Source organism: Plutella xylostella, chromosome 17 (genome assembly GCF_932276165.1).
Source record: "Plutella xylostella chromosome 17, ilPluXylo3.1, whole genome shotgun sequence".
In the NCBI taxonomy this organism is placed as follows: Eukaryota; Metazoa; Arthropoda; class Insecta; order Lepidoptera; family Plutellidae; genus Plutella; species Plutella xylostella.
Window position 1 is genome coordinate 1,158,586 of NC_063997.1, and position 144,179 is coordinate 1,302,764.

At 37.3% G+C, this 144,179-nt stretch overlaps 4 protein-coding genes across 5 annotated transcripts; all 4 read right to left on the reverse strand.

Annotated features, from left to right (window-relative positions):
- Positions 1-16,065: 16,065 nt before the first annotated feature.
- Positions 16,066-90,317, reverse strand: LOC105389662. Its single transcript, XM_048626800.1, has 10 exons — positions 90,061-90,317; positions 41,669-41,886; positions 39,502-39,668; positions 38,366-38,449; positions 33,147-33,364; positions 26,609-26,764; positions 22,182-22,416; positions 21,486-21,698; positions 19,028-19,280; positions 16,066-18,928 (listed from the first exon to the last, which is right to left on the reverse strand). Exons 1-10 carry the CDS (start codon positions 90,134-90,136, stop codon positions 17,705-17,707), a joined length of 2,844 nt encoding a protein of 947 aa, XP_048482757.1. The 5' UTR covers positions 90,137-90,317; the 3' UTR covers positions 16,066-17,704.
- Positions 90,318-97,327: 7,010 nt separating this feature from the next.
- LOC105389652 lies at positions 97,328-100,975 on the reverse strand. The gene is made up of 3 exons (XM_011560804.3): positions 100,796-100,975; positions 100,062-100,197; positions 97,328-98,231 (listed from the first exon to the last, which is right to left on the reverse strand). Exons 1-3 carry the CDS (start codon positions 100,898-100,900, stop codon positions 98,122-98,124), a joined length of 351 nt encoding a protein of 116 aa, XP_011559106.3. The 5' UTR covers positions 100,901-100,975; the 3' UTR covers positions 97,328-98,121.
- Positions 100,976-102,753: 1,778 nt separating this feature from the next.
- LOC105389653 lies at positions 102,754-105,869 on the reverse strand. Of its 2 annotated transcripts, XM_038109170.2 has the most exons (9): positions 105,665-105,869; positions 105,448-105,583; positions 104,986-105,358; positions 104,721-104,804; positions 104,552-104,641; positions 104,336-104,422; positions 103,605-104,168; positions 103,336-103,398; positions 102,754-103,179 (listed from the first exon to the last, which is right to left on the reverse strand). In XM_038109170.2, the coding sequence occupies exons 2-9, from the start codon at positions 105,529-105,531 to the stop codon at positions 102,818-102,820; spliced, it is 1,707 nt and encodes a 568-aa protein (XP_037965098.2). In that variant the 5' UTR covers positions 105,532-105,583; positions 105,665-105,869; the 3' UTR covers positions 102,754-102,817. The 2 variants fall into 2 exon arrangements, with proteins under 2 accessions (XP_037965098.2, XP_011559108.3); XM_011560806.3 differs by having other exon boundaries at positions 105,448-105,699.
- Positions 105,870-106,359: 490 nt separating this feature from the next.
- LOC119691558 lies at positions 106,360-108,671 on the reverse strand. The gene is made up of 3 exons (XM_038109294.2): positions 108,410-108,671; positions 107,737-107,812; positions 106,360-107,243 (listed from the first exon to the last, which is right to left on the reverse strand). The coding sequence occupies exons 1-3, from the start codon at positions 108,518-108,520 to the stop codon at positions 106,600-106,602; spliced, it is 831 nt and encodes a 276-aa protein (XP_037965222.2). The 5' UTR covers positions 108,521-108,671; the 3' UTR covers positions 106,360-106,599.
- Between the last annotated feature and the right edge of the window lie 35,508 nt (positions 108,672-144,179).

The following is a 144,179-nucleotide window of genomic DNA, read 5'->3' on the forward strand; positions in this document are numbered from 1 at the left end:
GGGTTTGTCGGTCATCTGGATCCGAAACCAAATTGAGGGCGGGTTTTTTCGTTTGTTTTAAAAAATATACCTACTGGTGAGCAATGAAAAAGTTCCAGTGATAAAAAAAAAAAAAAAAAAAAAAACACGCACTCACGCCTTGTACTAATGTACTCCCTTGCGGGGTAGGCAGAGGTGCATTGCTGCACCCACTTTTCGCCAGAGTGTTATGTTAGTCCCAATGTAATAGGGGGCGGGCCTATTGCCATTTTACGGGCACATCCAAGACCCGAGAACAAATATCTGTGTTTAAACAAATATCTGCCCCAGCCGGGAATCGAACCCGGGACCATCGGCTCAGTAGTCAGGGTCACTAACCACTACGCCATTCGGTAGTTCCAGTGATATTAGCACCAAATTACTCTTTAACGAAAAATACTATTATTATAGCTTAATGAACGCTGCAATATTGAAGTACATTTAACAGCGCATCCGAATATTACGAAGTAAAAACGTAAATATTCTATTCAACTTCTAAATTAAATGTTTAAAAATATTGGGTCTATTGGTGTCGACATGTTGTAAATTGAGCTTTTATATTGCTCGTGAGTGTATAAGCTCAATGAGTAAGAGCTATGAATTGGATAAAAAAACCTACATCGTCAATGCTTACTGCATTAGCGCAGCTGTGTGGACGGAATTCAAACAGTAACTAATTTATTTAAATTATACAGGATGTTGCAAAAAGGGTATACTAAGTATCGGCTAGGTATACCCTTTGTGCAACACCCTGTATTTAAATTCAAAGTCCACACCATTTTGTGAGTAAGCATTAAACTTTGAATAGAAGCCTTGAATTCACTCAGTCTCGGCTTAGTAGGCCTCCAACGTCCTTTATTAAATTTATAATAAGCGAGGTTCATTCTTTACTGCTTCATAATGCCCAGAGGGATATCGGCGGTGGTATTCTACTGTTTTAGTGTAAACCCAGTTTCCAGTATACAGGGTTATTGGTAAGTAGACCAGATCCTTTCAGGAGGTCATAGAAGAAGGCATTTCCAGTCGATTGAACCCAATAATGCATTATCCTAAACTTAACCATTTCTAAGATATTAAATATTTAATGTTTTTTTAATTTTTTGCCAAAATTTTATGCTTAAAACCGAAAATAAAAAAAACTAAGCACATTTGAAAATTTTTTTTGGTTGTTTTGCATAAGTAACACTTTAATAAACTAATTAAAATAATCAAATGTGCATTAATCGACTTAAATTAGACGTAATATCTCAAAATAGTTAAACATTTTGAAAAAATATTCAAAACGCAAAAACAAATAAATTAAATTGAAAAAGATTTTCATACGACATTTTTTGTGCACTTCAGCTTAAAAACATGGGCAACTAATAAGCTTTCAAACAAGATAATTCAATATCAAATCGATTAAGGTATCACCAAGATATGGCCAAAACAACCAGAGAAAGCGCAGAAAACTCAACAGGGGGTTCCATACTAAAGTCAACAGGACTGAAAACAATCACACTTGTTACCTTTAAATTTGGCTAATTTTGTTAGTTTTTCTGTTAAATTTTGTCCGCCTGTGCTGGTTGTTTTGGCCATATCTTGGTGATACCTAAATCGATTTGATATTGAAATATCTTATTTGAAAGCTTATTAGTTGACCATGTTTTTAAACTGGAGTGCACAAAAAAATGTCATATGAAATTCTTTTTTAATTTAATTTATTTGTTTTTGCGTTTTGAATACTTTTTCAAAATGTTTAACTAATTTGAGTAATTATGTCTAATTTAAGGCGAATAATGCACATTTTATTATTTTAATTAGTTTATTAAGGTGTTACTTATGCAAAACTACCAAAAAAAATCTCTCTCAGTCTCAGAAAAGTTTTTCTTAAACACGATGCTCACGCCATTTAATGGAAAGTAAATTCATTCAACAAAAATTTACAAAAAGGCGTATTGCTATGGGTTTAAATAAGTATTATTATATTATCCTAACTAACATTATAAATGCGAAAGTAACTGTGTCTGTCTGTCTGTCTGTCTGTCTGTTACTCTTTCACGCCAAAACTACTGAACGGATTTGAATGAAATTTGGTATACATAATTACCTATGGTCTAGACCTTGAGAAAGAACATAGGCTACTTTTTATCCCGGAATTCCCACGGGAAAACTTTTTAAGGCGAAGTGAAGCCCGCGGGAACAGCAAGTGTTACATAAATTCGCGAAAAATGCGTCATAGTAATATCACTAGAATTCCGTAGCGCTGTTTAGCATTCATTACTGACTGTGGGCTTATAGCGCGTTATAATAAGGCTGTAAACAGGGATAACTTTGAATTAGTTTTGTTACCAAAGATTATTACTTACTTTCCATCAAAGGTCCAAGTTTTTTCAATTAAAACTACCTTTTTCTCAGGATTTTTATAGTTCCTCAACATTATTATAATAAAAGAAAAAAAAGACCTAAAGAATAATAATATATTTTTTCTGTTCTGGTTTTACAAGACATTTTTTTCTAATACACTCAAAGAGCCCAGTTAGGTGACAATGACTTCGTCATAAAACCTAGGTGTTTACAACCAACCCTTTCGGCGCCCACAAACAAATGATCAGGCAATGTACTTAAAAAAACTGCTATAAAACTTAGGCCGATACTCGGAGCTATATAACTTACAATATCAGTGTTGAGTAATACCGTTGCTCGTAAAAATGCGATGAAGGCGCTACTTGGTCGTAAACGAAGATATAAAACAGGCAGTTCTAAAATTGTACCCTTTAAATAGTTAAGGTTAACCCGTAAGCGACGATGATATCGGGGGCGTAGAAGTATACAGGTTGTTGCAAAAAGGGTAAGTATACTAAGTCGGAAGGGAGCGACTCAGGGGTAGAACAAAAGTTGTTCAGAATGACCCTCTGAGTCACCCCCTTTCGGCTTAGTATACCCTTTTGCAACAGCCTGTATAGCAGGAGGTGCGAGCGATAACTCAATTGGATTGTTTTATGGCATTATTTTATTTACTTAGTTTCCTTGCCATTACCTTTATGGAAATAGGCAGTATCCTACAGCATTGTTTTAAGTCAGTAATAAAATCTTGTAATATAAATTAGACCTGACTCCCGAATATGAATAGAACACAATTTTTTTCACATAAGTCGGACAGAAAATACTAATATTATGACATGGATCTGAAAATAAAAATAAAAGAGAAATAAAAAAAGAAATAAACAAGCTTTTAAAGAAAGCCCAAGTTTTAAATCATTTTAATCTGATAAGAAAAATTACATTATATCGCAACTTAATCCCATTATTAAAAGCGTACCTACATATATATCCAAGTACTAAATAAGAAATCACCAGAAGGCCTACATAAATTGTAACTTAAAACATTTACTGTACGAAGTCCAATGGACCACCGCGATGCAGTCTCGTGTTAACGGCGTTAGTTACAGGCGCTATGTCTCGCTAAACGGCACCACGATTCGATCCACCTCCTTTATAGTTACTATGTACTAAACTAAGGTACTAAACAACACATTTACACAAACAGAAGGCTACACAATACAAAATAGAAAAATCATTAATTCAACGTAAACTTTTACAATTATTTCACAAAAGCTCAGTCACTGAATAGAAGAAATGGCGAAAGAAACATTTGGAAAAATTAAATTGTTTGCAGTAGAGCAAATGATGTTGAGAATGACCCCTTAAAGCCCGTCACAGACTTAGCTATAGTAAATATATTAATATTTTTATAGCTAGGCATATTAATATATATATATTCTATACATTTTCGCAGTGACCGCACACTCAGCTATAATATATATTTCTGTGAAGTCACCAATTGTACGGTATATTAATATATATTATAGCTAGGTCTGTGACGGGCTTAAGTATTTTGCGACACCCTGTATGGTAAGTTACTCGGATGTAACACTTGTAATATTAACGACACAATTGAATGCACCCCACTTTATATTCAAAGCATTCGATCGCCATTTCGCGAATCAGCTTGAATGTGCAATCATCTACAGCATGATTCAAAATTCTACGCCCGTACACGCTATACAGGGTGCTGAATCTCCGCTCGCCCAATTACTGAGGCTTAGTGCTAATCCCCGCGGAGCAAGAATGAAAATAGCTACATACGTTAGCGCAGCGGTTCCCGAACAGTTTTCGCTACGGAACCCTTTTTTGTGCACCGATTTTTTGGCATAATCCTAGGATATAGGCCTTAAAGCTATAACGATACACCTATTGGAGTTACAAGTGCGTAGTTTGATAATGATTTTTTTTATGGAACCCCTGCGGGTCTCTCACGGAACCCCTAACTAACACTAATGGGGACCCGTAGCATTAGCGAATGCTCGCTATGTTTTCAGATGGGCGTTTTAAAAGAATGTCAAGTCTTTCCGTGGAGTTTGTCGCTGCAGAATGAGCTGTTATATTTTGTGTGATGAATTTTGTCTTGTAATTTAAAATTAAATTAAATTGAAAAGTTTTCATGGACACCATAACAGCAAATTAAAATAACCATATTATTTAACTTAAATGAACATTAAATTATTCATGTACCTACTCGTAAAGACAATTTTTCTATTTACTATTAACAACTACCTACGTACTGTTTATTTCGGTTTCCGAAAAGACGTAAAATAACGTTAACTTGTGAGTAACCAACAAAAGTTCACGTACTTACGCCTGTTTGCACCCCCCTACATCCCCGCCTCGCTAATCCTTTGCAAAACTCGCTCGAAAATAACACCCTGTGTATAGCCAAACACATTGTTAGAGGGATTATGTCAGTTCCTACGTGAATTCGTTTTAATTAACGAACAACGCACAATCGCGCTCTACAGGGTGCAATTTTACAAGTGATTCAAGGAAAGGCGATTAAATCGGAAATTAAAAAAAGGAAAATAAATGTTTTCTTTTTCACCTTTAAAAAATACAAGTTCGTCAACATCTTATAAATTTCAGTTTTACTTGTAAATTAACATTTAAGTACTGAGTAGGTACCTATATTATCAAAGTAATATTCAGTATGTCAGCGTCCGTAGTCGAGCGGGCCTCAGTGATCGTAACTGATCGCTGAGGTTAAGCAACAACTGACACGGTCAGCCATTGGATGGGTGACCAATTTCAAGTGGTGCTTTTCTGGACGCTTCCGTGCTTCGGACGGCACGTTAAGCCGTGCGTCCCGGTTGCTGCTTCGGCAGCAGTCGTTAAGCCTAGTCAGAGGCCTTCGGGCGGCTTGAAAACATCTGACAGTCGGGTTGCCCACTTACCCGACAACTCTCTCAGCACAAGCTTGCTTGTGTTGGGGTCCACCAACCCGCACTTGGCCAGCGTGGTGGCCTAAACCCTTCCTTCATTGGAAGGAGACCCGAGCCCCAGCAGTGGGGGACGTAATGGGTCGTGATGATGATGATGATTCAGTATGTTAGCTACATTCTCATGCCATGGGCTCGAGCACTGATAAAGCTCCACCCTGTATAGTGTGAAGCACAAACATTTGCCGCAAATATTCGGGCACATTCGGATTATAAAGCTTATTTGTGTAAACAAATGTACCCTTATCGTGTTTGTGGGTTTCCATATGATTTATTTGGGGATAGGATTCGTTCTGACAATTACTTACTTTGTTAAATACAATAATCCATACATAAATAAGCCTAACAGTGCATATAAACTTACATAAAAAGGGTAGGTATATTCGTTTCACGAATTTCCACTAGTTGAAGTATAAAAGTGGTTAAGAATGAAGAGGTGAGTCACCAGTTGTAAGCTTAATGTAAACCCTTTGCAACATCCTAACTAATCCTAACTATATGACTGTGTATGTGAATGTATAATAATATTATAAATGCTAAAGTAACTGTGTCTGTCTGTCTGGCTGTTAATCTTTCACGCCCAAATTACTGGACGGATTTGCATGAAATTAAATTTGGTATACATATTATGGTCTAGACCCTGACAAAGAAGTAAGGTAGTTTTTTTATCTCGGAATTCCCACAGGAAAACTTTTTAAGGCGAAGCGAAGCTCGCTGGAACAGCTAGTTCTGTATAAAATGGGTTTTGTAAATCCCCCAGAGTACCGTACTCACAATTGCACCAGCTATAGAATCTTGAATGTAATGTCTACAATTATATAGTAATAAGACCAATTTGTATACATATAATTATCTTGTACATAAGTCAAAATGGATATGGATAATAATTATATATGTATATAATGTTCTTACCACCGCATTATATTACGGACCTAATGAGGATATCAATTTGTCATTTTAGTCGAATAACAAGATGACAGTTCATTAGCAATAATTAGTATTGCGTCTTTTGTTTCTTGGCTTTCTTTATGAAGAAAATTTAGGCTTTTGTTAGCAGATCTTTAGGTATTATAATGGCTGGAATCACGTTACATTAGTACGTGGTTAGTGACTTTGACTGCTATGCCGAAGCTCCCAGGTTCGATTCCCGGCTGGGGCATATATTTGTTTAAAGACAGATATTGATTGTACTCGAGTCTTGGGTGTTGATATTTATATTTGATATGTACTTATCTATGTATTTGTGTAGATATTATATCAGCTGTCCGATACCCATGTTACAGGCTCTGCCTAGTTTGGGATCGGATGGCCGTGTTGGAGATGTCCCCACATATTGTTATTCATCATCATCATCATCATCATTAGTTAACGTAAAAAATAATATTCACTCTATTCTCTGTATAGTTTATAGTCCAGTCTCTTTTAATCCCTTAAGTGACCATATCAAAGTTAAAGAGCTGTACGTGTGAATTCAATAATACATACACAACGAAGAAAGATGCCATATAAACACACGACACGTTAAGTCAAGTCTTATGAAGTTGTAAGCACTTGGGGAGGCTAGAGGCTGACCACGCTAAGTTTGAAACGGGTAAAAGATGGGAGGTTATTTTTTATTTAATTTGTAGCCGTAATTGAATGAATAAGAGTAATGGCCTACGCACACCGGGATGGCATGGCAAGGGATTTTTTTTTACTAATGGACAAATGGACATTTAACCGTAATGTTACAGAAATACGCCATAAATTGCTATTGCTTCAAAATGATGCTGTTGCATTGAAAAATCCCTGTCAATGCCACAGGCTCACATTACGGTTAAATATCCATTAATTAGTAAAAATTAAAACCCCTTGGTATAAATAGTACCACGTCAGTGACAGTCAGTGTCAGAAATTAGGGTGCTTACATAGAGAATCGGGTTCCCTGTATCTACCTGTACCGCTGATTATGCGAAAGCGCTCACTCACGGAGCATTTACCGGATTTTTAAATTATTCCCGGATTCTCTATGTAAGCACCCTTACAAAGAATAGCGGTTGCCCTAGCAAACGTTTTTTGGTGTCGGCACTTGTTTCTGTTGCATAGTTAGCGGTGTCGTGCTCTAGGCTAGCTCGCGTGACGTCACGTGTGAGTTCGCAAGTACTAAGCCGCTCACGTCGCCATCTTTTAATTAAAATCCCCGTAAGAACGGCTCGGACTTGGGGGTGACCCGTAGTTTTAGAATTATTGTTTTATTTATTCACTAGTGAATTCTGGGAATTCCGGGATAAAAAGTAGCCTATGTTCTTTTTCAGGGTCTAGTCTAGACCATAATATGTTTACCAAATTTCATTCAAATCCGTTCAGTAGTTTTGGCGTGAAACAGTAACAGACACAGTTACTTTCGCATTTATAATATTATAAAGTAGGATTAGGATTAGTTTTTTTTTTTTAATCTTTATTAATTTAAAAGGGTTTGGTACACAAGTAACCATGTCACCCTCATTATTACACACACTTAATTAAGCTTATCTATTTGAATGAAATCTAGCACTTAAACCAAAGTTGACAATTAGGATTAGGATTTTAAACTTCGTATAAAAAGTTACAGGTGTGAGGTTGTTGTTTGTCCGTGTATTAGGAAATATATAATGTATGGACAGCGGTATTCGTAGCTCTGAAAAGTAAAAATACATAGTAAACTGTAGGTACCGAAAATTACTAGGGATAGTGTAACGCTTGTAACATAAATTAATTAAAAAAACTCTTATAAATCTTACTAATTATAATACCTAATTCACAGCATAAATTACAAAATATGAAAGGTGTTCGGTTACCTGTAGAACCCTGAAAACCGTCAATTAATTACTCCGAAACCCTTTTTCATTTAACGCTCTGTAAATTTTCTCATGAACTGCAGTTTAACTACTTATACCATGTTGCGGTACCTACGAATGTACTGAAATTTGTGAAAAATATGTCCGCGATATAGATACACATCTATTTATGTGTAACGTGTTTATCGATGATCGCGATAAAGTGACGATTATGTGCGTCGATAACGATGCAGTGTAGCCGGAGGTGTCATAGGTTTATGTTATGGTTGTATTGGAGTGTTGGGTTGTTGTTACGTAGTGTTTATTGTATCTATATAGAATTCCGTTCATATTATTTAGTAGATGTATTGATTGGCATCTTTGAAGCTATCATAGGTAGATACTCAATGACAGGGTTCATAATATATATTTAAAAAAACATTAGGTGCTTCATTTAATTTTCAGACTTACCCATATTGATCTCTTAAAGAAGGCCTAGCCTCCAACCAGGTCTATATTATTTATTATGAAACAAAACAAAGATTAAAGACTAGAATCTGAAATTTCTCACAATTTTCCAGATGCATTTCCATCTACTTCTTTATGCATCCTCGTTGCAAACTGACTAGTTAAAATGCAATCCGTTATCCAACAACACCAGCGTCTCGCCTTCTCGACCACGTAGCGGGGGGGCACTCCGGATTCACGTTGTAAGGCAAGAATCACGTCGTGTTGGGGTCACCAATAAAATTATGGCTAGAAGATCTAAGTATGGTGAGTACTTTGATGTATTAATGTAGATGACTTATTTGTTAGATGTAGGTGACTTATTAGTTCTAATGAAAGTAGATGCATTTGCATCGTATCTGTTTTTTTTAACGTCGGTACGGCTAACAAATCACTTCGATAAAGTCCACTATCTAATACTATATCTCTCTCTCTCTACTATCTAAAAAAAACGGGTTTAATAAAACGGTCTATAAGATTCGTAACTACCTAGCTAGAGACGTACAGACTGTCACAAAACTAATCAAAAATATCTCTATATTATTAATAATACTATCATGCAAATGATAAATTATCATAAAATTTATTATAAACTAAATATCTACTATGACATCTTTAAATAGTATTTTTTTGTCAATAAACTAAGTAGGTACTCTGGGCTACACTTATGCCGAGTCATAAGGTTACAGCCACCACAGCGAATTCGTAAATCCGTAGTATGCCCCTCCCCGTCTCAAGGGGGCGATGCAGGGGGTGCGACAGACGCGGGGGGGCACGGCACCTTCCGATACTGATTTATGGGCTCGTAAATAATAAGTATCCAATAACTGTCGACTTCCCGCACACTTTAATGTAAGAAAACTGTTCCGTGCATATCTTGTGAGCCGCCTCGAGGCATCACAAGCTTGTTTGTGTAAGCCCCGTAAAACGCTATTGGGTCTAAAGTTTAACAGAAATGATGTAGGTAGTACTTACGCTATCAATATGTTGTCTAAAGAAGTCATTATTGTTCATTATTGCTGCACTTGATAATTGATAAAATGATACACTCACGGGCAATGAAATAGTTCCACTGAGAAAATCACCAAATTACTCCTAAACGGAAAAGGCTAGCGAGGCTAGCTTAATGACGCCTTCTGCAACATTATAGTACATTTAACACAGCATCAGGATATAACCAACAAAACGGTAACATTTTGTTAAAACCTTTAGTTAAATGTTTTAAAAAATTGGGGTTGTTTGACGTCGGCATTTTGTGAGTGGAAACTTTTCATTGCCCGTGAGTGTAATTTCAGTTACTATTATCAAATCAATGAATTAACATAGCCGAGCCCTTTAATTTGGTATCCACACTTCACATTAAGACTATCTTATGTTTAAAAATCTTATAAGTATTTAGTTCAGTTTTTACACTACGTAATAATTATTTTCTAGCCTGTAGGTGTAGAAAGGGTGTTAGTGCCTACTTCCGTTGTTACCCCGAGTCAATACTTCAAACAATAGTTAGGAATTAATTGTTTGTTCTCACGCTGAGCTCGACAGCATTCACCATAATTAGTTCCATCTTGATGGATTAGTAATTGCTTAGTCAACAGATATTGTTGCGAATTAATTGTGTGTTTGCGTGTGTGTGTGTGTGTGTGTGTGTGCTAGGGAAATTTGCATAATTAATTATCAATAATACCTAGTTACCGGCGGTAAGTTACGAAACTTATGAATTAAGGTTGACGAGTAATGTTTGTAGTCTGTCGTGGGATACCATTTTTTGCGTGATAAGTCTTCTTCTTATAATGTCTAACTAGACTAGTATTTGTCACCGTGGTGTAAGAATTGGCCAGTAAGATTATCGTCAATCAGTGACTGCTAAGGATGCGCGACTCTATCTCGTTGAATTAAACGTACCAATTGCACGATAGCTTTCGATCGTCGTTTTTCGTAAGTATAGAGTAACCCTCCAGATGATACACTAGAAGGGCTAGCACGGGGCGCCATGAAGACGTGACAAAAGTTTTTCATCGCGCTCACTCACATCGCGCAACCTCAAGAGCGAGCGTGAGGGAGAACTTTTGTCACGTCTTAATTGTGCCCCGTGCTAGCCCTTCTAGAAGACATATTTTATACAATATAATAACACATTTAATTATTTGGTTTTCACTGAGAATAAATTTCAGAGCCAACTTCATAGCAGATCTAGCACTAAGACATCTCAAGAACTAAATACCACAGTCGTTGCAAATTTATAGTCCCTAGGTTCCTCTCAGCAGGAACTTTGATTATAACTTTGGCACATAAGCATTTAGCCAACTTAGCACCTAAGAAGTTTCTTCAAGCTGAAACAATACTTAGAATACTAGGTAGTTACTTGTCTCGTATTCAAATATAAATTATATTACATACAAAAACTGTTTTTATTTATTTAATTATTGTTTCTCAAACATTTTAACCACATTTTTTGGAGCAGTTATTTACACACTTCAATAATAATTACCAATGCACCAACTTAAGTCCTATAAATACTCAGCCAACTATCGGTGCATTCAACACTTAAGTTTAACTTGACACTGATCACTAATTAAATTGCCTCCTTGTAGGTTAAATAATGTCACTCATTACCATGAATTTAAAATGCAAATTAATATCTAAGCAAGTCGATGCAAAACAAAATGATTAAACAAACATTATGAGAAAATTCCGACAGCGGGGCGGAGTTTTACAAATTTCGTGCTCAGTTTCTAATTTAAAATTTTCTTACAGTTTTAATCCGGTCTGATTGAGTTTGGCCCGGTCAGAGATCAGCGGGTAATTAGTCATTAAAGTTGTGGAAACTTCCAGAAAATTCCCAAGTTTGAGCTGAGTGGAAGGTGCAGATTTGGAAGTGAGTTATGAAGGGGGAATAAAATTATTATGTTGGTTAGCGTTTGTCGAGAGAGCGTAAATTCGTCATGGAAATAGACACTCGCGAGCGCGAGCAATGAAAAAATTCCAGCGACATAGCACAAAACTTCTGATAAACTTAAAAGGATATCTCAATGGCACCGTCTGCAATATTGAAGTTTGCATTTAGCATATTCATTGTAGGTACTCATTCAAAAAAAAAACGACGATACGGCTCGCGACCTATCAAGTGAGTACAAATGTACAGCGAAAAGCGGGTGAGTCACTTCTGACTACCCCTTCGAGGATTACAGTCGTGAGCATAGTATGTATGTATTTAGCAGTGCATCAGAGTATTATACCAACTAAAACATATATTATTATATTAAGGTCTTCAATGAAACGTTGTACAAAATGGGGCCTTTGGCATCCGCATTTTGTGCGTGAACCTTTTTCATTGCACACCAGTGTAGTTTTATATTCGTCATGGGAGACAAACTTCAAAAAACAATACCCTATAACATCAATCTGTGCGTCTAGAACAAAACATATTTTCAGCTGGACTTTTAAATGTATGTAAATTGCACAAATACAACATGATATACAACTTTAGCTAAAAGCTTTCGTCGAAATGATCCTTCCGTCGGTGCAGCAAGGGATATTTTACTTCGAAAAGAACATAGAAGTGAGTTGCTATAAACTTGAAAACTACTTTTCGCTCAGCAGATCTTGGGTTTCAGTAGAAAATTGTAAAGTATCAAAACTTTCAGAGTGCTAGAAATATTTGCCACCGCTGGGACTATAAGTCTTTGAGTGCCTTTTATAGAGCCAGGAGCCAGTAAATATTAGGCTGCGAAAGGACACTAATAAACTTGATGGATTTATCGGTGTTTATCCACTGTTGTCCACTTAGCAAGTAAAGTTGCGTTATTAATCGTTATTGCTATATTTATCAGTGTTTTGCAAATATTATTATAGGTTGAGGTAATATTCCTAGATAGGAGATAAATATAAATAAATAATTTGGTTACTTTGAATATGTAGGTATAATAATAATAATGTCCTCCTAGCCGAATTTCGACTACGGCGGTCAATCTCATTTGAGATCAGCCATCTACGCAGGAGTAGATTATAGTGCCCAAGTGTGTGCGCAGTACACAGGAGCACTCTCTGTTCCATCACTCTCATAGCCCAATGGGACGGATTGACCGACACGACTGGAGAGAGCTAGGCGCAGGACCGACTGCTTTACATGCCCATCCGACAGCATGGATCGTTTCACTGTTTCGGACATCAGGTGATCAGCCTTCTATGTCCTAACCAAACTTAGAACCACAATTTAGAAACACAAATTGATGGTCCCACCCGGGAATCGAACCCGAGACCTCTGGGTCATGAAGCGAAGCTTCTACCACTAGACCACAGAGGCAGTTGTAGGTATAATGCGTCGACTGAAGGTAAGCGTCCACCGTTCGGCATCGTAAGCAAAGGACTCATCGCATTCAGTATTACCATAGACTAAAACACTAATAAGAATGTCAATCGCTATACAAATGTGCGTATGCGCGAATTTAATTCTTAGAAAGTCCTATAGATGTAGCTGTGTGTATTTTCAAGACACAAAAAGGATTATCATAGACTTATACACTAATGTACACTCACGGGCAATGAAAAGGTTCCACTGAGAAAAACACCAAATTACTATTTAAAGGAAAAGGCTAGCTTAATGATGCCTTCTGCAACGTTGAAGTACACTTAACAAAGCATCAGGATATTACCAACAAAAAACTGTAATATTTTGTACACATTTAAAATTATTTTTTTTTAAATTTTGGTTCGTTCGTTGTCGGCATTTTGTGAGTGGAACTATTTCATTGCCCGTGAGTGTATTACCTATTTGTATAGAAATTCACAAAAGTGCGTGCACTTCATCGGCATTGCCGACGACATTCAAAGAAGGTTTGAGAAAACGAGAAGAAAAATGATAATATCTAATATGATAATGCGGTATCATAATAACTTAAATTTACTCTGCACGTTAAATGGCTCGTAACCTGTTTATGTAAAGAGACTTTCCGTAACTAAGTAAGAATGTAGGTACGAGTTGTCTCGTTTTATGAAGAAACTTTAATGAAACTAGAGATATTTAAATTTTACACAAGAGATGGCCTTTTCTTTGTTGCTTCTCTTTAAATGCAAAAATATTCCTTTATGAAATATTTTTCAACAAAATACCTACTTAATTAAAAGAGCTACTTACTTTTTTAGGTATTGCCATGTAACATAAACTCAGCGGTCACCGCAGGGTGATGGGTGCACTAAAACAGCCGCCCCGAACGACGTATCAAATCGTACCTGATTTACATTAGCAGTATGTAAAAAGGCGTTTCCTAAGAATCGGTACAATAATCTCACCTCTCTACTGATGTCATCGGACCAACGGGTCAGCGGTCTACAGAGATACAATTAGTCTTATTACAAGCTTACCTCTCAGAGCATCCCAAACTAAAACAAGACATTATTTCCCGATGAAGTCCTTTCAGATTCGCCCCCTAGGACTGCGCCATTGGACCCAATTTCCGACACGATCTCATAATACAAGGTAATAAAGCTATTCACGCTGGACCTAACTACGCTTTGTTTCATTCGTAAAGGAGAGAACCCGCCCGGACGTCTACGTTGGACCCATTTTAATACCACTTCTTATATACTAAATTAAACAGGCTGTAAGTGCCCTGTGAAATCAAATGTTACTTTTTTAAATCCCGCAAAAAGTGGTGTTATAAGTTTAAAGTGTGTGTGTGTATGTGTGCGTGTATCTGTCTGTGGTAGCCTAGCTCAAAAACGGCTAGGCTGATTTTCGTTTTGTTTATTTAGGATCTTAGGTAGGTAATTTGTCTATTCATTTTATACTTTTGGCGTTGAATGTTGGTTGTCGGTGGTTTTTTAAGTTGGTTAGGTTATTTAGCAAGTTGGTGACATACAGAAGAGCTGGAATACCTAGGTTTTATCACCGTAGTGAAAGGATTAGCCGGTTAAGTTAGTTGTCATTTGCTGACTTTTCATAGGATGTCCACAGCTGAACATAGGTCTCCCCTAACGTTTTCCACCTTGTCCGATCGGAGGCCGCCCGCATCCAGCGCCCATTCCTTGATTCTTCATGTCTCAGAGGAATTCTGTATCATTTGTCAATAAAGTGTCGTTTCATTCATCCCAATTCAATTATTATTATCAACGCAATGTATGAAATGGGATAAACTATATCTAACACTTACACACGGGGACTTGTCCGGGGAACAACCGTCCAACACAAAGTGGTCCACTGATTCGTGAATAATGAAATCTTTTACGTTTCGCTAACCATTGACGTTCCGTCAAGTGGCTGTTATTAAGTGGTTCGTGAACAAATTTTCAATGGACCCCAATCACATCAAAAGAGTCGTTTGGATTCTCTTCTTTGTTTTCGCAGCTTCGAGTTTATTTTGAAGTACACTCGGGAGCAATGAAAAAGTTCCAGTAACAATAGTATAAAATATTCCTGAACAGAAAAGGCTATCAACATTGAAGTATATTTAACAGCGCATCAGGATATTACCAACTAAAAACTTTATCTTATCGCTATTCTCGTCATCATTGATTATGTTGTGATTATGATGATGATGACCCATCACGTCCCCACTTGTGGGGTACGGGTCTCGTTTCAATGTAGGAAGGGTTTAGGCCTAGTCCACCACGCAGGCCTTAGTGCGGGTTAGTGGACCCCAACACAAGCAAGCTTGTGCTGAGAGAGTTGTCGTTAACACTTTGTACCAATTCTTAAATAAATGTTTAAACAAATATTATTTTTCTTTTTCATTGCTTGTGAGTGCAGTTAGGCATAGGTTTTATTAACTCTGAAAAATTCAAGCACCGACGGAAATAAAACTTTAAAAACCTTTTCCGTAAATTCTCCTCGCACATAAAACAATTCTGAAAATTCCTTTTAATCTCTTACCCATAGGTACAACAATATTTCGTGCCTCGCGAATCGCTGTCGATACAAGATTGAGTTTAAGCTCTGTGTGTGTAAGGGTAGAGTTGAAATTTGTGTGTTTTGCGATCGTGAGCGGACACGGAACATATTTTGCAATATTCGTGCGATGTTTGTTTGTGGAGGTATTGTAAATATTGGTCCACCTGGCTATAGACAAGGATTTATTCCCGGCGTGGTACAGGAGCACGGAGGTTTTACAGTTGAATTGAGCACGTTGCTTGAATGTTATCTGTTTTAAAATAGGTAAATCTTGTGAGGTGTAAAAGCGCGCTCCAGACTCTCGACAAAACTATGTACACGAGACGCAGCGAATACGAGAGTGTAAAGGCCTTATTCGGCAGGTCTTGCCACTAGCTTTAATAGTTTGGTCGAGATCCCGGACAAAACCTCAAGTAACTAATCAATCAGGTTTAAATGTGTAAATGTTCTCTATATTATAGATTCAAATCAAATCTTTAAGAAATCATAAATGTGTAAGAAATTAATCAAATAATCTATTTCATAACATCAAACTCAACCATTTTGTTACAAAATATATTTATTTTCAACATTTCCGGTCAATTTATTGGCTAATACATTAGTTTGTTATTGCAACAAATCAAATCAACAATGGGTCCTATATTACTGAAACAAAATTTCTGTGCAGATGTATAATTATGAGAGTATGACATTAACGTAGTTACAGTAGTTTGAGCTATTTACGACGAGACCTAAATAAGTCAATAATAAAAAGGTTACTCAGTAATAACATAAAATATCTATGTATTAGGTATATCTTACAAACAAAAATGGTATAATATAGGTACTTACTATTTTTGAAAAATACGTGCAGTTTTGAATTCTGGCGTAAACCAACATGACACACTCATGTAATAAGAATATTTTGTTTTGAGTGAATCCATTGATGTTGCACAAATCACACTTTTTTATTTTCTATCATAGAATTGAAACCTGATAAACATTATCTTGAACTAATTTCAAAGTTTTATTTGTTTAGTTAATGAGATAAATCTGGTACCTGTAAATCAAATATAAATCATCAACGTCCTAATCTCGTCGCAAATTCGAATCTAAACTAAGATTAAGAATAAGCACTTAGATATAGGTTCTTTATAAATTATCCAGTTTACAGTAAAATGATTGCAAGAGCTAATGTTAGCTAAAATATCGTGCCACCTATGACTAAGTTAATATTATGAAACTCTACATAAAATTCATTGAGACAAAAAGTATGAATTTTAGGTATAGTCGTAATGTTCATACAATGCTTAACAATTTAACGATCTTACACTAAACATATTTACATGCACTGTGAGAACAAATAGTCGTGATATTTTTTGGGGACTGATGAACCATAAAAGGTATTTGGAATGTGAATAAAGTATTGTTGAATAAGAATATGAAAATTATAATAGCTTGGTAGTTAGTGCACTGCTAAGTATCACCTGTCAGAATTTAGGTTTAATAAGCATCTAGGGCCACTTGCACCAACATATTAAATCTAGATTTAGTGCTTAATCTCGATTTAGTGTCAAATTTTATATCGACTGACGTTTCTTAAATCGACATTTGACACTAAATCTAGATTTAATTTTTTGGTGCAAGGGGCCCTTAGTCATTAATCTGTTTCAATTAGTTATTCAATTTAGGAAATATATAGCTTTGAATTTATTATTACTTATTAACAAAACACCTGTTTATCGTACTATAAAAGTACGAGTATTCTGTAATTTGTCTCAATATTCCATTTGAACCTCACCAAAGTGTTATACTTACTATCAGTGCAATTATCTTTGGCTGCTATCACTTCTTACTATTAACTATGATCGTAGTTTGCTTTAAAGCATTACACTTTTAGGGAATATGTACACTTATTACAAATCAACATTAAAATTGAGCGCCATACAGTCCGCAACCCTCCGCAACATTCGGGAAAGACCTGCTAAATCCAACGAGACATAACGCGTACTAACTGTAGGTATAATCATTTTCCAAAAGCATTCCATTATAGAGAGCATTCAGCCGATCGCTTAGTATTTAAGATAGGAGGGCTCGCGAGGCGCTCAGTACAGTGGCTGTCAATGTAGACTCCAGTCCAGGGACAGGTCCCGCGAGGACCGGGAGTGGAGGGAGGGCGGCGCGGGGGGGGCGCCGCGGGCCGCGTGTCAGTAGTCCAGCGACTCCTCGTCCGGGGAGCGCTTGCGGCAGCACGCGCGCCACGCCGCGCCCACCGCGCACGCCGCCAGCGCCACCGCCAGCGCCGCCCCCAGCGCCGGCGCCATCCACTCCGACCCACCCACGTTGATCACCCCAGCGCACAACTCCGCTGCCTCATCATGCAGCGAACCCAGCGGTATGCCTCCCAAAGCATCCAGGTAACCCAAACGCCGCAAACTATCTTCCGAGTAAGCCTCGCGAGCTCGCTTCTCTTCTGCTGTCCAAAACTTTCTTTCACTCTTCACAGTCACGTTTGGACAGTTGACCACCCCGTTGCAGATCAGTCTCGCTGGAATGCATAACCCTTCTTCCCCTGGACAAATAAAGTCACAACCTTCTCTTGAGTCCGGGTTTCTAATGCTCCCACCGTCCGTTAGTCGTGACGTCATTAGGGTCCCATCGGAATTCTTCGGCAGATGGTAGAGGCCGGTCCACGCTATCTTGAATGTGGCTCGTGCCGGGGAAGCACTGCCGATGAATACAATTCTGATGGATCTTGTCTTTTCTTTATCCATTACCAGAGGGTCATCTAAAGACTCAAATCCTAACTCCCCAGCAGATAAAATAGGTAATTCCCTTGCAAGCGATACGTTTTCACCACAAACTGATAAGTATGGTTCTACTCGCCCAGGTAAATAAATCTGGATGTTGCCGTCTTCACAGTGCCTTGAAGCAAACTTTATTCTATCGAAATGTAGCCAAATGTCGCGCTTCTCTTCAATTTCCAAGTCCCAAATGCACTGAATCCTCTTTGGCGGTTCAGTGTACCCTAGAGCCTCAAGATGTGGGTAAACGATTTCACCATCAGATGCTGCGGCTAAGACTGCTGGGCCGCAGAGAGGGCCGTGAACGAATTCATACCTGGCTTCGAAAAGTGGCGACGGGTTCTTAAAGTAGGAGGCAGCTGCATGAGCGCTGTCCACTATGAGTTGAAGATTTAGGGACTCTCCGGAGGATACTACCCTATACGGTCTGGTTCTGGACACTGTATTGGCGTGTTTGGCACAAAGGCAGGATCCAAGTGATCGCTGAACAGCCAGGTGGAGCGGCAGCGGGGTGGTGCTGACGGTGCTGTTGGCATACTTGGAACCCTCTGATGGCTCCCAAATGATGAGTTTGTCTGCTCGGTCCTCGTAGCAGTTTTGGCAGGACACTGGTGTGTATGGATGTTCCTACGAGAAAAAAAATATTTTCAGTAAAGTTTTATTCAAAGGCGTGCGGACTAATCATTGAGGTAGCTCATCAGAATCATTGAAAACCAAAACACTAACCTTGAAATTGACGCTTAAAATCGTCAATATAACTCGCGCATAGATCCTCTTGTCGGTGACGAATCTGTACAGGCAGTGGACATCCTCCCCGGGCGGGGCCTGCTTGTAGACCAGGGTGTTGAGCGGAGACCGGAGCCGCCCGGCCCTCTGCTTCCAGGAGGCAATGACCTCGTCACAGGCGGTGCCCGGGACTGGCTCTCCGAAGCGCGTGTTGTTGAAGAAGTCGTAGTGTGCCCAGTAGTATAGGGATGATCTGGGTAGAAGAAAGACTGGTGTGAAAACTTACATAGCTTATTGGTTTCTGCGGCAGGACGTTTGGGTGGCTTAGAGGTCCAGCGATCAGTGCTTAAAGGTCAGACTAATTATCACTAAGACTAATAATAACTTTTTTATGAATAACAGGGTAGGTTGTAACCTTGTACGATCAATGTAACTATTTTAAAATAGTTACGTACTTATTCGAAATAATTAAGCTTTGTTGAACGAACAATGCGGGAGCCGATAATTAAAAGCCCACCTCGCAATATTGCCGGACATAATATTTCTGTAATAACCTTCTATGTTATTGCCAATAGCCTTTGTTGACCGGCCAAATGGTTTCCGCTAAGCGTGTGTTGTCAATTACGCTGGCCTACAGGAAGCTTAGTGCAATAATTTCCCTCTATACCTCGCTTAATTGAAACGTGATGGCCACTGTGAATGGCTAATCTAATTTGTGCTTGTATAGGTATTTTGTACGTGATTTCACGGGAAGAGCTTACTCGTGGGATACCTGTAGAGAGGCACGGTGTGCACGTATTTTTTTATTAAGAGCTACTTGTGTGGAGGAAAAAAGAGGCTTAAAGCAGCCGGAATTTTGGAGTACTTAATAGGAAGCCAATATCAAACAGTGGAGTATAAAGATCATGTAACAACGTAAATGATTTTTCTGAAAGCTTCACAATGATTTTTAACAATACTCATCGCTACGAAGTTTTTTTTCCCAACCAAATAGACCATGACTATTAGAATTATTAGCGTTTTTTTGGTGACTGGGTAATCTAGGTATCGTATGGCATTTGTATTGCGTATTTTATGAAACTCTTTTAAAATATGCAAGTCCCGGAAAAGATTCAAGAAAATTAAATCCATGATATGATAACGAGAAAGAGTCTTGAAGTACGGAATTTCCACAACCGGGCCTGCCGTCGCTACGAAATACAATCACTTAACTTGAAAGATGACTTTGCGGAACCCTCAGTTCCCGTACTCCATTTTAATATTTGAAAACTTTTTGGAATTTCATATTGTAAATGCTATGTAGGTATATAGGTTATTAAAATTTGTATTATTTAGTTATCGTAGGATTTATTTATGTATTTATTTATTATTGAAAAAATACCTAGCTAATCATAAAAGCCCTGGAAATTTAATTGAAAAGTGGTAGAGCAATTAATGCACTGTTAGCAGACTAAAACGCTCTAAAACTAGAACTAAAATGATCTTTTATGTATTATTATTATCTTTACGTACAAACGAATGGAAATATAAATCTAAGTAAGTAGGCATAACATTCTCGTAAATACGGAACCAAATGTGCAATACTTTCATGTAAATATCCTTCAACTTTCCACCGAGGAGTAATACCTACTTTGGAATACTTACATTGGAATTTTTTAATATCATCTCATCACATTTAAGCTTTGTACGTAAATATTCTTAAACAACTTTTCGTTGTACGTTCCCTTTGAAAGCAACTTTTGTTTTCAATTTACTTTGGTAACACTTGTGTTTAATTTTCAGAGATATAAATTGAAATGTTAAATGTACATTAACATGTTGTGAGTGTGTGTTTATATTATGATTATACCGAGTGCGAGGGGAAACAGTTTAATTTTAATTAAAATACATTTAGGAACATATTCTGTATTAAAACATTTTGCCATCATAACTTTATGTAAGGACTGTGTTTCCAGTGAGCTGAGTGATTGTGTAAATTTTCATCTTCCACATTTTGTACCCATTCATTTTATCTTGTTGTGAAATATCAACTGTTTGTCCGGCGCACCCTGGGTAGTCAGCGACTGACGCTTATCTGACTAGCCAATCTTTTCACCACGATGACAAACCCAAGTGTTGCATCAAATGAAATGAAATGAATTTAGTGTTTGTCAGGGACCCGGCAAGAAAAATATAATTGTTCCTAACTTGAGCCCCTGTTCTTTACTGTGCAAACTTAATACATTAGATAGGTCAAGAATAGTCAAGACTTCGTATCTTGGACCAAGAAAAATTATCTGAGACTTTCTCATTTGGATTACTGAAATCTTTCTAACAAAACACACAATGCTAAACGTTGTGAAAAGGCTGACAAAAGTCGTATGGGTAAATTGTTTATACTGTTATATTATTGTTATACATTTGTTTTTATGGCAATACCGATAGTCTTCATAATCTACCAAAACAACACACGCCTTACCCGCTATAACTGCCAGTCTTGCTCTCAAACCGCACGAACATGGCGTTGCCGGTGGACACGAAGTCATGCTTCTCCATGGGTCGGCTAAACGTGTCGCAGAACGTCTTGATGATCCTCGCGTCGTCAGGGCGAGGAGCGTCGTAGAGGGTCAGGGACTCCCCGCAGTCACCCGTCCACGGGACGATGGGGGACTCGATGCGGTTGATTCGGAAACTGGTGGAGAGGGGAGGGGTTTTAGATTGTATTTCGTACTTCAATAGTCTGCTTACTAGAATTGCCAAATATTCTAGCTGACGTGGCAAATGACAATAGATAGGCCGGTCATATATGCTAAACAATAATCATTACCGTTGGATTTAGCAGTAGATTAGTTCTCGAGTAAAACCCATAAACAAGATAAAATAGCCCATCCAGTCCGATGGGCCATAGTACCAGCTGTGGTTACATGAGGAAAACTAAAGATGCAGTATTGTAGCTCTCATTAGGAAGACCCTGAGAAACCTTCTCTTCATTGTTGCCTAATAATGATGAGCCACAAAACACAATCCAATAAAGGGTTATTGCGTTTAAATTCGTTTTGCATATAAATTGAGACAAAGTATTTTTCGTGCCATAGCTACGTAGGTATGTTTCCTTATGTTCTAGGTTGCCGGAGCGTCCTTGGGAAATGGCTGACAAAAAAATTAACCAACTCACCTGGGAAAGTAAAGCCTCACGACCTGCCCCGGGAACCCCTGCATCAGATAAGTGCACGACGTATGCGGCGGATACCAGTGGGCAACGGACAGGAAGATGCCCTCGGTGTCTCCGGACTTCTTGAGGCTCTCCGCGGTGAGCTGCCAGTCGCAGGTGCCGACGCGCGAGCCCGGCGCCTCCACGTGGCCCGGCCAGTTGCCCACGTTGAAGTGGAAGCCGGTGTTGAGGAGAGGACCTGGTGGAGTGGAGATGAGACTGAATTAAAATATCACTGGTGGAGAGGAAATAACACTGAGTCCTGGTATACCAGCGGCCAGGTTCGTTATCGACGGAGGTAAACGTGACTATATTGCAATTCGCCAAATTGCAAAATTTGCTGTATAGAAAATTTGTTGGTCACGTGACTATTTACTACAGGGAACAGAATTTTTATAGGTTAAAGTTATTAATAGTCATCCTGAGTCATCGTTGGGATTCACATAGGTGCAACAATTTTGGTAAGTAGGTAATTATAAAGAAGTGTTGTTACAAACAAAATAGACTCGTAAAATTATAATATTTAACTTTTAACTCTCTAATATTGTAGAATGGAAGGATATTGTACACTGTCTGTTGCTAAACAGGGAGTTATAATTAGCTGACTATTTAGCTTTTGTAACAAAGTTTTGTACCGGCTCTGAGGCCCCACTGTTATATGAAATTGTCGCACACTAACAGTACTAACACCAACTTTTGCTTAATTTCTAAACGTGTCCATTTCCAGCTGCAAACCTGTTTAAAACTTTTACATTTATTTGTATTTAAGTGGCAATATAACGGAAATACTTTACAGTATGTTAATTTGATTGACATTCATGTTTTTTTTGAGCATGCTATTTTTTGCTCTATATTTTTTGTCTACAAATAAAACCTGAAATAGTAATCGTTATTTCATTACACATTAGCCCAAATAAAACCCCAGATTATGTAAAATTATTGGCAAACAATGTCAGTTACACTTTTGCGCTAAACCATTACTAACGCGAAATCTGTTTGTAATTACTTCGATGCGGCTTATATTCACATTTAGGGGCAATTTGTAAACGCTTTCGTGCAATGCAGTATCTATTTAGTACATTCTCATTTGAATCTAACTGCCATTTGAATGCTATAGCAACATGCATATCTACCATTTGTTGTTTGGTATGTTGTTAATGTTATTTATTTAGACTGCGTTCCCAGTTGGCAAACGGTTTGCCGACGACTGAGTTAGCGGCGTATTGGTTGACGATAAATAATAATGACGAGATTCAGTTTTGCGACTAAAGTCTGTTTTTTAACCTCACATACTAAATGGACAGTTTCGGAACGGTTCATCAACAGTCGATTGTCCCGACAATAAGTGACGTGTCGTACTATTGGCGGGATAATCGACTGTTGACTGTTGATCAACCGTTGAGAATCTGTCAATTTAGTATCTGAGTAAAAAACAGACTTTTGTAACGAATAAATAAGTAGTTTGACTAGTGCAAATCGACGTCAATAACTAACCCGTGTAGCGTCACTGAGCTATATAGGTACCCGGTTTCCCTCTCTTCCATATAGCCACACATAATATGTAAGTACTAAAAGACCTCGTAACCATGTTATCTGGGGAGGAAAATGTGACCTATTCATCTGGCTAGATTTAGAAAGGTGTCAATTTCACACTCGCTCGGTCTCCAGGCAAGCATGCGAATGGAGGGGGGTTATTCTAGATTAACTAAAATAGAACGAAGGAAGGCTATCACGCCACCACTTATTACGGTAAAAATAAAAAACCGAAAAATGCCAATGAAAGATAAATTTTAACTATACTTGTCAGTAAACCTATATTTATGTAACTTTTTTTTACATGTGTGTGTCTTTAAAAATTATAAAGCAAAGACTATAGATATATCTCGTTAAAACCGGCTTTGTACTACTCCGCAGAAAGTGCTATACTGTGTCTTAAGCATACCGTCAAATATTATACAGATCGCAAAACACCCGTGTACGCGTGTTTCCTCGACCTCTCCAAGGCTTGGTGTCGTACGATCTGCTATGGAACAAAATGAAAAGTATGGAAATACCTATAGAAGTCATCCGCATGTTCCAGTACTGGTACGCACATCAGTCCAACAGTGTCCGGTGGGCGGGGGCAATGTCAGACCCCTACCGGCTCGAGTGTGGGGTGAGACAGGGCGGATTGACATCCCCAACCCTGTTCAACCTCTATATGAACAAGCTGATCGTCGCGCTCAGCAGTCAGCATGTCGGCTGCCACGTCGACGGTGTCTGCGTCAATAACTTGAGCTACGCAGACGACATGGTTCTGCTGAGTGCGTCGACCTGTGGCCTTAGAGCGCTGGTGCGGACGTGTGAGAAATACGGTCACGGATTAATATATAACGCAAAGAAAAGCCAATGCATGGTCTTTGAGGCTGGTGCAAAACGACCCAGAGATGTACCACCAGTACTATTAAATGGCAAGTCACTTGTGATGGTCGATCAGTTTAGGTACCTGGGGCATATACTGACCACCGATCTCAAGGACAATGCAGATATTGAGCGCGAGCGGAGGGCACTGTCGGTAAGAGCGAATATGATAGCCCGCATGTTTGCACGATGTACTCAACAAGTTAAAGTTACGCTCTTCAGGGCTTACTGCACATCCCTCTACAGCTGCAGCCTGTGGACAGACTACACGAAGCGAAGCTACAGTGACCTCCGAGTCCTGTACAATAATGCTTTCAGGACAGTATTGGGACTGCCTCGATTCTGCAGCGCATCGGGGATGTTTGCCGCGGCGCGCACGGACTGCTTCCACACCACCATGCGCAAGCGCACCGCGTCCATGGTGCGCAGGGTCCGGGCCAGCTCCAATATTGTCCTGAAAATGATTGGCAACAGAGTGGACTATCCATTTCTCGGCACTGCTGTGACAGACATGTCGCTGTAACTATGCCGCTAAGGAAGTATTAATTAGTTTATTTTATTATTATTATTATAACGCATGTAATTAAATTTATAATCTGACATTATTATTATTTTTATTATTGTATTTAATCCTGAATTTATGTATTGATTTGATTTATGATAAATTGTATGTTAATTCTTGTGCTCGTTGTTAATGTACCTATTGTTTTTATTGAATTTTATGACATGTACTGAATATGGATCAAGTTATCTGAAATAAATGAATTAAATTTAATTTTACTACTGATTTGTATGAACACTCTGGACTATAACCGGTTCATAATCAATATTATCTTTAGTTTTCGTTTTCTATTACAGGGACTAGGTATGTTTAATGCAAAGTAAAGCTAAAGTAACCTCCTTGAACTCGGGCCGGCTTCATCTGTTGCTACGGAATATGTAGGAAATATTCGCACAATAATATCTTCAGGTGAGGTATCTGCAGATACTATTCAAGATGGCTAAGCGTTGCCATTGCGATAGTGAACTTATGGTACCTACGAGTACACCAACAATCTGCGGCAGTTTTTGATATGGGGAACTTCTTTTTATGACATGTATTTCCAAAAGTTATAAGACAAAAGTTATTCACGGTTGAACCCTGAGTCACACTCACACCCCGTTTGGGCTTACTATACTACTTTTTTACACGTACTAATTTTGTTGAATTCACAATCGTATTGGAATCTCTCAAGTTGCTATGAATATGGCTTCGAGCTACAGGGTGTCTAGAAAATTCCAACAATGATACCTTTGCAGATCGCCTGCGTGGTTGGCAAAATATTATTTGCCCAGGGAATATGTTTATTGTGATATGTTCTGGGAAAGTTTTTGAGAGATCGCAGTGGTTATTTAAAACAAAATAGGTAGGTAGGTACTTTTGAACGTCTTAACTAGCAAACCGACGGTAAATTTTATGAATACGGCAGTAAAACTCGAAGTTTTTAGCGTTAGATTGCAGTTAGGTATTGCATTGGCTCTACTGCTGCCGCTACACGAGTTCGTTATCGACGTAGATAAACGTCATAAATACGGCTCTTTGATTGGTGGAATGCGCAGTAAACAGGTTCATTGACATCATGTAGTTCACCACTGAAGCAAGATTGTGCTGAGAGAGTTCTCGGGTAAGTGGTCAACCCGACCGTCAGATGTTTTCAAGCTACCCCAACACCTCTGCTTAAATTTTAGATAGATAGATAGAATACACTTTATTTGTACACCAAAACAGAATAATAAAATAAACAAAATGTAACTTAATTAGGGTACAAAAGGCTGTCTTATCAATAAAAGCGATCTCTGCCAGACAACCTTTGGATGGAGGGAAACAGAGATTAAGATTGGGTTCAGTGTACATGTTGAAAAGGTTTGTAGATTATTTAATATTCTAATTGCTATTATAGTAAATTCCACTTTTAAACAAATAAGTATAGTAAATTCCACTAAATTCTTACCAGCCGGCGAGCTGACGAACTCGACGAACAGGTCCTGCGAGGTGCCGATGATGGAGTAGGGGAACTTGCCCATGCCGCAGAACGTGCCGATCACGGCCGCCGACTCGTCCTTGCCGTCGTAGATGCGGATGTAGTCGAACGGACAGTTCTCCGAACCTGGCGGAAAGAGGATTGAGATTTAAGTCTAGTGGATGAGGATGCAAAGTCGATTGACGAATTTGTTGAACGGACAGTTCTCCGAACCTGTTGATGGAGGGTTGAGATTTAGACCTGGTAAGAAAGATACAATCCTTCCTATTTTTTAAAGGAGACCCGTGTCCCAGCAGTGGGGTTGTGATGATTATGACGGTGATGATGAAGGGAGATTTGATAGTTAACTGGGGAATGGAAATGTTTATGGGAAGGTTAAGAGAACTAAAGCAGCAAATGCCGAAAAGTTCTTGGCGTCGTCGATGCGGATGTAGTCGAACGAACAGTTATCTGAATCTGTCGTAAGGAGTTGCAGTTTTATGTCTGGTGGGAGAGAATTCAGAATCAATGGGATACCTATTCCTAAACTAAAGTAACCTATGACCGGTGGATGCAAAGCGCAACGTGTGACTCTTTGGCTCGCTGGACGGTCATCGGACTTTAGACACGTAACAAGATATTGGATAGGATGGCCTAGGACCTAGGATTGTTTTGTCTTTCCTTGAGAGTGGCCAATGTCTATGATGTTGATCGGGAAATGTGGGAAACATATCAGTTTAAAGCGTATTTTATTTATTATTTTTTATTATTTAAGCGTAATTTTATTACACACATTAATAACCAGAATTTTCTTGACTCGACAATAGATCACAAAATGAAAATATATGGACTGAAAGTTTTTTTTACTGTACATAGCAATCAGTTGTTTGCAGGTGTGTTGTGTATGCTACTGAGTATAGTGACGCACTGAATTAGTGGAAACACTCTGTTCCTTACTGTAATATCTCAGAGGGGAATACTCAGTTATTTAGTGCTATACTTAGTGGATCTGGGAATTCGCAAGCTACGTCAGTGGACCATGTGGTTAATAGCACTACGTAATAGACAGAGTTTGTGGTTATGTACGTAAACTGCTTTGGCATAGAACCTTGCTTTAATTTGGTGTTCATGTTGTAATATTATACACTAGTATATTCTACACATTCTATTAGGCTAAAGTTATTAGATTTTAAATGTACCTATTACTTGTGAATAAAAATAAAATAATATTATATACCTACACTTATAAGCGAAAGGTTTAGCGTCCATATATTACATAACACGTATGTAGGTTTACCACACAACGGACGAAAGAGAGTAATAATAAATAAATAAATAAATATGTGGGGACATCTCACACACGGCCATCCGACCCCAAGCTAGGCAGAACCTGTGTTATGGGTGTCGGACAGCTGATATATCTACACAAATACATAGATAGATAGATACTAAATATAAATATCAACACCCAAGACCCGAGTACAAATATCTGTCTTTAAACAAATATCTGCCCCAGCCGGGAATCGAACCCGGGACCATCGGCTCAGTAGTCAGGTCACTAACCACTACGCCATTCGGTCGTCAAGAGTGCAGAGCTCCGAAGCTTCGGAAAAACAAAACTACAGCGCTAACCACCACTCTATATCGTTATATTAAAGCGTGCCGATTGCTCTTTCGCTGGTTATTGGATTTAGAGAGTAATCCCTCAGGTGACGTAGTGTGAGTGACATTATAAAGAAAGAAAGAAAGAAAGAAAGAAACATTTATTTGACACACTGAACAATAAAAACAGAAACAAAAAAGAAAAAGAATACTACAAAAAATATATATAAAAAAACAGAAAATAATACAATACAAACAAACAAGGTTGCTGTCCAGAGCGTCAAAAAGGCACCAGCTCAGCGTGTGCTGTGGCCAGAGGCCACAGCGCTGGTTTTCAGCTGGCCCTTATAACCTTTTTATAGACTCAAGATTCTGTATTTTTTCTATCCAAACACGATTCAGTGTTTCGTTAACACATCGTAGCATAGGTACAACGATATTATCTACATAGTTACATTTTGTAAAAACATTTTCAGCTACTGAAACTGACGTTGCACGTTGTGACTTAGGCCTGGGTCTCCTATTTACGCCGCAGGTCGCATCCAGCGTCACGCCGTAGGCCGCGTCACGATGCTCACTACGTCTACGCGCCAAACGTCAGCGTGTGAGGGAGACCGCATCAGTACATTTCTATAGTGAGCATCGTGACGCGGCCTACGGCGTGACGCTGGACGCGACCTGCGGCGTAAATAGGAGACCCAGGCCTTATTAATATTTATAATACCACTTCTCCGCAACGGATAGCGCACAATTTCATAGTTATTAAACCCTATTTATGCTGCCGAATATAATTTTTGGTAGATAGCACGAAGTAAACCTTTTGTTCAAAGTTTTTTTTAGAAAGTGTTTTTGCCTTCATAATAGGTTCCAAATTATATCAAAAATACTCATAGCACATGGATGCACGAAACATCTGATATATTATTTATTATTTTGCAGGTAAGTACGTCTTTTTGACCATGACCACAGAATGATCATTATCATCGTCATCATCATCAGCTTTTTTCATTGAGCTCTACCAAGGAGCGGCACAACACTCTGTCCTCGGCCTTCCTCATCCTTCTTCTTCTTCTGGTGCCGTCTCCTATCGAAGGTTGGCAATCATCCTGCTGATTTCCGTCTTGGAGGCCGCCGCACGGAACAATTCTCCAGTGCTCAGCTGGAACCACTGGCGTAGATTTTGCAGCCATGATGTCATTGGCCGCCCAGGCCTCCTCCTGCCTTGTATTTTCCCCTGTGTTATTACTTGGAGGAGTTCGTACTTGGGGTTTCGCATTATGTGGCCGAAGTATTCCAGCTTGTGTCTTTTTATGGTATTCAGTACCTCTGTGCCTTTTTTATTTAATCTTTGAAGGTCTGTTACATTCCGAACCTTCTGGACCCACGATATTTTGAGCATTCTTCCTCATCCAGCCACTACCAACCACCTGTCTAAGGTCGTCGGTCCACAAACTGATACAAATGAAAATCTCAGAAGACCCATCCTTTTCCGTCTGGGAGCAAAAACCAGATAACGTAGCAAAATAGTTCCATTTCTTATATTGAAATTCCCTCGGAGGCAATGAGAGAAAGTTTTGCAGAAAGGTTCTTTTGGAGAAAATCGACATTTCCAAAGGCATCTAGTTCTGATAACATCACCGGTCCAGTGTGTCATATCTATAATTAAAATCTTCTACATTCTATTTGGAAATACCTATATTTTATTTTGCTACAAATATTTATACAATCTACAATATTGTGGCTGCAATACAAGAAAACGTGATTAAATAAGGGCTGTGGTTCTTTGTTAGTAAGTTACGATATTAATCTTCTAATACAGCAATAAAAAAAACTAAAATACTATTGTTTATATTTCAGATAACTCTAGTATTTCAATAAGTACATATTTATGTTGCTAGTCTATATTTTAACGTCAACCTGTCTGTCTGTTATTAATGTCGTGTGTTTATGTAATCTTAATTTTAATGTAATTTTTCCGTGTAACCTGTATTAACATGTATTGCTTATTTAGCAATAAATAATCTATCTATTTTCTAAAGACTACACAACGTGTATCGCAACTGGGTATATCCCACACTACACTAGCAAAATGTTCCACCGACATCACTCAACAACAAACTTGCTCTAAGTTTGACAGCTTGCTAAGAATTTAATATCAGGGAAAACTTCCCTGAGCCCATCCTGATTTAATGTAGTTCCGGTCTCTTCCCAATATTGCCTTTTCTATTTAGCTTTGTTAGATTTAGTTTAAGGTTAAGAAATAGTGTAAGCTGATTGTTATCTTGTATTAGGGTATGATGGGACTGACATGTTTTCTATAGAAAACAAAGTCCCTAAATATAAATAGATTTTAAAAAAAAATCTAAACCTTAGTTTGCGCTTCCTTACGAATTGCCTATTGCGGTCATGAGACTCTTTTTTCTGGGAAACCCTTTATGTTCTACTAGCTGTTCCCGCGAGCTTCGCTTCGCCTTAAATGTATTGCCGTCGGAATTCTGGGATAAAAAGTAGCCTATGTTCTTTCCCAGGGTCTCTAGACCATATTATCTAATATATGTATACCTACTTACCAAATTTCATTCAAATCCGTTCAGTAGTTTTGGCGTGAAAGAGTAACAGACAGACAGGCAGACACAGTTACTTTCGCATTTATTATATAAGTTAGGATTTTTTGTGCATGCTTTTCTCTCTCAAATAGAATTGTTGTACGCATATTTCCTATATAGATCGTGAAGTCTAGCATTCATGTGAAAGGTCATTGAAAGCCTCTTGTGAAGGACCTTACTAACGTTACATGGTAGGTTCTTATAATTAGAATTAAACCTTTAATTAATTAAACAAATAGAAAAAAAATTAGAGCCTTAGTCAATGAATTTTTTTTTTCGCTTTCAGTGATAAAACCGCATTTTTTGTACATGTGTTCGTATATAAATTCTGTTCTTGAGTAGAAATAAAGAATATTCTATCCATCTATCTATGTTCTGTGCGTTTCTTTTACAGGTTCATAGTGAATAATGGTCCATGTTCGAATTTATATTTTATCGAAGTTTATTCTCTTTAGCAATATCATACGATCATAATATGACTACATTTTCCAAACGACCTAAGTGAACAAAAGGCTACCAATATTAAATATGCATGGAACATTAGGCGTCTGAAACATTTGCCTGTCTACTGGGGTTTCTACTTTGTTTTCTTAGCAGAATAAGAAATATTATATTTTTAACAAATATTTATGTGCTTCGGGGATTTTGAAATAAGTTGGACTAAGTATACAATACATATCCTATTTTAGGAATTCCAAATTGACTTAATGTTCCATTTCCTAATTCACCAAAATACCTAATAACGACTTTCAAACTTTGTTTTATCCTATGCATAAAATATACCTATATAACTAACCTAGCACTATCCTTTTTTATTTTCCACAATCCATCTTAATAATTATTATATCTGCTATTTACAAGAAAACACCTTTAAATACACTCACGGGCAATGAAAAAGTTCCACTCACAAAAAGCTGTCACCAAAGGACCCCAATTTTATCAAATATTTAATTTAAAATTTTAACAAAATATTACAGTTTTTTGTTGGTAATATCCTGATGCTCTGTGAAATGTACTCCAATGTTGCAGTACCAGTAGCAGTTGAGTAAACAAATGATTGGCCGAGCTGGGTGCGACAGGAACCCACCGTCCATTATTAGGAGCTGTTATTTACGTGCACATAAATTCACCTTAGCTTATTTTATGGAATAATGGCAAGGAAATACGCTAAGAGGCTGCCCAGACTCACAGATCCAACAAGATTCTTATTCTAGTAAAAAACCCTCTTGGTTTGTTCGATTCATATCATCGATTGCTTTTAATTGATAAACACGGGTAGTTACATATTGCAATCAATGTAATTTTTGTATGGTAGTTTTAGCTCGAGGTTTCGTCTTGTGATTCGGGCTCGGTCAATTTTAAGCTTCTCTTTTGCTTTTGATTATTCGGAGTAAGTACTTTAATTTTATGTATTAGGTGGGTTTTGTGTTATTAATATCGCTACTAGCTGGTAGACTTTAAAATTATGCATATTATTATAAGAAACAACATATAAGTGTGTGTGAAGTGATCGGGATGATTTTATTAGATGTGCCAGCCTGAATAAGTCAAGGTATTTATTTATATTATTATGAATATTGTTTTGTCATTTTTACTAGGTATATACTACTGGGAACCTAATCGTAAGATCATTTTGAAACCACAAAAATTATCCAAAAGTTAGCAAACTCAGCCCCCAAGGAATACATCGTATATCCTCCCCACTGCCGTCCTGCGATGACGGTTATTGAAAGGGAAAAAGATGAGGGAAAAAGGAGCCATGGAAATTGGTCGCATTCAATAGAATTTTCCGTTTTTCCGTTCACAGCGGAATTAAAGGTCCCTGTTCACCTTTGTGGGTATTTAAATAGAGGGTATTTTTGAATGGAGAAAGCTAAATAGATTCCATCACAGTATAGGTAGATGTCTAATTTTCAAATACTGTTAACAAGTATACACGGAGTGTAAAGGCTTTAGGCGCTTTGGAACTGAAAGTTTGCGAAGAGTTTCTAACTTGATGTAAAATGTTGTATATTAAAATATTAATAATAACGGCAGCTGTAAATTAAATCGCCTTCCTTTAATTAATAATATCGAGGCTAATTCTGAAGTTTAAGTTTTAAAAGTGCTGTCAAAACTTAAATAACTCGAGCCCCTGTAGCCTCTTAATAAAGTCCCAACAAGTACGTATAGCAATAAAAACCTATATTTTAAAAAATATCCTTTATGATTAAAGCAGTGTCACTATTGAGGTCTGGTTTCTCTGCACCAGACTGCACTACAAACTAATAATTTATTTACAAATAATATATCTTTTTTCATCTCAAAAAACCAAGACATACCTGAAGTAATCGGCCGCATAGGACACGTCATAATATTCTCGCAGCGCTGCCCGTCAATATTGAACTCTTCATTCTCGATATAGAGCTTAATATACGGCAGGCGGGTGTTGAGGTGGTATCTGCAGTGGAGGTTCCTTGGGTAGACCCCTGGGTAGGCAGCGGACTGCACGTAGCACGTCTGCAGACGACAGTCCCGGAACACTCGCTCGCAGTATGACCTGAGAAATAATAATAATAATCTTACTGACACCATTTAACATAGAATCATGAATAAATAATTATAGATTTTTAATAGAATTTTTGATTCGTGATTTTGTTACGTATGTCATCATCACAAAAACACGTCTCCACCGCTGGGCCACGGATCACCTTCCAATGAAGGAAGGTTTGAGCCTGAGTCCACTACGCTGGCCTAGTGCGGTTAGGTGGACCCTAACAGAAGCAAGCTTGTGCTGAGAGAGTTGTCGTGGTCACCCTGTCTGTCAGATGTTTTTTCTCAGTGAAGCGAGTTCGTTGACGGACGTATGTAATGTCTTGAAATGTGAAATGAAACGGAAAAGGTGAAAATGCTAGCGAATAACAATGAAACGAAAATAAACCAAACAAACTTACAATTCACCCTACCAATATATCTTTCAAGGCATTCTAATAGCCCAGAAATACGTGGTCTTTAATAAACAGATCTCCATTTGTTACCATTATTGATGCGGTATGGAGGGCAACAAATCACTTCAGATATAAATCGGGGGCCGTATTACTTATAGAGGCTTAGTTGAAACGTCACGTGTGGGGGTGCTTATGATTTATCATCTGTATTGGCTATAGCTTCGAGCATACACGCCAGGGGGCGCCCTAGCTTGACAAAGTATACGATTGATACTTAATACTCAATCATTTATTGCATGTAAGTTTTACACAGGATACGGACTCGCTTGTTTTATGCGCGCCTAATACAGCAAATTGCGAAGAGTACCTAAACGCAAAACTAGTAAACTGTGAACACTCGGCATAGCGAATAGGTTCTCATAACTTCAATAAATAAATAAATAAAGGATGTGGCCTTACATACTAGAACCAAATAACTTGTATTTTTGAATAAATTATTTGTAGGTATTTTGTGTTTGTACTAAACCGATAGGCCGCTAACCGACTGAGTTAACGGTTTGCCTACTGGGAAGTGGGAACACAGCAAAAACACGAGTGTTCTTAGTCATATTAATTTTTTATTAAAATCGGTTCAGCGGTTCAAAATTTATGCGACTTTAAGTGTTGGAATTCTGGGGGTTAGGCCTTGGTTAGGTTATTGTAAGCTGGAGTGACCTCACTGTTGGAGCTGCACGTCCGATACCCGACGATGGCGGTCTTTGGCGGATTGGTTACGTTTCGAGCATGCTGAAATTTGTTGTGTATACACACACGTAGTACACTCACGAGAAATGATAAAGTTCCACACTGTGGTAACACCATTGACCTTATACATTGGGTTCCACTTACAAAATTTCGATACCATTTAATTAACATTTCAACACAATATTTACGTTTTGTTTGGTAATATTATAATGGGCTTCAATGTTGCAGACGGCGTAATTAAGCTAGCCTTCTCCGTTTAGGAGTAATTTGGTCATTTTCACACTGAAACTTTTTCATAGCTCGTGAGTGCATTATTTGAAATAGGTCTGTACACAATGTACCTACTGTTCAACGAAATTACTTTTATATGTATTGTTAGTTTAGTGTTATTAAATAACATACACCAGATAATATATGCTTCCGTTTACAACTTAGTTTCTACTAGTTTATGACATAATAATTATTCAAAACTAAAAAAAATATGATAAGAAGTAATTGAATTAGAATAATAATGTAAGTACAAGAATCTATCCTAAACCTAACACATGATCTCTTACAAACCTACTATACACTATATGGCTGAAAAAATAACAAAGATATTTTCTCTTTATGACACTTTTTACGTCGTCGCGGCACTCGGTGGCGCCGTAGGAATGATTCGGAGTAGGGACCCAAATGGGGAGTACTTTGGTTCGGAACGTGACCAAAATTGCGAATAAATCAGCTGAATGCCGCCCAGTGCCCGCCTAGTCACCTATTATTACCGCACTGGAGATTTATTCCGTGTAATCACGTCTTAAATTAAAGTTGAGTGTGGCAATTTTTGCTGAAACGGGGACTTATTGGGTATGGAGTGTGATTCGAAAGGTGTTAGTTTTGTTGGGGATGAGATATGGGTGGATATTATTTGTGGAAGTTAGCTTAGTACCGCTTCAGAGGCTTAGGACATAATATTGTCGCTCCCTCGCAGGGACATAGAGGTACAGGGTGATTGGTAAGTCGATAAATTCCTTTAAATAGATTGTAGAGTAACTCATTTCCAGTCGATTGAACCCTACAGTGTCTTATCCGAAATTCAACCATTTCTAGACTTTTTTGTCAACCATTTCTACTTGAGATATTTCAGACTTTTTTTTAGTTTTTTGTAATCTAGCAGTAGACGGAAAGATGTCTAGTTTCACTCCCGCTACAAAAGTTAAAATCCCTCGACAATGAGCACATAACTTTTAAATGATTGAAACAAGAATTATGTCCGAGTCATCTTTCTATCAAATCTGTATAAGTATATATTTAAGTTGGGTTATGGTAGGATTGGCTACGTTGCCATAAACAACCTCTACAAACTACATACACACGAACATTTGTTTTAAAAAAGTACCTAAATATTAGGTAATAATAATAAGATTATATTTTCAATGAGAGTCTGGTCTAAGAATAACTTGAGCTAGTTATACACGATCGTCTATTGTTTCACCCTCAAGTTACAAAACAGCAATAAAGCAACAAAGGGTTGGAATCCAACCAGCGCCGTAAACGGATCTAATTTAGTTTCAAATCAATCACTCACAATCCAAACAAGTCGAAACACTCGTTTAAAATACCCTCGTGAAGATTCAAATGTAGATCACGTCCCACCGACGCACTTTGATGTTTCGAGTCCAGAAAAACCAAGAACCTGTACCCACATATCATCCCTTAACAGTATACAAATAGATTCCAATTTTTATTGGCTAAAGCGAAAGGTCATGTTTGCGTCCAATTTTATCGCACACAAATTACTTTGCCTCAGTAGACTTTAATGCCGAAGTGGTAAGTTTCAATTTTGCGCGACAAATATTGCCAAGTATTTTGCTATGGAAGGGTTTGGATAGATAATTTGAATAGATAGGAGAAAAAGTAGGAGGGCCCGGGACCCTCTCCTTTGTATTTCATAGTGTATATCAATGATATACCTTAGTTGTTACTTGAGATAAGTAGGGTCTTCACGCGAGTACGTGACTTGCCTATTTTTGCCACTATTTTCTAATTTCGGCGTCTTTATGACTTTCAATGTGACGGAGTTTCTAGCGATTGTGACGACGATTCAAAGGTAAATAAAATAGGATATAATAGGTATTTACTTTCTATTTTTGTCAGTCTTCTTTGGTGGTGACTTATGAACAAACTATAACCTAACCTCGACATTCAACACTAAAAATCGCATAACTTTCGAAAGGTTCAACAGATTTTACATGAAACATAGCTAAAAGCACTCGGATAACCATAACTATGACTCAAATATTTTTATCCAAAATCGATTTAGTCGTTTGGGAGCTACGCTACTCACAGACAGATACAAAGACACGTTAATTTTATAACACCCCTCATTTTTCGTCAGGGGTTAAAAAGACACGAACATATCTAAGTATATATTAGTAACCAACCATATTTTTTCTTCGCGGGTAAAAAATATAAAGGCACTCGTTCAGTGTTGAGTGAATAGAGGTAAAGAAAATTACGGGCAGTTCCACCTGGTACTACTCTTGAACAAAGGTTGTGTGTTTTAGGTTTTATATCCTTGGCAAGCTTTTTGCCCGGGTTTTATTAGATAGGTACAGTAAATTACGTATCTCGTCATCGTTGAAGCCATATGGGGCATCCTGGCCACTCTAGCACTATGTTTTATGTAATAAGCCGGCTGAAACACAAGTATTTTGTGTATTACACATAATTTTCTATCCCCGACGGAAAAAGAGGGGTGTTATAAGTAAGTTTAACTTGTGTGTGTATCCCTGTGTATCCTTTTTAGGGTTATTGGTAATGTTACTCCGATTGTAGCCATATTTTATCAAAATCGACTGAGCCGTTAAAAAGTTATGCGACTTTTAGTGTTATTGTACATATTATTTACGCATGATTCACGTAAATTAACGCAGCTATTCAAATTATATAGGGATACAGTACAATTATTATAAAACTTAATGACAAGTCAAGTACAGTGCAAGACTTGAAAAGCTTATGGACTCCCATTTAGTTACGAGCTGACATCGCAGCCTTCATTATGGCAAAATGACATTCGTCGCATAATAAATTGTCGCTATGAGATCATTTCGCTTCCTTTGAAGGCCTCATTACGACTGTCATATAAATCTCGAGTATGTCATTCGCCAACATTTAATATTCCCTGTGTTTTCGGGGAAAATGTACGGTAATGGTAATGAAGTAATCTAAATGTAGCGAAAATTATTTACTTTCAGGAAACAGCCTTTAACCTCTTGATTACAAATATAGTAATATATCAACTAGTAGGTTATCTACATACGTTTTATGTACTTAATTTATTATAATTGCTAGCGAGCAAGAAAAAGATCCACCTGCTGCTCCATATTATAAGTCACTGGAACTTTTTCATTGCTCGCGAACTAATGCAACCTTCGTTGATGACCGCCATTTTGTTTTTCTTTTATACAATACAATACAATACAATCCTCTTTATTTGCACCAAAAAAACAGAATCAATCCTAACTAATATTATAAATGCGAAAGTAACTGTGTCTGTCTGTCTGTCTGTCAGTCTGTTACTCTTTCACGCCAAAACTGCTGAACGGATTTGAATGAAATTTGGTATACATATGATATAGACCCTGGGAAAGAACATAGGGTACTTTTTATCCCGGAATTCCCACGGGAAAACTTTTTAAGGCGAAGCGAAGCGCGCGGGAACAGCTAGTACAAAATAAAACTTAAAAATAACAACAGTAAAAAAAGGCGGCCTTATTGCTTATAGCAATCTCTACCAGACAACCTTTGGATGGAAGAGAGTTATATAAATTAAAAAATAGGATTAGAGGTGGTTGTATATCCGATGGTAATAATGTAATGAAACTTACCCGGCCACTACTTCTCCTCTCCTGTTGGGATACAGCTCTGGATGTTGTCCGTAGCGCAGGTACACTTCAAACTGTTGCTCCGCTCTGTAACAAAATTATGATACAGAATGGTATTCAATCAGTACGTAATTCGTGGGATGGTTAAATTTTAAGGACTTCAAAGATTTTGAATACAGAATACTTACTTAATATTGACTATCTGCATTTATATTACTGTATTTAATGTCTAATTGTAAAGAGTAATGTTTTTAATTGTTACTTAACATTTTCTCTAACCCATTTTATGTTTTATTATCTCTGTTCTGACATGTAAATAATTATTTATTTATTTTCAAGACAAAGTTTCAATTGACCTCGTGAAAAGTAATGTCAAAAATATGTTTTCGAATGCACAATTTCGGAACACTCAACCTATACAAGCACCTTGGCTAATGTTTTCCGTAAAATATGTAAATTTCTTTGGATATCAGCCAAAAAATTCCATCCTACCACTTTCAGTTGGGGTACGGTAAATGACTTTACGGGAGAGCATAAATGATGTTCATTTTAGTCCATGTTTTAACATACATACCTACGTTGTAAGTATTGAAACGATTATACTTCCAAGTAAATAATAATAATATAATTATATGTGGAGGACATCTCACACACGGCCATCCGACCCCAAGATAGGCAGAGCCTGTATTATAGGGTATCGGACAGCTGATATATCTACACAAATACATAGATAGATAGGTAGGTACATATTCAATATAAATATCAACAACACCCAAGACCCGAGTACAAATATCTGTCTTTAAACAAATATCTGCTCCAGCCGGGAATCGAACCCGGGACCTTCGGCATAGCAGTCAGGGACTCTTACAACTACGCCATTCGACCGTCAAATAATGTTGTTCTTCAACAGTAGTATTACATTTCAACGACAGCGATACGGCAGTATAGTATGTATGTTTTACATTCTTTAGAGAACATGGTTGAAATTTTCACCAAATTAGATATTACCTAAATTGTTTTACACATAATTAAGATATTAGCTTACCTTACCTTATATAATAACAATAAGACAATAACTAACAAACAATTTATCTTTCAAGAAAAAAATATACAATAACAATAATTACAATTATTATTACCTCGAGTCGAAGCTGAAGTAAGTCTGATCCGTGAAGTTGTCGGCGTGGAAGACAATCTTCACGAAGTTGGTCTCGGAGATGAAGGTCTGTGGCTGCTCGATCTCGCCACAGAATAGCCCTGGCTCCTTCCGGTTCGACACGTCCGTCTTGGCATTGCCGTCTACTATCTGGTGGGGGAAAGAGACAGAAGATTAGTGAATCGCTTTAGAGGAAACGAAAAGTATCTGTCTGCTTGACTGCTACTCTATCGAATTTTATAAGGTCTGCCACAGAATAGCCCTGGTTCCTTCCGGTTCGACACGTCCGTCTTGGCGTTGCCGTCCACTATCTGGTGGGGGAAAGAGACAGAAGATTGTGTGAATAGCTGTAGAGGAAACGAGAGAGTATCTGTCGGCTTGACTGCTACTCTATATCATTTTATAATAAGAATAGCCCCGGTTCCTTCCGGTTCGACACGTCCGTCTTGGCATTGCCATCCACTATCTGGTGAGGAAAAGAGACAGAAAATGAGTGAATCGCTGTAGAGGAAACGAAAGAGTATATGTCTGCTTGACTGGTACTCTATCGAAATTTATGTGTGGTGAGGGAGCAAGGGAATTGCTGTCATAAATAACCTGACCAACGTGAAAAACCCCTGACGTTCTACGCTATAAGTCGCATAACTTTTGAACGGCTGTACTGATTTTCATGAAACATGTTTAAGAACACTCAGGGTAACATTACCTATGATCCAAAGACAAAAATTTCCATATCGGTTAAGCTGCTGGGGGCTACGCTACACAGACACGTTAAACTTACAACACCCCTCTTTTTTGTCGGGGGTAAAAGGGTTTTATTTATTTATTATATTTTAGGAAAACTTACAGCACAATTTGAAGATGGTATCGAATTTAAAGATAATAATTTAAAGATATATATTTCAATGATGGTATCGAATTTAAAGATAATAATTGAGTAGTGACTCTCCGCTATTCTATCGCCCTCCCACGCTTCTCCATCTATTCCTGTTGTCAACCTTCCCTCTTTCATTCAACATCCTTTGAAAGAACAAAACAAACTCATTTTTTCTGTAACGCTCATTAATGCCCTAGACACAGCCATAACCATTATATTCCGTAGCCTTTAATCAATTACCATCAATTAAGAAGTCAGCGTGCTAAGTTGGTCGGAGCTCGTCGGTATGAAGATACGGATTAACTGCCAAACGTCTAATTACGGGCAAGTCGGAATTGCCTCCTTTCGATCTTTGAAGTTTGGGGCCACAGCGCAGGACAAAGTGTGGGGGGAGATGAAAAACTACTTATGAAACACTTTTATACGTAGACGTACAGTCTTTTATTTAGTGGGCCTAGTGTAAAAACATAAAAAAACTCAGTGAATTGGCTAAACGCATTTGACATTCGGCAGTCAAGACTGAGTTTCAACTCGTAAGGTCATAGCTCATTAGCTACCCAACTCCAATTCCGCATTACCAAGCCTCGTGCGGTCAGTATTCTTTATATGAAATTTTATGGGTATGCGCTCACTACCTTAGCTATGACCTTCATACGGCTATAAATGTACCTTGTGTGCAAAGAACCTTCTAGACTGAAGAAGATTGTGTCCAGGGCAAAGACAAATCCAGATTGAAGATTAGCAGCCAGATCTTCTCCCTAATCCTTGTTCTATTCAGTTGGAAACCTTTTCGAAGTGGAGGAGAAGTTGCAAAATCAATTATTTAAGTTGGTAAGCACGCAAACTGAATTTCGCAACTTTTTACGCCGTTGAAGCAGCTAATAAGATAGATTAGGGAGTTTGTTTCTGCGCGACATTAACTCGCGCTTTGAAAGTGTTTCTTTGATTGGTTTTCTTCTTTGTAGAACGCCAGACATGGTTGTAGGTAATTTTCATCGAATTTAAGCTGGCTAATATCATACTAAGTACTGCATTATTAGATTCACAATCGATATAAATAAATTGAATATGAGGACAAAGCTGCATAAACCCTAATTTTGCGCTAGATAATTGTAAAGTAGAAATTGAAAATTTCAGAAATTACTGATAGTTATATATAAGAGTACCATTTCATTTTTGAGCCGCTTTGTAAACTTATGTAACTATACTTAATAACGACTATTTTGTATTTGCATTATATGTGTACTTTACAACAGAAAAATTAACTACGCACCTGCAAATACCCTTTATGGCACGTGGTCCCGTTGATCAGCGTGCCCACTTTGAACTTCTTGAACCGGATCCTCAGGATCCAGTCCTTGGGCGAGCCTCGGAAGGCCCTGAAGCGATACGTGCAGGTCAGCGGCCGTCCGAAGTTGTCTGACGTGACGGGCGGCGATGAGACGTCCTCGTAGATTTCAACTGTTTTGTTGCAGTGGTCACGTTTCGAGTCTGCGGACAAGAGATGCGGATGGTTAGAAAGTAGTTTATTTATTATAATTCTAAATTTATTACCTAACCAAACCTAAAAAACCCCCGTTTGGAAGCTATGCTACCACAGACATATACAAAGACACGTTAAACTTATAGCATCCCTCTTTTTCCGTTGGGAGTTAAAAGTTTAATATATCATTTTGATAAGAGTGGTGAGCAATGGTGGCTTTTTCAAATAGTTTGTTTACGGCTACCATCACTAGAATGTTTTTTGGATTTATGCTTCTTATTGGCAGTAGTCATGGAGTTTTAGATTTAATTACGTAGTTTTAGTGGTAGGTATTATACTTATTTGCATATTAAATGGTAAGGAGTATGACCATGCAAAAATCCTTATCGGAATTCCTCTATACCCCTTTCATTGTTAGCTAACATTTCTTGCTTGTAGTAAGCACAAGTAAAAAGAGAAAAACTTACAAAAGTTCCTTTAGCTAAGTACGAAATAAGTTGAAAAGACATGAACGGCTAAATAAAGCTACATTTTCAGAAAACCACACTTTTATTAATATTCATGAAAATGCTGAAACGTCCCGAGGGACTCGTCTCGTAAATTAGCTGTAGAAAAAGATAGTAGCAAAATACAGGCCAAAGAAAACGGTCAAGATTGTGAAGTTCAAATAGACATTGAAATATTTTATTCCTGCAAAGACTGTTTGCGATGTTAAAGACTCTAGTTATACTTAAGCTTTTATAGAGGTTGTTACAAAAAGGGTATACCTATTATATAAAACTTACAATGGGTAGTTGAGCACTGCTACAATACCGAGTTTGTATGTATAGTTAGCGCTTCCTTATTTTTTAAAACTGCTCGGGAAAAAATTTTTTTAAAGAAAATTATTAATTTTTGCAAGGATTTAAATGTTTACTATTTTTAGAATTTATCAATTACCTACTATGTTTGTTTATTGTATGTCATGTAGATAGATAGATAGATTATTCTTTATTTGTACACAAGAATAGATTATACAAAGCTTAAATATAAACACATAGGTACAAAAAAGGCGGTCTTATCACTAAAAGCGATTTTTTCAAGACAACCTTTAGGTGGAAGAATATTTATGTTCAGATAGGGTCAAGTGTACTAAAGAATTTATTAATTAACTATAAATACCTACAAACTAAACAATATACTTACGTGAAATTATACTTATATACCCATAACAATCATATATATCATATAATAAACTACATATACCTACATAAATATAATTATCAGATTTTATAGGATTATATTAATTCTTGTCTGAGCTCCGATAATAAGACAACGGAAAAAAAACTACCTAAACACTAAGAAAATGATCCTTTACCATTCTTTTAAAAGAAGCCAATGACGGCGCTTTACGTATGTGTAGTGGGAGATCATTCCATAAGGTGATGGCTTGTATGGTAAGGGAATCACCGTAAAATTTTGTTGAATGGGGAGGGATATTGAGGCGAAGATTATGTGATGAGCGAAGTGTCCGAGTATGAGATTCGTACCGAAAGTTAAAGCGCTCTTTAAGGTACGCAGGGTATGCGGGGTTAAACAGTATTGAATGCAATAGTGAAAGGATATGGGTATTCCGGCGGAGGCGAATAGGGAGCCACTTGAGCTTGGTGCGAAATTCAGAAACATGGTCATATTTGCGTAAACCAAATATGAACCTTATACAGTACTACATGTACTTCAGTTCCACTGAACCTTTGATTAGCTTCCTATCTAAATATTAAACTTTGCTATCTTTATTTTAACTCTTTATATTATTTACCTAAAAAAATACACATACAGGAGGAACCATTGAGCTTTCTTGTGCGGTACCAAGAAAATGTCTCGCAAAATGAAGAAATATAAAACTTTCAACTCAAGAAAACTTTTTGCACTGTGGGATTTTTATCGTAAAAACTCAATGTGACCTCTTTTGTTTTGAAACTTGGCAAAAATGTGACAAGTTCTGCCCAAAAGGGGATCTCATCCTTGCTGGTACTCTCTGTGTTGGCCGCGGGATAAAATTTCCACTGAAACGATAGCAGCAATCTATAACCTACGTAGAAATATATATAGGTCTCGCAAAACAATAAGCAGTTATTCTTTTGAAACAAATTACATAACTTACTTCTGCCCTATATTATAAAAATACTCAAATTTATAGGAACTACGGAAAGTAAAGCATTTACCTACCTACCTATAAATTATTTTATGAAGATCAATAAATTGAAAGCTACTCTTGTTCCGGAAAACTTCTTTCACTTTCTAAACAACATCATTTTTACGCAACCCAAATAACTTTAAACCTACATTTAAATCGTCAGCTAGATATTAGCACATAATATACCTAGATAGCTATATGTATATAGGTACCCACACCGCATAGTCGGGTATAAACCTCTGCGCTAAATAAACCTTAAGTTTAACTCGAGAACTGTGAACTAAGAGGAACTTCCTATAACTGTGATGTAGGTAGGTACTATATGGACGCAAAAAAATCGTAAAAAAAACGACTTTTGGACTTTCTAAGATTGACCCACTTAAAACCGCACAAAGCAAATTGCTTTCTTAAAAAAATATGAAGTGTACTTGTAAGTGGTACCTACTTAGATCGTTAAATTTGGATTACTTAATAGTAACGATAGTACATAAAAGTATTCCTATCAATGATATTCTAATAAAATACGCAGATAGAGGAGTAAAGCTAACACTCATCTCTATTCGGTAGTGGATGAAAACTAACTTTCTATAAAACTAACATGGCACTATTGTACTTGTAGTATAAAAGTTTCCTGAATATAGTGCTGTTGCGGTTCGCTTATACTTTTATTGGCATCCAGGGAGAAAAGTTGTGGTGCTACAAAAAATAAGGGTTTCTTAGATTGCTAAAGTTCTCGCTCGGTCGCTAAGGGTGGGAAACTCTGATTACACATAAGTTTTTTTGGCTAAGTGGCGTGGTCAGTAATGTTAAGGATAGGTGGTGATTCTTAAATTAACACGATTATTCTACTGTTTATAATTATCATCCCCTCATCAGCCACTGCTGCACATAAGCCTCTCTCAAGACACTCACCATCCAGACGCCATGTAGACTAAGGACCTGTTCCACAATGTCTGGATAATGGCTACCTATCGCTTAAAATACATGCTGTCACTGTCTAAAAAATAATGACAGAGTGTGGCAGCTTGTATTTTAACCGACAGGTAGCCATTATCTAGACATTGTGAAGCGGGCCCTTAAAGTTATTACTTTATATTCCACTTTGTCCAATTCAATGAATCCGTACACTACGATTCACCTCTGTAGTTACGAGCAGTCAGTGGGTCAAAGAGAAACATTGAGTGTGGGCCTCAGTTTATTGACATACGGTTGATGGATAACAAAATGCTGTTTCTGTCGCAGGCTCTTCTTATCTACTAACCGGACACAAGCAATCGTAAACCACAAAAATATATAATATTAAGTGCCATTTTCTCCATAGTCGGTTAGAGCATAACCAGGTATTAGTGGTTAACTGACTTGACTTGACTTGACATGACATGGCGAAATTGGCACTAAGCTTAGTATGCATGGTCTGCCCGACCAATTTTTATGAAACCCAGTCATTTAAATATATGTATTTACGATACAAAAAAATCTTTTTAGAAAAAGCGATCGGCGCTATTAGTCACCTTTATTCAGTATGCACCTATACAATACAGAATATGGTATATTGTACATATTGGTCAATGAAGCTCAGTACAAACATTACTAATAAAAGTCTGTAGTTATTGCGTATGCAACAGGAAGCGACTTGGCGCGCCGCCCGCCCACCGCGCCCCGCGCCGCCTAACACACGCAGTTGAGCTGCGGTGAACAAAAAACACAAAACTTTTCGGTAGTTTCCAACCGACTCTGGGAATTGAGAGCTTAGCCATTCGCGGCCTGATTCTGGACGATTCATCGTTGTTAACCGTCAATGATAGTTGTTATAGTTTGGGACGGTGATGGAACATTGTTTGTTTTTTCTTTTGAACCTGGCTATAAATTGAACCTACCTACATAAATGTAAAATTAAAATCCAGGATTGCAAGAATCCAATAGATTTTTTCTTCATGTTATTTAAAATAACTAGATGAATATTTCCGAGTGTTGTACATTTTTATCGGTTTATAATTATGCAATGCAACATAATATTATAAACACGTCAATATTCAATATTATATAGGTATAAGTACATTTTATTTTTTTAACAGAGGTAAAAGAAGTCAGAATTGGCCTCCTACCGTAAGCGGATACAACTGGATATAAGCGGAATTTTGTTGATGGGTCAACTTAACGCGCGTTCAACTTTAATTGTGGTCGGAGAGTTTTTTATTTGTTCTACCGTCTGTTTGTCCATCCACAAAGATTACCCCACTTTGTCTCCGGAATTGCTGTATTTTATGAAAACGAAATTAAAAGGAAAGAAGTATAATTAATTATGTTTAGATGGAAAAGTAAAGTTTGGATGAGAAAGTTTTCTGGGATCAAATATGTATACGCATACTGGTGAATTGTAGGTAAACCGAGGACAGGACGCTGTTTCACTGAACTAGATAAGAATAGTTTTATAAAACCGATTTTTATTTGATGCACAGTTCTAAAATAACTTGGTATTTTTTACTAGACAAATTGGCCGATAATTAGTCAAACGAGGGCCTTCTAAACGACAACTGAATAAAATTGTCGGGCATATATAGGCATATAAAGGTAGCCTGGAAGAAATCGCTTTAAGTGATAAGGCCGCCATTTGTACATATGTGTTAGATTAAATTTTTTGTAATTTTTGTCCATGTTTTTGTGTACCAATAAAGAATATCTACTCTATTCTATTCATATTGTTAGAAGAAATTTTTCATAATACCCTATACGGCCTACATTCTTATTTGGAGGAACAAAACACAGAACAGAAGAAAGGTGTCTAGGACATGTCTATGGTGTGGGCGGTTCTTGAAGTTTACCGGCATCTTGTTCTCAAGCATAAATTGCGCATGGCTTCATGATTTTAATTTAATCGAATCCTAAAAATATTAACACAGTAAGTAAATATTTTAACGTTTAAAAATATATGTTTTATTACCTAAATTGAAAAAAACTATATATATATATTCGTTATAAATAAATAACAGCATCTCACAGCAAAGCAATTATAACGTGCATTTTTTTCGCTGTACTCCCGTTTAAACGAGGCTCTTAAACACTGCTCAGTCGTTTAATTACTGAAATTTCTTTGTTTGCATTCAGCAAAACGTGAATTACGTCTTTCACGAGCAACGCTCGCAGCCAAACACTTAAAGCCAAGAAAACTCGCAGCTTAACAAATAGCAAACAGAACTACAGCAAGAACTAGGTAGGTATACCTACCCAAATGCAGAGAGCCTCTAAAAAAGCTTACACAGAAAACGCCTTGCCAACCGGTTTACTCTTAACGAATCTGGCGAGCGTATTCTGTGAGTCCGAACTACTTTTATGCTTTTAATAACTTCGTTAAAAATAGGTACATTATTAATAAAATTTTATAATATTTAGTCCGTTTAGGGCGAACTTATTTGTCGATTCCAAACTAACTATCATGAATTTGGTCACTACTGATATCGAAAACTTATACATTATATTTTATTTACTTATTCATTGTATTTTTTATTATTGTAACACATACAATACAGGCATGTATAAGTTACAATAATAAAAAATACACTTTTTTTTCGCGAATTTGTCATTCTGATTTTATTTCCGGGCTTAGATATTATGCTGCACACGTAGGTTTCGGCTTAGTATAATACCCTTTTTGCAACACCCTGTGTACTTGTATAGGTAGGTAAGTTCACGACTACTGAATAATTTAAAATTCCTAAATAACGTGCACACAAATTTAATATTTATTTAACAAATATCAAAGATAAAATGTTTCTCTGCCAAACCCACTCACAGACCCAATCTTTCAGTGAGTGTAGCTTGTTCAGCCATCACCGTGACTTTCATTTTGAGCTTATAAATATTGCAATAGTTGATCGCCTCAGAATAAGGCTTCGCGAAAATTGAATTCATTTAGCTGGAACGCGGTACCTTTTAGCGTGGTTCGCTGTTCCTCGGATTTATCTCATTATGGTAAAGAACTTCATTCGAAATATGAAAAGAGGTTGCAGCATTTTCTGCGGATTTTTTGAATTTAGAATGTCGTTCGAGAAATTTACAAAAATAAAGTGACTGAAGCTACTTATAGAAACAGATCACTATAATATAGGTACATATAACACATAATGAGAACATCTTAGTTTTTTTAAATGGCTTAGTTAAGTACTTCTTTTAAAAAAGGTTTATTAAAATGACAAAACCGTAAGGGCTCAGCCACAGCTCTCAGCGGTGCGGGATGAGGTGCGGCGTGAGGGGCGGCGGGCGGTGCGGATTGCGGTGGTATGCCACAGCTCGACCAGTGTTTTGGTCGCGCGTTGGCTAGTCCGTCCACTTGATGCCGCCGCGCGCGCCGCTTTGAGCTGTGGCCGCCTCGATACTCTCTAGTACATTTGTTTCGCTCGCACACCGCGCCGCCCGCCGCCGCCGCGCACCGCGCCAGTCAACCCGCGCCGCTAGCCGCGCCGCATTTCGCGCCGCGGCTAGCTGTGGCATACTTCGTACGTTGTCTAGCGTTTGTTTTCGGCGCTCACCGCTAGCCGCGCCGCTCGCCGCGCCGCACGCCGCGCCGCAATTGGCTGTGGCCAGGGGGTAACACAACGGGTTGCTGTAAAGAATGTCAAAAAGGCACCAGCTCAGCATATACTGTGGACAATAAGGCCACAGCGCTGGTTTTCAGCTGGTCTTTTTCTATATTGACCTATATTCTTAAAAAATATAAAAATCACTTCACGTGTTTGAAGGCTGTTAAATAAATACATAAATAAGATGTATAACACCATATACATGTGCAGCATGGTATATCTAAGGCTGAAACTGAAATCAGAATTTGAAAATTCGCGAAAAAAATATATCATTTTCCTATGGACTTTTTACTATGGAAAATTAATATTTTTTGTCGCGAATTTTCAAATTCTGATTTCAGTTTTGGGCTTAGATATACCATGCTGCACATGTAGGTTTCGGCTTAGTATACCAATTTTGCAACACCCTGTATATATACGGTTAACATTTTCATCGACCGGTTTGTCTTTGAATCCAGATGAAATTCGGGTCAATGACTCTTCAGAGTTGAGGAATTCTGTAGAAGGGGAGTAATTATAAGGGGAGTATTACGTTGATAACAAATATTATTCCTGAGACCTTACCTAAACAGTTTATTTAAAACATACTTTCACATTTTTGTTATACCTACTGAACCTAAGATCTATATTGGCAAATAAATAAAGTTAAGTACCAATATAAAAAAAATACAAATCATATAAAAATATTATGTAAGTACTTACACAGTTCTGCCTAATTTGATGTTGGTAAAAAATTCAAAGGCGAGGTAAAGCTGCGTACCGACCGGCCCAACGAACGCCCAACGATGGATATTTATCATACATAATACAGGGCAGATTTCAGCAACGAAGGTCAACGAAACCCGTTCGTTGGCGTTTGTTTGGCCGGTCTGTACGCAGCTTAAGAAGAAAATAAAGTAACACGAATGAGAAACCGCGGTATTCTGTTTCAATAAAGACATTCAGTTTCCGTTGAGAAACTGTGCCGACTTAGTTTCATTTAAAAGTCGAACAGAGACACGAGTCTGCTAAATAAAAGACATTACCCTCCTCCTTCGGCAGTCGGGTAAATATAAAATAGCTTCCAAATAAGAAATTAAGTAAAAAACAGACAGCAACAAAAAGCATATCAGTTTTTTGTGGCTGTCATCTAGATAAAAATGCTTTATTCGGTCACCACACTCACCACACATCTGAAAGTAAGACCCTCATTGTTCAGCCCCTGTAAATATTATAAGGCTAAAGCCTTATGACAAAATAATAAAAATACATTAGAACTTCATATCGGACGGCACAATCATCGTCCCGTCGTTGCCTAGCAGACTCGGCCCCCGGATCAGCTGTTACAAAAGACCAACAAGAAGTTGTGGTTCACGCCCTCACTTCTCAACTTCTGAACTGAGACGGGTCAGTCACTTGCTCTAGGAACAGACTATGGTGAGGCATGTTACACACAGAGTGTCCTATAAGTTAAAATCACACATCTAGAATCATAAGAATGTTTCTTCACGATGTTTTACTTCACCGTAAGAGTAAGTGGTATAATGAATGTACCTAAATTCCTAAATTATTCATTGGTACATGAAAGGATTCAAACCCACGGCCTCACAAAGGAGAGCTAAAACCTTATTTCTTACACGATTGCACTCCTCCTCCTAAAAAAACTGTTTTCAAACAAATATCTGCCCAGCCGGGGATCGAGCTTTGACAGTAATCACTGTACCATCCGTGTTAACACAATAACCGACATGTAGTACAATCACAAGCAATGAAAAAGTTCCGCTTAAAGAATGCCGACACCAAATGGCCTAAATTTTTGATACATTTTGTTGATAATTTTAAAAAAAAATATTTGTTCCTTTTTAACCGACTTCAAAAAAAGGAGGAGGTTCTCAATTCGTCGGGATCATTTTCTTCGCTGTTGCATGTACTTCTTAATTCATTCATAAGCTATAATTATTATAATTCAGCTAGCCTTTTCCATTTAGGAGTAAATTGGTTCTATTACCACTGGAACTTTTTCATTGATCGCGAGTTCACTAACCAACAAGGTGCCGTTGAAACACAAATCGAAGCAACTTCCCGATTCAACGAACTTCGATAGACCGAGTTGGGAGTATAGGTGCAAGGTGTGAACTGCAACTCCTGCGGACAACTTCGCTACTGTCGATCTGCGCAAACCGCACTACAGTTCGAGCTACTCGTATATACAGGTGGGATTTTGTCTGTGAGCTTCGCGAAGGCAGGTCTATGTATTTATTTATTTTATTTTATTTATTTGGTACACAGTATAAAATAATTACAAAATAAGAATATCAGCGTTGAAGTACCTACATAGTTCTAGATTTCATTCCAAAGCATGCATACACATTATCATATTAATATAAGGAACATGCTACATAATTAATTTATCATAATATCATTATTCATAATTTCATTCAATACAAACAATTTTACATAATTTACAAACATATTTTCAATAATTATGCTTATTATGTTCCAGGAGTTAGGGATAAATATAATAACCTAAATTGAAATCGTAAAAAATATCAGTGGTTCTCTACATTATGTATTAAGTCTCTTATGAAACGTGGTGAAAGTTGTTTCGTATGTCGGATATACATTAACATGATTTTGGGTAGTTCACTGATTAAATTTACCCTGTTTCTGTACCCGTTCTCTCACTATGTAAGGCCTCAGGTATTGAGCAACTTGTAGCAGTTTGGGTTTAAATGTTGCAGATTCTGTCAGCCCATGAATAGAGTACGAGTTGCTTCTACCACGCAGACTTAGAAATTACGGGAATTGATAAGATAAAAGATAGATAAAAAGTATTTATTCGGTGTCTAGCACCACACACCAAAAAATAATAATAACATAAGTAAGTACACAAAAAAAATAAAACAAAAAAACGAAATTAAAAGTGAAAACAAACAAACAAAAGAACATTAAGAATAATTAAAAAATAAATAAATTAATAATATATATAATGGTGTGAGTTGTCCAGCACCGAAAAGGCCCGCGCCTCAGCTTACACCGCTACAGATGAGGTGGCATCCACCCACCTGACGCGGCACTGGTTTTCAGTCGCGTCCTAGAGTGACTGTCATTTGACCTACTTTTATAAAAAAAAAATATATATATTGTATATAGGTATACGGTTATACATAAATTTTATACTTAAATACCAATACTGGATAATATAATAACAATCATAAAAACATACACATAATATATAAAGCAAGAATGTATACAATAATATGGTCCTAATGCAGAATAAACTAATAAAAATACTAAATGAGGGTAAATGTGCCTTCGGCGTTTCAGCGGGCGAGCGACACCGGTCACACCGGTCGCCTCGCTTGTTTCAGCGCTCAGAACAGCCCGTGCCGTCGGCTGAACACTACGGTGAAACAGTTTTACAAACACAATAGATACAGTGTGAGTGAAAAAGGAACACAATTAGCACCACACAAGATCTATTTTTCAATAGCAGATAATATTGAAAAAAAAAAAAAAAAAAAAAAAAAAAAAAAAAAAAAAAGAATTGGTACTTTACATTATTATACTAAGCATTACGACTGCTGCCAAAACTGTAACCGGGATCCACAGCTTATGGTGCCATCCGAAGCATGGGAAGCATGAAAACAAACGCTTGAAATCGGTCACCCATCCAAAGGCTGACTTTGCTATGTGTTGCTTAACTTCACACGTCTGGGCTAATCTTGAATAGCCTATATTTTAATCTCGACAGTTTTCTAAAGCAAAAGAACTGCCAAGGAGTACTTTTATCTCAGTTCTGCGGACAAAGACAGACAGCCAAAGCCTTATTAAAGTCTTTTTCAATTCTTGCCTGATTTCTTATTTAACTTACAAACTCTCGTTTTGCGACACCTATTCTTTTAACACAGAAACGATTTTAAAAGTTTTTTTCCATCCATACGACTTTTCTCAAAGTTGGCCGCCTACAGATCAACCCACGCCTTTGAAGGTACTTAATATTATTTAAATAATATTATTCTCTGAGTGTTTTCCCGATTGTATTTTTAAGACGATAAGCGCGTTATAGGTGTATTGAAAAAATACCTATAAGTACCTACCTAATCTTTAATCTTCTTATTCTTAGAGTGTTGGCGACAGTTCAGTTTAGATTTTTTACGTAATGTACGTAAAATAATAGTACTTATAGAAAGAAAGAAAGAAAGAAAGAAAATTTATTTATTTCTAACACACACAGAAACAACACATACATTTACAAGAAAAAGGTTATAAAGTAAACAAAAAATAATAAGTAATTAAAAGAATGTTGCTTCGCTGCTTTTTAACCGTGGCGAGTCAAAATAGGGTCAGTCGCCAACTGCCCACTTGCCCATGGTGCCCGAACCACATATTTATACGTACAAATTACAGTTGATACGTGCTCCCTTCGTGCACCCCAATCCTTTAATAATATGTACACTGATCTTCAACTCAGCATCATGAAAGTCATCGCCCAGTAAATTCAGAAAAAAGGAAAAAAAAACTATAAGACCAGAGTAAAACAGTCCGTCATCTGCTTTAATCTAATGCGTTTCCTCAGTATTTTCTAGAAAACTAATTGTTTTAATTAAGTTGAAGGAAATCCCCAGTAACTCGTGAATCGCTCCGCTTTTATTTAATTTTCTCCGTCGGAAAATTCAAGTCCGAAAGTCCGCTTTCCTCACATGAGTTAACTGTTACATTGTCGGTGGAAACTGAGCTCTGTGCCTTGGGGATACTATTGGCTTTTGTTCGCTAATGTTAGTTTAATCAGCTGATTGCGAGCGCAACTTTTATTCAGTTGCAAACACAATCGTACCGTGCAGATGTCTTTACATGGAGCGGTAGTCTCTCTGCTACAATGGATGAGGCATCCGAAGCAACTAAGTTAAGATATGTTATAGTCTACGTACTCTTCTCCGTGGGGAAGTGACTTTGTTGTAACTTATTTGGAAGATAAAATGTTGGAGCTGCTGTGAAAAGTGTACTGGACGTGTTCTAGAGTAGTTCTTCTTTTATTTCCGACGGAGTTCTTAAAAGATATTGCAGCGGAACTTTTTCGGTTTTAAAAAGAAAATACTGGAAATATTCTCGCATCTTTTAAAAGTAATACATTTTATTTATTTATTTATTTATTTATTTTATTTTAGGAAAACTTACAGCACAATTTAAAGGTATAACAATGTATGTACAGTATCAAACTATCAATTAGTTTTTTCAAGGATTCCTAGCTCTGAGAAGCTTGCAATGAAGGCCGCTGATTGGTCGCAGTTGTTCAGTACAGACTACAGACGGGACTCGAATAACAATAGTGCGCAGTTAACCCAACTTTATCGATACTCGTCACATTGTACTACGTAGTCTTATAAATCGGAACTTTTCATTGCATAGTATTGTATTTTTGCAATAGCTTGAAGAAAATGTCATTTTTATTTCCGCATTTATTTTAGTGTAACTAGGTATGTAGGTATAGTATGCATAGGGTTAGATATTTTATTCCTGCAGCAGCTAAGTTGTCATTTACTCACCGACTTCATAAAAGAAGGAGGTTCTCAATTCGTCTGTATGTATGTTTTATCTAAGTTACAAATACATAGACTATGAACAAGCGCAGAAGAATCAGCTAAGATTCCCACAAAACCTACGAAACAGGTTAAGAAAAACCCAATAAAGATTTCCCTTCGGCCGAAACTATCCAGGAAACAAAGGAAAATCCGACCAACGAACGAAACAGCTTAATTGGCACCACATAATGCCATCTCTCTCACTGTTGCATAAGAAACGGCCTCAAAAGATACAATACCGGGAAAGCCGGCGACTTATTAACAGGGGGTGGACTATTCTATGCTGCAAGACTCTATACTGGTGCGGTTCTATCTATCTATCTATCATGGCGAGCTGATTTTCCGAATTTAGCCTCCAAGGTGGGCCATTATGCGTGAAATACCTATGGGGTGACTAGCTATTAAGCCACCCAAGCTCACGCCAGAAAGCCAGTAGACGACCTAGGTTGCTCATGGCTTCCCGGAGGGACCCCGGAGATCCGAGGGTTTTTGATCGTAGTGTCTCCACGCCTTTGCTGGTGGGGTTGAGAAGTTATCTGGTTTCTCAGGATCGGATAGGAGCCATGGTGGCGAAAGCACTTTTGTAACGATAAGGACGAAACGGATAAGGCCTAGTTCTCTCATTCGAAAGTCCGTAAATTCAATATCCAGAGAGCAAGGTAAAGTGTATTTTGAGTTAATGTTCCATAAGTAGGGATAGGTACTTTATTAACGAGAAGATTTTGATTCAGCATATATCTGAAATGAAATGAAATTTATTATTAAGTTATTCATTGGCCACTTCATCTTGATCAGATGATAGTTGCAGCGTCTGTTTATTCAATGGAAAGAGTTTTTTCATGTCTAAATTCCTTTATTGAGTAGTAACTTACTTATCTTAAAACTTACACGTAGCTGCTCTGAATACCGCTCGTCCGAGAAAAGAGGAAAAAATGGTAATAAAAGAAACGAAAGTCAGTATTCAAGACAGACAAAGCTTGATTTGCAAGGAGAAAAACTTTGTGGAAAAAGTTAATTGAAAGCCGCGATGAATTGAGAAATTGGATTGTTGTCTGTGACCTGTGGGTAAATAGGTACAACCAAACATGTTGAAATTTTCACATTGTTATACAGGGTATTGCAAAAAGGGTACTAAGCCAAAACCTACATTTGGCCGTAGCTGTTAAGCATTATTGTTATTATAATAAATAAATAAATAAATGTGCAGCATGGTATACGAGTATACTACATGGTATACTCGTATCTGCTCGAAAATAAAGTCAAAATTTCAAAATTCGCGAAAAAAAATATAATTTTCCATAGAAACTAGGTCGTTCACGTGACTTTTTATTATGGAGAATGTTATGCATGCTTTCATTCTCACCTTGAGGAGGAGTGCCCGAAAGGAACTGTCTGACTAATCCTTATACCATGGTGGTTATTCTTTGACCTATTTAGGTCTAGCAAGGGGCATAAGATGTGCACGCCAAGACTTGACAAAAGTTTTGCTTCGATTAGTGCGAGTAGGTACGACGGAAAAGTTTTGTCACGTCTTGCGCCCTGTGCTAGGCCTTCAGTTTTACTGTATGTCACCGACACGTTAAGAAGAAGACTGTAAACTAGTAGGTGACTATATAGCAACATTAGCGGTAAATGACACTGTACAAATGTACCTAAATTTGCTGGGTTTTTAAACACGAAGCAATAGGTATTTAATGAATGGCTGCGACAACTCCCAAGTTTATTTTGTATAGGAATTTATTTGCTCGACAACTTTGTAATTTCATGGCTTTTTTACTTTGTAGCTGGATAAACAGAAGTTGGTACCTATAATGTGTTTTTTATGTTTGTAAAAGAAATGTGGGAGTAAATAAGAGGATTTATGGTTACTTTTAATATGTTGTAGTTGTAGCAAAGAAAAAGTGTCAATACAGGGTGTTGCAAAAAGGGTATACTAAGCCGAAAGGGGGTGACTCAGGGGGTCATTCTGAACAACTTTTGTTCTACGATTTTGGAAATTTGCGAAAAAAAATATTCCTTCTCCATAGAAACTTTGTTGGTTACGTGACTTTTTACTATCGAAAACGAAACTTTTTTTCGCGAATTTCCAAAACTCGTAGAACAAAAGTTGTTCAGAATGACCCCCTTTAGGAATAGAACACCCTTTTTGAAACACCCTGTAGAGGTAGACTGCCGATATCTTACGCTAGCATTTATTTATTGCACGAACATAAATTATAAATAAATGTTACATTTTTAGCCAGATACCTATCCATTATCTGTAAAGGTACTAATAAAAGCACTTTTTATATAATAGTTTTTTTGCTTCCTTCCGCTATCGCCATTAATTTGAGGAAGATCCTCATAGTTCCCGCGACAGGCGCTGAGAAGAAAATTTATTTTCTTGTTTTATTAAAGCAATTTCGTCGTCGCAGGGGGTTAATGTACTCCGCAGAGTATGAATATTACGGCAACTAAATCTTTTACGTCGCGTGAGGGTGCGAAGTGCCATTAGTGAAATATTGCAATAGGGGTTGGTTACATAACCGGAGCTAAGACTTCCCGCTGTTGTAAGAAATGAGCTCAGATGATATTATTTAAAAAATGCGATGACTTTTTTATTTAAACTACATGATCTGGATTTTTAGAAACATGACGACTGAAATTGCAAATATATTTTTTCGACCTCTCATTTTTGAATGGTTGATAGGAAAAAGACATACACTCGCCTTGTTTCTTTAAAAAGTCGTTCCGTTAGCTAGCAGATTACGTAGTCAGTTTAACATCCTGTATAACGTATTAACGTATAAATAGCACATACATAATGAGGTTATGTTTTCAATATACCAATAGAATTGTACTAATTCGAGTACATTATAGAGTAGAATAAATGCCTGTTTCATTTTATATTTTTATTTAAATTTCTCTTTAACGAATGCAACCACTAAAGAGAAAGTCAGAATTACATAATTTACATTTTAACAACGAATTTCTTTTGGGGCTAAATGAACCTGGAATTGCACAAGGGATTGTTTTGCTAGTTACACAATCGGTTAAATAAAGCTAGGGTTGTTTGATTACATTGTATTTAAATTTGGGGTTGATGAGTTTTTGAGTGAAGGCCACAATAAAAACGCTAAGAAAAAAGCTATCGAAAATCTGTTCAGTCGTTTTGGAGCCACCTATGCTACCACAGACACGTTAAACCTATAACACCCTTCTTTAAAATAATTGAAAATGACAAAAATGTAGCTAGCGTGGAAAAGATAAGGGTGTTTTTCCACCAGAGATGTGCTATGCAGCTATGCTGCTATGATATGAAAGAAATCCGTTACCACTTTGCTATGCTGTGAAAATGATTAGTGGATATGAAACGCATCCATAGCAACGTAACATAGCACATCTTGACATCTCTCGTGGAAATGTAGCCAAAAATATTAAAAAAGTTGTAGGTGGGTACGATTTTCATAAAAAATTATTGCCGCGTCATCTTAAACAAGACTTGTACGGATACATGAGTAGGCATAAAACATAGTCCTTCATATTTTCACATTCTTATATCAATAAAAGAGTTTTCTGTAACGTTTTCCTTACTCAAGTAGAGTACGCTAGACCGAGTTTCGGCTGCGTAATGATTTTCTCACAACATTATAGGGGCGATTTATTTCATGTGTACGACTTGAGCGAAGGGGGATGGAGAGAGGGGAGAGGGGGAAATATACAGAGTGGATTCCAAATTTTACTCTGGATCTACAACGGTTGTATGGAAGAGATTATAGCGATAAGGCCGCCGCGCCGTGCCGTTTGTTTTCATTTTTGATATTTATAGTTGTTTATGGTGTGCAAATAAAGATTATTATTATTATTTTACTAGTGATCGAGCCATGAGTCGATTGTATAAAATAATGTAGGTATTTATTTCAAAAGGTCGGCAAAACCGCAAAACTGTTGTCAGTTAGTATGTGGTAATTACTATTCCCACTAAGGTGGGGTCTTGTAATTGCAACTATCCGATAAATGCAACTAACTTCAATAACTCCCTCTAGAGTTACTTTATTGTAAAACGACAGACTGATATCAATTTTACATCATTAAAGTTCTACCCAAAAATGTAGATGCGCTGGTAGCTCAAGAAATTTGGGATTTATTGAAGTCAGTTGCATTTATCGGATAGTTGCAATTACAAGACCCCACTATAACCCACAAAAAATACGTAATTTGTATGAGATCGGCTTTGTTTTTTTTGAACAAGCTTTTTCAAGTGTTCTATTAAAAATATCGAAGAAGTAGGTAGGTAAGTGCTATACGTCTTAATTTTTTCGCACAGTCGTTCAACTCCTTAAACACTTTAGCCTGAAGCTGTATCGGGTATTTTCCAGCTGAAAGGTTTTACATCCTCAGGGCATAGCGTAACGTGTCCCACTGCGCGCTTCTCGCGAATTCATGTAGGCACATTTTACATTTGTGCAGTACTTCGATATAACCCAACCAACGTTTAAACCGCCGACTTTTAACACGAAAAGAGGGAATGACTTGAACGGCCAAGCCGAATTTCATAAAATACTAGCTGTTCCTGCGAACTTCGCTTCGCCTTAAAAAGTTTTCCTGTGGAAATTCCGGGATAAAAAGTAACCTATGTTCTTTCTCAGGGTCTAGAATATATGTATACCAAATTTCTTTTAAATCCGTTGAGTAGCTTTGGCGTGAAAGAGTAACAGACAGACAGACACAGTTACTTTCGCATTTATAATATTAGTTAGGATGACTCAGAACACTTGGGGTGACAATACCTTTGACCCAAAAGAAATAATAATAATATCCTTTACTATTAGAAATATAATTTTATACTTAAAGTTTGACAATATTATAATGATGAAGAGATGCTTATTACTATTTTGACCTATAGATCAAGGTTAACTTTCGTATCACTCTTAAGTAACACAAACCCGGGCCACATTAGACAAAGTGTCCGGGAAACAACATACGATAGGGGTATTAGTCAAAACTACCCCTAGGGTATTCTTTCTTTTATGCGAGTGTTGGTTAGATGTCCGATTTTTATCTTTATGACGAAGGGCAAAAGGTTGGAATTTATTTTGCGGAGAATTGGTCCTTTTATGGTAAGTACTGTGTGTTTCGGGACAGCAATTTTCTGAAACTTCAACCTTGATAATAACGACGTAAGAGGTTATCATCAGGGTAAAGAAATCTACCTATTTACCACATTTAAATACTTATGTCCAGTTTCAAGAAGGAATTTTAAATTTAGATCGAGCATAAAACTATATTATCTTTCAGGTTATTTATCGGAAGTCCTAGCACGGGGCGCAAGACGCGCACGTCACGATGACGAGTTATTCTTCTAGGCGCGTGCTATCCTTCTGATTAATATTATATATATATATATATATATATATATATATATATATATATAGATAATAACTCGTCATCGTGACGTGCGCGTCTTATATATATATATATATATATATATATATATATATATATATATATATATATATATTATAAATGAATTGTAAATAATATTATACAGACCACATGAAACCTATAAATCTATGCGAAAAGCCACTTAAAGCCCATTGGAGCTCAAAACTCTCAGACCACCAACCGCTCCGACTATCCCCTACACTAAAATAACCCCAAACAAGAAAGGGCCGGCTCCATAAACACTAACCCCCAAATGCACGGGCCATTTACACCCTGACACGCTGTTTAACGATAATTACTCACACTTAGCGTGACGGACGCGTACGAATTAAGATAATTTGCCCAGCCGTTTCAGGGTTGAACGATGGCACGGAGTGAAATATGAACGGTGACGTCACGAGGTGTGCTTATGAATACTCGTACTGTGCAAAGGTGTAATAAGTCGCGGTTGTAAAGAAACGAATCTGTAAAGTGGTTCTGGAGGGTTGCTCTATACTGAAAAAAATGGACGAACGAGAGCTGTCGTGCCATCGGCACAAATAATATCGTGGCTCGTACAGCAGCGTTCCGGAACTTAGTTTTTCGTCATATATTCAGTGACCCCTGAACATGAAATTTCAGTTCAGAAGCCCTGTAAAACAGGATTTTTATCACTGACTATCTGTTCTCTCCAGCTTCCGTGTTAATCCAAGCATAAAAAGTAGCGTGTTAATTCACGTTGTCAGCTTACTATATACAAGGCAATTTCATAATAATTGGTCCAGACGTTTTCCCGTGAAAGAGTAACGAATATCCAACCATACTTACTTTCTACAACTCCTACGAAACTTTCACTTTATAATATTAGGAAGCAGTACCTATAATATTTTGGTATCAACGAATGACTAAAATCGGTTGGAGATACACGAAAGGTTAAAGTCCCTTCAGTTTTACTATAAGTCTAGAGGTATTTCATATGATATTGGTTGGTATTTACCACTAAAATCGGAGGTATTTCGTTATCTGCTTTTAAACTAAACCTTTGAACCTTTGAAAACTTCATTTATTGTATCGCCAAACTAACTTCCGAGTTTCGAATTAGGGCAGGCAAGCACTGGTTATATTTTCAGTTAATTTAGTTGGGAGCGGCCGCCGCGCGAAAACGGATAGTTTGACAAAGTTTAAACGTCCGTGAAACGTTGTTATTCTGGTGCAGGAAATAAGAGGTTTTTACCTTTTCAGTTTGTCAGTATTACATAATTGTTGAATTAGTTAGTACCCGAGTCCGTGTTGTTCTATGGTGTAGGGACACCGTGAAAATAAATATCCTTCAGTTATGTGGGTATTAGTATGTTAGGTGCATCCTGGGCAGTCAGAGACTGATAAAAAAATGAAAATACCTAAAAAAACAAAGATCAAAATATTAATTTTTACTTGGTAATATTCTGATGCACTCTTTGCTTTAATATTGTAGACGGCGTCATTAAGCTAATATTTTCCGTATATGAGTAATTCAACTTTTTCATTGCCTCTCCCAAGGAACGGCACTACACTTGATTTACAATACTTACACATCATTCTATCATACGTTAATCTCGTAACTATAACTGGGAGGCCGAAGTCAATTTTGTTGAGTGCGTTCATCCCCCGACTCTTATAAATATTGGGCCTCAGCACAATTGTAAATGGGGGAAATGTTCTGATTATGTAATAATATCTTTAATATAATTTTCCTGTGTCTATGTAACATGTTGTGATCTAAGGTTGAAATAACGTTTACATGACTTGTGTTTCGTAAGGTTATAAAAAAGCAAAATAGTTTTTAATGCCAAAAAATTAAGTTACTTTACATACTTTCGTAGCTACTTCGTCTACAGTAAAAAAAATATGTCACTCAATATCTGTTGCCTTTCTAGCGTCGCGGCGTCCATATATTATTATGTATGTATTCGAAACTCAATAATTCATGTACTTAGTACATAAAAATGAACATAATCCTAACTAATCGTAATTCTATCGGAATTTCCACAGGAAAACTTTTTAAGGCGAAGCGAAGCTCGCGGAAACAGCTAGTCTACAATAAAAGGAAACTTTAACACGCTCATCTCATTTATCCAGTGTTCATGGGATGTTCGCAACATTATGACTGGAGGTCATAACTTTCTGTCGATTCCGGATTGAGAATAAATATCTGTAATCCGTTTCTTTATGGTCTGAATCGAAGACTTTTTTAGGTATTTCATCTCGTTTGGCGAGTGCCCATTGCTTGTTATATTTTGTATTCTTTTTTTATTTAACCTATCTAGCAATATTTGGTATGTGATAGTTATAGGTATTATAATATTTTATCTCATTAGGTGCATTGATAAAAAACTAGATACCAAACATTTGTAGGTGGACCATGCATTTAGATTAATTATTGCAAAAGATAAAAGGTGCACCATAAGTATTTATCCAGTGCTACACAGATTTAAACTAACTATAAACTCTTCTGTAAAGTTATCAAGTGGCAGCCTGAAGTCTGTTAAGCGGTTTAATTATGTTACTTAGCAGCGAAAAGAAAAAAGGGGTTTTCTATTCAGTGTTAATAGCATTAAGTGCTTCAGTATTTTAACATCAACTGTAACTCTGCTTCATAGCTCGCAGTTGCTACTGCAAGTTTGCAGAAGCCAGGACACGTTTTTAAACAATTTGCCTAAAATACACAATATTTTAGATAATTTGGGGACCTTTGAGCCCGGTACGATCAGGGGTGGACTTTTGACTAAGTACTTATATGACGAAGCATGCTTGCTGATAAATTATGTCATCATCATCATCATCATCATCAGCCAATAATCATCCACTGCTGGACATAGGCCTCTCCCAAGAAGCGCCACAACACTCGGTCCTCGGCCGGATAAATTATGTATATATCTATAATTATTTTATTGTTTACTTAAGTTATTAATAAATATATTGTATTAAGAAAAAATATGCAATATTTAAGATTGTTAAAAAAAATAATCATTGCTAAAATGAGTTCTTTTTAATTTTATTTTACTTAAGTATCTAAGCATTCGTTTCCAAAGTAAAAAAGTTTATAGCTACTTAGGACTCTGAAACTTGGATCATAGAACAACGAGGACTCATTACTTGAAAATTGTTCAAACTAATTTTGTACCCATACAAATTTTACAAAGTCATCGTTACGTAAAATATATTTTTTTAATTATTAACATTTTAACATTATATTACGACTTTGCGAATTTCAAAATGAGTACTGGCAAAGAATGAATGACCTCTCAATTACTCAGAATAATCTCACCTGCTGCCGATTCAATAGCTCCGAATATTAATTGTGATTTACTTAAAATTGTATCTCGCATTACCCGCCACGCATATCAATTATTAACGCATTCAGTAGGTAATGTTATCGATAGTAACAGGAATTTCGATGGTTCGATATTCTATCGATAGTTACGATAATATTGGTATTCTATTCTATTCTACTCTCTGTGGGGGTGTAAGTACCTGCACCTGGGTTTCTCGAATGGAACCGTTTTGCGTATCCCCAAGGTCTAAACTGCCTTCCTTGGACTATTTACCCACCACGCTGGTCCACCGCGGGTTGGTGGGTTCACAAAATAATATCTAGATGTGCTAGATATGCAGGTTTCCTTCACCGTAAGAACGATGGTATACATTGTACTTAAGTTAATAGAACTCATTGGTACATGTCAGCGCCAGGATTCGAACCCGCATCTCTGGCGTGAGAAGCGGGCGCTTACCCGACTGAGCTACCGCCGCCCCGATAATATTGGTAAAAACAGCAATAATATCTGTAGCAACCATAGTCTTATTAAGCTGGAAGGTGGAACCTGTGGAAGGCATTCCCGCTTCCGTATCGGCTTATATAGCCACAAAAAATCTTGTTCCAGACTCTAATTAAATTGTTAGTCATGGACGTATAAGGCCCATGATGATAGTTTTATTACAATTATAGATCAATAGGTGCTATCGATGATATCGATATTTTGTTGCTTTCAAGCGGCGATTCTATCGATAGTTTAGTAAATGAGCTCTCGATAGTGTCAATAGTTACCATACAGATGTTATATGTATATATATGTTCGGCTTAGTTTACCCTTTTTGCAACACCCTGTAGATTATGCACATGCTTATAGGGTCAGACAATCGACTGTTCGTTCGATTCTTGTTGCAGCAACACTAGCATTCAGCGTAATATTCGAAAACGGGTGGATTCCACTTATTTGTATTGTGCGCTTAAAAAGGAATACCCATTTATTCGTTGAAACCACCATAGTGCTATTAAAGTATGATTAAAAACCTATTTCGAGCTTCATATGAGCGTGTTATGGCTGCTTTGCGAAAATTGTTAACTATAGTCATAAATAAACATTACTTTTAATTATATTCTGTACTTAGCCCGCCCGATATCGAATCCGCATTGCAGATTGGCTGTGCAATTCTGAGCTAGGGAGCGTTGTAACATTTTTGTATATTTAATTAAGATAAGTCAATAGATAGTTATATTGTTGCAATAATTAATTTTAAAGAGCCTTGTACGTTACACCAGTTATGTTTATGTTATTGTTATGTTAATACATAAATAACATCGCTAAATCCTATTCATCATAGTCAAATAAATCATTCCGTAATCAAGACTGTTTCAATCAATATCTGATTCTGAATAATTGAAATCCGACATTATAATCACAATGTATAGTAAAGTAATTCATATTAATACATTGCTGCTGACGGTCCAGCGTTTTCTGATTACCTAATACAAGAAGAAAAACTAAAGTCGAACTTGACAGCAGATATTTCGAAACCGCCTATCTTTTCCCTATCTAGATAGGTACCTAAATATCTACAATTTGGTTTTTCTGGGCGCTGCGGGATAAACTAGTTAGGCACTAGTTCTAGGTTCGTATTCCTGTTTCGTTAGTTCTTTTTCTACGTAATTGGAGTTTCGTATTACGTTTTACCTACGTCGTTAAACGTGTGGTAACTGAAGTGTATGTAGACTTGTAGAGGTATAACAAACTCCATTTTTGTTCTTTATTTCTTTAAATTATCTAACTATATAGGTACCTAATTACATTATTTTTTTAAGTATACTTCCTACATGAGCGTACAATAAGCTTCATTAGTAGGTAGGTATACACTTTCGTACCTTGTCTAACTAGTAAACTGTTTTTTTTTTCATTCAAACATTGAAGGTTTGTGAGTTTGATATGGGAGCGTTTGATTTGTTTGATTTGGGAGCGTCCGTAGTCGAGCGGGCCTCAGTGATCGTAACTGATCGCTGAGGTTAAGCAACAACTGACACGGTCAGCCATTGGATGGGTGACCAATTTCAAGTGGTGCTTTTCTGGACGCTTCCGTGCTTCGGACGGCACGTTAAGCCGTGGGTCCCGGTTGCTGCTTCGGCAGCAGTCGTTAAGCCTAGTCAGAGGCCTTCGGGCGGCTTGAAAACATCTGACAGTCGGGTTGCCCACTTACCCGACAACTCTCTCAGCACAAGCTTGCTTGTGTTGGGGTCCACCAACCCGCACTAGGCCAGCGTGGTGGACTAGGCCTAAACCCTTCATTCGGGATATGTACAAAGGTTCCACTCGAGAGAGCCACGTACAGGAACTTCACCCCCTATGAGAATAGAATAGAATAGAATAGAACCCTTCATTCACTGGAAGGAGACCCGTGCCCCAGCAGTGGGGACGTAATGGGTCGTGATGAGTTTGATAAGCTACAAAAGTGTACGCTGCTTATAAAACTAACTATACTTACAAGATAATAAAAAAAAGGTTTATCTAAGACAAATCCAGCAGCAATCAAGAACTATTTCTTTATCTGCCCATCAGTGCAGTGAAGACCCCACAGTAACTATTTAAGGAGAGTTTCCCAACTTTACAACGAAGCTTTAAAATTACTCTGCGAAGATTTCAACTTCCTCTTTTAAGAGAAGCAATAGTTTGCCCTAACTGTGTTATAACTTCATTATTGCGGGGCCGAAATTAATTTGGTTATATTTACTTTAAAGTTGGTTTCCGCGGCTCCCTCTTCTGAGTCCTTTGTGACTTTGTATTAAAAGAGCAGTATTTTAGAGACGCCTTCGCTAAAAGGAGCGAACAGTCTTAACTTCAGAAAATACTTAATTAATTATGAATAGGAGTGTGACATGGGAGCACTTACGCGTATATAAAAAAGTAGCAGTATACTTATACATGTTTGAACTCAACTTGTTTTTATCAACCATATAGCCAATATAAATTTCAAGTTACCAGGGCAACATAACAGTCAACAGTTGCATCACAGAGGGGTCACGTTTACGAAAAACAAACGAACGCGAGTTGTCACTCAACGAGATAGAGTCGTGGCTAGCACAACAACGCTCCTAATACTTTTTCCTAAGCTCCAGTTAACCACAACTGTATATCTCTTATGTAGAGTGTACCAATTGCATGGCATCTCTCATTCGTTACCTGAGACTCAACTCACAACAGCATGGTTACTCTATACTGACGAAAAACTAAGAGCAAATGGGAGCTTTCGTGCATTGAGCACGTTTAACAACCTGAAGGGCTAGTACAGGGCGCATTTAAAACGTGACAAGAGTTTTGCTTCGCGTTCGAGTGAACGCGCTACCTCAAGAGCGAGCGCGACGGAGAACTCTTCATCACGACCCATTACGTCCCCACTGCTGGGGCACGGGTCTCCTTCCAATGAAGGAAGGGTTTAGGCCTAGTCCACCACGCTGGCCAAGTGCGGGTTGGTGGAGAACTCTTATCACGTCTTAATAGCGCCCTGTGCTACAGGGCCAGATAGAGACGTGGCCCGTGCAGTAGCTCTCCGAAACTTAGTTTTTCATCATATAGAGTAACCCCACTACAGGGTGTCCATCAAACAGCGTACAAACAAATCGGAGTGCGACTCCGGTTCACACAGGCGCATCGATTGAGGAAATCGAGTTAGCTCGCGACATCATCCGATTCGGCCGACTGAGGATGTAGCTTGTTACTACGGAGGGGCGCTGTGCTCTGATTTAGAATTGTTGTTTTTTTTCGTTTTAGACCAGGAATATGCGTGTAAAATCTATTGCGTACAACATTTACGCATCTGACGACCGAATGGCGTAGTGGTTTGTAACCTTGACTACTGAGCCGAAGGTCCCGGGTTCGATTCCCTGCTGGGGCAGATATTTGTTCTCAGGTCTTGGATGTGCCCGTAAAATAGCAATACGCCCGCTCCCTATTACATTGGGACCACAAATTGTGACTAACATAACGCTGGCGAAAAGTGGGTGCAGCAATGCACCTCTGCCTACCCCGCAAGGAAGTACATTAAAACAAGAGGTAAGTTTTTTTTTTTTTGTTTACTTACGCATCTTTGCACCACACCGCGTTTGCTTCAATGAGAATAGGGAATATGCAAGTGGTTCAAATAAAGGTCAAATATTATTTATAATAAACTTTGTTGTTTCATAACTACGACTCCATCATTATTTTTGATTATAATTTATTTTTGAGCAAGTAAATGAAGTTGAAAAGTACAAAAAAACTTCGGTAAATTCTAACTTCCGAGAAACGTCACCCATTTTCTTAGGGCGGATGTGACGTCATAATTCTTTATATATCAATCTCAGAATAATAACTTCTTTGCGTTTGCGTATAGTTAAATAAATGTCAAGTGTAAACAAAGAAATGTTAATGTCACCGAGTATTTGTGATGCTCGTTGTGATCAGATACGATGGATCACATAAAAATTCTTCCAATACGAGTAGATCCTAGCCTCCTATAACCTCTCCACTTCTTGTTTGATATGCTTGTTTGTTTGCAAAGTTTAGATTTTTTTATATTTTTTGTTGGTAGTGTATGGGCTGCCACTAGTTGTTCTATTGTAATGAGGCGTAAACAGCCATTCGCTAGTCAACGAGCCACTCAAATATGCTCCATATTGCAACACAATAAAATTAAATTTGTATTGTAAGTATTATGACATGAACATGACACAAGTTGCTCTTTCTACTTTTAGGTTATAATGGCAGTCGTTAGTATATTTCAAAAGTTGTTATTTTTTTCTAAATTAAGTTATGGAAGAATTCTCGTAATCAGAAGAACTGGACACATTAAATTTATTACGCAGTATGAACGAGTAAACTGTGGCCAGCTGCGGAAAAGGACAGCAAAGACTATTGAAAAGTCGAGAGCCGTGTGCCCAAATATTAGGGAATATGCATATATTTTTATACTCTTATTCGATAGTTTAGATAAGGGGGTTTAGACCTTTGAGATATGCACAATGGTTCCATTCAAGAGAGCCAGGTGCAGGTTCTTACACCCCCACAGATAATAGAATAGAATGACCCACTAACCCTAGTCTCTCTTACTGACAACCAAAGTTACAGTAAGTACTTACATACAATACAAATATTACTTTATATTCATATTGCCATAATAGCGTAATATTGTGTACAAAGGTCCTCTGGTTTGCGCGCTCCCATTTCAAAAGAGCTACTAGCAGCTATTTACGAGCTCCCATTACAAAACAGCCACTGGTCACACTTTATTACCATTACAAAACAGCCACTGATCACACTTTATACACTTCCTTTTTCGTTTGTTACCATGACAACATTGGTTTGTTGAAAATACAAAAGTACTCTGTGATTACTTGATTAGGTAAAAAATCTATGCCGACTGACGGGACTCATTATTCTGAGCCGTGAAATTAAACGATTATGACGTCACGACAGCCCGCCATCCTGACGGGAATTTCAAAGTGGTCGTGATGGTTGTAATTTTTTAACTTTCTTTAAAATACCTTAAATTACTTATTTTGGCGTTGAATTTTTTTTTACTATAATAAAGTGATGTAAAACTATCCAATAAAAGTATAAATAAAAATTACGCATATTCCCTATTGATTGCACACAATATATTTTTTTCATTTTTAACCGACTTCGAAAAAAGGAGGATGTTCTCAACTCGTCTCTATGTAGGTATGTTTTTAATTCGAAGCTCCCTCGTGCCACACACCACAGTAAAATAAAAGAAAGCTTTTAAACTTCAAAACCACTCGTAATTTATAGTTATTCTTGATGGTAAATTATTTCGTTATACCAACTTTAATGCTAATGTACAGCTTTACACGTGATCACGTGACCAAATTAGGCTTAGCGTACACCTGGATGTTTTTGTAAACGGGTAGGGTTGTCAAAAAAAATTGTTAAATAAAAAGCGGCCAATGGAGACAAAGTAGACACTTTAAAAGATGAATTATTTCTTAGTCTAAGTCTAAGACCCCTGTCTTAAAATTATATTTAAACATTTGATTAAACAGTTAACTCTTTAAGATGCTTACTAAAAAGAAAAATGCTAATATTTCTTCTACAGCACAGATTACGCAAGTTAAATGCTAGCAAAACTATTATGACATAATTAATAAGGAACGAAACAGAATCGATTCTAAATCTCACCCACTAATCGTACCATTAGCAACCCTACCTGTACGTAAATGACATGTCACGTAGAATTAGCGTGTCGCCTGTACACAAGCACTGACACGCATCATGTAATGTACAGCGAGCTTAACGAATCAGTTATAATTATACAGGGTGTTGCAAAAAGGGTATACTAAGCCGAAACCTACATGTGCAGCATGGTATATCTAAGTCCGAAACTGAAAAGAGAATTTAAAAATTCGTGAAAAAAAATTATCATGTAGGTTTTGGCTTCATATACTTTTTTTGCAACACCCTGTATGCCTACAGTGCACTATAGGTAATGGGGGAGTTGGTTACGGAAAGGGAGGGGATAATTTTGATTAGAAATTATTTGTAAATGCCATAGTTCCCATAGCCGTCAGTATATAGAGATACACCTTGCCGGGCTGTAGAAAATCTAGACATAGTGTTAATAATATTATTATACCTGCTGAAATTCTTAGCATTTTAAATTACCGGCACTGCATTTGAAAAGCTCAATTGGAAATACTCGTTTCGATCGCCTTACCTGAAATAAAAAGATAACAAGTTCAGTTAAATTGTAAGTGGGATCATATTATTTTATTTTAAGACCAATAAATTTTCCAATATTTCAGAGTAACAAATTTAGTTTTTTACTATTAGCGCTCATTCCCTCTGTGAATAGAGGAGTTGAAAAGAGCAAGTCCATAAAACAAATCGGGAAACATTGAAAACTCGAGCCATAAATCACGGGCTTAGTAAATGAAGGTTTGTGTGAATGAATGAACGAACGAGTGTGTGAGTGAATGAACAAATTGGTTCGGAATGGTTCGCGGAACGTCACTTTTATGGGTAATGTTTGACAGTGACTGATTTGTGTCCGTTAATCAAGCTGAAACTCCCAGTCTACCTTTGCGTGTTGGTAAATATAATGTTCCCAATACTTGCGTGATGGATTGACTTGTAACTTTGTGAATTAGCGATTGGACTAAGCTTGAAAAGCCCAGGGGCCGTCGCCGTAGGCTACTGCCCAAGTGTATTACGGTAATTTTATCATGTTTTCTGTACATAAATAATCTTCTTTTAACAATTATTGAAACATAAGACTGCAATACAAGTTTTGCATTCAGTCACAGCCCAGTCTACTTAAACGATACATTCGTTCATTCTTTTAAGAGGTGGTTACACTAGCAATAAAAGTGGGAGAAGTCGACTTGTGCACGAGTTGAAACATCGTACACAGCGGACGTTTCTTCTGTAGGTTTATGATAATTATAATGTTTATTGCCAGTTTAAACCCCGCTTAATGATCGGTTCACAACTTCACACATTGACATTGAAATGACAAAATATACCTTGTTGCTATGAATCGATGTTCTATTTCCAACCTTACAAAAATTTGCTCTCCGAGGCACAGGCAGCGTGTGTGAACGGAACGGTCGCTAACTCAACTAAGCCTCTACCTACCACCACATCTATTATTTACACGAGTTAAGCTCAAATGATCGGACTGTAATGAAATTACCTAGTTACCCCCGTCCCGGGAATACCCCACGGTGTTGCCAGACTTCGGACGGCGTTCCCCCAGGAGGTCTGCGACCCGATAATTGTCCGCCACGTCGTTAATAGTTCTTACTTTTACCCCCATTTTCCATTAAATCTCTTGGGGGACAAGCGGTGAACGTAAAATTAAAACCTTTTTCATTAGGGGTCTATATACATTTATTACTACGCAATTTTACGTATGTTGATGTTTCAGTTAATAGTTAATTTCAGATATATTTTAGCAAATTTTAGACAGTTAAAATGAAAACTGGAAACATAATTCATTAGGTGATTTAAGATGTTCTGCGACAACCCTTAAATCAATATTTATTTAATCAATTGCCGTCACTCTTTTTTGGATACTGTCAAAGACTATGTATTTTTAAATGTAAAGGCATCGTATGTACTTAGTCGTAGAATATCTTCATGAAAATTCAAGGTTTAATTTTATAAAGAAATACAAAATGTTTTGCAAGCTACCAGGGTTGCAGAAAAAGCTAAAAGTTCGCGCTACCTTAGCGTAAGATTCATTTGCAGAAACCCTATATCTTGGAAGTTTTAACGACTTTGGTGCCTCCCACGTCGTAGCAACGAGTTGGTATGGCCGCACTTATTTCTATTTTCCTTTTTCTTTTTAAACTTCGAAGGTGAGTGGAGGTGAACTAAAGAAAACTGTGTGTATGTCTGTGTATATAGGTACAAACATTACAGGTAGAGTAAGCAAAAAGGGTGTCATTCAGGGATGCAGGGGGTCATTCTGAACAACTTTAGTTCTTTCGGCTTGCTATACCTTTTTACAACATCCTGTATTGTAACAATTTTATCATAACTCCTACCTAAAAACATAACTCATATTTTTTGTCCATAATTTAAAAATTCGTGAAAAAAATGTGTTACTCCAAGCTAATAAATCCCGCGAGCTGCAATTTTTAACAGCAATGTCGGTAACTCTAGAACTTTCAGAGCTCAACTCACATTCGTATTTCAGCACCAAGCTCAGCCATTGTTGATGCAGTAACAACATTCATTTGGTTGGAAAACAAATATCCAACATCTCATGCATAATTTGTGTCATCAAATGTATTCGTTACTGGCTTGGACGGCCGCCAGGGCTGTGACCCAAATATCACCAGATGTAGACCCACTATTATGAATGAATGAATAATATCTGAAGGACCCCGTTCTTCGGTTTTATAACCCAACAGCAGAAGGCTGTGTTGTCGGCAAGGTTATTTCGGTAAGCCAAAATGGGTTAACTTTAGCTGTATAAGTTTTGTGGTTTCAAAATGTATTTATAGCTGAACGACTGATGACCTAGACTTACTACTGGTAAACGTCTAGTGGTCACGACGTCTCATACGCCTAAGGATGTTATATTTAAGTATCTTACTTATCTATATTATTTTTTTCCATAATCCAAATAAACGTTAAATTCTAATACATATGCACTTCAATTTAGTATAGATAAACATAATTATGGTTTTTCCTGGGCCAATGCTAATTACAGGGGTAATTTGAATCCCGCAAAAACCGGGGTCACTAAATTAACCAATAAAAAAATTAAAAACCGACTTCAAAAAACCACTAAAACGTAAGAAATAATTTAAGGTTTAGACCAATCCTAGGTCACAGTATAAATATACCTAAGCAGGTACTGTTCTTTTTTGATGTTGGTGCAGTGACAAAGCAGTTAATCTGAAGAAATATGGCACCAACTTCAAAAAAGAACAGTACCTGCTTAGGTATATTTATACTGTGACCTAGGATTGGTCTAAACCTTAAATTATTTCTTACGTTTTAGTGGTTTTTTGAAGTCGGTTTTTAATTTTTTTAAAATTATTATTTTATTTTGTTATTTTTAGTTTATTTGCAATAATTATCAATCAAAAGTAAGATGCAAATGATACCAATATGTCCTACTCGTTAATACGAATCATTCGAGCCCAAACACGAGGTAGTTGCTATATACCGTTGAGGAGTTCCCTTGACTGCCTTCCGTTTCCATCATCAGATCAGCTCAAGGTCACCATCATATCTTTTTGTTATAATAACAATATTTACGTTATAAATTTCATAAGAATCGGTTGATAAGTGCCCAAAATGGAAATTTATACCCCTGTTTTTACCCCTTTACCCACCCTTGGGGGTGGAATAAAATTCTGAAAAAAAAATGGGACCACCCCTGAGCTCAACCCAATACATCAAAAAAAGAATTTTCAAAATCGGTCCATAAATGGCTGAGTAATCGATGAACATACATAAAAAAAAAAAAAAAACATACATACAGACGAATTGAGAACCTCCTCCTTTTTCGAAGTCGGTTAAAAATTGGTTCATTCGATGAGGAGTAGGTAATTAGTAGTTAAAGGAGGCTACACATTTCGACCTTAAGTCACCCTATTTACAGGTTAAATATATTGAGTTACCGAAAATTGATCGGATCAATTAATTTGATTATATGATAACGATCAAAGTCTAGATTTTTTGCTTGTGCTATTATTTGTACTCTATAAATAAATAGGTGGGGAAATCTCACACACGGCCATCCAACCCCAAGCTAGGCAGAACCTGTGTTATGGGTGTCGGACAGCTGATATACCTACACAAATACAATAGATTCATACATACTAAATATAAATATCAACACCCAAGACCCGAGTACAAATATCTGTATTTAAACAAATAACTCTACTATAATATCATACAATTCGTTAAAAATACCCTACAATTAAAAACAAAACTCTTTCCAAATAATGTGAACCGCCGTACAAAGGCTATTTTTACCCTCCGATTTCTGTTTGACCCTAGTAACTGGACCCTTAAAGCACTAACTGGTCGAATTAAGCAGAATATCGGCCCCTCAAGGGTCATTTTGGGCCCAACTCTCATATAATTGCTGTTTGATCCGAGCTTTCGGGTCTATTTGTTCACATTATGGAGCCGTATTCAGGTACATACAAAGATATTGAATAAAATAAAATCAAAATACCTACCATAGTAAAAAGTTTTCATAAAAATTATAATGCATGAGAAGCAAGTGTTATTTAAAAAAAATTGGGTGCCCAATTGCTTACCTAATTGAAACAACGAAGACCTTTCAATGTATTAGTAATTATGTAAAAAAACACAGAAGTTAAACCAAATCTTAATATTGATTGTCATTGTACACAAGAGAAATGAAAAAGTTCCACTCACAAAAAGCCTACATAAAATTGCTCCAATTTTTAAAAACATTTAGGTAATTTAATGTTTGAACGATTTTTCTTTCTTCTTAGTTGATAGTTATTTATTTTATGCACTGTTAAAAGTACTAACTTCAATATTGTAGCCGGCGTCATTAGGTGAGGTTTTTCGTTTAGGAATAATTTGGTGCTATGTCAGTGTAACTTTTTCATGGCTGCGTCTAAGATCGAACTATCTCGTTAGAAACACTGTGTTAAGAGGTGAATATTTCCTTACAGGTTGCGTCTTATTTTATGAGCTATTCCCTTGAGCATTCGCGAAATCCTGTTGTTTTAAGTTCGTATTACCTACCTCGCAAATAGTTTTATAGTTAGAATTATTTTTTCGTTTCAAAATCATGTGGGACCATGCCTGCAAATAAAATGATTTTAAGTATTTGCCACATTGATATGGATCTCCGATCTCTCCTAGATTAACTCAACATAGATAATTTCATAAATCTCAGCAAATGTTGTTAAAAAACAAGTAAGTAGTGTAGGAATGTAGACACACATACAGTTTTTGCCAAACTACTCTCCCGGGCAATGAAAAGGTTCCACTGAGAAAAGCACCAAATTACTTCTAAGCGGAAAAGGCTAGCTAGCTAGCTTAAAGCCGTCTTCTGCAACATTGAAGTACATTTAACAGAGCATCAGGATATTAACAACTAAAATCGGCAATATTTTGTTCCAAATTTAAATTAAATCTTTGAAAAAATTGGGATCGTTTTGTCAGCATTTTGTAAGTGGAACTTTTTCATTGCCCGGCAGTGTACTAAGATACTAATATAAATGAAAAGTTTTTTCTAAAACCACCCTTGAGAGAAAGCCTTAAACATGAAAACAGCATATTCGCACTCGTACAGTAAATAAACACGTTCGCTTTTTTTTGAGCGAACAACAATCGGAGCAATTTGCGGAAGCCACTCGAGTTTAATTGCTCCTCGATATCTGTATGGAAGCGTCCCAGAGCCCTCCCGACGGTGGCGTATCGGGAAATCATATTTCTTGGAAGAATCGCGCCCAGTTATGAGATGGTAAACTGAGTTGAGATCAGACACGAGTGGTTCAAACCCATCGTTATGATTGATTATAAATAATTTAACATTAAAGATACATATTTAAGTGGACATTCATTATTTTTACACAATACTGAAGGCTTAGCACGGCGCGCATGACGCGCACTCCAAGACGTGATACAAGTTTTGTGTGCTTCGAGAGCGAGTGGGATGGTTTTTTTTGTTTTCATGTGAGCGTCTTGCGCCTCGTGCTAGGCCTTCAGAACATGGTTTCAGAATTCATTGCTATGCATTAGTACAAAATAGGTACGTTCTTATTGTTTCAATTATTTGACTCCAGACAACCTCAGGGTGGAATGATACCCATATAAGTTCTATTTCTAGGTATCTTTATTTGCGGGTCAAAAAAAACGGTAAAAAATCAATAGAGTACTGAAACAGCCATTCCATAGCTAAAAGTAAGAATATCTAGGTCGGGTCAGCTGGCGTAAGGCCAAAATAACATAACAGGGCAAACACTCTATTTGTCAAGATAATTCTGGACACTTGAAATAAGGCATTGTAAATACTACGGATTTAGTGCACCTTTTTATTTTTTTCCGCTGACAAAACTAAGAGATTTTGTTAAAGTAAATATTTATTATCGTGACTCACACTATCTCATTCAGAAGGGCTAGTACGGGGTGCATTTAAGACGTGACAAGAGTTTTGCATCACGCTCACTCATATCGTGCAGCCTCAAGAGCGAGTGTGACGGAGAACTTTTGTCACGTCTTAATAGCGCCCCGTGCTACAGGGCCAGATAAAACAAGAACAGTGCAGGACATATGCCTCCTCAAAGAACTCGCAGCACCCTATGTCTTTAGCCATAATGGTACTGGTACTAGTTATTATTCTGTGATAAAGTTAGTAAGTCCTGAGTACCTAGCATGGGATGCAGGACGCGCGGAGCAACGCGTGACATAAATCTTTCGTCGCGCTCTCTCATATCGTGCGGCCTCGAGAGCGACAGCGACGGAAAACTTTGCCACGTCTTATTTCGTGCGTCTTGCCCCCGTGCTAGGTATGCTCATTACATAACTCTCAAATGATACATAATTATGTCATCGAAAAAATAAAATTGTTAGAATAAGTTATTCTTAATAAGTTACTAAAAAACAAAAGCACACTGCACAGCAGCTACACGCAATTAACTGTGTAAAGGCGACTAAAAGACTTGAGTGACTGTATGCAAACAACATGTCTAGCTATCTTCCAGACTGCTGAATATTCTAGCTGTAAATTCGACACTAGCTATGTTCTAGATCTAGACCAGAAGTGGGTCGGTTCATTATTGCCGCTTGCTTAGTTAGTAGCAGTCAAAGTTAGTTCTGAGCTGGATGTGTGCAGGAAACTAATGTAATTGACAAAGTAGGCTTTAGTATCGACGTAATTATAAAGTATCCCACGGGAAAACTGGGATAAAACGTTGTTATTATTGCAACAGTCCTTGAAGATGGTATTTTTACACGAAAAAAATACTTTTGAACTTTGACCCGATTGTGATGTAATGACACGACACAAAAATATTATATATAGACCTGATAGATAGGTAAATTGTTAAGTGTAGAGCACGTGGTATTATTGTACTTAAAAAAACTAATAAATTCCACATTGATTCATTTGCGCAGGCAGAAATCGTTCACCTTTGGTTAAGGTCAGAAATAGGACAAGTAGGTAACGAATTCAATTCAAAATGTTATTGAAAAAAGTTTTTACACCCCGCTCTTCTACAAAACGGCGAAGGTAGTAAAGATTCACGTCTGAAATCTGTTTCAGGCTATTGGCCAATTTGCTTCAGTTTCCAGAGTTTATACTGACAAAACCCCCCCGGTGACGAGCTACAGTAATCTAAAATGACACTTAAATAATCGTAATCTGGGTTGATATTCGCTCGAACCCTCCAGGCAGCTTGGCACAGGCCCATTACCATTACTTGGCTTGATTAAAACCAACTCCATAGAGAAAATTGAGTTTTTACATCTTCATTAGATAAATTAAACGAGTTTTAAAAGGATAACCTTTTTATGAGGGTTAGTTGTAAAAGATAACTTTTAGTTATTCCAATAGGTATTAAACATAATGGTTTATTAACAGTCAAGTTAAGTATACCTAATCTAAAGTACCTATTTCAATTTTATTGCATAATATACCTCAGTACGTTTCACACAAAGCACACATTCTATCCATTCATAATCCATCCGTATGAATTTTATTACCTGTGAGCAAACCAGTAAGTGTTTTCATAGGAATATGAAGCTTTTATGGCTACTATTAGGGTTTAAATTTGAGTGGCGCATATAAAGAAACGTGATACATTGATGGTAATGGTATTTGTTCAAGCAACTGGATATTTTGACAAGGGGTAATGTACTTGTCAGAATATATTTGGTATTTAACATAGTTTCGCATATTGGTTTGGACAAAATAACACATCAGTTATTTATTAATTTATTTATTAAAGTATACATAATATATTTTGTGTTTTTATTTATTTTTATCAGAATAATGAACGTTGTGTATGTATGTACTTACCTACATGAGTGCTTGCAACTAATACAATAATTGTGAAAAACATGGCAGAGATTGCTTTGACCAATAAGGCCGCCTTTTTGTAAGCATTTTCATAAGTTTATTAGTTTTCGCTTTTATGGTGCACTTAAAGAGAGTTTTTATTTATATTTAAAAATATATATTATATTTAAATAATAGCACCTATTGTACCAAAAACGCAACAAAGCAGGGACTTTTAAAAGCGGATTTATTAAACCAGGTTTAAACTTAATCGTGTAAACTGCACAAGTTAAACCATGCCGCGGTGGCGGAGTTACACAATTTATTGTGCTGCATGATAAATTGGTTTAGCTATTTGCATCTGTGTAGGGACGGCATAAACTTTGCTATGATACTGTCGCGTCGGTAGGTACTACTACTACCTACCTACTTATGTGTTATATACGGTTTTAACTATTGTGGAATACAAGATGCGTGCTGTGAACTGGGGTTGAATTTTCTCATTGCTTGAGCGATAATATTGACTTTATGCCCTCCGGGTCCAACAGTTTACTTAAGTACTAGAATGCGAGGCTTTCAGTAGGTTTTTTTTTCGATAGTAGGTTTTATTGTTCTAATTGCAGATTAAACTTCAGCATAGCATAAGGATAAGGGTTCTTTTATGGGATCAACCAACTGACGAACCGTATTCAATATTCTTTGTATAGAATACAAACAAGAAATTCACACAAGTGCGTCCACTTCATCGGCATTGCCAACGCCGTTTCTCCATACATTAATGATCCGTTTGGTCCGATATAAAGAATAAAATAAAAAAAATAAGTACGATATCAATTAGGACGCTCACTTTTAAACTCTTGTAGTTTTCCCTCACTCCATTCTGTCATAACGAAAACTATAGCTATAAAAACAGTTGTACCGTACAAAGTGTTTGTCTCAAGTGAATCCTTACGGTTCATTTTACTTACAATGCAAGCTATAACCATTTGTCATGCGAGGGGCATTGACCCCTTCACTACGGCCCTCTAGGGGCGGTTTAGTTAACTAGATGCATTCATGTCCACACAACATGTCACGTTCAGTCCCCTATGTTAAGGCATTTTGATGTTTAATAACGTGCAACAAGGGTTATGCTGGGAGACTTTCTTGTAAATTTAAGTGAAGTGGTGTAGAGGGTATTTCGAATGTATGACATGTGTTAATGGGAGGGGAGGGGGAGGGTGTGAATACGTGATGTACGAAATATTGAAATTATACTAATACTGATGCTACTAGCCATTATAGTAAATATTGAAAATTCATTATTCATAGAATAGTAGAGAGCATTCTTACATCATTCCTATACATATATTTATTGCACACCTTTTCACTAGTTTCTCTGTACTTCCTGGTAAAAAATGATTTTAGCATTAAGCCCACCTTTTGTACATTAATATCCTATATTTGTGCAATAAATAGTCTTAAAGATATAACATCCAATTTAGCAAAAATAAATTATTATTCTTCCACAAATTATATTTCTTTAAATGAACACCAAATAGAAAAACAAGTAACTTAGGGCCACTTGCAGAAACATATTAAATCTAGATTTAGTGTTAAATCTCGATTTAGTGACAAATTTTATATGGACTGACGTTTATTAAATCCTAGGGGCCTAGATCACGAAAAACCTTTTTCATGTCAAAGCCGTGACAGCAGATATCTCCGCAATAGTTTTGAAAATAAAAATAAAAATATACCTAGAAAATATTGTGTCAGGCCAAACCCGGTACGGCCGCAGACAGTTACAATTTCCTGATCCCAGAGACACCTGGTGAATTGGATTTACACGTGGCTGTATGACACGGACTTAACTGGCTCGATGACACATTTGATATTTCTGACGTAAAACTACGGCAATTTCCACCCTCTATAAGTTTACTTCTTGTTGGGGTTTAGCCGCTATTAGTTTACTTGTACCTACAGTACTTTAAGTCAAAAATTCCTAAAGATATAATATTAAAATGGTAACAACTAGGGAACAAACTAAAATATTAGAAGTGTATTTGAAAAAATAAAAATGCTACTACGGTACACCGACTACGAAAAAGCGTAGCGCTACGAATTTCGTAGGAGCTACGCGGCGTAGCATAGAGATAATTTATCGTTGCGATATTGTTTTTACGGTTGTTTATTATTTTACGAACATAATGATGAGAAAAAAAAATGCAATAAACATGATAAGGAAATATGCAAAAGTAGCAACAATATTTCATACTCAACGTTAAAAAAGCAATGATGGAAAAAGTACTTGCACCAAAAACTCACTTTAGCTCTCCCAAAGCGAGTAGTTTTGCCGTTTCGGGAAAATTATTATGAAATACGCCATGAACTTTGTTCACATGTGGGTGGCTCTGCTATTGTACTCGTAGTATGTACTTTAAAACAAAACACGTCTTTTGAGACCAAAAACTCGTTGTATTTATGATACCCTGTATATTTAATGTAAGTAGGTAAAGGTTAATCATAAAATTGTACACAATTTAACATGGCCCCTAGCCAGGGGTCTAAGCCGATTTGAGCCCAAACCGCGTACCTTAAATACATTCGCACCACATTCGACCTTCCGGAAACTTATGTATAATTTATGTAATAAATAAACTAGTACACTACATAGCAATTTGCAATATAGTAACGTGTATTTAAGATAATAAAGGATGCCATATCATCGCCACAATATAATATAATAATAAAAGTTGAAAGTTGGTTGGTAAAAGGTGATTGAATTCTACTAGTATGCATTACCTTACAAGGTTATAAGTAGGACACATACCTTATCATGTAATGCATACCACATGTCATTTCCCACTATAACACGGATCACTCTGTATGCTTAGAAAGCTCCCACTCACATTTATGTTCCCACCGCACTGTATGTTCTTAGTCTTAGTGTAATTTGCTATGTTAATAACACTGGTGCGTTTAGCGGTTGCTTTGAGTGCGCTATGGTAAATTAATTATTTTGCAAAGTTTCTCGTTTCAGTGAAATATTGTGAAGAGCAAATAAAGATTTATTTGATTTATCAAACGTTGCCTAAAAGAAATTGTTGTTTGTCAATAAGCCCGCTTAACTATGTTCTCTAACTTTATCATTTTAATTTTGTAATTGTAACTGTTTGTATACAATAAAGTGTTTAAAAATACCTAAATATTAATACTTTAAACTTAAAAACTTATTTAAAAAGAAACCGGTTTCATTAAAATATAATAACAAAAATACTTAGCTACTGTTTTACTGTACCTACGAGGACCTCGTATGTATGGAGCATAATGTGTACATAATTATAGTTTAACAGACACAGTGGCTACATTAAATTGTTAATGACTGTACTAAAGCACAATTAATCAACGGAACTATACAATAACATCCTCACACACACACACACACACACACACACTAGCAAGCATGATGTGACACACTACTACTGAACTATGGTTAAAATTGGGCCGGATTAAGGCTGATATACCATCCATTTAGCGCTTTCTCACAGACAGAATGGCCCCAGTCAGGACTTCCGAGTCGGTCGGTTGTGGCCACGGAAACCGCGACTCAGCGGATACACACTAATGTAATAGTGTTACAACATTGCGGGTTCGAATCCCGCCCAGGGGCAACATTTGTGTGATGCGCTTTTGGGATTACCTTGTGTCTGGTTGTTGTTTATCTATTTAATAAGTATAATATATATCTATGTATTTGTGTAGATATATCAACTGTCCGACATCCATATCACAGGTTCTGCCTAGGTTGGGGTCGGATGGCCCCACATATATCATTTGAAAAAAAAACACGTAATTTAAAAATAGCGAAGTGTTAACGCATTTTGCTGTACGCAACCATGCACACTACATGCAGGAATACAATATTACATACACATCATATATTTATAATATATTTTTATCTGTGGAAGCTTATCATATAAGATACCTGTTGTCATGTATTTTTATTTATGTAACTTGCTGTTAGCTTTCCTAATAAAATAAAATAAATACAATATCTCCGTTTCATAGTGTAAAGGTTAACTGGTAGAAAATGCTGCTAGCATTAAGTTCGCCTTTGTACCAATTTACTTTGTGAAATAAAGAATTTAATAATAATAACATTTTTATACCCGCTTCTTCTCTGGCCCCAACACATTTACAGGATGATAAATCACCTTCACTTTGTATACTTAGAGCAATATTAACCATTAGCTCGGGTTTATGATAAACGACGCGAGCTTTTCAACGTATTCTGTGTTTAACATCCACCTGATAGAAAATGTACATTTTAAAATACACGAGTATAACAGTCTTTGTTGTATGTAACTTGTAGAGGTAAAAGGCAACATGAAGAAATCTATACATTATAAAAAAAGGTGTCTTTGTGGGAAAGGCCTTTGTCCAGCAGTGGATGATTATTGGTGGTTGATAATGATTCGATCATAAGTAAACGATCTTCTTCTTAGCGTATCAGTTATATAAGTTAGGATAAGTAGCTATAGATATCTTTACCTACCTACCTGTGTTGCTATATGTATGTATGCGGTGTGACATTAGTAATAAATCAGTCAACCATTAGCCTCTGTGTTTCACTGACGTTACACTGGCGACGAGCGGAAGTGGACATCTTGTTTTCGGCGTGTGTGATATTTAATCGTTCGATAAAATGCCAATCGGCAAAATAGAAGCCTTTGACCTAGGGTCGAAACAGTGGTTATCGTACGTGCGGCGGGTAAATCAGTTTATTTTGCTTAACGAAATAAAGGATGAACTAAAAGTGCCGATGCTAATCACGGTCGTCGGCGAGGCCACGTATTCACTGATGTGTGACCTCTGCTCACCGGTGGATCCTGAGAAGAAGACGTTCGACGAGCTGGTAAGTCTCTGAGCACTTGGAGCCGAAGCGGTCCGAAATAGCGGAGCGCCACGTCTTCAGACTGCGGCGCCAGCGCCCCGGCGAGCCACTGATGGACTACCTACAGAGTCTCAAGCACCTTGCTTCCACCTGCAACTTTAAAACTAACCTGGAAGAAAACTTAAGAGACCAATTTGTGTCGAGCCTGGTGAGCGAGGCAATGAGATCTCGGATCTTCGCGGAAACAACAATCAAATATAAAGAGGCGGTGGAACTGGCTCTGGCGCTGGAGGCTGCAGAGAAACACGCGGAGGTGAGCGGCAGCGTGGCGGCTGCGACGACCTCAGGTGGCGGCGGCGGCGGCGGCGAGGCAGGCGAGGGTCTGCACCAGGCGAGCGCGAGGCGCGGCGGCGGCGGCGGCGGCGGCGGCAGCGGGGGCGCCTCCCGGCCGCGCTGGCCAGGCCGCGCGGCCCCCGGGGGCGGCGACGGCGGCGGGCCCAGGGCCCAGGCCGCAATGCAGTGCTGGCGATGTGGCAAGCCACATCGGCCGGATAGATGCAAATTTGTGCATTATAATTGTGATCAGTGTAATCAGAGGGGTCACCTATAAGTGATGTGTAAACAAGTAAATAACAGTGATAATAGATGGGCCGGGCGGCACCATTTCGTCAATGAGGAGTCGGACGAGGACATGTTTAACATCGCGGTCGTAGCGCAAGGTAATAAACCTTATTTTATAAAAGTACTGATAGACAATTGTGAGATAGAATGTGAGATTGATACGGGCAGTAGAATATCAGCAATCAGTGAGGACTTTTATAAACGGGTATTTTATCACCACCCACTAAAATCGGATAATTTAATGTTACGCTCCTATTCTGGTTCACCAATCGAGTCACTCGGTTATATTAACGTAGACGTTACCTTGGGGGTTGAAAAGGCTAAGGGCTTATCACTATACGTGATAAAAAATGGTAACCGTCCCTTACTAGGCAGGGATTGGATGCGGGCACTCAAAGTTAATCAGATAAACTTTAATGAAATAACTGAGACCTCATTAGTGAACCAGTTACGGGCGGAGTTTCCTGAGGTGTTTACAGATAAGTTGGGTACATGTAAACAAACCATTCGATTACAGCTGAGTGACGCGGAGGGCGTGTACGTGCGCGCGCGGCCCGTGCCGCTGGCGCTGCGGGCGCGCGTGGAGGCCGAGCTGCAGCGGCTGCAGGCCGACGGCTCGGTGTACCGCGTCCACCACTCAGACTATGGCACCCCCATCGTACCGGTCGTCAAGGAGAATGGCGAGGTACGAATATGCGGTGATTATAAGATCACAATTAACCCTAAATTAAAGAGGGACTTTTACCCTTTACCTCGCATTGAGGAATTATTTGCTAATTTGAGCGGGGGGGAAAAATTTTCAAAGATAGATTTGAAACATGCCTATGAACAGTGTATTTTATCTGAAGACTCTCAGCCGTACACGGCTATCACGACGCACATGGGTACATTTGCCTACCGCCGTACCCCGTACGGGTTATCGTGCATTCCAGAAAAATTCCAAAAGTTAATGGAAGAGACACTACGAGGGGTGCCTGGTACTGTAGTATTTTTAGATGACATTTGCTGTACGGGTGCTAATGAAAAAGAGCATATAAGTAATCTCAGGGCTGTACTCGAACGGTTACGTAACATGGGACTCACTATTAAACTAAGTAAATGTGAATTTATGAAAGATGAGGTCAAATACTTGGGCTTTATAATAGATAAGGATGGCTTGAGGCCTGATCCAGCGAAATTAGAGGCCATTTCCAGTGCGCCACGACCTGAAGATGTATCGCAATTAAAAAGTTTTTTAGGGATGTTAAATTATTATGGAAAATTCATTCCTAACCTGAGTAGCTTACTTCATCCATTACATAATTTGTTAAGAAAGGAAGCGAGCTGGAAATGGGACTCATTATGTGATAAGGCTTTTTTAGAGGCGAAACAGGCTTTGCTGAGTGAACGTGTACTAGCCCACTACGAGGAGGGGCGGGCCGTGGTGCTGTCGGTGGACAGCAGCGCGTACGGGCTGGGCGGCGTGCTGGCGCACCGCTACGAGGACGGCTCGGAGCGCCCCGTTAGCTGCGTGTCGCGCACGCTCAGCCCGGCCGAACGTAATTATAGTCAGCTCGACAAGGAAGCACTAGCTATATTTTACGGAATTACCAAACACCATCAGTACCTATTTGGCCGTCGATTCATTTTACGAACGGACCATCAGCCATTGAGTTACATTTTTGGGGCTAAAGGGGGTATTCCTCAGACGGCAGCTAGTCGCCTTCAGAGGTGGGCAGCTCGTTTAGCTGCGTATGATTTTACAGTCGAATTTGTTAGATCGGCGGACAATGGCCCGGCCGACGCATTATCGCGTTTACCGTTACCTCAGCAAGGTCGTGTAAAGGACGTTGTTAACTATGTAAACTTGATTGAGGAGTCATTGCCTATAAGTTTCCATGACATTGCTAAAGAGACAAAGAAAGATGTGTTGCTAAGTAAAATCTATGGTTATGTTTTATTTGGTTGGCCGTCGAACACCACTTGCGAGGAAGAAAAACCATATTTTGCGCGTAAACATGAGCTAACAATTGACTTAGGTTGTCTAATTTATAAGTACAGAATAGTGATACCGGGCACTTTACATAAAAAGATTTTAGAAGAAATTCATGAGGGCCACTTGGGTATAAATAAAATGAAAAATTTATCACGAAATTATGTTTATTGGTCTACTTTAGATCGAGATATAGAAGATATTTGTAAAATGTGCAGCGCGTGCCGCGCGGTCCGCGACGCGCCCCCGCGCGCCCCGCTGCACCCCTGGGAGTTCCCACTCAACCCGTGGCAAAGAGTTCATGCGGATTTCGGGGAATGTGGAGGTAAAAAGTACCTAATAATAGTGGATGCACACTCCAAATGGATTGAAGCCATTATGATGCGTAGTACAGATTCGCGATCGACAATAGCCGCATTCAGATCAGTCTTTGCATCACAGGGTTTACCCTCGCAATTGGTGACCGATAATGGCCCGCCGTTCTTTAGTTTAGAGTTTAAGGAATTTTGTGAAAAGAATTGCATTCAACATGTAACGTCAGCTCCTTATAGGCCGCAAGGTAACGGGGCGGCAGAGAATGCCGTAAAAACAATAAAAAAATGTTTAAAACGGGCTTTACATGAGGGGGAGGACGTTGCTACCGCTTTATCAAAATTTCTTTTGCAATACCGTAACTGTCCCCATGCAACGACGGGGGTGGCCCCGGCGGTCGCGTTGATGGGGCGGCGCCTGCGCTCGCGGCTGGTCGCGCTGCGCCCCGACGTGGCGGCCGCGGTGCAGCGCGCGCAGCGGCGCCAGCAGCAGCACGCGCCGGGCTCCCCGCGCCCCGCGCTGCGCCCGGGGGACACCGTGCTGGCCAGGGATTACTCCGCGCGGGGGGGGGAAGTGGACGGAAGGGAAGCTAGTCGAACAAACCGGACCAGTTTCGTACAAAGTTGACGTAGGTCGAGAGGTACAATGGCGGAGACATTCGGATCAGCTGATTCCAGTAAATAGAAACCGATATTCATTAACGCGGGCTAATGCTAATGTAGTTGCCAATGACTCGGTAGAAGTTGATAAGGATGCTGACGTTACATTTGAGGATGCGTCAGAGGGTGAAGGGGACACGGCGGCGGCTGACCATAATAGCCCGGTCGGTGGCAGTAACAGTAAACAAGTGACGTCATCGCCTCAGCATCAGCTGTTGCCCTCCGACATGTCGGCCCGAGCGTTGCGCGCTCTCAATAGGGCTCAACGAGTTAATAAGAATAATAACTAAGTACCTACCAACTTAAAACAGAAATAACTTCATTTGTTTACGTTGTTATGATGTAGTGTGTTAAATTGTTAATGCGTGTCTGCCGAGTAAGTAATTATTATAGGATGTTAATATAAGTAACTGTGAACTTCTTAGGGTGTAAATTCTTTAGTACATAATTCTTTAGTAGGTATGTACATTATTCTTTGAATACTATGTAGTATTATCTAGTTGTGTTTTTTTAGTAAGCATGTCATTTGAGAGGGGAAGATGTTAGGATAAGTAGCTATAGATATCTTTACCTACCTACCTGTGTTGCTATATGTATGTATGCGGTGTGACATTAGTAATAAATCAGTCAACCATTAGCCTCTGTGTTTCACTGACGTTACAATATATATAGTGACAAAGACTAGTAAAGTAAGCTAGTATACTGGGGTTTGTCACCATCGTGGGTGAAAAGATTGGTCAGACAGATATAAGCGTCATGTCACTGCTGACTATTTATTTATTTAATCCTTTCTACACACAAATATAAAAATAAGTGTACAAAGGGTAGACTTAATGCTACAAGCATCTTCTACCAGTCAACCCACAGGAGGTGCATGAAAATTTTATTTATAGCGCGTACATTAGAAGCTATGGCGTTCTAGTATAGCCTAGAGCCCCAAGTAAGTCCAATTATATCTCTCCCTACGGATTATATAATTATTTCGTTTCTATGTCTGTTGAGAACGTTATCACGTCATGTAGGTAGAGTATACGCTACCGTAGTATTATTTACTGTTTGGCTGCACTCATAGAACTATCATTTTCCATGACAGGTATCGACAAACACGTAGCATTTTGACGACAATGCCGCAACGTTTACCTGCCTTCAAAAAGGTTTGTTTCCTCTGTACATATAAAACGACTCACGTTCCTTGGTTTTGTTTGGTTCTGTTGATATATTATATTATTTACTCGAAGTTATTATTATTATTATTATTAAATTCTTTATTGCACATAAAATTATTTTTACATAGGCGAACTTAATGCTAAAAGCATTCTCTTCCAGTTAACCTTGGGCGTTGAAGTTATACTGGTTTTCAAATTGTTACATCTTTATTTTGACTAGCTGTTGCCCGCGAGTTTCGTTTCGCCTTAAAAGGGTTTTTCCTCTCCCCTTCCCATACCCTCCGCTGCCCTCCTACTCCAACAATAAAGTGTAATCCAAAATATTCTATGAGTATGAGACCGCATGATTTCACACACATCTCATTTCAATCACAATGCCATAATAAAATTATGACGAATCGCGATATACTCATGTTTATCTACATGTATAACGAACCCGTGCAGCGGCAACTATTGCAATCGAAGTTAAAAATCACAGTCGATAAAACAGTGAAACGTCATCGAGAACGGAGCAGCATTCTCTGCTATTGTCACATTGACAAAGCCGACACATCGCCCAGACAAATGTGCCCCGGGCTCACTACGCCAGCTGCGTCTACGAGTAGTGTGCACACAGCTTAACGCGACAATTTGATAAAACGCTTGTAAACTGTAAACTGTCTGCTCTCAACTACATGGTATCTAGTGTCCATTTGTTGTAATTATTTGTCATAGATGCAACTTAGATTAACAATACATGTACGAACTAGATGAAGTGTCAGTGCAAAATAAACTTCTCGACAAATAACACCCCATTCCCGTGGGATTTATAATATTTATTTCACTTTAACTCTACCCCCGCCATTAATATACTAACCTTAGTCTCTTTGTGTAAGGTCACCATATTGGCTAATCTATGTACAGTACTGTAATTATATCGATTGCTACTATGAGTACACTTAGATAATTATATGAGCTATACATACATAAAGTGGAGGCCACTAGTGGTCAATCAAAGGGTCACATTTCACATAACATTATGTATGTGGTTTGAAGAAGGTCAGGCGATCTGAATCATATCATGTGTCAAACGCCACATTACGCAGGTGTAGAGTATCATTAAATTAACATTGACTACCGAATGGTGTAGTGGTTAGTGATCCCGACTGCTATGCCGCAGGTCCCGGGTTCAATTCCATGCTGGGGATGATGACCGTGTGTGAGATGTCCCCACATATTAGATAGATAGATAATTCTTTATTGCACACACAAATAGAAATTACACAAGGAAATGTACAACATAGACGGTACAAATGGCGGCCTTATTTCTAAGAGTAATTTCTTCCAGACTCCCTCGGAGGAGAAAAACAATACAAGAAAAGGGTAAAGTGCAAAAAATTACAAACAAAACATAATATACAAGGAGAAAAATTACAAATGTACCTAATATATACCTAGTTATTATAATAATATTACATAACATGCCGAAACATAAGTTTATTATTATTATTATTACATTTTATTATGTCCAACTGTACTGAATAATCATTTATGAAAATCTATGTTACCCAAGAAAATCTGACTCTTATTAATTGAGATCACAGACTCGTGTAGACTAGTTGTAATTGCTACGAAAATTATGATATCTGACGGTTCTGAGAAACAAGTAGAGTCTAATTAAAATTAAATTATGTGTTAGTTGGACCAGTTACTGTTATTGAAAGTTTAATTTACATAATTGAAATTTCATGGAATTTTACAAATTAGTCTTTACAGAGAGAGATGAGGCAATATGTTTTATTAAAATGTCATTGTAGGAGACTGTAGACTTGGTGAAGTCCAATGTAGAATACGTATACCTAATTAATATTGAATAGGTTATTTCCCAGGGTTCATATTTTGTCACCATAACATCATAAAAATAAGCCTATAATCATGACGACTGAATGGTGTAGTGGTTAGTGACCCTGACTGCAATGCCAAAGCTCCCGGGTTCGATATCCGGCCGGGCAGACATTTGTTTGAAGACATCTATGCAATTATCTGTGTAGACATACGTATCAGCTGTCCGATACCCATATTACAGGCTCTGTCTTGCTTGGGGTCGGATGGCTGAGTGTGAGATGTCCCCAGATATTGTTATAGAGATAGAGAAAGTGGTCGATTTATAATCGACTTTCTTTAGGAATGCTACATCACACTGTCCTTATCCTTGCTTTCATTTATCACCAGTTACTTGTCAAAGGTCGTCGGTCAAGAGGACCGACGGCATATACATATACTACGCTAAGCAAAATTCATAAAAAAGTTGTTCGGAATGAACCCCTTTTAGTATACCACTTTTGTAAGCTGTACTGTGTACAATGTACCACTTCGTCACCTATACACAGGTGTAAATAAATGTTTCTAAAGCAAATCGTAAGATCAAGCTTCTACCTTGCTTCCTTTTGACAGTGATGGAAAAGGATGGATCGGAGAAAAGCCGGTCGTTGCTTATGGTTTAAAAAAGCGCTTACTTACGAAAGGTTCTAAATGAAAATATTGCAATGTAACGCGTTAAACTTAATTTAAGTAACGTTAAGTTTAAGTTACGCTTTCTACATACATAAAATTTATGTTAGTTTAAACTAGTGTATGGACTATTAAATTAGTATGAGGTATCTTACATTAGACCAACGATAAATTGTTCTAAGATAAACTTATAAAATGTGTATTTGTGAATAGCTGTATTTTTTAAAATGTAATGATTATCGTTGGAGTGAAATAAATGCTATTGTGTACTGCATATAGTTACTACTATTTCACGAACTTACTTTCGAGTATTAAGTGAGCAGTAGCTTTTTGTACAGTTGCCTTTAGATAGTACATACTAATTAATGTGAAATTGACTGTGGTCGCTGAATCCGAACCAAGTATGTCCCATCGAGCTTAGTTAGATCAAATCTCGGCAGTCCATTCTGCCGTCCTTACACAACCAAGCCACAACAAAGCTTCCGCCTTTGTTCACCTATCAATAGTCGACTGCCCAACAAATCGAATACAGAAACTAAAATATTTATTAATAGTACTGACCCATTTTCGCCGCCGGGTTGCCAAGCGCCGTAGCGAAGAGGCATACTAGGAGGAAACATGACATCTTCCAGTACATTTTAAACAAATCACTCACTTCAATACACTACACTAATCAACTACGCTTTGAGCATTTTTGGTTTGCGTCCGCGTAATTAGGTTTGCAACCACATGTTTTTTTTTCACTGTGTTGTGCCCGCGTGGCTACGAGACGTGCGCGTAGCGGCTGCGGCGTAGGCGACTGCCTCTGGCGACGGCGACCGGCCGACTGGCTTGCTACAAAGCCCCGCTACGCTAAAGCCTGGCAGTTTGATATTGATTCGCTTTCACGATATTTTTGGACTTTTTACGTGTTGCGTTTGTACTATTCGATTTCTAATTAGTATTTTTTTCATTTGACATTCCAATTTTAATTGTGGGAGGTTAATTTGCGATCCAAATTAGATTGTCCACTGAATTACGGCTTTTAATTTATTCCCGCCAAATTGAATATAGCAATCTGCTGTAATGAATGCAAATTAAATGAAAGATTATTGTTTAATGCCTCTAACTAACGGAAACAGCGTTTGACTTTTGGAATTCATAATTATTTTAATCATTTTCAATCGTTTTAAGTATTTTATATTATTGATTCTGTTACAACGTTCTAAATAAGGTTTCTAAATAACGAATTAAGAACTGTCTGATATCATTTTGAGAAGGGATATTCTAAGATTATTTTCATTCTTTATTTAAATGACACATAAAATGGTCGCAATTTTTGTTCATTTGCATCTTATGTTCCTGATTGTGATGTTCATGTTAAAAACGTTTTATTTAGAAAATGAAAATTTTACAAAGTCATGCACAAAAAAGTTATTTAGAATAACACCCCTTAGTCTCCTCTTTCGGCTAACAATACCCATTTTTAACACCCTGTATAGAAATACATTTGATAGCCGGTTTTTCACCCCTATTCAAAATAATATTATATGGCCATATATTATATGGCTGTCATCGTCGCAACGCCCTAAACTTTCATATTCACTTGTTCCTCTTTTGATGCATAAATGCAAGAAACATTGCATACATGCATGCACTTATAGATAAAATTGCCGTAAAAAAGTCTGCTTTTATTTATGTGGGTGGAGTGAGAGAAAAGTTGTAAAGTATTATTTTAAACATTTCTACGAGTACTTTTAAGTAAAGTTTTGAGTTGGGGGGTTGTAAAATTATTATACTTATGACTTATAATTTTAGCAAGCTGGTTTCATTAGAAATCGGATAAACTACAAAAAAAAATTATGATACATATAATGTAAATTTCCTATAAAAATGCTTTTTGTGTAATAAGCTCATGATTTTCACCATGGAGTATCAGTTTTATTTTATTTCCCATGAAGTGGACGGCTCATTGTCCCTGGCTCTAGCAGAAGGGTCGATTCTATCCCATAAAATGTATTCATGCGTTTTATGAGTTCCCAAAAGTATGTTTCATTAAAAAGTTTTTTGTATAGGCCATTCATTTATCATCTTTCATAGAAACCCTTGAGCCTAGAGTTTATTCGTAAGGGAAGTTATAAGGGCTTTTCCGTGAGTTTCATGTCATAGAACGTATTTCCATAGGGTTTACTATGTAAACTTACCCTCCCATCCACTACTAGATAGTGTCTGTTGTACTATACTTATTTTAAAAAATCTAACAATTTTAAAACGAATATTACCATAAAAAAATATAACCAAATATGCGATATTTATAAAGAGACCCTCAAATTGCACTGGTGTGCAGTAGTGCAGTCTAGATAAGTTTTTATGGTGAGGCCCTATAGGCTCCTCTAAGAATGCCTCGTTTATACTTATTTCTAGAAATTACTAAATATTATTTTTCCTCAGCCTTTGGTAAAGTAATCTATCAGCACTTTATCTACTGGAAACTACCAGTGAACACGCAATGCTTTCAAATTGATTACGAGCAATAGATGCGATCAGGATTACATGCAATATAAATTATAGGAATGATTTTTAACTTGCCTAGTATATGATGACCCGAGTTCGATTCCTGTTGGATAATATATACACTGACAGCTATTATAATCATGGATAAGTTTCACTTACAAAATACCAACACCAAATGGCCTAATTTTTTTAAAACAATGGAAAATATCAATAAATTGTTTACGTTTTTACAGTAGTTAATAATATTCTAATGCGCTGTTAAATGAACTTTCCTTTTTCGTTTAAGAGTATTTTTTTGCTATTTTCACTGGAACTTTTTCATCGTCGCGAGTGTATTATTAAGTAATGGTTAATAAACAAGACAATGTTCCGATCACATCTGCGCCATACTTGTGAAAAAATGACAGGAAAGTAACTTGTAAATCTTAAGCACGTGCTAAGGCGAGCCTCTCACTCTGCGCTAAATTGACGCGTAAAATTGAAGCCTTAAGCACGTTCGAAATTAGTAGGCCTTCGAAGTCGTGCTCAATCGAAAAAGGGCGTGCTATTACGTAAAAGTTATTGATTCATAAGAATAGGAAAGCTATAGATCGCATCCAGTGGAGTGCTTTGGTAGAGGCCTACGTCTAGCAGTGGACTGCTATAGGCTGATGATGATGATGATGATATTGATTCATAAATTGTTAACATAATCATTGGTTGGGTGTGGAAATTGAGGAAGGACGACGACAGAGTGTTGTAGGTTCTGGTACTCTTTCTGAGTAGCCCATTTTTAGCAGTGGACAGAATCATCAGAGCTACGCAACCCAGTACAGATGACCTAGCACGTGCTCTCGCTCTCGTGCGATGTGAGTGAGTGCGACGCAAAACCTTTGTCACGTACTAGGCCTTCAGGATTACTTAATAATTATATTGAGTCAGAGTCCATTCCGGATCCTAGGTACCTACTTAAATGTTATTCCCATGTTTAAACAGTATTTTTACTTAAAAATATGGATAATTGTATAAAGATACAGTTGATGCATATATTAATCACGGAAGCTCATTTCATGCATCCCTAAAAAGGTATAAAAATACCTGTAATGTATTTATGTCTTCGGTAAGATTAAACATCACATCGTGGAATCATTCGCTACGCAGTCGACCCGCCGCGCAGATGACGGCAGAATATAAAATTTTACTATCACTGCAAAGCGGTATTTCATAGCGTACGCTAGAATATAAGAGTGAGTTTTTTTTTTCGTTTATATATCACGTAGCGAGTTAAGCGGTATTACATTAGCTCGCAGTGAGATGTTGAAAGTTAGCCGTGACCCGCATTCAAGCGGGTTAGATAGCCTTATGTGGAAGGTAATAGGGGAGATTATCCGGCAGCGGAGTAATATTATGAAGGTGACCGAAATATTTTTATGAGGCTGCCTATGTTCGTTATTTTGTTACCAAATACGGTTATTGTGATTCCATTTATTCTTTCCAAAAGTCGTACAACAAAAATTGTTGAGAATGATCCTCTGTGTCTCCCCATTTCAGTTTATTATATCACTTTATTATAGAACTAGGCCAGCGTGGTGGACTAGGCCTAAACCCTTCCTTCATTGGAAGGAGACCCGTTCCCCAGCAGTGGGGACGTGATGGGTCGTGATGATATCTTTTGCAACACCCTGCATAAGTACCTAACCGCACTACTGAATATACCTACAGATACCTGATTCAAATACCCATCTCTCTTATAAGTCAGAGGTTACATTTAATGAGAAGTGTTAGATTTTGTAAAGCTTGAGCCGCATACTTATTGTTCCTCGATGAACACAACTCTATTATATTCTATTCTATTCTCTGTGGGGGTGTAAGTACCTGCATCTGGCTCTCTCTACCTGTGTGCATATCCCCAAGGTCTAAACTGCCTTCCTAAGCTTGGACCATGGTCCCACCACGCTGGTTCACTGCGGGTTGGTGCGTTCACATATCTGATGTACTAGATATAGATATGCAGGTTTCCTCACGATGTTTTCCTTCACCGTAAGAGCCATGGTATATTGTACTTAAATTAAAATAACCAGCGCCGGGATTCGAACCCGCATCTCTTCATCACGACCCATTACGTCCCCACTGCTGGGGCACGGGTCTCCTTCCAGTGAAGGAAGGGTTTAGGCCTAGTCCACCACGCTGGCCAAGTGCGGGTTGGTGGACCCCAACACAAGCAAGCTTGTGCTGAGAGAGTTGTCGGGTAAGTGGGCAACCCGACTGTCAGATGTTTTCAAGCCGCCCGAAGGCCTCTGACTAGGCTTAACGACTGCTGCCGAAGCAGCAACCGGGACCCACGGCTTAACGTGCCGTCCGAAGCACGGAAGCGTCCAGAAAAGCACCACTTGAAATTGGTCACCCATCCAATGGCTGACCGTGTCAGTTGTTGCTTAACCTCAGCGATCAGTTACGATCACTGAGGCCCGCTCGACTACGGACGCTTCACTTGCGTGAGAACAAAGCCACCGCTCCACAACATTCATCATCATTTTATCATCCATCATTTTAACACCTTTTGTGTACAATGCCCTAAAATTTTAAACACAAGAAGCCTTAATTTTATTTTAAACAAGATTAAGTTTTCTAAAAATTATTCAAAAGGAAACATTTATTTGGAGCCGTTTCGGTATTTTAAGCTCCGCTTTTGTTTAAATTGTAATCTAGATGGACACAATGGGTCACACCTTTTTTCCTTTCAATCCACACCATTTCACACTTATAAAAATAAATAAAATATATGTAGTATTTCGACGACGTCATGGCATTTCAAAAGGTAAACGAACCATGAATTTATCTCTATTTCCAACAGCGAAACTAGGTAGTTTAGATTCATATTCACTTTTTAGCAGTCAGTTATTTCTACCTCTAGTTGTGACAAAACCATTCAGACAAAAATAGATTATTAAGTTCTTACTGTGCTACCTCAAAAAACTTTAAACACTGTTTAACTAGTGTTTAAAACGAAATTAGACAGATTTTGTAGGCATTTGACAGCGCTAAACTTCTGTTAAATACTGTCAAAGTTTTTGTGGTAAGGCCCTTATTGTCTTGATGTTCTCACTTGTAAAGAAGGTGCTGAGGCGCAACATTTTCCACGCCAATTATTATAGAATTTCTTCGAATCTTCTAACTTTAAACATAAAATCAAGTGACTAATAATGTATGAATGAAAATAAAATAAGATTCACAAAAAAGGTAAGTATACAATTTTACCTACTTGACGAAAATAAGCAGGTAAGGTTCACTTAATGAGGAATTTCTTTGCCTTTATGCTTTGATATAATATACATGGTTATCAAATCCTTTATGTGATGAACAACAAAAAATGTAAATACATGATAACGAGTGATTCAAAGATAGGCATTTTCCACGTTTAAATTTTAATTTACTAAAAAATTGTGTGGTTACGAAACACACTACGAGCAATGAAAAAGTTCCGCCCATAAAATGCCGACACCAAATTAATATCCCATATTTTTAAAACAGTGGGGGTAGCTGCCGGTCGTTGGATGTAGTTGTTGAAACTGGTAGTTAATAGTCATAACTATGTCAAAATTTGCTAAATGACCTCTTCTGGCACTGGTGCCTATGAACTTAAAAGAAGGGGTCAAGCTTAGATTACTTAAACCTTTTGGCAAATGAATAAACGTTTTTGTATTTACATTTTATGTATTGTTTTTATATAGCAGACGGCAGCTTTTTCGTTTAGGAGTAATGTAGTATGCCACTGGAACTTTTTCATTGCTTGCGAGTGTAGCTACACAGAGAGAACACGTTTCAGCAAAAGGATTCTTTCGCTTCACAAATATTATACTGATCCGAATGGCCGTCTCGACCGACCCGATTTCGTATAACAATTGGAATTTTCGCAACGTCCTGTATAAAGCTAGCTTCTTAATAAAGTTGTAAAGCATAAAAGTCCAATACATGACCTCAGCGTAATACGGGCTTACTGTGAGTGAATTTAAATAATAGTAGGAACGTATTGAGTATCTGCCAACCGGAGTATCGGATTTACATTTGTTCGTTCGCCTTTGGAAATGTTCCAGAAAATTCCACCAAGTGATGAATTATAACGGGCAAATGGAACATTTTGTCGTATTTTTTTGCTGACCGTGCTTCTATAGAGCCTAAGCCAGCCGTGCTATTTCGAAGGTTCGTGAATTCCGGCCGACAGTTTTGTAGGAGTAGGCTATAATATTTGTTTCTCTTTTTAGGGTTTCGTAGCCGGTTAGAAAAAAAAATAACTCATAGGGTGAGGCTCCATTGGTGCGGATGCGCGTCGTCGCATAGGAAGGCATAACAGCGACGGCGCAACGCATCTATGGGGCCTTACCCGTACTCAAGCGTTCATTATAGTTTTATTTTTATACAAATACTTACATCGTGTAATTATGAATACATTGGCACACCCGTTTAAGAATAACTTAGCCACATACTAATACACAAAAACACACACACATGAAACTTACAAAACACAACTTCTTATTACGAGAAAAAAAATAACGAATACCAAAACCTTTCCGCTATCCGGTAATGGAGTCCTAAACGGTCGAACTTCCTGATATTACAAATGTCCCATCAAAGGATATTTCTATTGCACCCAAGCGTACATTAGGACTGGAATATTATTGGACTGGATCTTAGATAAACAATAAACGAAGAAGATCGAGTGTCCGTGCAAAATAAACATCTCAATCTATAACACCCCACTTCTACCGCTGAGCTCTCACTTTTGAATTAGTGGTGTCAGATGATTTGTGACCTTATTCATTGCTACAATGGTTGTCATTAGGTTGACTTTTAAAACTGTTGGAAAGTAAACAAAACGCGAACAGTTTTGACTTTGTTGTTGTATGTGACACACCATCTTGTAAGTACATTGTTAATCTAAGACTGGGATGGAGATCAAAGAATACACCCTTATCGTATGGAACCTTCATATTGAGGTCTTTGAGAGTTCAAGCCATTTGTATTAGAGAGAGGCCGACATATTTAATGTGACAAGGTAACTTTTTTAACCCTTGAAGGTAGGCATGTATACTAGTATACAGGGTATTGTAAAAACGGTTAGTAAGTAAGCCGAAAGGATTAAAAGTTTAAAGACTTTTGAAAATTCAAAAAATATAACCCCTTTCAGCATAATGCCACTTTTGCAATATTTTATATTTATTGCAAAACCAACAGCGTAAGTAGTGCAATGTCTTAGGTGGTAATAATTTATCAGTTAGGCCAACAACAGGTTTCTTCGTAGAACTCAATATAAAAATGTAGCAAGCTAACGTTAAGTTTACACTTTTTAGACACAATAATTTCCTTCTTACTCATCATCAGCTTTCTATTATCGTAATCGAGATTTATCCTGGCTACCTTGGCCAGCATTCGAAACATTTAAAAACCCAGAGACTATTTCTAAACGTCTTTTATGAATTGTAATTTAAGACACAATTAATTCGATTCAACTTTGGGTAACTGTGTTCCAATTCCAACATTACCAGAATCAGAAATCACTGTTCGATAACCGACATTTATTTTCTCTTACTGGATAATATTACTCGGTAACTTCGCTAGTCATTGAATATAAAATGTCCCTATTCCCGTTACCTATCCATTCCATAACTTTCAAAGTATATTTTACGCAACGGGCTCTTTGCCTGCGTTATGTAAAATGCTATTGGAATACCCCACTTTGATCTCAACAATTTGATTGAGATATTCAGGTCTATTGCAAATATTTGAGGCTCCCAAGATTGAATCGAGATGTCTGGAGATATTGAAATTGCTTCGTAAAAATTAAAGTGATTTTCAACAAAACCTCTAGTGCTTACTATAAAAGATTATTTGAATAAAGAAAGTTCTGTTCTTTTAAAGAATTTTTATCTTTATCTTATAAAGAATATTGAAATTTCCATTAAATTCGTTTGGTATAGTATGCGATTGGTACGATGCGCTCATGCAAGCAATATTGACTGAAAAGTCTGAATAGGGCACAAGTATTGTAAATTCTTGCATTGTCATCAACACCAAAGGCGCACGATTTCCGAAAAAACAATCAGTGGTCGTTATACATATAAAAGCTCGAAAATAAGAGATATTTTAATAAAATTAATTGTTATTATTCTGTTGAGGTTTTTGTCTGCGTCGGTATTTTATTCGACGAGGGTAGTTTGTTGCGTGACGTGTCTTCTTGGCTTCATCTTTTTTATTTTCTGTGTCTGAAAAAAAAGATTTAAGTATAATTAATTTCCTCATGTAGAGATGTCGAAATTAAATTTACCAAGACAAATTCTAAGAAAAACGGTCTTAGCCGACTAAACAGGATGTCTAAAACTTTATAATATTATTGACACTAACTACTTATATAACTATTGTAAATACATGCTATACTAACACGATATTACGAGATTTGCGTAACAGGAGACACCATAATACTAGAGTATGCTTAGATTATACAAAAATGTTATTCAAACATACAACATAACACTATATTATGAAACTCGTGCTCATAACTTGAGTCACATAACAGGGGTCACTATAGCTTACAAAAAAAAACATTTCAGTGGCCTTTGGCAGCAAAATAGCCGTCTGTCTTCCTATGTGTAATATGTGTATGGGATAAAGATAGTTGATGAACATTGTTTTCAGTGATATTCATTAGACGTTATAATTATAAGTAGGTATATTTGTTTACTTTATTATACTATACATCGTTATAAAAAGCATAATTAAAGACAGAAAAAACCGTATGCATACCATCACAACAGATTCTAAATACCTACATTATTATTAATTCAGTAAACGTTATTTACAACATCGATATTTTTTTTAAAACATGACTATTGACTAATGCTAACTTCATTACAAGCTGAAACGTTATCACGTAACTTTGCGAAAATATTTACAGTTTGGTGTTTGGTCAGTCTTGATAACGGGATTATAAACAAACTAAAAGTGAATTCACTACGCATAGAATACAGAACAACTCCAGAAATGACGCAAAAAAGTTAATCCTACTATAGGTATTAATTATAATAAAAGTATATCGCACGTTTTTTACAACCGAATTTAAGGCCCAATTTCTCTATTCGTCTTATCCACATGCGAGTCTTAAGTTCTCTTAAATTGAAGTTATTTTAGCTTGAAAACGAAAAGGGGGCTAAAAATTTGACACTAATTTTGCTTTTGATTTCTTGGAGCACCTCTGTTCTAGGGTTATTCTGTATACCAGTTTGAATCTGCGTACATAATACCTCTTAGGGCTTTAAACAAGGCACAACTCGCTTGCGTCTGGCGACCAGTATAGGCTGTTCCTTACTAGCCCGAGCCTTTTCGTCCTCATCCACCTTACTATGAAGGATACTCAACATATCCAACGACTCCTCACTGACTTTATTGTTATCCTCCGGGGGATCCCACGCGTCAAACAAGAAGGGCCATAACGGATAGTCCTCATCGGGCTCAATACCTTTTGGGAAAATGTTTCAATTACGGTAATTTTATTCCACTATTGGCTGGATGACAAATTCTGTTTACATGCGAAAACAGTGTCTTCACTTTTCTATAAACTCGATGTGATAGGAAATACCAAACACAACTATGTACGTAGGTATAATAATCGTCTATGAGGCTCAATCCTTAAATCACTATGCAGTACCTAACTGTGTCAAGACAGTTTATAATGTGTTTCCAAAAAAAATTTACACTTCCTAAGCACCTGGGGGTTACTTTATATGACGAAAAACAAGTTTTTATGTCGTTTTATTAATTATACAAGCCGATTGCATGACAGCTCTCGTTCGTTTGTATTTAGTCAGTATAAAAATATAACCCTCCTGTTCTTAACAAATTGATCTGAAATGTTACATAATCGCCTAAGCTCCAATTTCGCCATAGTCGGTTAAATCGTAACCAGGTATTGATGATCAATTATACGTCATGTCCACACTCAATTCTTGACCGACGTGTCAAAAGTCAACCACTAATACCTGGTTATGCTCTAACCGACTATGGAGAAATTGTCACTAAGCAAACAGTTGATTGTTTACCTCCAATTTTCTCCCGGTTCCTCCGCCAGGGTCTGCGGCCTATCACGTCCTGGCCGCTGCTGAAGGGCCGGATGCCGTGCCGCAGCGTGCCCACCGCCGAGCTCGTCAGGTCTTTCACCACGAGGGTGAATATGCTCTGAGGAATATAGGTATAAGGAGTGAGTCTTTCGTAGATGCACATCGGAAGGTCACAGAGCTCTTCATTCTGAACAACTTTTGTTATAATGAATTTGGGATATCACTTTCATTGGACTGTGTAAAATCCGGGGAAGAAAATTTCTTCCACGGTTAAATATCAAACGGTTAAATATTTAATATTTAAACTAGCCAAGAATAGAGAGCGCTGCGAAGAGCTGACGGCCAACCTCCAATGATGGAGAGGCACTACAAGAAGAAGAGGATATCACGAAAATTTCACTTACAAAAGACTCACATATGTATAAGTTGTTCAGAATATAGAGTTCTGAGGCCTACTTTCGGATGTGCACCTACGAAAGACTCACCCTGTATCTTCGACATTCAGTCAAATAATTTTATTATTAATAGGTATGGCCACGCACTTTTAGAATGCGTGAAACAGCCGTTAGTTATTTTCATCAAAACAAGTTAAAACACAAAAAAATAACATTGTTTACTATAAAGACATTATTTTAATTGGCACATAACAAATTTAGTTTAAAAAAATATATAACATAAAATTAACATATTGTAAAATACCTAATCAAGTCACTTACTCCAAGTTTTTTCGGTACATCCGTCATCGTATCAACAAAGCCACCGGTCGCACTATTAAACACTAAAATTGCGGTAAACATGAAAAGTTTAACTTTAAAATTCATTATAATTAACTCTATTTCTCGCACTAGGTCATACGCTAGTCGGTAACGGATGTAAACTGAAAATAAAACCAGAAACCGGCACTCACTTCATATAGCCACTTACTTTCAATTCAATTCTAAAACAATGGCTAGAATCAAAACATGACTTTAAAATAGTACCAATTGTTTGTTTACTCAATTAATAACATTACATCATTTTTGAAATGGTATTCTAATAATTGTGGCTTTAACAATATCAAATAAATGTGGTGTTTGGTGATAGGTGATACCTTCTATTATATTATTATTGAGGCCTGTATTGTGTTACATTTAACATCGTGGAAAAATACGTGCAGCAATTTTATTCAGCTAAAACTTTCCGCTCTTGAGGAAAGTGAAAAGAAAATAATGGCGTCGGATGAGGCTCGAATTTGAAAGTTATATGTAGAGGTATATTCGGTGAATAGTTCCACCGTCTGTCGTAGCACTAGTGTTTCGTCACAATTATTTATTTTTTCTCTAGGTATGTGTTTCGTTCGCTTATGCCTTCGTCAAAGGCGAAATTTATACTGAATCACCCCACAGCCCACACCGAGGAAGTAAAAGAGTGAGTTTAATGTGTTCGTGGTTTATAATGGGAACAATAATTTATAGTAAAAATCACCCAAGGAGCGAGCGCCTCAAAAATATCTCTTTAATTAATTACTTATGCAAAAACTTCTTCTTTTCTACTACTCTGTGGGGTTGTAAGTACCTGCACCTGATTATCTCGAATAGAACTTTTGTGCATATCCCCAAGGTCTCAACTGCCTTCCTAAGCTTGGACCATTTCCCACGTGGGTTCACATATCTAGATGTGCTAAATCTAGATATGCAGGTTTCCTCACGATGTATTTCTTCACCGTTAGAGCAATAGTATACGTTATACTTAAATTCCAAAGAGCTCATTACATGTCAGCGTCGGGATTTGAACCCTGGCGTGAGAAGCGGGCGCTTACCTGACTGAACTACCACCACCGCTCTTTTTTTTCATAGGTTATAAGCCCCACTTCTGCCTCAGCGTGAAGATTTCATGATGCATCGAACTTCTGTTAGGTAATTTAAGTTTGAATATCAGTCGCAGTCGATAATCAGATAATATCTTTACAAAATTATTATGTATAATTGGACAAAATAGCAGCCACACATTCAAGATGTCATCGAGTCCTATTAGGTATGCGCATTATATTAGAGCAGCGCAATCATACAGTAAAAAAAAATGTCTGGAAACCCGCATAGCCAAAAAAAGGAGTCACATATTTTCATTATTTAGTTCGGTACCTTCCGTATAGATCTACACTTAAACGAGACTACCTTATTAAAATTTGATACAGTAATATTAGGTTTTCAAACAAATGTTTTCTGAATTACTTGAAATTATAAGACAGTCTGAGTGATATAATTGTAGTTTGTCCTATTTTGGCCAAAAAATAAAAAATGTGTGGTCCTCCATGCTTGGCAAGTGGGTCTATGATCGCAACGCACACACAGCACCATACCCATTGTACCATACGGTACATTGTAATAATTAGGGCTGTTTTTTAAATAGTCAGATAAAAGTTATCTGAGGAATAATTCTGATGCTGTCGCGACTAAATGTTTGTATCAGACAGTGATGGCTACAATTTTATTCCTCAGATAATATTTATCTGACTATAAAAAAACAGGCCTAAGAAAAATATATATAGCCTTTTACTCAGTACCTACGTAGCGGTCATTTTCTCCTGTCCAATGGAATGCCAAATCTTCCAAGATTAATCAGGTAGTGTAATAAGTGCCAGGGATTACAATAGTACAATAGTATTTTATTAATTGTATTTAATTAACAATGCACACTATTAATGATAATCTATTTAATTTATAGGTAGGTACATACAACTGAATCTTGACACCATATATTTACAACATATTCAAGTCTACGAGTTTCCGATAACTTTCTAACATCTTTGGCTTGAAGTATTCACGTTTATCATAGTCATCATCTTGAGCTGATGACTTTACTGTCTTCCTTAGTTCAGGTATATCATCGAATAAATGATTTTCCTTTTGCAACATCTCTCTGATAACGTTTGGTTTTCTTGTGACTCCTGATTTTTTTTCTTTCTTCAATTTCTCCATCTTGGCTAGTGCTTTGCCAATTTTTCTTTTTTCGTCATCGTGCTTGGGATTGGAGGATATAACGTCTTTCTCTGGTCGGACTTCATACAAAGGAGGTTTCACCATTTTGAGCAAGTTCTTCATAGGGCGGGTTGGAGGAGTATCTATAAAAGAGTATGTATTTTATTGTATGCCATTGACGTTCTAGTGTAAGTGTACGTATAAAAAAATACCGGTGTTTTTAAAATATTTTCACTGATATTCATCCTAGGTGATTTTCCATTGAGGTGTATAGTTTAGTAACAAAACCAAGATCATACCTAACTTAAGCGGCCTCATAGCAGCTTGAATCCTTGGAAACCTTCCGTCTCTCACCATGTTCACTGCAAAAAATATAGCAAAGATTAACTTCTGGTGATTGTGTATTATGTTGATGTGGAACTCAATTAAATATAAGATGACCAAACCCTATTTACGAAGGCCCTGTGGTTGTGTAAGATTATTTATTTTATGTCAAGACAAAATTTCAAGACCAATTTTCATTAGATGGAAAAGATTTGATTCTATTTTCCTTAGCATTGGTACTTACGGTAATGTTTCATTTTAGTTTCAGACCATCTGGCACCAGGTCCATAATGTCTGTCTGTATCTGAAACACTGTTCCCATATCGGTGGATAGGGATTGCATTTGGCTCATATTTAGGTCTCTCTGCAGGAACAGTCACTTCATAAAGTGGTAATCTATCTTCTTCTGAATCCATTTTTATTTTTTTCAATTCACCTTCACCTTCACCTTGAGTGTATATTTCATTTAAATGTTTAATTTTTAATTCTTCTGCTGCTTTCTTGAAATTTATAAATTTCTCATGATCGTCATTTCCTGTATTTTCTGATATTTTAGCTAGATAGTCATATACGTTGCGATCGATTGTTGGTTCTGGTTTAGCTTCACCATATATTGAATAGCCACGATTATGCTCATTTTGGCTTTGATGAAATTTATCCCCGTGGCCCAAAGCTTCTTTTAAGATATTGTATTTAATAAAATCTTCAGGTTTAAAGTAATTTATTACATTTTGCATCCTTAATCGATCTTGAGCAAACCGCAATTCACTGGGTTTTATTAATGGTTCCTCTATCGGTTTCTGCAGTTCTGAAAAAGTAACGACGACGACATTATTTAATTCAATAAAATTTGAAGATACCTACCTCGGTTACAAAAATTCATAGGATCTTACTTAAATCATGGTTTTGAAAATATGAATGTAAGAACGTATGTATTTTAAATCGCCAAAGGTAAATAATAAAGATAATACACACCCTTTTTTAAGTCTACATAACTTCTTGGTTGTTGAGTAGGAATCACTAACTTTTCATAAAGATTGCCCCTCATGGGAACAGCGAATCCTAAAAGTAAGATTACAGAAAGTTTAAACACTTTAAATCATTGAATTATACGAATATAAAAATTACCAAAGAAAAATCTATAAGGCAACGTGGCTTTTGTAGCATGAGTTTTTTTTAAAGTATACTTACGATTTACAGGTTCACCGTGTTCGATTGTTGCAACAGCTTTATCATAGAGGTTTCCCCTCATTGGGACGTCGGTTATGGGAACAGCAAAATCTGGAATAGGTTTTTTCATAATAAAATTTAAGGAAACATCAGCTATTGGTTCATCTGTTTTTAAATATTTTTTAGTTACCTGAGAGTTTTTTAGGGATCTTCTTTCCTGTGTAGATATTAGTCGGTGGGCCTGTTATATGTGGATATCTTGACAGCACATATACTGAAAAAGAATTTCCTATTATTATATAACTTAACTATTTCTCTCTCTATTTTATGCCGTTACATTATTTACAATAAAATGTACGTAAATAACACCTACGAAGATTTCTATTATACTCTCCTATTGCACTGATAGCTTTCAATAAGATTTATATCATTAATAAAAGTACAAAGCAACTTACGATCTTTGCGTGAATATTCTGTGGTTGAGATGAACCAGTCTTCCCACTTTTTTGGCTTGGGTTTTGGTGTTTTGACAGTAGTAGTTCTTGGTAACACTTTTGGGGGTCGATGTTTATATAAAAACGCGTTCTGAACAGCAGGAATATTGTAATTCTCTGGAAAATCTGGTGGTATAGTATTCCCTTCCATTCCGTTTTGGCTTTCTGCATTTTGTCTTGAGTTGAAATATTCAACTAATGCCTCTGAGTAAGGAGGTGGTGTGCTTTTCTCCACTACTTTTTCTTCTGAAACATCATGATGGATCTCCTTAAGTTTGTCTAAACTTGTTTTGAAGCCGTTGACAGCGTAGTTATAGGCACCAGTGACTCCATTCTGAAAAAGTTGTAAAATAATGGAAGACACAGATTAATATATAATTAGGTAATTATTATCTAAACCGATTGCTATTTGAGTATACTTACGATAACTTTGTAAGCCAAGAAATCTAGCCCACAACTGTTGACTTCTTTCGAAACTAAAAGAGTGATGAGTAGTGCCTTTAACATTTTAATTAGACCTTGTTAACACAGAGCAATACATCCAGCTAGTTCAGTTTACCTGAAATAAATGTTACTAATTAATCCCAATAAATATCCATATTTCTAATTTAATATTATCTGGCAATTTAATTTTACTCACCTGATAACACGATCATTGTAATAATCACTTAAAAAACCGACGCGTTTTTCATATACCTAATTTAACGTTGACTCTATTCAGAGATCAAAGGAAGAATGAAAATGGAGCGTGTCGTGATTTATTTACTTTTCCAAGCGTGAAAAAAAATATTTATGACAATACCAACAATCAACTCGATCTATTGTATGTATGTAAACATTAAATACATACATTATATAAATACCGTCTTTGTTTTAATAACTAGCCGAATAATGTAGTATTTTTTTTATAGGAAGATACCTATTTATTTTGAATGAACTGTTTCGAGCTCTCGATGATGGTATCAAATGTACCATAAATAAGTCCAAAGCACCCTAGGCTCTTAGCAGTCTGCTACTAACGCTTATGTGACTAGTAGAACCCTGTCGAAAGATAGTCTTCACATTCACAATAATTAATTATCTGCTGAAGCTTTACTCGTAGGTACTCGTTAGGGTGAGGAAAGACGAGCATAATTTTGTGAGTTGTGATTTCTCATATTCTGATGCGCGGGGACGAGGGGGGCGGGGAATCGGGGGCGACTCACAACTCACAAAATTACGCTCGTCTGGCCTTAGTCGTATCTGAAGGTATTTATTTACGAAATTTCTAATGTTGTACGGTTAAAAAAAGTTTTCTACAATTTAGAGTTGAGTGAGACTTGCCATAACATTTTTGCAACATGCTTAGTAAAATTAAAATCATAAAAGGTAATAAAAGGTAACTAATATATTAAATATATCAAGGTTTACTCTGTATTGTTACTAACTAAGCACAAACCATTTTGATATGATTTTAAGTCCATGGGTCCAATATTTAGCTAAATGACATTAAAATTATATCGCAAGAATTAAACGATTTTCTATTTTCTTATGTTCTATTATCTTTAACAACGAGTCACTGACACTCCAGACACTTTACATTAAACTCTCTTGCTTTAAGTACCTACTCGAAACATTGTTTTTCTTCAAGTAAGACTGTGGGTCTTGCATAATATTCCAGTACATGAATGAATGCCATATTCTTGGCTTTGGCACGATCGGTATTATCACTCTATACGTTATATTCGTAACATTCAGTCCCGATGACTCTGTCATGTATTTTATGGGGCTCATTTTAAAATACCAAGGTGTAACAGATGTTTCTTTATGTGAATCTGTTATCTTATTTTTCTTAGTTTCTTTTAATTTTGTAGTTACTGTTGGCATGTTAATTTTCGGCGTTAAAACTACTTTCGGTTTCGGAATATATTTTCTTATAATTATAGGCTTTGTGGTTTTATTTATTGTAAGTTTATCAGTATTTGTCCTTAAAGCTTCTATAGATGTAATAAGTTTTTTCATCGTAAGCTTTTTTGTTGATGTAACTGTTACGGGTGCACGTGTTGTAGCATTATCAGCTTTAGTAGTAGGTTTTAAAGTTGAAAATTTGTGCATCCTTGCAGTTTTTCTGAATTTCATACTATCTTTAAGATGTATGGTGAGTTTGGACTTTGAAGGTAGTTCTGATGTCTCTCTGTGGGTCAAGTTTGATTTCAGCTTCACTTTATTAGCACTGTTTCCTGAAAAAGTATGATACAAAAGTAATTCAATAATATAATACACTCCCAATGAAATAGTTCCACTTACAAAATTCTGATTCCAAACGACCCCAATTTTTTAAAGAATTAATTTAAAATTGGAACAAAATATAACCGTTTTTAGTTAGTAATATCCTGTGGCTATGTTAAATGAACTTCAATGTTGCAGAACATGGTATTAAGTTAGCCTTTTCCGTTTAGAAGTAATTTGGTGCTTTTCTGAGTGGAACCTTTTCATTGCCCGTGAGTGTAATATTATCAACAAGTATTACACAAAAACAGGGATTTTGAGTGGTTATTGAGTGATCCATGAGCCTACGTTTTTTATTCCTGTAATGAATTTAAGTATTTGCATAGTAGTATTTTTATAAAGTGTTTTTATAGCTTATTTATTGCAAGCGCTGACGTTTTATGATCACTGATAAAAATCCACCCGAGGTAGCTACTTGTTTTAAGTAAAATAAGAAACACTTACGACGATCTCTCATAATTCTATTATGGCGTTCTATTACTGGCTGCTTTATAACTTCGAGCAAATTATCAACAACATTCTGAAATAAAATATAATTGTACTAATCCCATCCTAAGGGTGAGGCCAGACGAGCGTAATTTTGTGAGTCGCGTATTCCGCAGAAATATCATGTGCGCGGGGACGAGTTGAGCGAGTAATGTAATAAACTTCTCTCCTCTCATCCTATCGCACTACCAACTACTTTCTCGACATCACCAAAGGTTAACTGGTAGAGAATGCTACTATCATTAAGTTCGCCTTTGTACAATGTTTTTATGTGCAATGAAAAATTTATAATAATGTCCCCGTCCCCCTCGTCCCCGCGCACAGAATGCGCGACTCAGAAGTCACAAAATTACGCTCGTGGCCACACTAATATTGTAAATGCCAAAGTAACTGTGTCTGTCTGTCTGTTACTCATTCACACCAAAACTAATGAACGGATTTGAATGAAATTTGGTATACAGATAGTCTAGACCCTGAGAAACAACATAGGCGACTTTTTATTGCGGAATTCCCACGGGATTTTTTTAAGGCGAAGCGAAGCTCGCGGGAACAGCTAGCACTGAATAAAGGCCCGCGGACCAACCTTGGCTGGTGGAATAATGATGACTAGTATTTAGAGAATGGTACTTACAGATATAGTTTTATAGATCCTAGATAAAAATTCGAAAGCATCAGTCGACCGCACCTCACACGCCAGCACTAACATTAAAACGAGCAAGGCTTTGGTCATTGGCTTAATCATTTTATAACACACGTGAAGTCTACCATGGTATCAACGGAACAATGCAAAGAGCTAGTATCCAACACCATGATAGTGCAACGAATATGAATAATAACGTTTTGTTTGAAATTGTAATAATATTTTAAAACTTTCATGCAGATAGACTAATCTAACTCAGGATTTATAATGTAGATACGTGCCGTTTTATAAGCAGGAAGTGTTATACAGAGTGGAATTTTATAATTGTACTGCCTACTGGTTGCAATTCCCCGATACCAGAGTCGTTCCCATATCAAAATTTATTCAGTAGGTCGCGCCGGATACATTGACCTGCTGACAGGAGTTACACTGATAAAATATCAGCCTGTAGTAGTAGTATCTACTAGTACTAGGTGCTGGAGGGTCTATCTCGATACGTTTGTAGGCTTCATTCGAGAACTTTGTTCACCGCCACCGCAACGGTTATGGTTTTTCGATAGATAGCGTGGTTGTAAGCTAGGTAGGTATTAGGTATAAAACCTTATGATGGATATTTAGGTATGCGCAATGATTATCTGTAACCATAGGGAACCATGTGTATTCTTGAAATATTAAGTTGTATCGGTTGGACAAACATTTATACAACAAATATGTACCAAAATTATAACACTTGAAGCTATACTAAAGTACTAAAAAGCATTTTTGTTTCCTCTAAATGTACACTTCTACATTTATTAAGTCCTTTTATTAATTGTAGAGCTAACTCGGTGTTTCCACCCCGCCCTTTCACTTGCAAGAACCCTTCAGACGGAGTCACGAACCGGGAGTGCTAGCGACAAGTTCGTGGCACACAGAGCCATCAGTTGTGTTAAATTGTGTTTCAGGATATCAGGATATACCAATAATAATATGGGTCCCGTTTCCCATTATATCTAAAACTAATAGATGTTACAATGTGTGTGTGTAATAATAAATAAATAAATAGATTACTTATCTTTTATTTGTACTCAAAAATGGACAGGCGGTATTTTTATAAATATAATAGAATAGAATATTCTTTATTTGTACACAAGAAAAGATTATACAAACACATAGGTACAAAAAAGGCGGTCTTATAACTTGACAATAAATAATTATATGGAAAGACGTATGGAGTCCGTGCTTCGGACGGCACCTACAGCCGTGTGTGGATCTCGGTTGCTATTTCTTCGGCAGCAGTCGTGAAGCCTATTCAGAGGCCTTCTGGCACTTGTCAGGTGTCACCCATTGAGTATGAAACCCGGGTCCGCATTGTTCCATGGGTGTCACCCGACAACTCTCTCGGCATAAGTTTGCTTGTGTTGAGGTCCACTAATCCGTACTACGCTAGCGTGATGGACTAGACCTAACACCCTTTCCTGGAAAGAGATCCGTGCCCCCGCAGTGGGTCCGTGATATGAATTTGACTTGAACATTTAAAGTCGACCTTACTTTGAAGTCTTTTCGTGCTACTCAGTACATTTTAAAATATTTTTTAGGGTTCCGAGCAAACTTGAAATTGTTCTATTAAAATATTTTTTTATTCTGCGCCCAGTATACCACAGCTTTACAGTGACTCGACGAAACTCCGCGATCGCCGAGTATGACACGGCGAGACTTGTGAACCCGGGACCGCTGTCTCGACCCACTTACACCACATTCCGCCAACAACTACGTCTGGGTGGCGACTCGGCAAGGCTGCAGAAATAGAACAAAAACTTACTTGCAGATGTATACAGAAATAGCTTGAGTTGGTTGGGTAAAAATCAAATGCAAATAAAGAATATTCAATGATAGGTAATACGCTTTCGAGCAATGAAAAAGTTCCATTGACAATAGCACCCAATTACTCCTAAACCGAATAGACTAGCTTAATGACGCCGTCTGCAATATTTCAGTTCATTTCACAGCGCGTCAATATAACCAACTAAAACGTAAATATTTTGATCAAATCTAAAATAAATATTAAAAAAAGTATACAATACTGATACAAAACTTACTTACTACTTAACTACTAGAAAATATGCCCTTAGCAAGTCCGACAAATCCGGCAGGCCAGGGTACCGAAAAGGGGGTGGTATTCTGAAAATAAAATATTCAACGATTTGAAAGCGTTCCCGTGTCGTATGTCAACAAGTCGACGACGGCGAGTTTAGTTTGACAGTGGACTGACATCGCGACCAACTGTCAGGAATAGAACTAATGAATCTTTTATGTGGAGCAAAAGCACAGTATGTACTTACTAGAGCTTTATTATTTTCATTTATCTTTCGACTGAATACAGGGTGGTTTACGCTTCAAGTTGTATTAAGTGTACAATTGTGCATCTATTACAAATAGATCGTTTGAAGTAGTCGCCTATGTGCAAATTTAATTACAATATGTGCAACAAAAAAAAAAATATATTGATTAATTCCTATTCTTTTTTGAATTTATAAATTTCTATTCAAACGTCTGGTTTTCATTTTTAGCAGAGCCAGATGTTTGTAGAGATTTAATAAATAATAATAATTAACCCACCATTCGTTTGAAACACCTTTTTGTTATTTGAATTAATCGTGAATTAGTTTTATTATTATTCACTGAACATTTATCAAAGCGTTTAACCTTCGCAACCATTGACGCTAAACAAATCTAACACGTAACAAATTACGCACAGGATTTCAAAGAATTTCCATTCAATTCAAAATAAAATTACACTTCAATAGCAAAAATAAATCACTTGGGGACTCCAAACTTTCTCATTAACAGTGCGAGTGAGAAGGCAAACTTATTCTCCTGAAGAGCGAAAGAGACAGCTATGCAAATGTCAGTGACACCTGTTCCTGATTTATTTGTTTGGAAAGAGTCTGTTTTTGAGGCGGTTTCCAAAGTTTTCGTGGGAAAAGGTTCCATTTGGCATTTTTTGTGTAATTTGTTATTGTATTGTTACTGTTAGTGACAATTTATCATAGTTATTGAACGCTTGAGTGTTTTTTATGAGGTTGACAGTACAGAAATTAATCTAGCTAGAGTGCGGATAGATTAATTGAACCACAGAAAAATGAGAGTGGTGATATAAGTTTGACATATTGTATTGTATCCACTGTATGAAATTATCTAAAATTTTACGTTAAATAAATTATGAAACTGATATTTAGTCTTGGCATACGACCGCCTTTTTGTAGGATAGGATAATAATTACTTTTTTTTCTGATTTAAATACATACTATTTCAGATATACTCTTTGTAGGACGTGTCCGTTGCACTATTGAATTCAGTACCTTCTACATATTCCTTCCACAAAAAGTAGGTCACCTCTTATCGGCCATGTACGGTAAGCCTAATTAATACGCTACACAGATCAGATCCTGCGTAATAGATACCCCTAATCTGTCCTTAACTCCGCATTCAATCTCCAGGTGCTTATTCTGAGAATCGTCTTGCTGACGTCATTGAATTTGCCGTCTCCGTAGTCCTCATGTCAAGACTAAGCACTTGACATGGTAATGAGCAATCAGCCGGCTAGGCTGCCTCGTCTGGAGGAGATCCTTAGTGTTGTGGCCAGGGGAGCGGCGGGGTCATTGAGCTATGTGCCTGCTATAGTACCGCTATAGACAATATTCATTTCTTTCCTATCAAATAGTTCAGGGCCTCTAGTATGGATATTTTAATTTACGTAAACGAAGAAGGTTTTGTTTTTCTTCTGTCATCTGCATACATTATCTGTCAAAATTTTGATGATGATTTCCGCTAGAGGCGCCACTTTTTATGCGAGAAAACGTACCTAATCTTTTATAGTTTTCGACAAACTATCAAACTGTACTATACGTACAGTCAACAAACAAGGTGCTGATACTTAACATTTGGCAAATAGGCAGCGCTGCTACAGCCTCTCTGATATGAGAAAATTCCATACTATAATAGGAGTTATATTTTACTTCACAATCACTCTATCACTCCCGTGACTTTTAAAACCGAACCCGCTGTTGTAGCAACCCCACCAGCCCGTCAATCAGACTTGGTAGCCGTAATCCCGTTATCTGCGCAACATGTCTGACTTCCGAGATGCCCGACGTGTCCAGATGTGTTGGCTTTGTGCTTGTTTCCTCTGTCTTTCCTGCCTTCAACTGTTTCAATTGTGAAGATACCATTGATGAAGGAATAGTGTAGTGGTTAGTGACCCTGGCAGCTATGCTGAAGGTCGCAGGTTCGATCCCCGGCTGGGAAAAATATTTGTTTAAAGACAGATTTTTGTACTCGGGCATGCCGTTTTATAGATAAAGTACGCAAAAACACAAACTCAAACAAAAAAAATCAAGTTCATTTATTTACTCACTGTATGGGCGAGTGAATCTGTAAGTACTTTAACAGTCAGATCATCCATATAAGCAACATTGACTTAAGCCTTACGACTTACGCTTTAAGAAGCACATTACGTGTTCATACAGCTCAGCCGCTAATGCAACTTATCTCTTCGAAATTTACCCTTACAACGCAGAGGTTAAGAACGGTAATAAATCAAAATCCGCGCTTAGATAGTCCCCCACAGTACGTCTTCCCGTCAATTGCCAAGTCATGGCGACGGGAGTGTAAACAGCTCGCTTACATCCTAAGCAAACTCGACTATCACTGTTTGGGCAGCTGATTCCCGGAGTTGATCCACTGAGTTTATGAACTGACGCCATGACAATCCGATCTCATTGTTTGTGCAAATAGACGGATATTGAAAAAAAGAGCTAGATTCGATTCGTTTTTGTTTCGTGAGAATCCGATTTTGTTTTGTTTTGTACACTTGGGAGTTTACGTTATTTGAGGAGTTTGTTTTTGTGTGCGATTCGAGTAAGAAAGGAATGGAATCACATTTTTCGATTACACCTCCGATTATTTAAAGTTAATAATATGATTGGTTCCTGCAGTAAGATTTGGACATTAACCCTTCTTCTTTCATTCATGAGAAGGTCATCCGTGCCCCAGCAGAGGGGACGTGATGGGTTGTGATGACAACGATGTTTTCTTTAACCGTTCATTTGTGTTATTATCCTATTTTTCAATAAAAGTATGAACATGGATGTATTAATAACGGAAGACGTGACAAGAACACAGATAGTGTTGCCAGAGTCACAGCGAGATATTAAACAAGTTGTCCACATGTGCCAGTATTGGCTACGTGCTGTGTACCCAGCCGAGGAATATTCCTACGTACGAAGTAGGTACGACTTTATTACACTCACAAGCATTGAAAAAGTTCCAGTGACAATAGCACCAATTACTCCTAAACTGAAAAGGCCAGCTTAATGACGCCGCACCGTCTGAAATATTGAAGTAAATATGCGCATCACAATATTACCCATTAAAACGTATGATGACATCGGATGACTACCCCGTCGTGGATTATAGTCGTGAGCATAATATGTAGTTATGTAAGTGGTCCTCCTTTTTTGTTGCTTTCATAAACGGTTTTAATTTAATTTAAAGGTTCTTACTAGGATACCTACCATAGCATTATCAGATCCTATAGCAACATGGTCGGTCATTGCTTTGCGCTCCCGATACCAGGACTATAGGATATCAAAGGAAGTGTATTTGTGCAGCTATTCAACTACGCCACATTGTTAAATACAACATCCTGTAGGAGCTACGTAAGATCCACGTAGTATATTGATTTTCGATGCTGTGGACTAATATTTGTATATAAGTTTCCCGTTTCTCTTGTAGTCTTCTATGCAAAATGTGTGTCAAAGTAACATTGGTTTTGAGGAAATAATAATAATATTAGCTATTTTTTTTGTAAATATGATGTGACAGTAAGTGCATAGATGAATGGGTTTCAAACATAGTGATATACTCTCTATGGTTTAAAATAATTTTATTTTATGAGGGAATAATTATTTAATCAGAGTTCATTATTCTGTAATACAGAGTCAAATAGGGCATACATTTAGTATTGATATAAAACATTTATTTTTTTTTATTGCACGTTAGGTACTTTAGTTAGAATTTGGACTTGGATTGGAGATTGGAGAAACATGAAACATTTAGAATTTATGCGAAGTAGTCTGCTAATCTATCCTTAATTAAACAATAATGGCTATGTTGCTAGACAGGTTACATAAAAATCATATGTATAATTATACACAGGTTGATTAAACTAAGAACAACATGACCGGGTATAGATTTACTGATGCACAAAATATCAGTTGCTTGTGTGGAGCTCCACAAACTGTGTGGTTCAGCTCACATTCACATGCATAGCATACGAGTAGACAACTAGGTACACGGTACGGGAATTGATTTTCTTTGATAGCATAGCATAGCTGCATAGCGCATATCTAGTGGAAAGGCACCCTAATATAGGACTAATTACAATGATTAAACACGACTCTCGGTTAAATGCTGCCCATTAATTAGGTATATTACTTTTTTATGATTCATTTTACGGTGTAACTAGCAAATTTTACTTTATTGTTATCTGGCTGCTGTCCTTTGTTTCATATATCTTGTGATATCTAACCTCGTAAAACATACTATTTGTAGGCAGGTACTTCTACCCACCGTGTAGCAAACATTTTATCTATTCTTAGCCAGAGATGTCACAACACTACCAATATTGGAATTTTCCTAAATATCACATGTTCATAAGCTTACAGAAGTGGCATCGCGAAGTCAAAACGAAGTAACTTTTACGAAGTAGTTTAATGTCAAAATATGAATAGATTTGAATCCGAAAATCGTTGTCAAAACCAGTTCACGATCCGGAATCTATAACCGAACGACTTCTTCTAAAACATAAGTACAACAGTCATACCGCACAAAAAAAACATATACTAGAGCGTTGGCATATCTCAAATCACGCTTTATATCTATAATGTGGCCGACAAAACCAGTCCAATAAGATTTTCCCGACCGTCTCTACGCAAACATCTCCCGAGTCAAGGCTCTTGTATATTTGTCAAATGGCACTCACAAATCGTCCAATTGACTCTAGACAAGGAAATGCTTTCAGATATCTTACCAGTATTTATTGTTGCTATTTGTTTATACAGAAAATATGGCTTCGCTTCACGGAATAAATATGGAACATTTTTTAAACGGAATTGATCTTTATTAAGACGAAGGAGCGGTTTCTTTCGTAAAGGTTTGTTTTAGAAACTGGGAGGTCACTCTCTAACTGCCAGTTTCATTAACCCTGTCTATCGATGACTATGGTAGTTACTTTCATACTGTTTTGACGCATTTAAAGTTACAACCTGTCAAAATCCTATGGAAGTAACTACCAGTCATCGATAGACAGAGTTAATGAAACTAGCAATAAGTCGACAAACGAACGAACAACAATTTTTAGGCAATCGGCTTAATAAAATAGAGTCACCCTTCTATTTCTTGATATAATAAAATATTTCTACAAGTTGTAGTAGAAGTACAATTCTCTATGGGTTCACTTTTAATTTATTCTACGATGTTTGCGTAGCGATACTCAAATATATTTTTTTGTATCTGTTTAGAGTCGGTAGCCTTAATTTAAATTTCCACAGAGGGTTTTTTTTCGGTCGGAAAAATCTGCAACATCTCTGAAGTTCGTTAGCAATTGTAATGAAATCCGATACAAAACGTGACCAGGCTGAGAATCAGGATGTGGACTGTGGTTGAGGTGGGTTTTAAAAAATATACCTAATATTTTATTATTATGCAGTATGGAATTTTGACGGCTATACAACAAGAAACTATAATAATTGGAGTTTTAATATTAAATAAATGACGAACAATATGAAATGCAAACGAAAACGAGCTATATGAAAAGTACCTTGGAGAATAGAGTCTTTCGGTAGCAAATTACATCAATAAAGGATTGATAATATTTAAGCCAGAACTCTAAATTAATCCCCGCATTGGTTGTTAAAAAGAATAATAAAACTTAGCCAAATAATTTAGCACTATTGATTGTCCCTATTTTTTAGAGCCGCGTGATGTCATACACATACATAATGTAGATATAAATAATTACATATCAAACTTTAATAACTTGAACAGCAGAGTTTGATCATTTATATGTTTTGTAACAGATGAACATTGAAAAAATATGAATGTTTTTTTACACAACATCATCGTTTTCATGGCTCATCAGTATTCCAACCTTTTTGCGTAACAAGACTGTCCCTGCCAGTCCCTGCATGCAAAGTATACTGTCAGTGGACGGAATTTTATTAACTTCAATGCCTAACGAACTGAAACGATCTTTGAGGCCATGCAAAGAGCGTCTAGGACGAAAATAGCTATGGTATTTCCCCGCGAGCATGGTATATTTTCATTATAAACTTCTCTCCTCTCAGCCTATCGCACTACCAAACACTTTCTCGACATCACCAAAGGTTAAATGGAAGAGAATGCCTAGTAGCATTAAGTTCGCCTTTGTACAGTAATTTTTTTGCACATAATAAAGAATTTTATAATGAGTGGCGAATATTACACACTTAGCTTCAGGATCTATATTATAATTCAGTAAAATGTATGGCTCTAGTCTATTAATGGAGGATAAAGTAAATGTACCTACCTACAATGTTTTTAAGTGTTGTAGCCTAACAATTGAATGTGTATCAGTAAGGTCTTTAAGTTAACAAGGATCGCCGATGTCCTACCCATATTTGCTTTGGCTTTGTTTTGACTCTATTAGTTTGTCGCAAAAGCAAAATTTTACAGAATAGGTACCTACATTGTAGAATGTTGCTTTTGCTCTACAATGCTAATACTAACTCTTCTAATCAATTAATTTATATTTGTTGGGATATTATGTTTAACATCTTTATACAGGGTATCAAAAATGCAATAATCTAAAAAGTGATTACCTACTCAGTGAGTTAAAGTAAAAAAATACTCTGTGTTGCGACTACTTACTGAAAATTCACAGAGGAAAGTTTAGCAGCTTCTAGTTAGAATCTTTGTTATGGTTACGTCAATTTCATAAAGGGAGAAAAAAATAATTCTCGATTATTTCAAAAGTCATACAACAAAAGTTGTTCAGTATGACGAGCAATGTCACAATTATCCAGCATCTAAACATCCTGTATTTATGTTTTTCGCTGGTCCACTTAGACTATTATTTAGATAAATATAGGTCTAGAATAAGTATAGATAGGATACTCTGACAATGCATAATGAATTCAACCCTTCATTTTGAACCTCTTCAAACTATGTTTCCGTTTGGCGCCATCGTGATAGCGTCTTGACGACACTTCCGGCACGCCCCTTCCACCCACTTCCGGGAAAATGGCGACTTCCGGTAACATTTTAATGGAATTTTACATTTGAGTCTACCACTGGCTTCTTTATTTAGTAAGATATGGTATTACTTATTGTTTTAATTATATTAATATATTGGTAATTAATTTACAAACTAACAAACAAATTTTGAATAAAAAAGTAGAAGTATTATTAAGTAAAAGTTACATATTATGATTATCACACACACACACACACACACGCACTCACGCCTTGTACTAATGTACTCCCTTGCGGGGTAGGCAGAGGTGCATTATGATTATCAAATTAAATATATACTTACAAATCTATGTATATTGCAGTTACTTCATTATTACAGCAATATAAAGATGCAAGGTAAATATTATACTTCAGTAATAACGGTTTCATAAGAAATAAATGTTATGATGTTATTTATTAAATCCGATCAGAAATATTTCACAATTTCCAGCAATAAATCCTCCGGCAGACTTCATCTATAACCAGGACTCTGTATTTATTTATTTAACAAGCTTCTGTATAAATAACAGCAAACAGAATTGCTAGAAAAATAAATAACTATTTATGTTTCTGAAAATTGCGATACCAAAGAGCGAGTGGGTAGTCTGGATAATATGTCCTAACTCCTAGCTTTTTAATGTGTACAGTGTACTTACACTAGAAAAAATATCATATTCTGAAGACACAGACTATTCTAATTCTACATTCTAAATTCTCACCCTACTGTTTGGTATAGATAAAATAACTATAAGCGCCTACAGCTGACTTTCATATAACTATTTTTTTACTCAAATCAAATGTATTCTTCTTTGCGTGTTGGTCACAAATAGTAGAGCCAGGGCTTGTCATCGTGTGTATCATAATATTATATGAAATAAGTATCCGTGTTGTTGACTTTTCTAACCAATCTGAACCGCCATGTTTGTACATAGTTTATAGTATTTAAGTTATGTAAGTTTCTTTTATGTGTGTGTGTACAAATAAAGAATATTCTATCTATCTATCTATCTATCTGAACCGTTCCAAATCAAGAATAGGGGCACCTATCTTGGTCTATACTTAGCTCTTTTTTTAGCTTTCACACACACACACACACATGTTAGTTTCAGAAAGGCTGAGTACACATCCGTTCTAGTATTTGAGCTGCTGTAGTACTAATGTTAATTTGTAAGCACTGTTGTCTAAGCACATAATAATATATATTTGTATTTGATCTAATACGCATGGAATATTATTGAAGAAAAGTTTTACTCTTCGTCATTATACATGTAGGTAGGCAATTTTGTTTTTGCATAAATTGCAGATCGCAAAACGATACCAAATTCAATCAAAACTCTAAGTAGAATCAAATAATGAAAGCATAAAGGCGGGTACAGACTGCTGCAACGTAACATGTGATATACAACACGCATGATATATAACACGCAGGAAAAGAATCCCATAGTGTTGACGACGCACCGTGAACGCTACGCGCATAAACAGAGCATTTTCAACTATGGGAATACATTGCATGATACGTTACAGCAGTGCAGCAGTGTGTAGTAGTGTGTACCCGGCTTAATAAGCTGAATAAAATTGGTGGATGCATCTGGATAAGGCGAACTGTGGCGATCCTCCGCTAGGTTTCACAACGAGACCGCGGCGCGCTGCGCTCGCGATAACCCAGAGACTTGCAGGGTTGTTCTCAACACCACAAGTACTTTGTCCACGGAGAAAAACGCAAAAGCATCTCAGAGTTAAAAAACATTGTATAAAAAGTTATCACTAATTACTTAGAGAAGCTCTGCAAAAATTAAGAAAATTCTGTTGCGTAAAAAGAAGAACTAAGACTATCATCAAATTCTAACATGATCATCGTATTTTTCCACTTCTGGATATACTAGGGAAGCCCCAAGAAGCGCCACAACCACAACACTCTGTCATCGAATTATAAAAAAAATTTAATTTGACGTGAGCTTTTCAGCTTAAATCCGATCAGATTTATCTGAGGATTTTATGTACTTAATGATTTATAATATGCCTAATATAGATGTAGTAAGAGGAAAGATCTACAAGAATGTGGTCCAGAATCCTCAGTCATTTAATTCATCATCTCTTCAATACTTCAATTCCATCTAGCTGACTGAGAATAACTCGACTAAGTGAAGTGAGTGGAAGTGAACCAGTGATTACAACGACACGAATGCCCTCTCTCTACTCCCTGGCTTTGATCGCTCGCCGGCGCAAAGATAATGAGAGTGCTCATTCACACTTGACTGCTGTACTAGTTCGACCTAGTAGCAGTGCACTGAATGGGAATTGGGAACCTTAAATTGTTTCAGAAGCATTCGAGGACATAGGAGATTCTCGCATCAATAATAAGAATGAATACAGGATATAGCTTCGAACTGTTTTTGCATTTTGTGAAAACTTCACTGGTGTGTGATAAACTATTTAATTCTATTTTTAAGTAATATTAAGAAACACTGTATGTTTTCTTTACCAATAAAATAAAAATAAGTAGTTAATTTTGGGGTAAACCTTTTTAAAAGTTTCGTTGAGAATCGGCCTAACTTTCCAATACATATCATAATGGCCCTGAGATGAAATTTGGACAGCAGCATCACCCAATGCCTAGCTTAATACACAACACAAACCGATAAACACAAAACTCTCTCATTATACCTAAAAACGTATCATCATTCGTTCAATTTCCCCAAAATTGCCACGAGGCATTGGTACTTCAGCTATACATTCAAAACTGGACCTTAGTACCCCGATTTATGATAGGTTTACGTCCGTTTTGGGGGTTAGATGGAAGAAATTGGTAGTGGACGGGTGGACATTTGTCTCATCGGGTGTTTCCGAAGAGGTATCAATCTTTGGGACGATCTTACCCGTTTCAGATGTTATTTATGCGTCGGAGGGCGCCAGCGGTCGAAAGGGGTGAAAGATGGGGAATGACCCGTGGATAGTTAATTGGACCTTTGAGATCTGGACGTGAACTATTATTTATTGATTGGTAAAGAGTTAAAGCCGTTACGGCCTTTGTGCGCAAATTTTTAACTGGTTATGTTTTATAAATGCTTCTGTGTAAAATTAGATTTTTGTGTGCAATAAAGTCTATATATATGTATATAAATAAATAAATAAGGCATCATAAAGAAACAGTATTTTATTTATTTCTTTCTTTTTACTGCATGTGTTATATAACATGCCTAATGTAGGTATAACTTACGTCTTACTGATTATTTCTTATTAAACAGGGTAATTAACAGTAGACACCACATGCATTAGCAATATAAACAGGATACAGTATATGTACCTAATTATAATAATTCTATATAAAGAATAGCATCGCACATTAAAATCAATTTAATCATAGGTAGGTAGTTAGTTGGCAATGTAGAAACGGCTTTACAGCTCGCCCCGTGATGGCAAATGTACAGCGAAAAGCATATTATTATTGTATGTATTCGGTGTTCAATAACAGCCTCATTCTACTCTACATGTTCTAGTAAAGCTGAACACTAATTTGTTTTTCTATTCACTACCACCCTTGAGTTATGCGCCGCGCAACACAGCGTTGCGTGGCGAAGCGTTGCGGGGTTACACGTTGCATGTTGCGCCCTCCACATAGTACAGACGTCTACACAATGGCGTAAAACAAAAAAAAACGTGAAGACCTTATTATGGCCAGCTGAAACCCAGCCATTTGGCCTTTGTTCATAGCACATGCTGAGCTGGTGCCTTTTTGATGCTATGAACAACAACCTTTTATGCTATTCTTTGCTTTCTATTATAACATTATTTCCTGTATTACTTAGTATTGCAGGTGTGTCAAATAATTGTTTCTTTCACAATATCTTTTGTTTCTAAATAAATGTACTTACACAACAATGGGGACAATCTTTATCAGGGGTGTAAATAACAGAATCACACCAATACATAGAGTTCCATATATGCGAGCTCCTTTACAGTGTCCTAAACACGAAAGCTAATGTCGTTAGAACTGCAGCGCGACAGTTGGCACCTGATTGGTAGATTGGCGTGTGCTGCATCCTCGTGAATGTCGTGATTGGATTGACGAACATCATGCAGTACTCACTGCTTAGTCACTATTCGTGGATTAAATTGTTTCTCATAATAGTGTGGTGGGGAGTTTTTGTTACTTGTGACACTGACTGTACAAAACTTGTAATAAACTAAACATTTATGTTGGTGCAGAGGTAAATTTATGGGCATGTAATAGAGTATATTGTAATAAGACTCATTATACCATACAATTTAACTATGTAGGTACCGACAAGTAAGTATAGCATCACGTTAACGCTTTGCAAGTCTCTTGCAGACAGACAGTTCTATGAATACGGCATTAAATTAAAATTTACAAGCACATAAAAAAAAACACTGTATGGTGGTATTATGCAACAGACAAGTGCTAAGCACTGAGCCGGTTCATATTGAATTCTATCAAACTTATGACGTCATATGAAGGTGTTGACAAGGAAACACACGTGATGTCGAGGTGACTGCGCCTGCCACTGCGTCCACCAGCGTGACCGCGAGTTCAATAAATAATTAAATATATTATGACGTCGACAAGCTCTAAGGATGAGGCTCCATTGGTGCGTTGCGTTGTGTTGCTTTGTCCTAAACTTTAGGAAAACGCGAAGCAATACTTTCCTTTAGGTCCTAAACGAAATGTCATAAAAAATATAGCTGTGATGATGCTGCATAGACGAAACGCCCCAATGGGCACTCGCCCTAAGCTAACACGTCGTCGAGTGTTGTATTCAGTAAGTATTCCTAGTCAGCCGTAAATTCAATATATTCCAGACAGTTTCCCGCGACTCGCAACGGTTTACACGTGAGTGAACGCGAGCACACTCACAGTTTATTCAGAATAAAGTGTGGAATGCTGCAATATTATGGTCTGCTGCATAATTAAACGGGACATGTTATTGAAGTATGCATGTATGATGTCAGAATATTGTATAATAATGATAATTATATATGCCTTATTTAATGTTACCGTTGCAAGATGGATGGCTGGCAATGAGAATTTCAGCAAGTGATATTTTTCTTAGTGTGACGACAAACTCCTCAAATTCGTAGTGTACCGTATTGTAAATTTACAACGAGGCCAAAATTGTTATTAATTTATAGTGTTAAAAATAATAAATAATAATAATAATAATAATAAATATGTGGCCACATCTCACACACGGCCATCCGACCCCAAGCTAGGCAGAACCTGTGTTATGGGTGTCGGACAGCTGATATATCTACACAAATACATAGATAGATAGATACTAAATATAAATATCAACACCCAAGACCCGAGTACAAATATCTGTCTTTAAACAAATATCTGCCCCAGCCGGGAATCGAACCCGGGACCATCGGCTCAGTAGTCAGGTCACTAACCACTACGCCATTCGGTCGTCTATCTAAAAAGTTCTATGAATTTGGGGGTAGACCTATAAAGATAGACAATTATAATATGTTACCGTTGCGGTGCAAGCAAACATTATTAGATCGCCATTCTTCAAAAAATACGTCGTAAGTGCTTACAATTTGCAGTACGACATCTGAGTATCAATCCAATTTGAAGGTCTACAGATAGGCACCTCAGAACCGATCTCAATGATATCACCACCGATGGCAATGAAGGAACTTTTTATACGAAAGCATTTGTCTTGAAAATGGGAGCCATTCCGACCAAATCGAGTTAGTTGCGAGTTCTGTGTTCCCGAATGTGTGACATGCGACCGTTAAGCGATAGAATGTGCTGATAGTGTAAATATACACGGTGCTTAGACTACCGTTAAAGAATACTGGACTTTAGTTTAGTTGCGCTTAAGGTTAATTTTTCATTGGAATCCTTGATTGAATTAGACAGTAAAGTTAGATGCCATCACACCGGTCATGGCATCATTAAGGCAAGTGCATCTAAGACACAGTCCATTAATTGATAAAGGCTAGCTTCTTTAAATATAGTCAGAGAAGATTGTTTTGTGCCAAATAAGAATGAATGCAGTTATACCTTGTTTTCAACATACTGTAAAATTTGTTAATGAACTGCAAACTTCCAAGAAAATACCTTCTAGTGCAACAAGCAAAGTCAAAACATAAATCTGAGGTGTCTGTTAAATCATGTGTACCAGGAACCTGAGCGCTAAGCCTCCCATACATATTTGATCCGCCGGAAGCGAATGTAAAATACAGGGGGAAACCACGCGGTAGATACTGACTGCTATGCCGAAGGTCCTGGTTCGATTCCCGGCTGGGGCAGATATTTGTTTAAAGACAGATATTTGTACTCGAGTCTTGGGTGTTGATATTTATATTTAATATGTATTTGTGTAAATGTATCAGCTGTCCGACACCCAAAAAACAGGTTCTGCCTACCTTGGGGTCGGATGGCCGTGTGTGAGATGTCCCCACATATTTATTATTATTATTTATTATACTAAATAATGTCCTCCTATCCGAATTTCGACTACGGCGGCCAATCTCATTTGAGATCAGCCATCTACGCAGGAGTAGATTATAGTGCCCAAGTGTGTGCGCAGTACACAGGGCACTCTCTGTTCCATCACTCTCATAGCCCAATGAGACGGATTGACCGACACGACTGGAGAGAGCTAGGCGCAGGACCGACTGCTTTACATGCCCATCCTACAGCATGGATCGTTTCACTGTTTCGGACATAAGGTGATCAGCCTTCTATGTCCTAACCAAACTTAGAACCACAATTTAGAAACACAAATTGATGGTCCCACCCGGGAATCAAACCCGCCACCTCTGGGCGATGAAGCGAAGCTTCTACCACTAGACCACAGAGGCAGCATGAATTTTTTACAACTATAGGCAATAAGTAGCATTTCATTATATCCCGCTAACAATAACAGTAAAGTTATAATTATGATCCACTGTAATTTTATCATAATATTTTACAATACCTTTCAGAATAATATTTAACATTTCGTGCACTTATTACCGACATAGCACGAGACCTTAATCAGATTTCAGGAAAGTGTGTTATAAAATTAAATTAGAAGTAATATTCTCGAAAGTTAATTACGAAAAATTTCCGCCGCATAAAAAAAAAGGCAATTTGTTCCTGTTACCGAAAAAGTCAAATGTTCCGTAAGTATCTTTTTACACTATAATATCAGAATTATTTTTATTATACATCTATCCATATATTTTTTTATTGTTTTCTAGGTTATTTTGACATCATCAACATCAGCCAATAATAAAGACATAGGCCTCTCCCAAGGAGCGGCACAACACTCGGTCCTCGGCCTTCCTCATCCAACCACTACCGGCTACCCGCCTAAGGTCGTCAGTCCAGCGGGCAGGAGGGCGTCCCACGCTGCGTTATTTTAAAGCTAACAGTTAAACCTGGTAAGGTTTGTTCCCAGCGCATAGTTAAAAGCAACCTACACTTTTCATACGGAACCCTAAAACTCAGCTACCAGAATAAAGCAGTTCATAGCGATTGCTATGAGATATTTTATGTCATAGCGATTGCTATGAAAAATTTAATCAGAAAGCGCGGGAGAGTTGAAATTCAATCCACGCCCTGGCTCACTCGCTTCATACATCTTGGACCTGGTTTTATGAACCTTCGACCAAATATAGGTGTTTGATATATTTGTCTGAGGTGAGTTGAGGTGTACAATTTTATTACCTCTAGGTTTAAGAGAGCAGGAAATCCATTTTTCGATTGAGAGATACGTGAAAATGTAATTACAGTTTTATTGTATACTTGTTGTTCCCGCGAGCATCGCTTCGCCTTAAAAAGTTTTCCCGTGGGAATTCCGGGATAAAAAGTAGCCTTTGTTCTTTCTCAGGGTCTAGACCATATGTATACCAAATTTCATTCAAATCCGTTCAATAGTTTTGGCGTGAAAGAGTAACAGACAGACGTACATACAGACGGACAGATACAGTTACTTTCGCATTTATAATATTATATAAGTATAGTTAGGATTGCCATCATCATCATCATCATCATCATATCCCATTATACAGGGTGTTGCAAAATTGGTATACTAAGCCGAAATCTACATGTGCAGCATGGTATATCTGGAAAGAAAATCCATAGTAAAAAGTATTTTTCCTGTACCTCCTGCGGGTTGACTAGCAGAAAATGCTTTTAGCATTAAGTCCACCCTTTGTACTTTTATTTGTAATATTTGTACAATAAAGAGTTAAATAAAATAAAAGTCACGTGACCAACAAAGTTTCTATGGAAAATGAATTTTTTTTTTCGCGAATTTTCAAATTCTGATTTCAGTTTCAGGCTTAGATATACCATGCTGCACATGTAGGTTTCGGCTTAGTATACCCTTTTTGCAACACCCTGTATAATAATTATTATCCAGTAGTCGTCCACTACTAGATAAGGAGGGATTTGGAGACAGATGCCAATAAAGCTCACCACAACATCTTGCTGAGAAAATACAGCCTTATGAGTCGCATATACATATTCATAAATGAAAGAAAGAAAGAAAGAAAATGTTTATTCAGTGCACTGCAAACACACACCAAAAACAAACAGAAAAAAAAGTAAAAAGTACACAAAAAATAAAATAAAAACAAGGTAGGTACAGTACAAGGTCCTGAAAACGGAAGTGGATCCTAACTTTTAATTACAATGATAAATACTTTTCAGTTGGACTGTACAACTACAAATGAAACAAAAACAATACTTAGGTGTGTGTTGCCAAGCACCGAATCAATATTTTTACTGTGGACATCTTGCAATGGAAATTATACATTGATGTCCTCGACGATAATGATACGTATTGTTATATATAAATAGCTTTATCCAGTTTAAGAATAGAATAGAATAAATCTATATTCAAAGAAAACTACTTATGATAATTACATACATCCCACAAAACCAAATGTTAATATGGTTTGACTGTGGGTAAGGAGTCGCACTTAAAAAACTTATAGGTACAATAAACTGATACTGATCTATGTAGTTATAAATATTTTTCCCAGGTAATTGCATCGCTTTAAAGAAATTACGATGTTTATTTTTGTACGTAAATAGCCATTACCGCATCCGGGAGCATCCGCCATTTTGAAACTCGAAACGGGGCGCCGCTCTTTGTGAAGTGCACTCTGCTGTGTTGCAGATAAAGTTGAAATTATGTTAACACGTGTAGAGGCGGGAGAATTTCAGTTGAGGAAGCGCCGGCGGCACACATCCGGTATGGGATTTATTCTGGAAACACAATTAGCTTCCAGCAAACTGCTAGTGTAAGAAATGTTTAAACAAAAATATACCGCGTTATTGTTGCTATGTGAGCTGTGTTTCTATAAAAAAACCTTCAAATAGGGTGTTGGGGTTGATAAAACAGTCGGTATGATTTTGCTTCGTGGCGTCATCTTAGAACAACGCGGGCTCGGGTATGGGCGTCATCGTATGGCTGTGAAGTATTGTACTTATGGCCACTTTAAAATATAATATTATAATTATATACATAATAAATATGGTTCTTCTTATAGTATCGCTGACTAAAACGAGGTCCAGGCTGGGCTTTGTCACTCACAGTGGTGATTAAATAATAAACTTGTCTTCAAGCATTTTGTGATTAAAAGTATGTCTATCTTTACGTATATACTTAATTATTCAACCTCAGTCTCAGTACACAACCCTAGACACTTGTATGAGCTAAGGGCCAGTCCACATTTCTTCATTAAAATGTCACGGCACGGAGGCCCGTGCTGGAGGCAGTGTGGTCGAGTCCTTACTGTGGAGGAGGACTGCCAATGTAGAGCCAGGAAACTCACAGAACTGTAGATAAGACAAGGTGTTTTTGTGAAAGCAGGAGATGTTATAGTCGTCGAATACAAATACAAATACAAATTAACATCTTATCTAACACATACATATATGACTTATCTAACACATGGCAATTTCCTCGATAACACCGTAGGAAAAAACTTTCTTAAACATAAACACATCTTTATTCTTTATTGTAGAATGACAACCAACAAGGTGGCGTAGACCTAGAGGCTGGCACGGGTTATGCAATTTTCGGAAACAAAAAAAAACTTATGGTTTTCTTCTGCCATCCGCATACATTATCTGTCAAAAGTTTCATGATGAGGCCCCACTTCGTATCCGATAAAACGTAAACTTTTAAAGTTTTCTACAAACTATCAAATCTTTAATAGAAGTGCAGGTTCCTAAACTAGTAGGTATGTCATGTGTGTGAGAAGTCACTGGCTTAAAACAAATTATTTAATAATAATAAAATATACTCTACATATACCTAACAATTGAGTCATGATGAGTGATGCTTCATGTCTACAGATTCCAAGCTCTGCAGACCTCTCGTTCTGGTGACATCATTAAAATATAGCGACAAGAGTCGTCGGCCGGAGTGTGGAGTGGCTGAACAAACGAAGGACGAGTGTGCTGTTTGTATAACTTTAAAAAAGGTTATGATTTAGTGAAAAAATGAAAATATTCTACCTACAACTGTATTAATTTAGGTAATTATTATTAATATTCACAGTCGCCTTAATAGTAAATGAATTACATTACTTTTGTCAGTTTTCAAAAAAGTTACTTAGTAATTATTTTTCAAAATTTATAAGTAGACTTTATGAATACCCAATGTAATCACTTGCGGGAGTCGTTCCTAAAATATAATTTAAAACTAACCAATCCACTCATCTGGGCTTTTATACACTGCCGCCATATTTTACTGTTTTTTTAGGGACAAAGCACCGATAACTCGACTCCCCGAGCTCCTATAAATATAAACTGTAAAACGTCCCGGCGAATACATTGAATTAATTTGTAACCGAGTTGTAGGACATACCTGAATTTAGTACCTTTATATATTCCGCTAGAAATTGTAATTCAGAGTATATTTTGCCGGCGCCGAAAATTATTTGTTACCTCCATAGCTTCTCTTTCGCGTCGCTAGTTTCTGAACAGTTGTAAATTCAGTGTTTGAACGTTACTCGACATTATGTTCGAAACATGGGGATTCAAAGTTATTGCACCTGCAAGCAAGTTATTTAAACAGAACTGCTAAGCTAGCTGCTATGCTAATGTGTAGTAAAGCTGAACTTCACTCTACATACTCCACTGTTGAGCTCTGGATGGTTTTATCTGTGAACAATATATCAACAAAGAAATTATACATGTATAGGAATTATTTCATCGCAATTAGTTTTAAATCCGGTTTTCAGAAACAAAATGTATTCTATCATGAATCATAATCAGCTTAGCAACGTCTTCGGTACAGAGGTCCTCTTTGCCCCATTTCTTAGCAGACTATCCGGCTCATAAAGTCAGTAAGTTTATTTGTACTGCTTATAAAACTCATCATTCCAAGGTGGATTCCGAACCAACACGGTACGGGTCTCCTCCAATGAAGAAATGGTTTTAGGCCTTAATCCACGTCGCTGACCTAGTGCGAGCTGGTGGAATAAATAAAAATACTAATAAAAATGTCAAAGCGAAAAGAGAAACAAACGCAAAATGTTAAAACAACAAGCCAATGTTTCAAAGACAAGCTAAAGCTAAAAGTGATTTATGAATACACTCAGTAGCTCGATGGCGCGGCGTAAAATAAATTAATCTAATCCAAATTAGCGGCCATTCCAACAATGGGTCTAGAGTAAATATTTACCCTCTTAATTGAAAAATTATCTACGTTTCGGGGCTCCCCAAATCATAGCCAAGTCAAACAATACGCCCGGTAAAGGATTGAGGGATTTATTTGCTTTGCATAATTTCTGTTATTGCCGTTTTTAGGATTAAATTGTGTTTATCTTTTATTATCATTTTAAGTTGTTAAATTTTACCTTTATCAAGTCAACACATAATACCATAGACTTACATAATACACTCACGGGCAAAGAAACAGTTCCACTTACAAAATACTGACACCAAATAAGCCCAATTTTTTTAAAGATTTATTCAGAAACATTGACCAAAATCCTTACGTTTTTAGTTGGTTATGGTTTTTTTCTCACTGGAACTTTTTCATTGCCGTTTATATTATAACTATGTATCAAATATTTAAAACATTCTTCTTAAAATCTTCTTTTCAGTAACATAATATTATAGTGTCATGCCGAATCTCTACACGCTGAGCCTACAAATAATGTATTAATAAGGTAATCAATGATTACGTTTGAAGAGCATCTAGAAAACAGGGAGTAGACCGTAGCTATATTATTACAATGATACATTACTCGCAAATGTTTGAGTTCTCATAAGCACGACAGGTGAAATAAGTCAGTGCCACGGCAGTATGTCTCCCTGACATCATTTATTAATGTGTACTCACGTGAACTCTTGTCTTCTGCTAATTACGTGAATTCAGAGCCGCTATAATAGAGTATTTCATTACGTATCTTTGAAATTATAATTACAAATAATCCTGCTGAGCTTGACAAATATCTCCGATCATAATCTTGTTACATTATTTAAACTGTGTTTTAATTTGCTCTCACCTAGAAGAAGAACACATACCTATCTAAACAAAAAATCGAATTATAAGTTTGTTAGTATCCCTATTGCCATATTTCGACGACTAATTTCATTAAGATCTGTAAACATTCACATAAAAATCGAGGGAAAAAAAAGAGGTCACAAGAAGACCCCGGTCGAGAATTAAACCTGGGACGCTCAGCACAATTACCACCACTAGCTGTGCAGTCATCATCATCATCAGCCTATAGCAGTCCACTGCTGGACGTAGGCCTCTCCCAAAGCACGCCACTGGATGCGATCTTTAGCTTTCCAGCTTGCTGTGCAGTAAGAAGATAAATCTAAAATTCCCAGCTTTCCTTGTTCTAATAGTATTCCTGTAAGGACAGCAACACATTAAAATGCAAAGGTGGACGACGGCGGATTGCCAGCGACACGACGTGAGCCGGATTTAAATCTATTATTCTTATTCCTGAAGCAAATTCAAAGGTTTAATGAATGTGTAATCTTTGTACTGTTATAAGAAACGTCTTTTGCGACTATTATTATTTATAATTTTATCATAATGAGGTTGCTGCATAATGCATATGGCTTTGGTTGCTTTAGCTCCAATTTCTCCATAGTCGGTTAGATCGTAACCAGGGAAAGGTTGATCAATTATACATCATCACCATATTAAAGTCTGGTATCTAACCGATGTTTTCTTTCACTGTTAGAGCACGTGTTATAGTTTAACTTAAAACTCTTAAAAGCCTTAATTGAAAAGAAATATTTTTTATTGGCACCCAATATTTGGACCCATAGCTTCTTGAGTGAGAGCACGAGGTTTTGTCCAACAAAAAAGACCGTAACATCTTATTGAAGATAATAAAAACATAGCAAACCCTCAGCGATGCGGGATGTCTCAAAAATCAATAACCCACCATTAAATATGGAACACTATCGAATAAAAAGTGGGCAAAATGCAGCATTCAACATTAATGCCGGCGTTTCGGTCTGGAGATGCTGAGTTACCACTGATAGTCGATAGAACGGCAGTTAAGGGTCCGTAATGTGAAAATTATACAGTACCCACTTAGCATTTTCAGTGGTCCTTACTGATCATAGATGTGCAGATCTATTTTTAGAAAGGGATATTTTTCTACACACACTTTATTAGTAAAAAAACCGGCCAAGTGCGAGTCGGGCTCGCGCACAAAGGGTTCCGTAGCTTAAATCAACCTATCTCAAAAACTATAAGAGATACTTTGATCAAACCAAAAATCGTTGAAAGAGTTAATTAGCATGCATCACCTCTATTTTTTTTAGAATTTTATACCCCGTAGTTATAAAAATAGAGGGGGGGGGACATACTTTTTACGACTTTGAGAGCTGATATCTCAAAAACCGTTCACTTTAAGAAAAATGTTTTTTAGAAAACTTTATATCATTTTAAAAAACCTTTACATTGATACCCCACACGGGTATGTACATCGAAAAAAAAAATTTCATCCCTCAGTTACATGTATGGGGGGCCCCACCCCCAATTCTTTTTTTTACTATTTAGTGTCATATTTTTGTAGCGGTTCATACAACACATATTCCCATCAAATTTCATCACTGTAGTACTTATAGTTTCCGAGTAAATCGGCTGTGACAGACGGACAGACGGACAGACGGACAGACGGACATGACGAAACTATAAGGGTTCCGTTTTTGCCATTTTGGCTACGGAACCCTAAAAAAACAGTAAAAGTATTTACATTACAAATGAAAACACACTAAAATCATACAAGGGCCACAAAGTAATTTTTCCCAGCCAACCTTTGTTGGTCGGATTGTTTGTCGGATAATTTTGAATATACCCACTATTTGTTTTTTACGAAAGTTTTGAGCTGCTACCTAGCAAGGTAAAATAAGAACACTTTACTGGTAAACACTTATGTTTAAATGAAATTAGTTAATACCTTATTTATTTATTTGATACTTTATTGCACAAATATGAAATATAAGTGTACAAAAGGTGGACTTAATGCTAAAAGCATTTTCTACCAGCCAACCTACAGGAGGTACAGAAAAACTAGTAATTTATAAAGGTGCAACAAAAAAAAAAGTAGTTACTAAATTGAAAAAGCAAAAACAAAATAAAGTCACTTGATAATTAACTTCATACATATACATAAAATATACATAATATACTATAAATTCAATAAATATATAAATATACGAATAGCAATTATATATACAATAATACATACAAAATTATAATATTCAAAGAAGTACAAGAAAATGCTACTTATCTAACTTGCTGAGATAATGAGCACGGGTTAGTCGCTTGAAGACATTGCGGGAAGGAGCTTTCCTAATGTTCTCGGGAAGATTATTCCAGAGGCGAACAGCGGTGACAGCGAAAGAGTCTGACATGAAACCTGAATGGAAGGAGGGTAGTGCTAATAGATGATTATGGGAGGAACGGAGATACATCGGCATAAACAAATATATGCTGCAACAGAGTTCTGTACTTTACCATGAACTGACTGTCGTTATCTTGGACCGATTAATACCTACGATACATACCTACATATAATAAATCACTACTTTTTCACAATAAGTCTCCCTAAATAAAGTAAAATATTATGATTTCAATAATTTTTATAAAACCGTTACTAGTTTTGTAACAAAACTCTACGCATAGTTCTCACATATCCGTGATGATCAGTTAGGAATTTAAGTACATCAATACAACCACCCGCTTGTTGGCTAGTAAGCCGCTGATTTTGTTTGTAGGCATATTGTGGGCGCCCCCTGCAGATAGATGTAGCCAAACATTGTTCATTCGCCGGCTAGATATGAAATAAAATTCATTATGAAATAAAATTAATAATTGAATTCAATAAGAAAAAAAAATATAAAAAATGCTACGTCGAGGCGTAGCACATGCTACGAGAGGCCTACGCCGTGCCGTAGCAGATTCGTAGGCATGCTACAGCGCGGCGTAGGCCTCAGAATTCAGTTATTTTTTTACATCGATTTATGTATTATTCATGGTATTTTTTATTTATGAACCACGTTAGTCCACTGGGGGCCATAGTAGATAGTTCACACAAACGCAAGTGGATTCTAACTAATTGTTAAAGACCGTATTTAATGGATCTATTAAATTTAGGAACGATATAATCCAAGATACATACATATATGGGAAAATATTTATGGTATTTATGAACGAAATAAATAATAATGATGTTAGCCCAGTAAAAGTTTTAATTATCACAAGTTTATCTAAAAAATATGGAAAATTAACTTGTAGAGCCACTTCCAGTGCGAACAAGTTCATAAATATCCAACTGCCGGGTTAGCCTTTTATGTAATTTGAAAACATTTTTAAGTGCTCCTTTGAATTTTTTATTAAAGCTATTTTTATAATTTATATGACCATTTTGCCTCAGTAGCCGCGGGGTTGCATTGTGACAGGCAAGCGGGACGGTCGTGTCCGCCGGGCGCTCCCGGGCCCCAACACGTGTTGGCCGCTGGCCCTTGCGCATAAAAATCCTTTGTTTCGCGTTGCCTTTTGTTAATATGTAACCGTTGTACGAAAGCGCCTGAGTCTTTATAAGTTATAAAGTGATGTCTTATTTATTGAAAAAGTTTTGGAAAGTGTATACTAGAGTATAACATTACCTAATCTCTTGCCTTGTACCAATAGGCATCTAAATAAAGTGTGCGGTTTTAGTGTGTGTGTGTGAAGTGTATGTATAAGTAATTATAGTGTGACGCAGCCCCTGTGCCTGTACCGACCCCTAAAGGCTTGATAGAAGTTCGCCATCCGCCACCGTCATACCCTAAAGCAACAATCGTCGCGAAAATCTGGTGAGAGAATTCCAATCCCGATCTAGAGACCGGCTGACGCTGACCTCAGAAATACCAACTATCCGCACCACCGTAGTTTGACCCTCTAGACCTTAAGGCACCTGACAGAAGGCAATCAACGTACTTTATCATCCTTCCAAATGCTCCATTTGAAATTAAAAGCCTTTTCTCTCAATGTCCTGAACGAGAGTGGTGGTTACTTCAACTAAGAAAAACGTGGTGATTATTGCATATTTGTAATAGGGTCACAGGAATACATATTGCTTTTATACTTATCCAAATAGCAAGGTATCTCCAAATGAATTTACCTTTAATCAGTAACAAAAAACCTCGAATTTGTTGCATGAACAGTGTACCTAATATCAGTCTGTTATATTTTGAAAAGGATTAAGTAATAAAGAAAACAGTGCGTATCCAATAAATAAAATCTATCACGGCGCCTCCACCATCCAGCAAATATCAACGATTTTTTTTTAACTTTAGTTAGTAAATTAAAATATCCCCAATTTACCTATTCATTGCATGAACACTAAATAACGTAGGTATCCTATTATACAAACACGTGCAGGGTTTAGGACCATAAAAACTAATATTTTTCCCACAGCAAACGTAATTCTTAAAAATAAGCTCTCTTTCAGCCCAGAATATTTTCTTTACAAAAACCCCGGCAGTAGACCCATTGCGCTAAAAGAAACAGAACATCTGCAAGACATAAAATAGACCCAAAATGAAACAATGGGGTTAAAGTAGACAAAGCCAAAGTTGGTTAAAAAAAAACCCACATTGCAACAACGATACTTTGAAATAGAAAATAACAAAAATGTTATAGAAAGAAACTGTACCCCTAAAACAATAGCTCACCGAATAGTTTAATGGAATTCTTTAAAGTATTTTTTTTACCACTTGGTATATTATGGAGAGATGTAGCTGTCTACATCAACGAACGCTATTCAAGGGAAACTGAAAAACGAACACAGGATAAAATACAATAAAATCATTATAGCAACTATAGCTAATATGCAACCGCACCTTACATATGAACCAGCAAGAACTGAATAATAAATAGAAGTAAACAATCAATTTATTTTCAATCAATTATCACCACCATTCGAAGACGCACAAACACAGAATAAGTATCATCAATCCTGTAAACTACCCACCCCAGAAGCCACAGACGCAAGGCATAAGAACGCTAGAGGAATCTACACTACATCCACATAACTGCAGTATTAGACACAGGAACACTTCAGCCATACACAGTCACACACTACAGCATCAGCACAGGACAACTACAGCATCAGCACAGGACACCTGCAGCATCAGCACAGGACCACTGCAGCTTCAGCGCAGGACCACTGCAGCTTCAGCACAGGACAACATCAGCAACAGCACAGAACCACTGCTGCATCAGGACAGGACCACTGCAGCTTCAGCGCAGGACCACTGCAGCTTCAGCACAGGACAACATCAGCAACTGCACAGGACCACTGCAGCATCAGCACAGGACAACATCAGCAACAGCACAGGACCACCGCAGCATCAGCACAGGACCACTGCAGCATCAGCACAGGACCACTGCAGCATCAGCACAGGACCACTGCAGCTTCAGCGCAGGACCACTGCAGCTTCAGCACAGGACAACATCAGCAACAGCACAGGACCACCGCAGCATCAGCACAGGCAACATCAGCAACAGCACAGGGCCACCGCAGCATCAGCACAGGACAACATCAGCAACAGCACAGGACCACTGCAGCATCAGCACAGGCAACATCAGCAACAGCAAAGGGCCACCGCAGCATCAGCACAGGACAACATCAGCAACAGCACAGGTCCACTGCAGCATCAGCACAGGACCACTACAGCATCAGCACAGGACCACTGCAGCTTCACCAAAGAACAAAATCAGCAACAGCACAGGACCACTGCAAGAATTAACACAGGACAACATCAGCAATAGCACAGGACCACTGCTGCATCAGGACAGGACCACTGCAGCATCAGCACAGGACCACTGCAGCATCAGCACAGGACCACTGCGAGCCACGAGTAAGCCACAGATGGCCACAGACAGATACGCTCTCCAAAAACCTTATTCCTTACCTGTACCTACTCTTCCAATATTGGCTTTTAAGGGTGCATACTCGGTCGATTCTACTCACTTTCCCAACCTGTCCCTGAGCGTGTGTTCCCCCTCCCTTAAAAATATTCTGCGCTACCCAGTGGGCCTGGCGTATCCAGGATGCAGGGTAAAACCTGGCTGGGATAGTGCAATTCAATCAATCAATCAATCACCATTTTGCCTCAGTAGCCGCTAATAACCTCAATGACAAATTAGGGGTGTCACAAATTTGAAATCTTTGTTTTTAGTACTATGAGTCCAAATAAATGAAGTGTACTGCTATTGCAACATAAAGAAATAAAGTAAGTCATTTAAACATAATACATAACTACATACTATATAACATAATACTATACTAATATTTGTTTGCAGAAACCTAAGTCATAGATACTACAATAATAATAGAATGAACGTGATACTAGTTTGTTCAAAATCTACTCCCCATTATTGTCTTGTATAAATTTTATTTACACAGGGTCGTCTTCACACCAAGGACAGTTACTAACCACTGCGCCATTGGAGAAACCACAAAAACAACAAACACTCACACCTTTTACTAATGTACTCCCTTGCGGGGTAGGCAGAGGTGCATTGCTGCACCCACTTTTCGCCAGTGTTATGTTAGTCCCAATGTAATAGGGGGCGGGCTTATTGCCATTTTACGGGCACATCCAAGACCCGAGAACAAATATCTGTGTTTAAACAAATATCTGCCCCAGCCGGGAATCGAACCCGGGACCTTCCGCTCAGTAGTCAGGCTCACTAACCACTACACCATTCGGTCGTCTCTGGAGAAACCACTCAAGTAACAACAATATCTCTGAAGCGACTCGACTGCAGCTGCTTATCGCCGGCTCGCCCAGTGACTTATAAATTTAACGTCCTACCGGATTTACGACCAAATTATAACTTTACTTCCAGTTTCAACGCATTAAGCTACGAAGCCTTCAAGTATTATGACATTGTGAGCCTTAGGCCCTAGATTGCTGAAATGAAAAGTGGTTTGATTCAAGTTAAACAGAATGCGAGTGACATCGAAATGACTGGGATTTTCAGGATGATAGTTTACTCTTACAAATTAAATAAAAATGTGAACAAATTTAATGATGATTTACCGTTATCAAGCCAACACATAATATTTTAAATACATCTTGACTAATTAAGCTGTTTTCGTTTTAGAAAATAACTATGTATCAAATATTTAAAACCTTTTTCTTAATTTTTTTGTAACATATAGTGTCACGCCGTATCTCTACATGTTGAGCCTAGAAATAATGTATTAATTGGGTAATCAATGATTACCTACGTTTGAAAAGCATCCAGAAAACAGAGAGTAGGACCTAAATCATTACAATAAAACATTACTCGCAAATGTTTGAGTTCTCATAAGCACGACAGGTGAAATAAGTCAATGCCACGGCAGTATGTCTCCCTGACATCATTTATTAATGTGTACTCACGTGAACTCTTGTCTTCTGCTAATTACGTGAATTCAGAGCCGCTATAATAGAGTATTTCATGACGTATCCTTGAAATTATAATTTCAAATAATCCTGCTGAGCTTGACAAATATCTCCGATCATAATCTTGTTACATTATTTAAACTGTGTTTTAATTTGCTCTCACCTAGAAGAAGAACAGATAGGGTAAACTACCCAATTATTGACACTTTAAGACGAGTCGTCTGCAAAACTGGCCATAAATACGCATAAAATATTAGTATTGTGGTATTTTTTCCGTAGCAGCCTCAGGTGTATATTCATTTATAATATTTTTGATAAAACAATGACCCTATAGTCTTAGTTTTTTATTATCAGCTATAAATTTGAAAGAACACCTATTTCCCAATTATTGACACGGGTTTTCCAATTTATGACACCTCCTGTACCAATTATTGACATGCTTGATATTAGGTAATAAAAACCGTTTTAAACAGGAATTAAACCTTTAGGACGGTACCATGGGTCCGGTTTTCTATTTGGTATATCACGGTGATATATTGAAACACCATAAGTGTCACATACCATAAGTCATCAGCTAGTTATCTGACATACCATATATACTGCATCTAATGCTAATGCTAGCAGACTAGTTCCACTGAGTTAGGCTGCTTCGTCTCATGATCTCCTGGGCATTTCTCAAAGGTTCCAGCTAGTGCGTCCTGCTGCTGATGCCATATGGTTCAGAAACGTGGTCACAGCTGGGCTAACAGGTCCACCGATATAAAGTCGTAATGCGGACTGAACTGGTGTAAGCAATCCATCAGAGATCCAATGTGAGATGCCAATAGGCCAGCCACCCAAGAAGAAAGACAGTTGGAGTAATCGAGTTCTCGAGTGGAGGTAACGAACAGGCAAGCGTGACATAGCATGCTTTTTGGCCGTCAGGACCGAGGCTGATCTTAGACCTGGTAAGTACTTGCTGGAAGAGAAAGGCCAAAGAAAAAGTGTGGTGTAGCTTTGTCGCATCTTTATTTTGATGAAGAATCATGAATATGCCTCTGATATCTCTAGTTTATGCTCGCAGAACTACACGTAGCATCCTTGAGAGTTGGCCTGTAGATAAACATGTTCAAGACTAAGGTAATGTCCAGTGTCCCAATCGAAACGAACGATACAGCTGGATATCATTAAATTTTGTGAATCTTAACACCTATCTTGATAATTGTTTACCCGCCGGGTCAGAATCCCAGTTTAAACAGATTACGAGGTTGATTCAGCTGGGTGGGAAGTGTGCAGGACACTTTTGGCCAGACAAAATGATGACAGGTGGACGTAGAGCAGTTGGCAGGCCACCTGATAGTCAGACGACTTCATATAGGTTGCAGAAAGGCAGTGAGAAGTGAAGCAGAAAAAGTTGTGCACTGCCACTTTTATGGTAAGCTCCCATAAAAATATTTATCGTTTATGAGCGTAATTATTGACACTTTGCCTATATATAGACATGTCAATAATAGGGAAATAGATTACTGACACTATGTCGATAATTGGATTTCACTGTATTGACACTGTGTCATGAATTGGAAATTCGTGTGGGATAAATGATTAAATAGTGTCAACGTGATCATTATAGGATATACTACCGGAAAAAGCTAAAATATTAGCATGAAAACAAAAAACATCACTTCACAATTATGGACCCAATATGTCAATATTAGGAAAATATACCAAAAGTGCTACCTATAATTGACACCACCTAAATTTGAAGTTTTAACCGAAAATAAGTGGTTTTTGAGGTAAGAAATGGAAAAGGAATTTTGTTCCCTTTTCAGTCCAAATAACAAATTTAACCATTTTTTTAAGAAATACTAGCAAATTTATTCCTAAAGTAGCCACTGTCCTTTGCAAAAAGCGATCCAAGATGGCGGAATTTAAAGAAGCAACGGAGAGGCACGAATTGTCTATGTTTTATTGGTCAGCCATTGCTGTAAAAATGACTGCCGAGTGTTACCATTACAGAATAACTATTACTGCTGCATTCAAAGATAAATATAACTAAATAGAACGAAGCGTTGTCTTGATTTCTTTAATTATTCCGCGATGTGTCAATAAATGGAGGGGTGTCAACAATAGGGTAGTTTACCCTACCTATCTAAACAAAAATTTGTATTATAAGTTTGTTAGTATCCCTTTTGCCATATGCCGACGACTAATTTCATTAAGATCTGTAAACATTCACATAAAATTCGAGGGAAAAAAAGAGGTCACAGGAAGACCCCGGTCGAGAATTAAACCTGGGACGCTCAGCACAATTACCACCACTAGCTGTGCAGTCATCATCATCATCATCATCATCATCATCAGCCTATAGCAGTCCACTGCTGGACGTAGGCCTCTCCCAAAGCACGCCACTGGATGCGATCTTTAGCTTTCCAGCTTGCTGTGCAGTAAGAAGATAAATCTAAAATTCCCAGCTTCTCTTGTTCTAATAGTATTCCTGTAAGGACAGCAACACATTAAAATGCAAAGGTGGACGACGGCGGATTGCCAGCGACACGACGTGAGCCGGATTTAAATCTATTATTCTTATTCCTGAAGCGAATTCAAAGGTTTAATGAATGCGTAATCTTTGTACGGTTATAAGAAACGTCTTTTGCGACTATTATTATTTCTAATTTTATCATAATGAGGTTGCTGCATCATGGCTTTAGTTGCTTTAGTGCCAATTTCTCTATAGTCGGTTAGTATAACCAGGGATTATTGCTTGACTTTTGACACATCTGTCAAGAATTTAATAATATGGAGATGACCTATAATTGATCAACCTTTCCCTGGTTACGATCTAACCGACTATGGAGACGTTGGAGCTAAGTGACAATTTTTCCATAGTCGGTTATCTAACCTACCGGGATTGGTTCCTCAATTATATTATAAAATTCTTGACAGATGTGTCAAAAGTCAAAAAATAAACCCTGGTTATGCTCTAAACCCACTATGGCGAAATTGGCACTTAGAATCACACCCTAATATATTATACGCCTATGTTTACTACTACAATGACTGAAGGGGTGTTCAGGGTGACTCACAAATCACAAATGAGCCATTCTACCTAATAACTGTTAAATGTTCATGTGCACTATGATATATTGGGAGCCCTATTGCTATTGTAGTAAAATGTACCTCTTACCTAGAATCTGGAGGCTGGTATCTAACCGATGTTTTCTTTCACTGTTAGAGCACGTGTTATAATTTAACTTAATATCCTTAATTGGAAATAAATCATTTTTATTGGTAGCCAATATTTGAACGCATAGATTCTTGAGTGAGAGGGCGAGGTTTTGTCCAACAACAAAGATCGTAACATCTTATTGAACAACACAAAAACATTGCAAACCTCAGCGATGCGCGATGTCTCAAAAAATCAATAACCCACCATTAAATATGGAACACTATCGAATAAAAAGTGGGCAAAATGCAGCATTCAACATTTATGTCCGCGTTTCGGTCTGGAGATGCTGAGTTACCACTGATAGTCGATAGAACGGCAGTTAAGGGGCCGTAATGTGAAAATTATACAGTACCCACTTAGCATTTTCAGTGGTCCTTACTGATCATAGATGTGCAGATCTATTTTTAGAATCGGATATTTTTATTTGTAAACAATTTATTGTACACAAAAACAGTATATTTATACATTATACACATTACAAATGAAAACGCAGTAAAATCATACAAGGGCGGACGTATTGCCACAAAGTATTTTTTCCCAGCCAACCCCTCTTGGTCGGGTTGTTTGTCGGATAATTTTGAGTATTCCCACTATTCGTTTTATACGAAAGTTTTGAGCTGCTACTAGGTAGCAAGGGCTTATAAAATAGAAACACTTTACTGGTAAACACTTAAAACGTTCCTGTTTAAATGAATTTAGGTAATACCTTACATCGGTATAAGCAAATATATCCTACAACAGAGTTCTGTACTTAACTATGAACTGACTGTCGTTATCTCGGACCGATTAATACCTGCGACATATTTTATAATAAATCACTATCTTTTCACAATAACTCTCCATCATCATCATCATCAGCCAATAATCATCCACTGCTGGACATAGGCCTCTACCAAGGAGCGCCACAACACTCTCCATAAATAAAGTAAAATATTCTAATTTTAATTATTTTTATAAAAACGTTACCCAAATGTAACGCAACTCTACGCATAGTCTCACATATCCGTGATGATCAGTTAGGAATTTAAGTACATCAATACAACCACCCGCTTGTTGGCTAGTAAGCCGCTGATTTTGTTTGTAGGCATATTGTGAGCGCCCCCTATAGATGTTGCCAAACATTGTTCATTCTCCGGCTAGATTTAAAATGAAATACGTTATGAAATAAAATTAATAATTTACCTACCTAATAATATAAAAAATCAAGCAATTCATTATCTAATTTGTAAAAAAAATGCTACGTCAAGGCGTAGCACATTACATTGCTACGGGAGACCTACGCCGCGCCGTAGCAGATTCGTAGGCATGCTACGGCGCAGCATAGGCCTCAGAATTCAATTATTTATTTTACTCTAGCTGTTCCCCAGAGCTTCGGTTCGCCTTAAAAGTTTTCCCGTAGGAATTCCGGGATGAAAAGTAGCCTATGTTCTATCTCAGGGTCTAGGCCATATGTATACAAAGTTTCATTCAAATCCGTTCAGTAGTTTTGGCGTGAAAGAGTAACAGACAGACACAGTTACATTCGCTCTTATAATATTAGTTAGGATTGATTTATGTATTGTAAATAATCATGGTATTTTTTTTATTTATGAACGAAATACCTACGTCTATTTTTAGTATACATAAGTATTTGGGGCAATATTTATGTTATTTATGAACGAAATGAATAAAAATTAATGTTAGCTCTGTAAAAGTTTTAATTATCACAAGTTTATCTAAAAAAATATGAAAAATAACTTGTAGAGCCACTTCCAGTGCGAACAAGTTCATAAATATCAAACTGCCGGGTTAGCCTTTTATGTAATTCGAAAACATTTTTAAGTGCTCCTTTGAATTTTTATTAAAGCTATTTTTATAATTTATATTACCATTTTGCCTCAGTAGCCGCTAATAACCTCAACGACAAATTAGGGGTGTCACAAATTTGGAATTTGTGTTTTTTTAATAATACATTATAAAGCCCAAAATGAATTAAGTGTTTTGATATCTCAACATAAACAAATGAAGTAAGTAATTTAAACATAATGCATAACAACATACTATATGTATAACATAATACTATACATATTATTTGTTTGCAGAAACCTAAGTCATAGATACTACAATAATAATAGAATGAACGTGATACTAGTTTGTTCAAAATCTACTCCCCATTATTTAAAGTCTTGTATAAATTTTATTTACACAGGGTCGTCTTCACACCAAGGACAGTTACTAACCACTGCGCCATTGGAGAAACCACAAAAACAACAAACACTCACACCTTGTACTAATGTACTCCCTTGCGGGGTAGGCAGAGGTGCATTGCTGCACCCACTTTTCGCCAGTGTTATGTTAGTCCCAATGTAATAGGGGGCGGGCCTTTTGCCATCTTACGGGCACATCCAAAACCCGAGAACAAATATCTGTGTTTATACAAATATCTGCCCCAGCCGGGAATCGAACCCGGGACCTTCCGCTCAGTAGTCAGGGTCACTAACCACTACGCCATTCGGTAGTCTCTGGAGAAACCACTCAAGTAACAACAATATCTCTGAAGCGACTCGACTGCAGCCTCTTATCGTCGGCTCGCCCAGTGACTTATAAATTTAACGTCCTACCGGATTTACGACCAAATTATAACTTTACTTCCAGTTTCAACGCATTAAGCTACGAAGCTTTCGAGTATTATTGTGAGCCTTAGGCTTCAGATTGCTGAAATGAAAAGTGGTTTGATTCAAGTTAAACAGAATGCGAGCGACATCGAAATGACTGGGACTTTCAGGATGATAGTTTACTCTTACAAATTAAATAAAAATGTGAACAAATTTAATGACGGATGATAGTAAAGTACATGAAAGTAAATCAATGTTTGGGATACTAGGAATTTGAATAAAAATGAAAAGTAGTTTAAATGGCCCTAAAATTCAAGTTTACATAAAATACCAATACCTGAGAATACTTAAATCCATACATAAAGGCAGGCATAAAATTGACGCGGTTCAAAGTTTGTGATTTCGTTGTCTCGAATCATTTATCTCCGAAGGAAAGTTAGTATTCGGAATAATAATATGAAATGTTACATTATTTTTCAGCTAGTTAAAATAAGATAAAGTAACTTGCTGTATTGGCTTTACCTCCTCCAAAAGCTTCGAAGGTCTTAGTTATACAAACTTAAATGTTTCACTATCGCCAACCCTACAAAGCTCGAATCAAATGTCGACCGTATTAATTTGGCGTAAAGCTCACTTTGGCACACCTTAAGCTTTCTAGTTAAGGTGATGCTGCCAAAGACATGTTTCAAAATGTACATAATTATACTATGTACCTATCTGGCCAGAATATTATCTAAGAAAAACACCCACAAATAA

Coding starts and splice junctions, on each gene's coding strand:
- LOC105389662 (XM_048626800.1), bottom strand. CDS start 90,136: ATGTACTGGAAGATGTCATGTTTCCTCCTAGTATGCCTCTTCGCTACG. Junction 38,450..39,501: donor TACTTCAGCTTCGACTCGAG/GTAATAATAATT, acceptor ATTTTGTTACAG/AGCGGAGCAACAGTTTGAAG. Junction 22,417..26,608: donor GTTCGTCAGCTCGCCGGCTG/GTAAGAATTTAG, acceptor CCACTCCACCAG/GTCCTCTCCTCAACACCGGC.
- LOC105389652 (XM_011560804.3), bottom strand. CDS start 100,900: ATGAATTTTAAAGTTAAACTTTTCATGTTTACCGCAATTTTAGTGTTT. Junction 100,198..100,795: donor ATGTACCGAAAAAACTTGGA/GTAAGTGACTTG, acceptor TATATTCCTCAG/AGCATATTCACCCTCGTGGT. Junction 98,232..100,061: donor GAACCGGGAGAAAATTGGAG/GTAAACAATCAA, acceptor CTTTTTTTTCAG/ACACAGAAAATAAAAAAGAT.
- LOC105389653 (XM_038109170.2), bottom strand. CDS start 105,531: ATGTTAAAGGCACTACTCATCACTCTTTTAGTTTCGAAAGAAGTCAAC. Junction 104,642..104,720: donor GATCCCTAAAAAACTCTCAG/GTAACTAAAAAA, acceptor AACCTATTCCAG/ATTTTGCTGTTCCCATAACC. Junction 104,423..104,551: donor ACACGGTGAACCTGTAAATC/GTAAGTATACTT, acceptor TCTTACTTTTAG/GATTCGCTGTTCCCATGAGG.
- LOC119691558 (XM_038109294.2), bottom strand. CDS start 108,520: ATGATTAAGCCAATGACCAAAGCCTTGCTCGTTTTAATGTTAGTGCTG. Junction 107,813..108,409: donor GGATCTATAAAACTATATCT/GTAAGTACCATT, acceptor ATTTTATTTCAG/AATGTTGTTGATAATTTGCT. Junction 107,244..107,736: donor TAGAATTATGAGAGATCGTC/GTAAGTGTTTCT, acceptor ATACTTTTTCAG/GAAACAGTGCTAATAAAGTG.